The sequence below is a fragment of the Rissa tridactyla genome, chromosome W (assembly GCF_028500815.1).
Source record: "Rissa tridactyla isolate bRisTri1 chromosome W, bRisTri1.patW.cur.20221130, whole genome shotgun sequence".
Classification (NCBI taxonomy): domain Eukaryota; kingdom Metazoa; phylum Chordata; class Aves; order Charadriiformes; family Laridae; genus Rissa; species Rissa tridactyla.
Genome location: NC_071496.1, coordinates 12,510,900 through 12,655,078, shown reverse-complemented (window position 1 = coordinate 12,655,078; position 144,179 = coordinate 12,510,900).

The following is a 144,179-nucleotide window of genomic DNA, read 5'->3' as shown; positions in this document are numbered from 1 at the left end:
TCAAAGACTGAAGGAGCATTTATAAAACAGGTAGAGAACCAATTGTTATTTAATCTCATGCTGCAATTAATATTACTTTTATGAAAAAGACAGTTTCCTTATTTTATTGTCCATATATGCTCTCATAGCTGTTTACTTGGTCCTTTAACTGAGGGAAACACAGTTGCAGATTATCACACTCTGTCGGTAACAACTCCGAACATTATGCAGCAAGCTAAAATGTCGCATGATTTTTTTCATCAAAATGCGAAGGCATTGAGGAAGCAATTTTCTTTAACACACAAACAAGCACAGGATATTGTGCGAACTTGTACTGATTGTCAGCAGCTGGCTCCTCTGCCATCATTTGTGGGGGTTAACCTGCAAGGGCTTACACCTGATGAACTTTGGCAATCCGCTGTTACGTGCATTATGGAATTTGGACATTTGCGCTATGTACATGTTTCAGTGGATTTGTTTTCTCACTTTGTTGTAGCTCCTGCTCATACAGGAGAGAAGGCTTGTGATGTTATTCGACATTGGTTGCAACGCATTGCAGTCATGGGAGTACCAAAAACTATAAAAACTGATAATGGACCAGCTTATGTGTCCGCTAAATTACAGGCCTTTTTACAGACATGGGGTATTAAACATGTCACCAGTATTCCTCATTCCCCAACTGGGCAAGCAATTGTGGAGTGTATGCATCATACTTTAAAAACCATACAGGCTAAACAAAAAAGGGGGAATCCCATAGGTATGACACCTCAAGAGTGATTGTATAAAGCAACTCATGTTTTAAATTTTCTAAACATGTCGTCTTTGTCATCCACAGCAGTAGAGCGACATTTTGTAAGAACCGTTGAATGGCCTGAACAACCGAAGGTGTATTATACGCACCTTGAATTGGGGCGCTGGGAAGGACCAGTCCCCCTGATAACATGGGGTCAAGGGTATGCTTGTGTGTCTTTATCCTCAGGTTCCTACTGGATTCCTGCAAAATTCGTTAAGCCAGCTCATCAGCCGAGTCCAGTACGGGAAAAGGGAGGCCTGGAACCAGTCGAGGCAATAAATGAGTAAAAGCAGGCATACCTAAGGATGGGTATTTTTATTAATCTTTCAGTTTTTAATGCTTATCTCTTTTCTGTCTCATGTAGATTCTTTTGTATATTGGGTTATATACTTAGGGCTGGCGAATGGGATTTGTATTTGTAAGCAGAAGTCTTCATAAGCCAACCATAGATAATACTACAACAAATAGAAGTTGTGAGCAAGAAGATTCTGTAATAATTTGTACTTCTCATGATTTTTGCAATAGTATCTGCAATTGTTATTTTAACTTCAGCTTTTGTAGCCGTTGTTGTGCTTACTGAATCTGTCCAGACTGCTAAGGTTGTAGGAGAAACTTTATCTAATGTAACTGAAGAATTAGTTATGTTTAGTATGCTGTTTGCCGTGTTTAATAAGCATTATCCAATAAGTTGTAGATGCTGCTTTGCATCGTACCCTTGTATGAGTTGTAGAATATGTTGCTCTAAAAATTATGTGTGTATCCATGAGAACCTGACCTTCAAAGAAGAAGATAACAAGAAGGGATTACAACAATGTAGTCACGTATCAGAGAGCCGCTATTAGCAAAGCTGGATCATGAGTCTGGTGAGACTCTAGCCTGTACTTTTCCACTCAATCTGATGCAGGATATAAGGGGGCTGTCTCGGGCTGGAGAGAGAGAGACAGAGAGATATGAGCACACTTTGAAGATACAGGGGACACCCTGAAGCGCTGTGACTGCCTCCCCCTCCCATAGGTATGACACTGATACGCAAGAACACATAGATGAAGAAATATTAACCAAATTACAAGCCTTAGAAGCAGCAGTAATATGGATAGGGGATCGGCAAAATGCATTAAAAACACATCTTTCTCTGTATTGTGATTGGGAGTACAACTCTCGAAGACTGTGTTACATCTCTCCCCTGGAATACATCGCTACATGGCTGAGAAATGGTTAAACACCATCTCCAAGGTGCTTTTGACATGTCATTGCAACAAAACATTCGTCCTTTACATGATCAGCTAAAAGCTCAAATACTAAAGATTCAAGACTTAATGAACCACAATGTATTTGAAACATTACAAAAGGATTTCTCGTGGGTAAATCCAAAGAAATTGGCTTTCTGGGCTAAATTTAGGAATCTGGGTATTTATTGCCTTAGCAGGGTTCTTTTTGATTCTGTTTTTAATTGTGTTTAGTATATAACCTGCTAAGAGCGTCACAACGAGTAGAAGCACAAGTCATGGCGACCTTGTTAATAAATGGTCTGGTGTTAAACAAAAAAGGGGGAGATGTGGCAGATCTACGAGCAGAGGCCTGCGTACGGCCAAGGACACAGTGAGCAGAGCACACAGAAACAGGAATGCAGATGTCGATACGGATAGAATGAAGAGGAACTGGTCCAATATAAACATGGAACAAGAAAACAGCTTTGTGTGCTTATCTTGGTGGGAACTGAATAAGGCGACTGGGTTAGTGATCTGAAATATGTGTTTACTTGCCTAGCAGATGCATGGAAAGTTTAAGAGCTCGGGTATAAAAGCTGAGGCTTGAGAAGCAATAAACGATTTCATGCTTATCACAGCCGGAGTCCGTGCCCTCATACATCACCGATAATGAGGATTGTCCCGACCCAAGTGCAGGACCTTGCACTTGGCCTTGTTGAACTTCATGAGGTTTGCTCGGGCCCACCTCTCTAGCTCGTCCAGGTCCCTCTGGATGACATCCCATCCCTCTGGCACATGGACTGCACCACTCAGCTTGGTGTCATTGGCAAACTTGCCGAGGGTGCACTTGATCCCACTGTCTAAATCATTGATGAAGATTTTGAACAGCACTGGTCCCAGTACGGATCCCTGAGGGACACCCCTTGTCACCCCTCTCCATCTGGACATCGAGCCATTGACCACTACCCTCTGGATGTGACCATCCAGCCAGTTCCTTATCCACCGAACAGTCCACCCATCAAATCCATATCTCTCCAACTTAGAGAGAAGGATGTTTGTGGGGGACTGTGTCAAAGGCCTTGCAGAAGTCCAGATAGATGATATCCATTGCTCCTCCCTTGTCCACTGACGCAGTCACTGAATTGTAGAAAGCCACTAGGTCAGTCAGGCAGGACTTGCCCCTGGTGAAGCCATGCTGGCTGTCTCGAATCCCCTCCCTGTCCTCCATGTGCCTTGGCATAGCTTCCAGGAGGATCTGTTCCATGATCTTCCCAGGCACAGAGGTGAGGCTGACAGGGCAGTAGTTCCCAGGGTCCTCCTTTCTACCCTTTTTAAAAATGGGTGCACTGTGTCCCTTTTTCCAGTCGCCAGGGACTTCACCTCACTGCCATGACTTTTTAAATATCATGGAGAGTGGCTTGGCAACTACATCAGCCAATTCCATCAGGACTCTGGGGTGCATCTCATCAGGTCCCATAGAATTGTATACGTTCAGGTTCCTCAGGTGGTCGTGACCCTGAGATGCATCCGTTAATTTAAGGAGATTAAAAGACCAGAAAAGTTAGGTCTTCTTGACACACTGTTAATAGACACTCCCAACTCATCAGCTCTCAGGCTTACAAAAAGAAACATGAGTCTGAAATACGCGCTGTGAATCATAGCCCTGCGGTCTCAGAGGGCTTGAAAATACAAACATGGCTGTCCAGGAATGCATAATCATACTGAACCTCTAAACATAGCACAACCGGGGAGATTGTCATGCAAAGACTACCTCAAACTGAATAATGTCTTCATGAATATTCCTAGTGTGTGCTATTTGCATGTGTGAGGGAGAAATAGAAGAGGAGGGAGGGGAACAGTGTTCAATGTGAAAATTTTGGTTCTGTGTGGTGCTTAAGTTTTAGCAAAAAAGTGCAACAGGGACATGACACTAAAGACTGTATTTCTTCAAGAAACACAACTGGAATCAAATTAGATATGCACATTTCACTGGGAATAGCTCACAAATAATTCTCCATGGCCATACGAACTTCATTCAGTCCAGAGTTAATGTTCATTTTGTTATCCTCAAAGGATAGCTTAACTTTAGTTCTCTTTTAAGGATGTAATGAATAGCTAAGAGGGTGATAGCGTGTGTGTGGACGTGAAAGAGAAAATATTTGTTTCTTTTAAAAAAGAGAAGAAAGAATGAGATTGTTTTTCTCCCAGCTTCTCTTGAGGAAACTGTAGGTTAAGAATCTCTTGATTTAAGACAATTTACTCTAAAGTCTGGATTAAACATATTCCATATGCTCAAAAAGCAAATCACCATTCACCATGTACAAATCACCATTTCCCTTTAAAAACTAATTTCTTTCCACCAGCTAAAGTGTTTCCACAGTTCAGTGCTACTAAAGATATCACAGTAAAACCTAAATTTGTCACAAATAGGAAAATGACAAAAAGTTTTGTAAACCAAGGCTGTATATTTGAGATGAAATATGTCAGTTTAACTTATTATGGGAGGCACTATCATTGCAGAGAAAAATGAGAATATCATACATGAATAACTGCATGATCATGAGGACAGGAGGAATTGAAATCAAATTAATTTAACAGAGTGAATTTCCAGGCTATTTTCTCCAAGAAGGATAGTAAGAATTTTTGCTTTCAGAATCAGGACTGATAGGGATGAAGATAATCTTGGGTGCATCAATCTTTCACCAATTATTTTAACCTATCGGTTTAATGTGGATAGTTCGAAGATCTGTGTGATACAGGGAAGAATGAATGTCATTTGTATAATGTACTACTATGACTCAGTCTGAAATACCAGGAATGATTATGGGAACAAAATCAAATGGGAGAAAGCATAAAGAAGGACTGCAACAAAGACTGGAGTATGGAGAATCCAACGAACTACCAGAGATGAAAGCAGCTGGGTGTTTTTAGCCTGGCAAAATGAAAGGTGACAGAACATGACTGCAGTGAATAAACATTTTGAGAGTGTAAACATCAGGAAGTAAGATGGGCTACTTAAGCTAAAGAGCGATGTTGGTGGAAAAGAAGATAGGTATGTAATGGCTGGGAAGCAAATAAGATAAATATTAAGAAGAGCTTGTTGCGTGAAAAGGGGCAAAGGGGTTTTGGCAGAAAATAAACCCCCTTGCATTCTAACACTCCTCACCGAGGTGGGAGGCTAGGTGCGGCTAGGTTTAAATTCTGAGTGATGCCCAATTCAGCACTATCAGTCCAATCAGTTTAATATGTATTAAACTATTACGATTTGGATACACTAATAGTGGACTGCACCTTCAGTCTAGTCGTGCTCATGAACTAGCACGGACACTCTCGAGTCTTTGGTCACGTTCAGTGAGAAACCAAAACAACTAGCTACTTAAAAAAAGGTGCAGTTTATTTAAACAACAGATATATAGGTTCTTAGGATTGCCGGTGATAAATATACTGTCTGCAAAGCACGTGCAAATGAAAGTATTGTTACATATACAAAACGCACGACAAAGTTATAAAAATACAGCCTGGCTTTAAATGTAGAAAAAAGAGTCTCTAGAGAAATTTCTAAGTTTCCCGAGGAAGCACTCGGTATAATCTAAGTCTTACCCAAAGGCGTCCCTATGAGGGGGGAAGAGAGGCTCAGCCCATCGACTGATCCCAGAAGTCAGTGATGTAATTCTTTGTGATGGTGTCTTCCCTGGGTATCCCCCCTCTCTCGGGCTATTTTTATACTATTTGTTATCTTCAAGGTGGAGTTTGAGTGACTTTAGTCATACATACTTTTATCATGATTGGTGTAAAATTCTCTCGCTTCACAATTAAAGGTATAGTTTACGAGAAATTCAGGGCGCAGACTCAAGAAGGAGTGGTCGCACCTTGGAGGCGGGTAGCCTTCGGGATGGAGGTGTGTTTTGGTATTATAATGACATTGTAATGAGCAAAGTTCGCACAAAGGACAGCATTTCATCAAAATTTGACAAAATGTTGGCTCTGAGCATCTAGCGGGCAGCTAATTGGCAGCTTATCTGTTTCATGGTATCATCCCATTCCCATATCTGCTATACATCATAAGGTAAAGCCACGGAATAATTGCATCCCGTCCCGTACCTCATGTAGCTTATCAGGGAACCACAGGTGTTGTGTCCTTCATGCCAGCTGCGGCTATTTTCTACCTCAGAAGCCTCTTGATTTTATACTTTTCCTTAAGGTGTGAACAATGCTGTACTTTTGTATTTTTTAGCCAATTTAGTATTTATTCCACATAATCCACCCCGTGACTACAGTCACTCAAGCTCCACAATACTCAATACTGATAGGAAAGATCACATGTGCTCTTGTGGTGAGGGATATCAAGTGCAAATACATCTCGTGGAGTGATCAAATGAGTTAAACTTTTCATCATAATCCAAAGTCTAACAAACAAAACAATTGTCAAAGCGAAGCACAAAACAATGAGTATTAGTAAAACAACAACAGGATGGAGCATCTTGTTATAAAGTCCTGTAACTGTCAGTGACCATCCAAAAAGAGTATCTCCCCATCCATGTCCTCCGTCTCTCTTGACTCTTTCCAGCACTTGGTGTATTTCTTCAACATCATGATGGACGGTAATCAAAGTTCTCTGTCCATTTTCTTGGGCCTCTTTCAACAGTCGCTTCAATTCATCGTGTTGTAGCAGCTTCTTCACCAGTGAGAGATTCATTCCGATAGGGGTAGGCAACAAATCTCGAATCAATGTATAATTAGATTGTAGCAATTGAAAAGACATAGCAGGAGCTGAATAATTGAAGTCACATCCGATAATGTTAGTAAAGTTACAAACACAAAGATTGGAGTGATTACTTATATCAACTCCTATGTCATCTATGAATACAAGAGTACAGGGGGACCTCATGCAAACGCACCCTTTCCCAATATATACAAGCACAGTTTCTGGGGTTTCATCGGGATGTATCTCAAAGTGACAAACATTCTGGTTGGTGTCAAGACAAATGTCTTGTGCTTTGAGGGTATTACTCTCACAAATGAATCCTTGTTGGTCTCGTGAAACGCATGCGTCAACATCAACAGTTTGCCACTTATTCTCATTTTGTTGTGCCCACACTCTGTGCTCTATTGGATAGAGTATGGCTCCTTGGTGATTCAACCCCAGCGCAATGATTGGGTGTATGGTGTATACCAAAGCATTGCGTATTGTTAAGACAAAAGCTGTGGCCTTGCTCTCAATGGGATCATAGGTGAAATTAACCAGATACCACCAGGACTGAAATTTTTTCTCAAATTCAATTGCATTATCCCATATTACTTTTCAAATTTCGGTGGGCAAGGTGCCTTCCTCACCTTCTCTTATGATTGCGGCTGTCATAGATTGCATCCACAATTGGGCTTGGATACAACTAAGAGCCAAGGAAACATTGTTTTGGGTTGTACCAAGTGCATCTGTGATCAGCTGATGGTCTTTTTCACCCGTTTCTTCCCACTGAGGCAATATATTCGATAAAAGCCATTGGTGGTTTCCCAATGCTGATAGAGAGGACTGTAGGGGATGTCTTAATTTGTCCAGATCAGTAGTGGTCGTGACTAGTTTGTTGGCAAGTATCTCAGCATCTATACTATTTAAGACTCCCAGGCCTGTTCCTAAGATACCAGTCACATCCCTCTTCAGTCGTTGTGAAGTGACAAGAGTTCGTCTGCGTAACCATGCTGACCATCCTGCATAAGATGTACTCAGGAATGGTAAACAGGTGGGTTTGATCGCAGAGATTTTAATCTGCACTGACAATTCTACTCGTTTGAGGGAATATGTGGGATTAAACAGTATCTGTTGTTGACCTGTGTGTTTAATAACATAAGGGCCAATGTTGAAAATGTAAGGAGTTAGACTAATGGAGGGCTTAGAAGGTACGCCTTTGAGAGTTTGTGGGGCTGTAGGTTCTGGATTTATTTCGGCAAGTTCAGGTGTATTTGAGTCAATCATAAATTCAAATAACAATTCTGTGCCCTCGTAGCCCCAAATACAATACACTACTGTAGGTTTGATGAAAGTGAAATTGTGCCAGCAATCTGAATTTGGCTCCATAATTTTGTAACAGTCAGTGTTGTATTTGTCTGGTTTGGTAGAGTCTACATAGATGGTTTTAATTACAGTTGGCCTGTGGTGAGTAGACCCATTGATAAATCAGCAACCAATGTGTATTCTCTTTCCAAGGGTGGCCTCGATTTTAGCCATTTGAAGTGATTCATTCCATCTCCATTTATCTCTGGAATATACTTCACTTCCTTGTATAACCAGAGTGGAGAGATTTAAACCCCTTTTGTTTTCTGGTGTTCCAGTGCTTGCAGTGTACCATGACAATGCATTATCCCAAAGCTCAGGTGCTACGTCCATCTTGAATTCAAATAGCAGTGCTATTTCATCCTGTTGCCAACGACAAGTTACAAGAGTGGGTTCCACAAGAGTAAAATTATACCAGCAATCCCACTCGTCGGTGACACGGTGCTTTGTTGTCATTGAGCGTGGGTTCTGAGGGCGAAATATCTCTATTCTCATGGCCTTCTCATGGTTTGAGCCGTTGATCATTCCACACCCTACTCGGGTTTCCACCCCTGCCTTACCTTTCAGGACTGGGTACCAACTATTCCAGGTCCACTCATGTAACACCTCATTTTCCTGTAGAACTACAGTGGCCAAACTCAATTCTCCCTTTCTAGTACCTGCCATCGCGTTGTGTTTCACAAAGGCTTGAGACCATGGCCACTCTGGGTCTCTCTGACTACAAACAACAGGGAACAAAAAGGTAAAACTGAATAGCATCAATTCCATCTGCCAATTCGTCATTTTAGAATTTGGGCCTCCAGGTAGCCATACATAATAAAAATAGTATTATTGCCAGGATCAATGTCAGGATTCCCTGGAGACACTCAAAGGTAGCGTAGGCCAATCCGTCTGTACAGCTCATCCAAGGTTCCTGTAAGACACAAAGGAAAAAATCTGCTCGGTCTTATTCGACCGACAGGGTTAAAAAGAGCGCGAGATCCACCGGGTGCTGATCCGGTGTATCTTCCCTGAACAGTCCTTGGCTTCCCATGCACAGGGATTTTTGGGAGTAGCTAGCACCATTGGTACCGTCCCAATTTGAGGCATTTTCACTAGCACAGGTTGCCCAGGGTGAAATCTTCCTGGGTATCTTCCCGGTTCATTGGGAGCTTCTGGAGTGAGGATATTGGCAGATACACAGAAAGCTTTCATTTTAGGACAGCCGTCTCCACTCCATCTGTTATTTAATTGATAGATGGCATTGTCCAATCGCAAATGCCAACCAGGTTCATGAGTTTTTGCAAAATGCTTAACCAATCCATTGGTGCGTTCAACAATGCCACTAGCCTGGGGATAATAGGGAGTATGAAATACCCATCGAATCCCTTCTTCTTTGGCCCAATCTTGTACCACTGAAGCGGTAAAGTGTGAACCGTTATCACTTTGGATTTCCTCGGGAAGGGGAAGTGTGCTGAACCACCCTTTTAGGCCTTTCACTGTGTTGTCCCCGGTAGCTGATTTGAAACTGCTGGCCATACTGAGGCTGGAGATAATCTCCACTCCTACCAGGACATATCTTTTCCCTCCTGATGATCTCAAGGGCCCAATATAGTCAATCTGCCAGGAATGCCACAATGTTTTCTTGTCCCGAATGTGTAAGGGAGGCACCTTACTCGGATGATCTTTGCTGAGTCGTAGGCGACATTGTGAACAGGCAGTTACTACTTGTTCGCACAGCTTAACCGACACAGGCCACCCCCAGGCTAGACCTTCCTGATACAGGTCAGCACGGCCTGTGTGGCCACGCTTAACATGTAACCATTCAAGTAAGCATTCCCATTCCCGACCATCATCTACAATGTCAATTTGCTGTAGCCGCGTGAGGCTATCTACCTGTTGGTTGAATTGAGCAGTGATCGAGTTTGAACGATCATGGCCTTTTACCCAAGCAATGTGCAATGTTCTCTGTCCTCCTATTTCTAACAGTTGCTTCCAACTGTCCGTCTCCCAAATCAGGACTCTGTTCACCTGCTAATCGTTGGCTGCCCAGTGACCTATCCATTCAGTGGCTCCTTTAAAAACAGCATATGAGTCAGTGTAAATGGAGGTGGCTCCATGTTGTGCAGCTAGTAGGACAGCTCTGAGTTCCCCTACTTGTGCACTACCCTCCCCTGTTTCAATCGCTCTTTCCCCCGTTGCTACTTCCAGTGCTACGGCCTTATATTTCCACTTATTGTTTTCACGGTGAGATGACGCATCAGTAAACCACACTCCTGTAAGATCACTGCCTTCCTTCAAAGGAGGTGCTTCTTGGATCGGAGATGGTCTGTTTGGTGGGGATTGGAACAATAGGGCACCATCTATATCCTTTTGCAGCTTGGATACTTTAACACTGCCTTCAGAGACTGGCATGATTTCATTAATGCCTTCTAAATAAGCATACCACTTTCGAACTGTAGGTTTCTGGGCAATGCCAGCTGGTGGTGTTGTCCCTTTACGGACCACATCTAGGAGGCGGAAAGGTCCCCGAATGATCACACTCTGTTCTCTTCTTATCTGCTCTGTTCGTTGCAACGCTCGCACTAGGGACAGTAAACCCTTCTCAAGGTCTGAATATCTGCTCTCAGTATCATTGAAGGAGTGGGAGCTAAATTCTAATGGTCTCTCCGGTCCTGCTGGTCCCTTCTGCCATAACTTACAATGGGAACCATGTTCACTGAACCCCCATTCTACGTGGACAGGGTCAGTTGGATGTATGGGGCCAAGCTGTTGGAATAACCTTAGCTCCTTTATTAGTAATTGCAGAGCATTAGTGTGTTGTTCAGTCCACTCCCAGGATCTACCCTTTTTGAGCAAACTATAAAGGGGGCGAGCAATGATGGAAAAGCCAGGGATGTGTTTACGCCAATAACTTAAAGTTCCCAGACCTTGCTGCAACTCCTTCACGCTGGATGGATTCTGTCCATGCTCTATTTTTTCCAGGGTATCCTGAGGGACAGAAGCAGCTCCCTTAATCCACCAGACCCCCAGGAATTTAACTTCCTGTGCAGGTCCCTGACACTTTGAGTCTGGAATTTCCAATCCTAAATCAAGTAATGTTTTTCGGATGTTTTCCATCATGTCTTTTACACTTTCTTGGCTCTCTCCCCCTATTAGGATGTCATCAATATATTGGTATACCGTACATCCCTGTGAAACAGGAAGCTCTGATAGCACTTTAGCTAAAGCATTATGAGCAATAGTGGGGGAATGTTTGTATCCTTGTGGAAGTCGGTTAAAGGTATATTGGACTCCTTTCCACGTGAATGCAAATCGCGCTTTGTCCTGCTCAAGGAGGGGAATCATAAAAAACATGTCTTTAACATCTAAGGCAGCCATCCAAGGATGGGCAGCTCCTTGTATCATTGTCACAATTTCCGCGATATTTGGAACTGCGGCAGTCAGGGGTGCAGTGTTGGCATTCAACTTTCGGTAATCTACTGTGAAACGCCATTGCCCGTTTGGTTTCTTTACTGGCCACACTGGTGAATTATAAGGCGAGTGAGTCCTCTTAATGATGTCTCTCTTTTTTCCAATTCTAATACCACCCCGTCTGCTCCTGCAAGCGCAGCTGCAGGCAGTGGATACTGCTGGACATTAGTGATTTTAGAGGGAGGTAAAGGTATGGAAGTTTCCAATAGACTCAATTTCACTGTGTCTATTACTTTTTCGCATCCTGCAAAACTCCACACAGTTCCATCTGGGCATTTCCACATTCGCCCACGCAGCACGTCAAATCCTAGGAGGTTAGTACGCGAGGCACCCACTAACACTTCCGCCCTGGTCATTCGCTGCTCTCCTGGCAACCAGAGGTTAATTTTTGCAACGGGGCATGTTTTTACCACACCATCAATTCCTGCGAAGTTGACTCTGCGTCTGGTGGGATTTATACCTAGAAGTTGTGCCGTTTCGTTAGTGATTGCAGACATTTGGGCTCCGGTATCAATAATAAAGTTTACTGACATCCTCCGGGGTCCGACAGAAATGGCGATAATAGGTTCAGAATCTTTATGAGAGAGCCATTGAATAGCTAGTACCCGCCGGACAGGGTGGCTCACTGCCCTCCCCGGGGATAAGAGTTTTTTGGCTGGGACTCTGACAAATCAATCAAATTACGCTCCGGTGCAGAAGGCACAGTTTTCTCACAGCTTGGGGATTCTCTGGTTAGACTTTTCTCCCCAGCCGAATTATTCTTTCTAGTTAGAGATTGGACCAGCATATGGAGATCTCCCGTAGGGACACCGTGCAAGAATTGTCGGGGCACCCCCAATTGTAGGGCTTTACGCCACAACTCGTTCCGGTCCTTATCAGGCTTAAACCTTTCCACCGGTTTGGGGTTTTGAGTGTGAGTTCGGACTTGGCGAACCTTTCGGGGGTGTTCGGAGGATTTCTCACTAGTTAGGCTGGCCCAGCCCATTCGGTGCCCATATTGGTCTATTTCCTGTACATATTCATTCCAGGTGGGCATGTAGCGACGCCAGCCCCGCCCATGAGCATCCCGAGCCTCTCGTATGCGATCTTGAGTGCAGACAACGAATGGCTTCAGGCAATCGGGAAGACCACAGATGAGAGGGGCTAATCGATCGGGGTCGATAGCGGCTGACATTGGGGATTTCCAATATTCCTCTCTGTCATACATGGCTTGCAGACAAGCTGCTTTCCGTATTGCCGCAAACAGTTCAGAGTAGCCTGTAGCTCTAATCTCTAATGGCTCTCCCCTCTCTCGTGGATCCATACCACCTGCCCAAAAGGCTGCTCGAGCGGTTAGGGAATAATTATGATCCCCGTCCATTGTAGTTAAAAACACTCCTGGTCCCCAAGAGTCTCCTGCTTCTTCCTCACTCAACATAATTCTATCTCCTCCTTCAGAAGAAACTCGCCACACATACTCAACAGCTGATTCTTCTGGCCGCCTCGAATATTTTTCCCTTATTTTCGCTAACTCTGTTGGTGTCCACGGAATAGTACGCACAGTGTTGCAGACTTCCTCATCATCCTCATCAACTGTGGTTTCAGTTTTAATCAGAGGTCCTAAAGGAAAGACTCGAGATTTCACAGTAAAAGTCCTTCCCTCCTCATCTTCTTCCTCATCTTCACTATTAGACCAAAAATCTCCGGTCTGGGTTCCGGAATTTGGATAACACATTAACTTATGAATTTGTTGGACTTGGGTCGAGGGCTGCATTTTATCTAAGAGCCCAGTCACCCTTTCCAATAACATTTTAAGTTGGTGATTTTCACTCCCAAGTTGAGCATTCCGGTTTCCTAAACATTCACTCTCACTCACAAGCTTATCAACTTGAGTTCTTAATTTTTCTTCTGTCTCCTTTTGAAAGGCTAGTGATGACTTCAACACCTCATTCTCCGAATTCAGGGTTGCATATTCTACAGCTGAAATCAGATTAGGAGCAGGGGTTTCCCTAGCTTCTTGTTGTGCACGAGATAAACAGGCGCCTAACACCGCACAGATCACACCCTTGCCTTTCCCCGCTCTGAGCTTCTGTGAAGCCCGACACTCTTCAATACGTTCCACCACTTTCTCTTCATCCTTCCAAAATTTATGGGCCCACTCCTTCCCAGCCTGGGAAGGGGCACAATCATATTTTTGCAGCAGTTTATCCATGGCCATCCTGCCGACTACGCCAAAATTCTGTTGCGTGAAAAGGGGCAAAGCGGTTTTGGCAGAAGATAAACCCCCTTGCGTTCTAACACTCCTCACCGAGGTGGGAGGCTAGGTGCGGCTAGGTTTAAATTCTGAGTGATGCCCAATTCAGCACTATCAATCCAATCGCGTTTAATATGTATTAAACTATTACGATTTGGATACACTAATAGTGGACTGCACCTTCAGTCTAGTCGTGCTCATGAACTAGCACGGCCACTCTCGAGTTTTTGGTCGCGTTCAGTGAGAAACCAAAACGACTAGCTACTTAAAAAAGTGCAGTTTATTTAAACAACAGATATATAGGTTCTTAGGATTGCCAGTGATAAATACACTGTCTGCAAAGCACGTGCAAATGAAAGTATTGTTACATATACAAAACGCGCGACAAAGTTATAAACGATACAGCCTGGCTCTAAATGTAGAAAAAAGAGTCTCTAGAGAAATTTCTAAGTTTCCCGAGGAAGCACTCGGTATAATCTAAGTCTTACCCAAAGACGTCCCTATGGGGGGGAAGAGAGGCTCAGCCCGTCGACTGATCCCAGAAGTCAGTGATATAATTCTTTATGATGGTGTCTTCCCTGGGTATCCCCCCTCTCTCGGGCTATTTTTATACTATTTGTTATCTCCAAGGTGGAGTTTGAGTGACTGTAGTCATACATACTTTTATCATGATTGGTGTAAATTTCTCTCGCTTCACAATTAAAGGTATAGTTTACGAGAAATTCAGGGCGCAGACTCAAGAAGGAGTGGTCGCACCTTGGAGGCAGGTAGCCTTTGGGATGGAGGTGTGTTTTGGTATTATAATGACATTATAATGAGCAAAGTTCGCACAAAGGACAGCATTTCATCAAATTTGACAAAATGTTGGCTCTGAGCATCTAGCGGGCAGCTAATTGGCAGCTTATCTGTTTCATGGTATCATCCCATTCCCATATCCGCTATACATCATAAGGTAAAGCCACGGAATAATTGCATCCCGTCCCGTACCTCATGTAGCTTATCAGGGAACCACAGGTGTTGTGTCCTTCATGCCAGCTGCGGCTATTTTCTACCTCAGAAGCCTCTTGATTTTATACTTTTCCTTAATGTGTGAACAATGCTGTACTTTTGTATTTTTTAGCCAATTTAGTATTTATTCCACATAATCCACCCCGTGACTACAGTCACTCAAGCTCCACAATACTCAATACTGATAGGAAAGATCACATGTGCTCTTGTGGTGAGGGATATCAAGTGCAAATACATCTCGTGGAGTGATCAAATGAGTTAAACTTTTCATCATAATCCAAAGTCTAACAAACAAAACAATTGTCAAAGCGAAGCACAAAACAATGAGTATTAGTAAAACAACAACAGGATGGAGCATCTTGTTATAAAGTCCTGTAACTGTCAGTGACCATCCAAAAAGAGTATCTCCCCATCCATGTCCTCCGTCTCTCTTGACTCTTTCCAGCACTTGGTGTATTTCTTCAACATCATGATGGACGGTAATCAAAGTTCTCTGTCCATTTTCTTGGGCCTCTTTCAACAGTCGCTTCAATTCATCGTGTTGTAGCAGCTTCTTCACCAGTGAGAGATTCATTCCGATAGGGGTAGGCAACAAATCTCGAATCAATGTATAATTAGATTGTAGCAATTGAAAAGACGTAACAGGAGCTGAATAATTGAAGTCACATCCGATAATGTTAGTAAAGTTACAAACACAAAGATTGGAGTGATTACTTATATCAACTCCTATGTCATCTATGAATACAAGAGTACAGGGGGACCTCATGCAAACGCACCCTTTCCCAATATATACAAGCACAGTCTCTGGGGTTTCATCGGGATGTATCTCAAAGTGACAAACATTCTGGTTGGTGTCAAGACAAATGTCTTGTGCTTTGAGGGTATTACTCTCACAAATGAATCCTTGTTGGTCTCGTGAAACGCATGCGTCAACATCAACAGTTTGCCATTTATTCTCATTTTGTTGTGCCCACACTCTGTGCAGTAGTGTAGTCACAGGAGCAAAACAAAGCTAAAATGACTGCGTTTTCAGTGTTGTCTATATGTCACATTTGCCTGCAACAAAGTGAATCTGGACTCTGTGTCTCTGGAGTTACCTTCCTGCCAATGTCCTGAAGCCTATGGTAGCTGTTGAAACTTTGAGGTTTTGATAATTCAATTTTAGAAGCAGAGATGTGAGCAATATGTAATCCAGCCCCGGAGAACTGTATAGAAACAAGAGGGAACATGAAGGATGCCACCCACCTGAGTGGGTGAAAATCCTCGGTAAGTGTGTGGCCCTGGAATAAACCAGCTGACTGGAATTAGCTGAAATAATGCACTAGAAATGAGAGGATACCTCCAAAATCAGGAACTCCCACATAAATCTGGAAGCCACGCAGAAAGAAGTGGTATATATTACACACGTATCATGGAGAACTGAAAAGAACTTTGAACTTAATTTACAAAAAAGTAGTAAAATTATTTTTGTCTTCAGTACTTACTTTCTTTTTGCTTTTTCATAGTGAAGGAAATATGTATGAACAGAAGCAGGACAAGTCACTCTGATTGATCTATTTGATACTACAGTTATGGAGAATCCAGGGGCACTTTTTAGATGTGGATACAATTTTTAAGGATTCAATTTAAAATGAAATAAAATAATCCCTAAAATGAATGAGAAAAGGATTTCCTAAAAGTCTGTATAGAGTTTTACAAAAGAAAAAAAAACAAACAAAAAAACCCCACACTAAATAAGTAAGTAGGCCTCACTTAAGTTTTGTCAGCTTTTGTGAAAACTGTTCTTTGGTTTCTGTGTAATATTTGATGCTGTACAGAAGTTTTATATTTAGGACCTTGTTGCTTCTCTGCTTTTATCCTGATGAAAAAGACTGTTTTTTACATATGGTAACTACTCATGGGACATTGGGCTAAAAAATAAGAATAAAACCATTTATAAGTCTGACAGCATGTACTGAGCAACACTTGACTGAGAAAAAGATGCAGATGAAATTTGGCTTCCAAATTTTCAGCTTTTTTAAATAACCATCAAACAGCACTGGTCCCAAAAGGTTTTTATTTTTCATGCATGAAGATTCAGTTTATGAGCAAAACATTTTTTAGGGGTCCAGTCACAGTTCACTGGATGTTGTTCTGAGGAGCATTTGTTTTCACCACTGGAAGTAACTGTCTGAAAAAGCTGTATACTCTATCAACTTCAGAAACATGTAAGCTTGAACACCAAGAGAGTACCTTAGCTCACCACCTGTGATCTTTGATTCCAAGCCTGTTCAGCATATATGGAAAGTAACATTGAACAAACTGTGTGAAAGCAACTGTTTCACACAGGGAACTGATTTTTCTTATGTGCTATAAACCCGATGATGCAAAAACCTCTCACCATTTCCTAACCTCTGTAGGGGTTAATGTGCTATGCTTGGAAGATGCCTCATGTTTGATACAGAAGATTATTTTCTTTTTGTGTGTTTAACATTGGCTTTAACCTTTTTCAGAAAGATCTAAGTGGAATAGACTCTGTGCCTCAGACAAAATATTCAAACAGTTTCTTTTCGGCTTAACTCTGGTCTCTATCTAGCTATCACGGCAATTTTAAAGCTAGAGAAGTATAAAAGACTCAACCTAGCTCCTTGCTCAGTGCCTCCAATTTCACTTAATATTCTGTGATTCAAAATGAATGAACAAGTTATGGACATCATGCTCATTTACAGGGCAACAACCTGATACTAAGTAAGACTCTTTGCTAGACTTTATCTTCAAAAGACATGTGGTATGTTGGACTAAGCTCCTTTGTATCCTTTAACATCTTTACACGGAGACTTTGAAGACATATCCACCTTGGGATTTGAATGCGGGGACCTCCTGACAAACTGGTGTGTTGAACCTGAATCTCCTCCCAACCCTATCTGGGTGACGTGCCAAAGCCTGATGCATGCAGATCATAGAATGGTTTAGGTTGGAAGGGACCTTGAAAGATCATCTAGTTCTAACCCCCCTGCCATGGGCAGGGACACCTCCCACTAGACCAGGCTGCTCAAAGCCCTATCCAGCCTGGCCTTGAACACTTCCAGGGATGGGGCATCCACAGTTTCTCTGGGCAACCTGTTCCAGTGCCTCACCACCCTCACAGTAAAGAATTTCTTCCTAATATCTAATCTAAATCTCTAATTTAATAAAATATTACTAACAAAATAAAAAAGGAAATAATGAAATAGATACAATAAATACAAATATACACAAAACCATATCAAGCTCCCAGGGAGATGTCACCAGCAGACACTGGGAAAGTTCCAGACTGGACTTAGTGACAAATGGGAACTGGAACACACTGACTGGGATCAAAAGGCAGATGAGTTGACAGGGTCCTTCTCAGACACCAGTCATCAAAGAAAGAGAGTCATTGAAGCAGACACAAAGAAGAGTCCTTGGATAAGAGCCCACCTGACCCCTTCGATCCCTCAGCTTTTATACTGAGCATGGCAGATGGGATGGAATACCCTGTTGGTCTGTTTGGGTCACCTGACCTGTCCACAGGTCTAACCCTTCCACAGGGTAAACAACCAAGTCAGCTGACCCTGGTTGCCACAGCAACAAGTATAAGCAAGAGCCTCTCTCACTGAACAGAAAGTTGGCTCTGCTCCACCACAAACCAAGAAATTCCACCCCTTATTCCATATAATTTGCAAGATGCTTAGATCACTAATACTTCTTATCCATCAAATATATACATATACAGATCAGTCATTTATGATTTATCTTTATACACAAAAGTTCATTAAGTCCGTTTAGCTCATAATTGCAGAGTCTAATCTACTATAGCAGACTCAGGATTGAGTACTCTCACCAAGGGTCAAAATTCCTTGAGGCACGCATTGAATTTCTCCAGCATCACCCACCAAGTACATCCAGGTCCTTGAGCAAAAACAGTCCCACCAATGGGTCTGCCTTTGCCTGAGGCAGGAAAAACCCAAAGAGCTTTCCCCAGCATATTCCTTTCATGCACCACAGGGACCTTATCCCCTTCTACTGTATGTAAAAGGTCTGATTGAGCAGGACCAGCTTGATTGATGGATCCCCTGGTGTTAACTAACCAGGTAGCTTGTGCTAAAAGCTTGTCCCAATTTTTAAAGGATCCACCCCCCATTGCCTTCAGGGTAGTTTTTAACAGTCCATTGTATCACTCAATTTTCCCAGAAGCTGGTGCATGAGAGGGGATATGCTATACCCACTCAATGCCATGTTCTTTGGCCCAATTACTTACAAGACTGTTTTTGAAATGAGTCCCATTGTCTGACTCAATTCTTTCAATTCTTTGTACCATGTCGCCACAAGACTTGCCTTTCAAGGCCCAGGATGGTATTCCAGGCAATGGCATGGGGCACGGCCTAAGTTTCTAATCATGTTTAGGATCAGATCTCTGAAGTTCTAGAACACCTCTCACTAACTTTAAGTAGTTGAATATTTGAGAGTTCTGAAAGTCAAAAACAGAGAGTTTTTAAAATCTTGACCTGAAACCTCCTGTCATGGTTTGGGCAGGTTGGCCAGTGACAAGACAACAGGAGCTCTAAGGAAAGGAAGAGAAGAGATTTGTGAGTTTAGAAAAAACTAAACTACTTTAATGAAATATTAAAAATAAAAAAAGATAAAATAGATACAATAAATACAAATATACACAAAACCATATCAAGCTCCCAGGGAGACAGCACTGGGAAAGTTCCAGACTGGACTCAGCAACAAATGGGAACTGGAACACACTGACTGGGATCAAAAGGCAGATAAGCTGACAGGGTCCTCCTCAGACATCAGTCAATGAAGAAAAAGAGCCACTGAAGAAGCAGTCTATTAAAGAAAAGCCCACTGGAGACGATCCAAAAAAGAAGAGCCCTTAAAAAAGAGTCCTCAAAGAGAAGCTAACCTGCTCCCTCTGCTCCCTCAGCTTTTATATGGAGCATGGCAGATGGGATGGAATACCCTATTGGTCAGTTTGGGTCACCTGACCTGTCCATAGGTCTAACCCTTCCACAGGGTAAAAAACCAAGTGTAAGCAAGAGCCTCTCTTACTGAACAGTAAGTTGGCTTTGCTTCACCCCAAACCAGGATGCCTCCAAAAAGAAAAGGGTAAGTCTAAGAGGAGGGATGAAGAGAAGTGCCCCAGGGGATGTAGTATGATCATCATTGTAAAATACTTATGAGATTGCAGGGAAAAAATAAATTGTCCTGTATAATTGTCGTGGTTTAGCCTCAGACGGCAACAAAGAACCACGTGCCGCTCTCTCGCGCCTTCCTAATACAGGAAGAATCGTAAGAAAAGGCAAGACTCTTGGGTTGAGACAAAGGCAGTTTAACAGAACAGCAAAGGGAACAGGCAAACAACAGCAATGGGAACAGGCAAACAACAGCAATAACACAGATAGGGGAATATACAAACACGATTACGGGACCGCCGCTCCCCGCCGCTCACCGACCGGACCTGGGACGCCCCAGCCCGCTCCCAGCAGCGACTTCCTGCCCCCTCCCCCGGCAGCTCAGGGTGGGCATGGCTCACATGGCATGGAATACCAGGAAAAATTAACCCCATCCCTGCCAGAACCAGGACATTATCCACCCCTTATTCCATACCATCTATGCCATGCCCAGCAGGTTCCAATGAATTGCCACCACTCTCCCCTGTCATGTATATATACACATATATATTCATGCAGATATAATGCCCTAAGTTTATGGGCCATCCCTCCAAAGTGTCCGTTGAGTTCTTTTAATCCACGGCTTTGGGCTCCATCTGTTAGAACAGTCTCTCAGGGCAGGTGAGATGCTGGGTGGTGCTGGACTGTTGCACACTGTATTTTTCGGAGCTTGTGACTGGTGCACCTGGTGTGGCTCATGCTCACAGTCCATGGGCTGAAGATGTAGATCTTGAGGAAGTTGCTGGGCGCCGGCTGCTGAGGTCAGTTCTGATCCCATCATCCCTGTGCCTTACTCGTAGTACAACTGATAGCAATTATAGCAATGAGGACATACAGTGACAGTGTTACTTAGCAATTAAGAACACACAATCTGATTCATTGGCTATTCTCGCCCAAAATCAGATCCCCATGAGGTACACATCGGACTTCCCCATCCTTCCGCATCACCCACCAAGTGCACCCAGGTCCTTGGGCAAAAGCAATCCCACGGATGGGTTTGCCTTTGCCTGAGGCAGGACTAACCCAGACTGTCTTCCCTAGCATATTCTTCATGTGCACTACGGGGACTTTATCCCCTTCTACAGTACGTGGAAGTTTTGATTGGGCAGGGCCAGCCCGATTGTTAGATCCCCTGGTGTTAACTAGCCAGGTAGCTTTTGCTAAATGTGTATCCCAGTGTTTTAAAGTCCCACCACCCATTGCTCTCAGTGTAGTTTTTAACAGTCCATTGTATCGTTCTATCTTCCCAGAGGCTGGTGCGTGATAGGGGATGTGATACACCCACTCGATACCATGCTCTTTGGCCCAGGTGTCTATGAGGCTGTTTCAAAAATGAGTCCCATTGTCCGACTCAATTCTCTCTGGGGTACCATGTCGCCACAGGACTTGCTTTTCAAGGCCCAGGATAGTATTCCGGGCAGTGGCATGGGGCACAGGGTATGTTTCCAGCCATCCAGTGGTTGCTTCCACCATTGTGAGCACATAGCGCTTGCCTTGACGGGTTTGTGGCAGTGTGATATAATCAATCTGCCAGGCCTCCCCATATTTGTATTTCAGCCATCGCCCTCCATACCAAAGAGGCTGCAAACGCTTGGCTCGTTTGATCGCAGCGCATGTCTCACATTCATGGATGACCTGTGCAATAGTGTCCATGGTCAAGTCCACCCCTCGGTCACGAGCCCATCTATATGTCGCATCTCTCCCTTGATGGCCTGAGGAGTCATGGGCCCACCGAGCTATGAATAGTTCACCCTTATGTTGCCAGTCCAGATCCACCTGACCCACTTCAATCCTAGCGGCACGATCCACCTGCTGGTTGTTCTGATGTTCCTCCGTGGCCCGATTCTTCGGTACGTGGGCGTCTACATGGCGTACTTTCACAACCAGATTCTCTATCCGGGCAGCAATATCTTGCCATAGGTCAGCAGCCCAGATGGGTTTGCCTCTGCGCTGCCAGTTGCCCTGCTTCCACTGCTGTAACCACCCCCACAGAGCATTTGCCACCATCCATGAGTCAGTGTAGAGATAAAGTACTGGCCATTTTTCTCGCTCAGCAATGTCCAAAGCCAGCTGAATAGCCTTCACCTCTGCAAACTGGCTCGATTCACCCTGTCCCTCACTGGCTTCTGCTACCCGTCGTGTAGGACTCCACACAGCAGCCTTCCACTTTCAATGCTTTCCCACAATACGGCAGGACCCATCAGTGAACAGGGCATATTTCTTCTCATTTTCTGGCAGTTTATTATATGGTGGGGCCTCTTCTGCACGCGTCACCTCCTCCTCTGGTGACATTCCGAAATCCTTGCCTTCTGGCCAGTCCATGATCACTTCCAGAATTCCTGGGCGACTGGGGTTTCCCATTCGAGTTCGCTGCGTGATCAGTGCAATCCACTTACTCCATGTAGCATCGGTTGCATGATGTGTGGTGGGGACCCTTTCTTTGAACATCCAACCCAGCACCGGCAGTCGAGGTGCTAAGAGGAGCTGTGCTTCTGTACCAACTACTTCCGAAGCAGCTCGAACCCCTTCATATGCTGCCAATATCTCTTTTTCTGTTGGAGTGTAGCGGGCTTCGGATCCTCTGTATCCACGACTCCAAAACCCTAGGGGTCGACCTCGGGTCTCCCCTGGTGCTTTCTGCCAGAGGCTCCAGGTAGGGCCGTTCTCCCCGGCTGCGGTGTAGAGCACATTTTTAACATCTTGTCCTGCCCGGACTGGCCCCAGGGCCACTGCATGGACTATTTCCTGTTTGATTTGTTCAAAAGCTTGTCGTTGCTCAGGACCCCATTTAAAATCATTCTTCTTCCGGGTTACTTGATACAGAGGGCTCACAATTTGACTGTAATCTGGGATATGCATTCTCCAAAAACCCACAATGCCTAAGAAAGCTTGTGTTTCCTTTTTACTAGTTGGTGGAGACATAGCTGCTATTTTGTTGATCACATCCATTGGGATCTGACGGCGTCCATCTTGCCATTTTATTCCTAAAAACTGGATCTCCTGCGCAGGTCCCTTGACCTTACTTCGCTTTATAGCAAAACCAGCGTTCAGAAGGATTTGGACTATTTTACTCCCTTTCTCAAAAACTTCTTCTGCTGTGTTTCCCCATACAATGATGTCATCAATGTACTGCAGATGTTCTGGAGCTTCACCCTGTTCCAGTGCAGTCTGGATCAGTCCATGGCAAATGGTGGGGCTGTGTTTCCACCCCTGGGGCAGTCGATTCCAGGTGTACTGGACGCCCCTCCAGGTGAAAGCAAACTGTGGCCTGCACTCTGCTGCCAAAGGGATTGAGAAGAATGCATTCGCTATATCAATCGTGGCATACCACTTGGCTGCCTTGGACTCCAGTTCGTACTGGAGTTCTAGCATGTCCGGCACAGCAGCACTCAGCGGTGGTCTGACTTCATTCAGGCCACGATAGTCTACAGTTAGCCTCCAATCTCCATTTGATTTTCGCACCGGCCATATGGGACTGTTAAAGGGTGAGCGAGTCTTGCTGATCACTCCTTGAACCTCTAGTTGACGAATCAGCTCATGGATGGGAATCAGAGAGTCTCGGTTAGTGCGATACTGCCGCCGATGCACCGTTGTGGTAGCAATCGGCACCTGTTGTTCTTTGACCCTCAACAACCCCACAACAGAAGAATCCTCCGAGAGACCAGGCAAGATAGACAACTGTTTAACTTCCTCCGTCTCCAAGGCAGCTATGCCAAAGGCCCAGCGGTACCCTTTTGGGTCCTTAAAATACCCTCTCCTGAGGTAATCTATGCCAAGGATGCATGGAGCCTCTGGGCCAGTCACAATGGGATGCTTTTGCCACTCATTCCCAGTTAGGCTCACTTCCGCCTCCAGTACAGTCAACTCTTGGGATCCCCCTGTCACCCCAGAAATACAAATGGGTTCTGCCCCTCTATAGCTTGATGGTATTAAAGTACACTGCGCACCCGTGTCCACTAGAGCCTTATACTCCTGTGGGTCTGATGTGCCAGGCCATCGAATCCACACCGTCCAATAAACCCGGTTGTCCCTTTCCTCCACCTGGCCGGAGGCAGGGCCCCTCTAATCCTGGTCATAGTATCCATTACTCACTTCTTGCATAAATGACTTGGAAGTTCCTTCAAGAGGATCAGAAGCAAGATCAGGCCTTCTGCTTTGTCTGGGGAACGGCCCACTGGAAACTGGGGCAGCACTTTTCCTGGAGGGATCCCCTTTTGTGGTTGTCCTTCCTTGCAACTCCTGTACCCGTGTCCACAGGATCGAAGTAGGTTGTCCATCCCACTTCCTCATGTCCTCTCCGTGGTCCCGCAGGTAGAACCACAGGGTGCCTCATGGTGTGTACCCTCCGTACTCTCTCTCTTGAGTGGGGAAATGCCTGCTTCTAATAGCTGAGACGCTGGCCCGTGCAGGTGGGGAGTAGGACATATTCTCTTCAAGTTGCTGGACCTTCCGGGACAGTTTCTCCACAGCTGAGACAAGGGGGGAAGAGAGACTTTCTTCATATCACCGGAGCCGGCCAGCTACCTCATCCACCGTTGGTCCCTCTTCACCTTTCCATTCCATTACTGCCAGGGAGTTGGCATATGACGATGGTGCGCTCCGTACAAACTTCCGCCACATGGGCCTTGTGCATTGCACCTCATCAGGGTCTGTGGGTAAGTCTGCATTGTCCAAGTCATAATAAATCATCTCCCGCGCGGCTAATTCTCTCAGGTACTGGATACCTCTTTCCATGGTAGTCCACTTGCTTGGCTGACATACAACATCCTCACTGAAGGGGTACCTCTCCCTCACGCCTGACAGGAGTCGTTTCCAGAGGCTGAGGGCTTGGGTCTTTTTCCCGATCGCCTTGTCAATGCCGCCTTCCCTAGACAGGGATCCCAGCTGCCTGGCCTCCCTACCCTCTAATTCCAGGCTACTGGCCCCATTATCCCAACACTGGAGCAGCCAGGTGACAATGTGCTCACCTGAAAGTCGGCTGAAATCTTTTTGCATATCCTGCAGCTCACTCAAGGATAGGGATTGAGTAATTACCTCTGGTTCTACCTCTTCCTCCTGCTCTCGTGATGACCCTGGTTCATCATCATCCCTTACTAAGCGAACTGATTTCTTTGTGTACTTCTTCTGTATGGGGGCAACTGATACTGGCATGGGTTGGTTCCCTGGTTCAGTGGCAGTGGCTGCTATGGGGGTTGGAGTAACTGCAGTGGCTGCCACAGGGGTTGCAGTAGCCACAGTGTCTGTCACAGGGATTGCAGTAGCTACAGTGGCTGCCGCAGGGGTTGCAGTAGCTGCAGTGTCCATCACAGGGGTTGCAGTAGCCGCAGTGTCCGTCACAGGGGTTGTAGTAGCCGCAGTGTCCGTCGCAGGGGTTGCAGAAGCTGCAGTGGCTGCCGCAGGGGTTGCAGTAGCCGCAGTGGCTGCTGGTCTGGTTTCCATCTCTTCCCCCTGAGGGTGCTGCATAATTCTGAGCAGTGCCTGGTAGATACCGGCCAGGGCCCAGCAGAATGCGGTGAGTTGTGCCTCTCTAGAATAGCCACAGCATTTTCCCTTTAAATATTCTACCACTTTATCAGGGTCCTGTAATTGTTCAGGGGTGAAGTCCCAGACCATTGGAGGTGAGTAGTTCTCTAGGTACCTGCCCATGTTCTCCCACATGCCCTGCCACCCCTGACTATCCAGCCTCGGGGCAGATCTCCGGGTGGTAGTCTTAAATAGTCGCTTAACCCTAAACAAGACCTGGAACGTATTCAGGAGACATAACACTAGGAACACGCTGGTTTGAGTATCCCAAGGATATTCAAAATTCTCAAAAGCTGTCATACCTGACCCGAAGGAGAAAAGGGAGGCAAAAGAGCTGGGGAAAGTGTGTTCCCCCGTTTCCCCCACAGACTGGGTGTGTTTATTAATAAATTCTGAGAGACGGTGCCCAAGGTACGGACAGGACAGCAACACCACATAAACACCCCAAAATAGCCGTCTGAACAGTGATGTTATCATATCATAAACCGATATCACACAGGACAGCAGAATGATAATCCTCATCCCTCTTCCAGACATGGTAAACAGCATTGCAGGGAGTACATAAGACATATAGGAATTCATATAACACAGCCATGAGAACAAACCAAGCAACATGATGACCAGTGACTATTTACCTAATAAAATAAATGCATACAAAAAAAAAACAAAACCGTTTTTCCACGTTCTAGTTGGATTCTGTCGTTATCTCAACCCTCCGAGCCCCACGTTGGGCGCCAAAAAGGACTGTCGTGGTTTAGCCTCAGACGGCAACAAAGAACCACGTGCCGCTCGCTCGCGCCTTCCCAATACAGGAAGAATCGGAAGAAAAGGCAAGACTCTTGGGTTGAGACAAAGGCAGTTTAACAGAACAGCAAAGGGAACAGGCAAACAACAGCAATAACACGGACAGAGGAATATACGAACACGATTACGGGACCGCTGCTCCCCGCCGCTCACCGACCGGACCCGGGACGCCCCAGCCCGCTCCCAGCGGCGACTTCCTGCCCCCTCCCCCGGCAGCTCAGGGTGGGCATGGCTCACATGGCATGGAATAGCAGGAAAAATTAACCCTATCCCCGACAGAACCAGGACAATAATAAATAATCCTGAATGGGAAAATAAACCGATGGCATGATTTCATAGCTTTTAATTTATGTGCTTCTAAGTCTTACTTAAAACTCTTCCATCTTGAAAAACAGAATCACAGAATCACAGAATCTTAGTGGTTGGAAGGGACCTCTGAGATCATCGAGTCCAACCACAAAAAAAAAAAAAAAAAAAAAAAAAGACAAAAAAACCACACACCAACACCCACCTACTAAACTCCACACCCACAATCCCACACACAACACCCCACCACAAACCAATAATCTTGGGCACTAGAGCATGCCCTGAAGAGCCATGTCTACACGTTTCTTAAATACCTCCAGGGATGGTGACTCCACCACCTCCCTGGGCAGGCCGTTCCAGTGCCTGACCACTCTTTCAGTAAAGTAATTCTCCCTAATATCTAATCTAAACCTCCCTTGCCGCAGCTTCATACCATTTCCTCTGGTCCTGTCGTTATTCACTTGGGAGAAGAGGCCAACCCCTGCCTCTCTACAGTTTCCTTTCAGGTAGTTGTAGAGGGCAATGAGGTCTCCCCTCAGCCTCCTCTTCTCCAAGCTAAACATGCCCAGTTCCCTCAGCCTCTCCTCATAGGACTTGTTCTCCAGACCCCTCACCAGCTTGGTGGTTCTCCTCTGGACACGCTCCAGCACTTCAATGTCTTTCCTGTAGTGAGGGGCCCAGAACTGAACACAGTACTCGAGGTGAGGCCTCACCAGTGCCGAGTACAGAGGCACGATGACTTCCCTACTCCTGCTGGCCACGCTATTCCTGATACAAGCCAGGATGCTGTTGGCCTTCTTGGCCACCTGGGCACACTGCTGGCTCATGTTAAGCTGGCCATCCACCAGCACCCCCAGGTCCTTTTCTGCCGGGCAGCTTTCCAGCCACTCTTCCCCAAGCCTGTAGCGTTGCCTGGGGTTGTTGTGACCAAAATGCAGGACCCGGCACTTGGCCTTATTAAACCTCATCCCAACAGTGGTTTCTGTCTTACAGAACATCCTTAACCCAGTCTTGGATGCCACAAGTGGGGACTCAAAGCAGCAGTTTGCAAAAGGGCTGATCTTTTAACAGTGGCAATGATATTAATGGGAATGGGCTACACCAGCGCTCACTGATGGTCTTATGAAGTATGCAAACACATTATTAAAATAGTAGCTGCAGAGAGGAAATGGGAAAAAGTGTCAGTGTAGCAGCTGAAAGTACTCTTCAATACAGAGAATAGGAATTTCTGTAGCAGATCAAAATTTCGATCCATTTAACCTTGTCTCTTATAGCAGCTAATATCGGGAGATTCAGACTAGGAAACACAAGTATTACTTTATTCCTAAGATCTCTCTAGACCAAACTTCCAAGCAGCATGTTTATAACTCTCACAGACTTTTCCTTCCTTCTAAATAACTCCCCCTACCACCAAGTCCTCCTGACCCCGTGGTATCATTTGGCAGTTAGTCCCACAGATTAATGTAAAGAAAGGTGAAAGTAACACATTAGCATATGCAGAGGAGGGCTCTTTTGGAGTGCATGTGCATGTATGTATATAAGCATATATAAACAGTCCATATACCAAGAATGACAGAGCAACACCAATGAGCAGCCCAAGGACACATAACTAGACATATGGCACATATGCTGTTTGCAGAGAAACATGAACCCCAAGCACTTCTATTATCAAATAGTTTGCTTTAAAATAAGTGCTATCATTTAAACCTAACCTCTCCTTGATCTCATCATTATGTGCTTGGGATTTTCTGATTGTATACTTGCCTTTTTTACCACTGTCTTGCTATCGGAAAAAAAAGAATGTGCTTATTACAAGGAGAGCTTTGGAGCTGTGGCTTATTGCAAACCCAGAATCCATCCATTGATTTGTCCATTTTTTCCTCTTTCGTGCTCTCTTGTCTCCCTGTATTCAATGTCCCCTCAGAAATGCAGATATGGCCTGCCCAAGGCATCAGTATAAAGGACATACAGGCTGAATGAAAGAAGCTCAGCACATTTTTTAAATGAAAAAGAACATCTGCAGTTTTGCTAGCTGGGATAAAAATGACAAGAACTGTGTATTCTCATGCTTCAGGGCATAAAATGATCAGTACCTAGGGTCTGTCACAATTAGGGACGTTCACAGAGTTTTAAACTTTCTCTGGAAGCAGCTGGTTTTGGCTGCTGTTGCTGACAGACACGGTGGAATGGGTGGTCCACTGGCTGGATGAGGGACGGGAAGTGCCAATGTTCTGTTACAATATAATTTATACAGAAAAATGAATGCAGTTTGAAATTCCACTTGAAGAGAAAATGTACTTTCTTCTTCCTTTTATTTTTAAGGTAGGAAACCCCTCTCCTCTCTTCTCTGATCTAGCAGGGTATTTTAACCAGGGAGGCCTCTCTCTAAAAGCCTTTCTCGTGACTCTCTGAAGTAGTTTATCAGGCATCTTTCTTTCCTGTTTAGCCAAGCCCTGCATTTTTTTATTTTCTTTTAGCCCTAAAAACAGTGCCAGAAATATTATTTTCCTGTATCCCTTTAACTTTAGATGTGGTGAACTGCAGACAGAAGGAGGGAAGAAGTGATATGAAAGTTCACTTTTCCTGCCCTTTCTAGACATGAGAGGACAGCCTCTGCAGGTAGCTGTTCTCATAAGTGATGCTGGCTGGACAGCCTAAATGATGGCATGTTGAAATTTCATATGAAGCTGAATGATTTACATATCTGCAGATCCTCTTCGGTAGCATTAGTTATACTAATAAAGTGGTGCAAATTTTCTGCAGTGCTTGAGGCATCTGCCAGGCTGTGACTGAAGACTCTATCTGGGGAAATAACTCATCAAGTAAAATTCAGATGGCCAGAAACCTGCTCAGGTTCCCGTTCCTCATCCAGAACTGTGTATAAGCTCTATTGTCGAGCGTATAATAATCTGTGCCTAACTGAGACACAACCACGCTGGCATCTCAGGCATTACTTTGCAAAGCTCTTTAGGACACCCCAAGTGTTTGCTTAATTTATGTGCTGATAGGCATTTTTATGACATCCGTTGCCAGTGTGCGGAAAAGGCTGGCAAAGTTATTAGGGGTAGCAAGAGGAAAAAGAAAGAGTGAGTGTGCACATTGTGCCAGATAAGCCCACCAGCTGCTGGAGGAAGAGGCATGTGCCACTCCAACAGCAAAAGGAGGCAGGGTGAATGCAAGATGAATCTGGATATGAGATTGCACCCTTTCTTTGCATGGTGTTGGGGGCCAGAGCCAAGCTGGGTGGGAGGACAGGAGTGAGCCACAGAATTCAAATTCAACCCCTTATCCCTAAAGAGAGTCCCTGTAAATGTGCAGTGCTCTGAAAATCAAAGGGCACGCAGTCATGTCTGTATGCGAAATTCCTCTCCACAGGAATGAGCTACACCCCAAGTCTCAACCAGATACACTGTGCTTTTTCGGGAGCCAAATTCACCTGGTCATGTTTTACAGTTTTCCACTTGCTTAGATCAAGTGTTCAAAATTAAACAGGTGTCCTGGTTTGAGGTAAAACAGAACCAATTTTCTGATTTGTAATTTTACTTTTTAGCTGTGCCTCTTCTAACTGACTAAACTCTGAAATTAACAGCATATTGTTCAGAAACTCTTCACCCTCAGAGTGAGAAGACCTGATTATACCAAGGAATGGTATGCACAGAGGCTCTTGCTTATACTTATTGCTATAACAACCAAGGTCAGCTAACTTTGCTGTTTTGCCCCGTTAGAGGGTCGGAAGAGGAGAAACGTAGAGGAGTCCCACCCGCAGGGAGGAGCAGATGGGACAGGTGACCCAAAACTGACCAACAGGGTATTCCATCCCATCTGCCCCATGCTCAGTATAAAAGCTGAGGGATCAAAGGGGCAAGGGGGCTCTGGCTCGCTTTCTTTCTTCAGTGGCAGACGTCTGAGGAGGACCCTGTCTGTTCGCCTGCCTTTGATCCCGATCCGAGCATTCCTGACTCTAGTTCCAGAATTCAGCTCCTGTCCGTCGCTGACTCCAGTCTGGGACTTTTCCTGTGCCTGCTGGTGACACGATCATCATCCTGGGTGCTGGATACGGTTTTGTATATATTGTATACTCTTTTTTTTTCTTTAATTTTTATTATTCTATCATTATTTACTATTTTCTTATTTATTTTTATTTTCATTCAAGTAGTTTAGTTCTTTTTCTAAACTCGTAAATCTCCTTATCTCTTCCTCTCCTCTCTGAGGAGAGAGATGGGGGGAAGGGCCATCTGTCATTCTGATTGCCCAATCCGGCCAAAACCACGACAACAGGGAAGTCTAAGGAAGGAACCATCTTCTGACGGCTCTACTCTTGGTTCCTCTGAAGATTTAATTCATATGATTGTGTTCTGCGAATGTTCTTTGTGAATGGTCTCCAATAAGAAGCTGTCAGGGGACAGTCACTTGTGCTATTTGTATGTTTAGGAGACTCTATTCTTTCATTCATGTAGTTATGACAATCGTTGTTCTTCTGATCAGGCTGGTTTATAGACAACTTATTTAACAAGTTATTCTCTCATGGTGTTCAGGATGAGTTTTCTTTCCTCTTGGACAATATGAAGTAACACAGATGAGAGAATCTTGTGATTGTCCTGCTGACTGCCCTCCCCTTTGGGACAAGGCATCACGTTCTTCTTTCTTTCTGGCTTTCTTGGCTTTGTGGTTCTGTTGCTTGCTTGAGTAAAGGACAACATAATTTTTGTTATACTACCTTCTTCTCTTTCAACATGTATCTTTTAGGAAGAAAGATACTATTTAAGTTCCCTAGGCCTGCAAATACACTGTTGGGGCAAAAACTTCCTTATAGATCTCTTAGTGGACCAGTCTAACAGACTCACCTCTATTTTCCAGACTTTCAAGGCACAGATGTGTAGGGTAAGCACATAATTTGTAAGAGAGTTTGAGACTCTGTATCTGTTAAAGAAGCAGAAGTGCTTGTACCCATAAAACTGTCAAGCACTTAGTGAATTTTAAGCATTTCTGAAACAAGGCTCATATAGAGACCTTTCTCCAACAGAAAAAAATAAAATCAAACCAAAAAAACCCTGCAAAACCCCCCAGCAGTGTAAGATTGTCCTGATCTTTTCTTTCTCAGCTGGAGGCATCTACTTGTAACCCCATAGCACTGTAATACCATATTGCCATTGCTGGTAGCAGGCCTCAATGTTTGTATTGAGTTTGCAAGGCCTCAGATCTGGCTTGTTAGGTTTGCTCTGTCTGAACTTTTCTTGCCCCACCTGCAGCTTTGTTTTACTTGGTTTAGCTGTAACTGCATTTTTTCTAATGACCAGATCACTATGGCTAATTTGCTTTATTTCTGTTTGTCTTTGTATGGCTTTACAACTCTACAACAATGTAGCGTAGAAAAATACAGTCCTGGTATGACAGCAGAGGCCTTGATAAGTGGGGACATGCAATGAGATGTGATGGTGTGCAACTGTGGAGTGATAAGAGGTGGGTCACGGGCTGGCATGGGAGACAGCAAGGCTATAAACAACTCGCGATCAGTTAAAGAAATATAGACCTGGAGCTGGATGAAACTAGTTTTAGGGGTAACAGAGGAAACAAAGAAATAATATCTAGTGTAGATAAAAGGTATCATATCTAGTATATTTGGATGTGGAGCTGCAGACCAATGAAGAAAGAGGAAGGTGTAAAAATGTGTTAGCAAGCATGTAAGAATGACTCCAGGTGGATCCTAAAGTCAAGACAAAGAAACCATCAACATCATGTTCCTACTGGCAAAGGATTCCAGATGCTGACATCTTGCCATAACCTCTGCCACCGGCACCACCAGGATGAAACCACTGACCTTGGGACGCTGTGGAGCACGTGGTGGGTGAGCATAACACCAGGAAAAGGTGTGTGTATGACAGTCTCGATAACATTATTATCAGTGCTGAAACTTTTTCTGCATAGAAGTATTCTTTCTTTTTCCACACTAATTATATTGGGACTGATAATGATTAGACAACTAAGATTTTATTATACTAACGATAAACTTTTGGCTTTATATTTAAGATATGTTTACTGTTTGCCCATAAACAAGATTCTGAGAGTAACATAGCTTCACATTCAACATTTGCTATAATTTGTCACTGTCTGAAAGATGAGCTTCATAACCAGTTTAAGCTGATGAAAGACAAGAAAAAGGATGGTCCCATTCCCCTTCACTCAGTACTCCTGGCTGGATATTTCCTCATCATCAGTTGTACTTTTTTTCACTTTCATGTGGACCCATGGCCCCTGATACAGCTGAAAATGCCTCTTTGTTATGAGATTAGCTCTCAGCTGTGTTATGCTCAAAATCTCGTTTATGGGCAAACAGTACACGTATATATACACATATATACATATATAAAGTAAAGAATTTATTGTTAGTAAAACTGAAATAGTAAGTCTGATCTAAGAATCATTATTAGTCCAGATCTAATTGCACAGAGACAAAGAATACTACCATGCATGAAAACTTTCACTAACAACAACAATAACAATATAGCAATGACGATACCATATTACAGGGCAATGGGGTTACAGCTGCCTCAGTTTCCTGTGCTCAAAATCAGAATTGCAAGTATTACCCCCAAAATGCTGCTGTTGAAGCCTTTCAGAAGCAAGTGTGCTTAATGTGCTCACATTCAGAATTGTGTAGCTGCCAAATTAGTTACAAATATGATAAATTTTGGTGGATAAAGACAGGATTCAGGAGTCAAGGAGGGAAGGAACCTTATAAGTCAGCTTTGCCACCCACTCAGCTTTTGCACTGCAGACTTGCTGTTTGCTGCTCATTATGTGTTATTCCCCTCTTCCAAAGAGTTCAGTTATCTGCTGGGAGAGCAGTGAGATGCAATGTTTTAGTCATCCAATCAGGGAACATGAGATTTCAAGGACACAACACAGTTTACAGAATAACAGAGAATGAACAGAAGTGAATAATTTCTGAACTATCCATAGGCTGCAATTCGTTTGTATAAACTATTTAGTAAGTACTTGTACATAACTATCACATTCATAGTAATCAGGAGCGGTTTGGAAACAAAGGCTAAATCTCCTGAATAATTTATTCCCCAGGAACAATTCAGAATGCTCTTGTGTATTCTCTGGAGTCTCTCTCAGTGGCACATTACCAAAAAGTATTGTGCGTTAAGTGGAAGTTGGCTGTGACCCAAGCCGGACAGAGTGAGTGTTTGGAGTACAACCTGCGATGTCTAGAGAAACCCTTGTCTCCCTCCAAGCCGAGCTGCAGAGACCAAGGCACAGATGTGCTGTGTGCCAGGCTCCAGCACTTCAAGCTGTTCCCTACAACCAAGAACTGATGAAATCAGTGCTGAAGCATATGTGACAGAGAGAGAAGTTAAAAAAAAAGAACAACAAACCAACACAAACAAACACCAAAACCCCTCAAAGACAACAAAAAAACCAAACAGCCAAAGAAGAGATTTGGAGAAAACACAACTTGAAAAACAATAAATTATTGTTCATTAATCAGCAAATGCGAGCAATGCTTGACCTTTATAGCTGGACTGCAAAAGGAAAAACTACTGCTCTTTATTGCTTCATGTATGAAGAATAGCTAAACACTTTGTTTTATTCCTTTCCCTCATATTGTTTTAAAGTTGGTTATTTTATGGGGGTTGTTAGTTTATTTGTTTCTGTTCCTATTAGCATTTGAGGTCTTATCTTCCCTGCTTTCCATGAGGACCCTGCAGATGGCAAAAGAACAATAGCAATCAAATTTTGAAATCTAAGGCACTGAAAACAAGATTACTTTGTTGGATTTTAGTCCAACATTATGAAATTTTGCTCTCATTTTCAAAGTCAGGAGGTTCTTATGTTATAATTTATTTACCAGTCCACAGTCAAATATGTACACAGAAACACACACAGACATTTTCCTTTTCTTCGTAGTTTAATATTATTGTAAGAAATTTATTTCAAATTCTACAGACAAAGAACAGTTTGGGTAAGTGTCTTGATCACAGCTGCTAGCAGAGGAGCTATTCCCTCTTCAGTGGAACTGAAGCAGTTTTATCATTGATTTAAATGCATTGATTTTTTTCTTTGTACAACAGGTACTTAATTTCAGTTGGATTTTTCAGATTTTGAGTGCGGACAAGAAAATGATAATAAAGTTTCCCCATTGCTGATGGTTTCTTTAGGGAGTATTTTCTCCCTATCTATTACAATAAATGTAGTTATTTTCCTTCCTCACTGAAGTTTTCCTGAATAAAAAGCCAGCCTTGGCTACATGAAAAAAAACTAGAAAAATTACAGCTAAGAAACATTTCCTCCCAATCAGTCTACTGAAATGCACCTTGCACCCTCGCAAAAGGGGAGCTCTGAAGCATGATGAATAGGCCTTCATTTTGCAGGTTTAAGTGATAATTGAGCCACAGTGATTCCCAACCTGCTTGTTTTTCAGTGAAGTTGTAGCTAGACAGGTTCCCATAAAAGAGTCACAGAGCAGCCAGAAAAATCTTTCACAAGTAGAGTCACCAGAATATCCAAATTTTAGAGACAAGATGAGAAAATAAACAAGGATTTTGAGTCAAACTATACATTTCATATAGGTTAACCAAAGCATTCACTTTTGTCTTTGTTATGAATGATTTTGGGGATTGTTCAGAGGTTTGGTTTTTTGAGATTTTTTTGCTTGCTTGCCTGCTTGTTTTCTTTGGAAAGTGATAATGTAGCCATATTTCACCATGAAATGTTATTTTGAAACAGAACAATGCATTCCAACATTCTAAGATAAAATATGTGGATTGCTGTGGTTTGGGTGAACTCTTCTGTCTCTTACAGGAGAGCATGAAGCAACTAGTTGATGCTTGCCAAATCAACAGATTAGTTTGTTTGTCTGAAAGTGTCTTCCTGAATTTTTTAAACCAGAGTCTTTTTGCAAATCCGTCTAGTTTAAGGTGTTGACCCTCACTACATTCAAAGAAAATAAGGAAATCATGGAGTTCAAAGGAAATTTTCTGTAAGAAGCAGTTTTCTAAGCCTGATCAATTAGCATTAGTGATCTGTGGGGTTGTTTTTTCTTGTTTTGAAATAGCATCTGTGATACTATTTTTATTATGTTATTTCCTTAAGTAAACATCACTGAAGAGTTGAAGAAATCTTTGTAGAATGCAATTCCAGAGTATGCTATTAACAGTAATTTTAAAAAAACCCCTACATCTTTCTCTGAGCCACTTCATGATACAAAGACTCTGCAAGTTTTTACAGTTGCTTAGAAAAAGAAAGGGTTGATTGTGATTTACAAGGAAAATTTTAAAATCATATCAAATGGAAATGGAATTTACTGAGTTCCTCAATGCTACAATGAGAGATTTAATCTGATAAGAAAGAGGAAGGTGGAAGTCCAGTCTTAGGAAAAAAGAAGCTGTTATTTTCCTCTTACCCTCTAATATTAACTTACTAAGATTTTTGTATCTCTCTTGCTTAACCATAGTCCATTGGTAGGCTTTGGCACGGCAAGACCGAAATCTTGGCTTGAAGCAAGGGCTAAATAGGAGTAGATGGTCCCTGATTGTGCAGGACGCAGGAACAACCACAAAACCACAGAAGAAAGGCAAAGAACAAATTTAATCTTGATACCTCATGGATCGGGGAATCTCCGAAGCAGCACCCAGGCAGAGGCATGCAAGCAGGGGACGCAGGCACCACAGAGCGAGAGAGAGTCCTTATTAGCAAGAGAGGCCTTGTTAGCAAGAGAGTGAGAGAGCAAGAGCATGCAGACTCCCTGTTTCTGCCCGTATTTCATGGGTTCAAGCAGGCATAGTTTTCCCACTGTGCTTTGATCTTTTTCAACAACAGGACAGGATTCTCAAGCGGCTAGATAAGGTGTCCCTGAGTCCATAGCAGACTTACGTTATCTAAGGGCAGATGTTCTCCTTGCAAGCACATAAGACTGAACAACAATTAGTGTGATATATGTGTTTCCCAGCACCCCAGGTGCGAGTCACTTGAGCGTGTTTATAATCCTCCTAGCCGATCTTCCATTACTTTCACGCACTGATCAACCAAATGATCAATAGGAGGTAGGTCAGGGAAAAGTGCCCTGGCACCTCTAATTTGGAAGAGCTTCCTATATCATTAACCATCCACTTTTCTGAGCAGGTAAAAATTAAAATTGTGGCTATTTTTAGGGACATAACTCTACATCAGTAAAACTCCATCTTGTTGACCACAGCCATATGCAGCTATTGCTGAATTAAATACTTTGAAAACAGTGGAAGCCTGATTTACCTGTCAGAAAGTGTTAAAACTCTTGGCAGAGTCAAAATTAGAAGTTTAAAAGGCCCATTTTACTCTGTACCTTTAATTTTCATAATCTGTGCAGCTTTAAATTCAACATTTATTTTTAACACATATATTTTAATGAAACATGAAATATAAAATGAAACTCCAGTCTACCTCCTATGAGCATGGAGAGAAATCCTAATTACCTGTTTCAAAAGTGTGAATCTCTTTCTAATTTTCTGGCAGCCAGGTTTCTTAGACAGCACTCAGTATTATAACTATTTATGCCAATTGTGCTATTTCATGCATAAAATTACCACATTATTGTTGGAATAGATGCTGGGGAGATATCTAAGCAGGGTGTAATCACTTCACTTTCTATCAAATTGTGCTTCTGAAAGGTATCATAAATTTTATTAGAAGGCAAGAGGCTAATGGAAGCCAATCAGTGTTAATGCTGATAAAATTATTTGTATTTTACATTATAAAATGGGAAGATATTTTTATCTGAAGGTTCCCTTTTCTTTTATTAAGACTGTATCATGGAAACTAAGGTACAATGGAACAACAGAGAGTAGTCAGTAAACCTCTCCTGTTTCTGTCGCTGGCTTAGCTTACAAAAATTTGTGTCTCAAGATGCTTTCTGACCTTTTATGCTGTAAAACGAGTGCAAAATAGATGCCACAAACACTCAGGTCTGCTGGCTTGCACAGGACTTTGTGATGATGAGTTGCATCTCTGATGAAAATATTAATGTCCCAAATGTTATTGAGTCTTTTTATTGTTCAAGATAACTGTTTTGTATTAGGCTGCCTATTGAATCTGTGGAGAGGGATAGTTTTTATGACTCCCCAGATTATTTTTAAAGCTTCACAGTAAAAGAATTAGAGTGGATTTTGATATGGGAAGGATGTGGATCCTGAGATCGGTATGGAAAAAGGAGCTTTACCCATCAAGAAGTAATTGAATGAGCTTTAAAGAGATTGTTCTACTTTGATGGTAAATTAAAAGTTCTTTTCTTTCCTGTTAATAAAATTTTGTACTTAACAGAACCACATCCATGAAGTCATTTGAAAAAACATCTGGCAGAAATGGAAAAAACAATCTGGCAGCAAGCTAGATATGATTTCAGTTGTAAGGTTTATCTGTTTACTTGCCCAACACCCTATCTTATTCAACATATTTAATGCCATTGCTGTTCCTAGCGAAGGAAGAATACTTAGCCCTGTTCTTTGTCCGAGATTCGAAAATGTTATATGGTCGTCACAGGATGGAGTGAAGGTATGAACTGTTCTCTTGGCTCTGTGTTTACTGTGTGCTCTGCTCACTGTGTCCTTGGCTGTATGCAGGCCTCTGCTCGTAGATCTGCCACATCTCCCCCTTTTTTGTTTAACACCAGACCATTTATTAACAAGGTCCCCATGACTTGTGCTTCTACTCGTTGTGACGCTCTTAGCAGGTTATATACTAAACACAATTAAAAACAGAATCAAAAAGAACCCTGCTAAGGCAATAAATACCCAGATTCCTAAATTTAGCCCAGAAAGCCAATTTCTTTGGATTTACCCACGAGAAATCCTTTTGTAATATTTCAAATACATTGTGGTTCATTAAGTCTTGAATCTTTAGTATTTGAGCTTTTAGCTGATCATGTAAAGGACGAATATTTTCTTGCAATGATATGTCAAAAGCACCTTGGAGATGGTGTTTAACCGTTTCCCAGCCATGTAGCAACATATTCCAGGGGAGAGATGTAACACAAAGTCTTCGAGAATTGTACTCCCAATCACAATACAGAGAAAGATGTGTTTTTAATGCATTTTGCCAATCCCCTATCCATTTTACTGCTGTTTTATACCCTACTCGCGTTAAATTTACACAATAAGATTGATTACATCCTTGGATACTTGCATTTTGAGCTGAAGCAAACATACGGATGAGAAGTACAAATCATTACAGAATTTTCTTGCTCGCAACTTCTATTTGTTGCAGTATTATCTGTGGTTAGCATGCACCCCGGTTTAAGGTGCTTCTAATACACCTTCGGTTGTTCAGGCCATTCAACGGTTCTTACAAAATGTCGCTCTACTGCTGTGGATGACAAAGAAGACATGTTTAGAAAATTTAAAACATGAGTTTCTTTATACAATCACTCTTGAGGTGTCATGCCTACGGGATTCCCCCTTTTTTGTTTAGCAAGCATGGTTTTTAAAGTATGATGCATACGCTTCAGAAGTGCTTGCCCAGTTGGGGAATGAGGAATACTGGTGACATGTTTAATACCCCATGTCTGTAAAAAAAAAACAAAACACCTGTACTTTAGCGGACACATAAGCTGGTCCATTATCAGTTTTTATAGTTTTCGGTACTCCCATGACTGCAATGCGTTGCAACCAATGTCGAATAACATCACAAGCCTTCTCTCCTGTATCAGCAGGAGCTACAACAAAGTGAGAAAACAAATCCACTGAAACATGTACATAGCGCAAATGTCCAAATTCCATAATGTGCGTAACAGCGGATTTCCAAAGTTCATCAGGTGTAAGCCCTCGCGGGTTAACCCCCGCAAATGATGGCAGAGGAGCCAGCTGCTAACGATCGGTACAAGTTCGCAAAATATCATGTGCTTGTTTGTGTGTTAAAGAAAATTGCTTCCTCAATGCCTTCGCATTTTGATGAAAAAAATCATGTGACATTTTAGCTTGCTGCATAATGTTCGGAGTTGTTACCAACAGAGTGTGATAATCTGCAACTGTGTTTCCCTCAGTTAAAGGACCAAGTAAACAGCTATGAGAGCATATGTGGACAATAAAATAAGGAAACTGTCTTTTTCATAAAAGCAACATTAATTGCAGTAAGAGACTAAATAACAATTGGTTCTCTACTTGTTTTACAAATGCTCCCTCAAGTCTTTGAACAATACCAGTAACATATTGAGATTCGGCCTACATATAACAGTTCCTGTTGAAATAAGTCAAAAGCCTTTACTGTGTCCCTGAACCATCTACAAACACCGTACAGGTGCCAGCAAGAGGTTTTGGTGCTATCAGGATGCGCGGCTGTAAAGGAATTTGTGAAAGTGACTGTAATATTCTGTGCCGGGGAAAGAATAATTTATTTGCCCAATATAATGTACTAAGGAGGTTAAGACTTTGTGATAACCAAGGGTCAAGGTCATCCTTTTTGATGGGGACATGTATGTGGCTTGGATCCATTCCAGAAAGCTGGTGACAGCACAAACAACCCTGGAAAAACAATCGCAGTAATATTTCAACCATAATAGTTACTGGTTTTGAAAAGGTATGTGGCAAAAATACCCACTCTAATGCAGTCAGGCTCTTTGCGAGTGCATCATCCCACTGTCCTATCAGGGCATAAAGTTGAAATTCTTGTAGGAAGGTGTTCAATGCGTCTTGCAGCAGTAGTAGACTATATCTTATCTTGCAACATGCTGTAATGCCTTCGGAGCTGTTGGGGTTAATGAACATAGAACTTATGGGGGGGGCGGGCGGGGGCAGACACAGTGCTTCCGGGCATCCCCTGTATCTTCAAAGTGTGCTCATGTCTCTCTCCCCGTCTCTGACCCCCGAGACAGCCCCCTTATATCCTGCACTGGATTGAGTGGAGAAGTACAGGCTAGAGTCGCTGCATGCACGGCCAGCGTATGCAGCGAGTCTCACCAAACTCATGATCCAGCTTTGCTAACAGCGGCTGTCTGATATGTGACTACATTGTTGTAATCCCTTCTTGTTATCTTCTTCTGTGAAGGTCAGGTTCTCATGGATACACACATAGTTTTTAGAGCAACATATTCTACTACTCGTACAAGGGTACGATGCAAAGCGGCATCTACAACTGATCGTATAATGCTTATTAGACACGGCAAACAGCATACTAAACATAACAGACAAATTCCTTCCACACAGGCAATGAGTATAATTTGCTTCAACCAACCCCACCCCCAAGTCCATCCAGCAAAGAGATTTCACCCAGTGGTCTCCACAAGTTCCTGGTTCGGTCGGTGCAGTTCCTGCAACTGGGCATGGATGGATTTGGAGTGGTCACTTAGATTCATACAATACAGTCCTTTAAAATCTTGACAACCATGTCTGTGAGCTGAAAGCAAAAAATCAGTAGCAGTTCTGTTTTGCAACATCGCATATCGAATACTATTTACATCTAGCAATAACTCAGAAATAGCTGGACTAGTAGCATTGCTAAACTTATCCTTGGTAGCAAGAGAGTCCTTGTTAGCAAGAGCGCATGCGGACTCCCTGTTCTTGCTGGTACTGTGCTTTGATCTTCTTCCACAACAGGCCAAGATTCTCAAGCAGTTAGATAAGGTGTCTGTGAGTCCATCACAGGCTTATGTCACCCAAATGTTTTTCTTGCCAGCACCCAAGACTGAATAACAATTGGTGTGATATATGTGTTTTCCAGCACCCAGGTGCGAGTCCCTTGAGTGTATTTACAGTCCTCGTTGCCGATCTGCCGTTGCTTTCCCATATTCCACCCCCTTGCTCAAGAGACTGCTTCTGCTGGGTTCATTTTAGTCTTGCAGGGTATAACACAGAGCAATCTACTAAGGCATGCAATAACATATACACATATAGGAAAAAACCAAAAACATATCTCTATGGTACTGCTTTGAATCAGGTGTCCTATTTCTCTTCTTCTGATGCTTTCTCGTAATGCGTATGGCATACTTTTGTGCTAACGTGGCACATTTCCCATCTAATTGTTCCTGTTTGGTTTCTTTTTTTTTTCTTTTTTTTTTTTTCTTTTTTTCCCCATCACTTACGACTGACATAAAAGTCTGCCTTTGCAACAAGAGCTCAGTTTCTCATTTTTCCTTAAGTTTCTCATTTTCCTACAGAGCATCCTATAGATTTTGGCTCAACTCCCTTTCCCAATCAACCATGATCTTATAGGCAAACAACAAACAACCAGCCATACGCCCTGCACGGGCGAGCCGTTCCCGAGAGCGTAAACGTGTCGGCTGGTGAAAACTCCCCCAATATTTCAGGGCTTCCATCGGTTCTACAGCCCATCCTGGTCTATCTACCTGGGGCGCACTCGCCTTATGTCTAAACATTGTGTATACACAAACTTCTTCACTTGACGGAGTGTCAGCCCTAGTTGCATACGAGAACAGTACCACACCGGGCAGAACACCTGCTCCAGTGGAGTCACCTAACGACACTGCACACAACAAAAAGCAAACAGTAGCACACATGCTGATCAGCAGGTATAAGCTGGCGCCCACACACACTTACACAGCAGACATACAAAACCAGCACTTCTATCTCAGGGAGACGACTGGGGAGCGGAGGGGCTGAGGCGGGCAATGGCAGGAGCAAACAGCTCCGGCTCTGTCCTTCTCTGCTGACTTTCTGCCTCCTCCATCAGCCTCAGGTGGAGCAGAGGGGATCAGCAGGGGATCGTCCCAGACCTTCGGACCTGGCCTGTTCAATCCCCCTCCCGTGGGTTGTAATGCTGCAAAAGCCCCGGCTGCCGTGGCTCGCTCCGCCTTCATATCTTGTAAGGTCGATAACACCAACCACCATGTCGTCGCTAATGGTGATGCCTCTTTGTCTCCTTTACTTATCGCTTCCCACAGTTTTTTCCCAACAGCCTCCCATATTTCTGGTTTAAAAGCTGTCTGGGGCTCTGGTGCGAATCCGTTCTCTCTGCACCAGGTTAACAACCTTCGGAGCATATGCTCATCGTATTTCACCCCTCTCTCAGAGAGGATATGCAGGAGAAGTCTTAATGTAGCCCCTTCTTCTTTTGTTACTTGTTGCCCCATCTCCTGCCCCGGCTGCTCACCTCTCTCTGGGTGTCCGTGGCCACGTCGTCTGTTTATTCCGGATTGCCGCCCAATCCGCCCAGTCTCAGTCCAGCTGAGCCGTCCTCCAGCCGGTGGATCTCCTTCTGGGTCTTCCGCCCCTCGCATTCCGTTGCTCAAGCCAAGCGCCGATCGGGATCACGTCGGGGTCACCATCTGAGGAGAAATAACTGGACTCCAGATGATCCAATGTGAATCAACAGGAGCCGTTTATTAAGCACAGATCATCATCTTTTATACCCTGTGTTGTAGCCGTACACGCGACTCGCTTATTTCTGATTAGCCAGTTACACTGTCCACGCGCTGTCCATGCAGTTCATTCACACATCAGATTGGTTACAAGAATTCGCATAGTAAATTGCTTAGTCATTTCACAACATGTTTTCTACTTTCTCAGTTCTCATTTTTCCCATGTACTAATTCCATCTTCTACCACCTGTTTTGCTCTTAATCTAATCTCTCATAGTAGGGAGGCTGGCTCACATGGCCATTTTCTCTCAGATACATTCCTACAGTTTCCCTTGGGTTTAGTCCTAACAGGCCCAGTTATCTCCCCTTCCCCCCTCATATCTAGTTTAAAGCCCTGTCAATGAGCCCTGCTAACTCCTGCCCCAAAATTCTTTTCCCCTTCTGGGAGAGGTGCATCCCACCTGCCACCAGCAGGCCAGGTGTCTCGTATAGCAGCCTATGATCAAAAAACCCAAAGCCCTGCCGATAACACCATTCCCGGAGCCCTGAGTTGACCTGTTGCCTCTTCCTGTTAATTTCCTCATTCATGACTGCCACTGAAGGGATAGAGTTTGGGATAGAGGAGAACACAACTTGGGATAGAGGAAAACACAACTTGGACAAACACTATATGTACACCTTACAAGTCTTGCGGTTTTGATTAAAAAAACAAAAAACAAAAGCAAAAGCCCAAGAAATTCAGGCAAGCACAAAATATACAAATAGTATCTGTGAAGTACCACAGTTCTTCTGTGAACCTTTTTCTTTATTTTTTACATAGTTTTAGGATAAGTTTTTATTTTTTTGGCATTTGATAACTGGGATCTCAGTAAAATATTTGCTGAAGGAAAAAGTGGATAAAAAGGAAAACAAACCAAACTAAGGGGACAGAAGTGTCATAAAGTGGCCAGGGCTCTGCTGTTAGCTAAAGGCCTAGGTGGACATCAGGTCAGGAGCCCAGGTAAGTCCAAACGGAGCTATCAGATGGATCTCCATAACTTCTGTACTGTGGTTAAACTTCTTCTGAGTATCTACTGTCTAGTTCTCCTGATTTCCTCACATGCAGTGAACCAGTTGCGTCTGCCCGTGGCTCAGACCTGAATCTGCTTTCATCTAAGGGCTCTTCTGCCTTTAATGAAAGGGTTTCTGACCCTATCCTGTGTAGGATTTCTAAGACCTTATAAACACATTCCTTACACCTGTAAATCATCCACCCAGTAAAGCTCACCTTTCCAGTAGGATATCTAGTAGGACAAAGTATCTGCATAGGCCCTATTGCATGGGCTGCCTGCAGCATATATCTAGTATTATCACATCAGGATGTTTAAGTGTTTTAATTGCATTATATTACTTAATATTTCTCTTCCCTCCCTTCCCCAGAGGAGAGCAGAGGGTTAAGGAAGATTTGATATGTGCTTTCAATACCAAAATGTGCTTTTCAAGTGGCAAGAGAGGAAGGCAATTTCAACATTCAGCTTCCACACCTTATCTTAAGAGTATTTTCAATTTAATTAAGACTCTATTTTGTCCATGAGTACTGTATTGGCTCTAACATCTACCTGCTGATGTTAAGTCACAGGATGGCCTTTCCTTTTCTTATTTCATGTATTTGCTTTTTCCATTTTTTCCTTGTTGACCTGGGAAATTGCTGAATGCAGGGCTTCTCGCTTCCCATAAATATCATTGGTCATACAGTATGATTGTCAAGTCTTTATTGGCTTGGTTTCTTGGCTTTGGCTCCCTTTTAGAATTGAAATGCAGAATTTGAAGGACTTTTTTTTAAACTGTCTCTCAGTTATCATCTGTAGAACAATGTACGTGTCACTAATTTGTGCCTTTTTTGAGGCATCTCAGCTATGCTGGGCATGGTAGCTCAGAACTTAGTGCTGGCTGTCCACCTTTGCTTTGTACAGTACATTACCTAATTTTGTGGAATTTATTCTCATCTTGCAAAGGATGCCAAAAGGTTGTAATATGAGCTGCATCCACCTCTGCATTTACCCTTCTTTATTCTCAGAAGTAAAGTTAGCAGAAAGCTCTCCTTATGGATGTACGCCACCATTCCCCTGTGAAATTTTAGAGTATCTTCCAAGTGAAAATAATGGAAAGAACAAAGTCCCTTGTGGACTTCCTGAAGTTTCACTTTGGTTTTGTTCTTTATGTGACAATATACAGTTTCACTGGACTAGACAGTATTTTTTGATGGTGGGGAAAGAAAAGGACATGGGACCAAACATCATGGTGTGCATGTTGTTTGGTTCCCAGAGGTAAAACAAACAAACAAACAAACAAACAAACAAATAAATCCCCCCCTGCAAAAGACCAAACCAGAAAGAATTACATGTTAAAGGTAACCCTCCAGAGAAGTATGTGCAAACCCCTCTCTTTAAGTCTCATTTACTTCATTCTCACTGGTTGATGTGCTTCTTAGGGGACAGGATTTCTTATGATAAGGGAAGTTTCAGCTACTGATGAAAATCAGGATTGTTTTTAAATTGACAGGCTAAAAGGCAGTGGAGAACCTGGGAAAAAGGTGAGTTGTGCTGGCAGCTATCCAGACTAGACACTTTTTAATTATTACTGTAATTATTGACAAAGAACTATTCCAGCATGAAAAAGGATTAGGATTTGTAGTTTTTAATATTTTTTAACATTATAGTAGTAATATCAGAATCATAGTACATATTTTTTGGAATAAATAAAACAACTACAAATATTATCACCAAAGGCATTTTGAAATATTTTCTTGGATTTTGTTTATTTGTTTTCTTGGGCTTTATTTTCCAAAGAGTAGTGGGAGCAAGAAGGAAAAGCTGTTTTATTTTCCCTTTGTAGGCCTGAATAAACACGCATGCATGGAAACTATATACACTTTTGAATCTTGAGAATGTCACAGTATTTTTTGGAAGATCAACTTTGTAAAATTACTGTATTACTGCCAAGTTGTAGCTTGGGTTATTTGCCCAGGAAAGCTGAAAGTATGTCTGAAACAAGTGCAAATATGACCATATATAAATCAATTTTAAAATGGAAACAAACACTTGAAAATTACTCTATCTCCTGTCTTTAGCTGGAGAAATTCAACCTCTGTCTTGAAATTCAGCTTTGTTCTGTTAAACACTTCCTGTTTCATTCCTACAGTGGCCGTCCTTTATAGCTGACCGGAATAATAAACAATCATTATCATTTCATAGGTATGAAAATAAATTATATCCTCCCCATTTTCATAGAAGGATCATTTTCACTAAAGCAAAGTATCATGATCTGTGCCCTTCCAGTGCAACAAAGGGACTTATTCCCAGAAGGAGTGTCACAAGAGCACATCTACCCGTGCACTTCCTCCACTTTTAGAGATGTTTACTTTTTTGGCTGATCCATTAGGGAGACTAACCACTCTGCAGGTAATATAATATGCACTTCTCTGTAGGAAATTCATAATACCGTAACATTTCAACTTGAGCTGGACTGTCTGAAGAATTATGCTGCGGCAGGAGGAATTTACAGCTGCACTGGAAATAACACCATAGCTATCAGTAACCCTCTAATCTTTGTGTGGTGGTGAAAGAATAACCAAATTCTATCTATCTCTGCTGCTCTGGAGCTGATGTACCAACCATTATCTAACACCAATGCCAATGGCTGATAGCTCTTTCCACCCTCACTCACAGTCAATCCAGTTGTACTCAGTTATATGGGTTGGGAAAAAAGTGTTTCTAATGTCATGGGCGCAGCTAACTCGGAGCTGCTTTTCCTTCATTAGCACTGGAAAAAAAACAGTGGCATGGAAACAGAGGATAAGGATACTTCAACTGCTCCAGGTGAGAAAGATTGGCTGTGTTTATACTAGTAAATTCAAGTGTGCTTGGGGGCTGAAACATGATGATACTACTAAATGACTGGACTGTTTCCTAGCATGAATGTGGCCCATTTCAATTTGCAATCTCAGAACTGGTTTGGAAAGTGACGGAGTTTACCAGCTTAAAGGCAGACTGCTCCATGCCAGTTGGCCTCAGAGCCCAGGAATATTTAATTTACCAGAACAGACATACCTTTGGGTCCATGTGCTGTCTGGGATTGAACTCAGATTAATAAATCCTTCCACTCAGACCTGTGCTTGGTGAAAACAATCCAGGATTTCACTCTTGTAGCCTTCTGCTTCAATGCATTTCGTAACATACACAGAGATGTGATAACAGCCACAAAACTTATCATGCATACTTCCCCACTGAAACTGATGCACCTTAATGATGACAAGCAAAAGCTTGTGAAGAGCCCCAAGCTTCAATTTACCACTAACAGAAGCCTGAACCTTTCCTCCTCTGCAGTAGCCCAGGATGGAGGGTGGGACAGTGTCTGCCTCCAGGCTGTCAGTGCACTCAGTCCACACTGATTCCACAATGCTGTGGAAACTTCCCTCCCTTTCTCAGGGCTGGCTCTGCCGATAACCAGAAAGACTTCTCTGAGGATGCCTGTTCCTATTTCATTTCCCCAAAATATAGTTTTTGGGCAAATGCTATTTTAAAGCAGTATGTGCTTCTCTCTTTATGAAGAAAATTGCGGTGAGGGAGCAGAATGAAGTAAGGTGTCGTGGTTTTGGCCAAATTGGCCAATGGCTGGCGACAGATGCTCCCCCCCAACCTCTCATACATGGAGGCGAGAAGGAGAGATAAAGAGATTTATGAGTTTAGAAGAAACTAAATTACTTCAATGAAATATTAATAATAAAGTAAAAAGGAAAATAATGAAATAGATACAGTATATACAAAACCATATTAAGCTCCCAGGATGACATCACCAGCAGGCACTGGGGAAGTCCCAGACTGGAATCAGTGACAAATGGGAACTGGACTCCAGAGCTGGAGTCAGGAACACACCAATCGGGATCAAAGGCAGATGAACAGACAGGGTCCTCCTCAGATGTCAGCCGTTGAAGGAAGAGGGCTGACCCTTTGATCCCTCAGCTTTTCTACTGAGCATGGGGCAGATGGGATGGAATACCCCTGTTGGTCAATTGTGGGTCACCTGTCCTGTCCGCTCCTCCCTGCAGGTGGGACCCCTCTACGCTTTTCTGTTTCTGACCCTCCAACGGGGCAAATAATGAAATTAGCTGACCTTGGTTGTTATAGCAATACTTATAAGCAAGAACCTCTCTGCACACCATTCCTTGGCACAAACTGTCTTATCACTCTGAACGAACCATTTTCAACACAACGTGCTGTTAATTTCAGAGAGTTAGAAGAGGCCTAGCTAAGAAGTAAAATTACTGAACAGAAAGTTGGTTCTGTTTTACCTCAAACCAGGACATAAGGGATTGCAAGACATCTCTTATTACCCGTTAAATCATAATGAATCGATGCAATATGCCGAGATCTTGCAGTTCAGGAGAGGCACAGCTTTCTCCTGAATTTGCCTTTGTACATTATGGACAGCTCACAGATTTTATGTTAAAAAGAAGTAGTAGCGTTAGATAGTGCGTTTATTAATCAGAGGAGATGACCTAAGTAGAGGTTCTGTGGCTAAAAAGGCACAACTGAGATGGTCTGGCCATTTATGGTTCACCTGGTTAGCAATGGCTAAATGTGAAGAGTGTTGTAGAACAACCCTGTATTAATGTACTTTCGGTATTGAGAACTAGAGAAAACAAACCTCTGAATACAAGACTTGGTACAAAACAGCCTGCAAGAAATGTAACGGGGATGAAGAGGAGGAGAACCTGTAGTTAAGTATCTAATGCACCTACATCTATCTAGGCTGCAATCCTATGTTCCAGGAAAACGTGGGCTTTCCAGCTGCCCAAGGAACCATCTGCTGAACCCTGAGAACCGTGTCCTACTCATCCATGGCAACAGAGAGAGTGCAAAAAGCCTCCTCCAAACCCTGTGCCCCATTCCTCTTTGCTGTTGAAGTAGGTGTAGGTTCTGGCATGTCTAGCCATGAGGAGATTAGAGGCTGGACCTGGACTTGCTACTGGCACCCCTCTCTAAACATGGTCCAGTTCTCCATGTACATCATGGCTGTTACACGGTCCTAGCCATGGAGAACACGCATGTTGGATTTGATGCTTTGTCTCAAAGGAAGTTAATGGGAATATTGTTAGAGAGGAAAAAAATAAATTTATAATCTTTATTTTTTCCATTTCCCTACAAGCTTTTGGAGTTTTTAGAGAGTTAAGTTAGGTGAACCCCACTGCCAAACTCTAAAAATCAACAACATTGACATCTGCATCTGCGTTAGAGATACGGGCATTTTAGGAAGCTATTTATTTTATCCAGTAGACCTTCTAATGCAAGCCTCTAGCAGTACATGTTTTTCTCCACTGACTACAGACAGATAGGGTGGCTTGCCCAGATGGAGATATCTACATTTGACCAAGCAAGTCCAGTCCTGGTTGTCTGTACAGATTTCAAAGCAACTGCAGAAAGCTGATTGTTCTTAGACTGCAATACATAGGCTTTCTTTTCTTCTCCCCTCTTTCTTCCAAGAGGGGAGGACAGCATGATCTCTCAAAGGTGTTATTTATGTTACTTCACAAGATGTCCAGGTCACAGGCTGCAGGGAGTGCCATAGCCTTTCACTAGCAACGGGAGGCAGCTATGAGAACTGCTGTGTACATTGCAAAGAGGTGAATGATCTGCTCAGCCTGGTGACAGAGCTGAGAGAGGAAGTCGAAAGGTTAAGGAGCATTAGGGAGGCTGAAGAAGAAATAGACTGGTGGAGCCAGGCTCTGCCCTCCTTGAAACAGAAACAGGAGCACCTGACAGAAAGTAACCGGGATCAAGGGGCCTCCGTACCCTGCCCCTGTCAGGCAGAAGGCAGAAGCCTAAATGAAAGGAGAGAATGGAGGGAAGTTCACAGTCAGGGCAGCGGGTGAACTCCCTCCTTGCCCACCCCGCCCCCTCCAGTACCTCTGAACAACAGATATGAGGTACTGGATGAGGAAGGGCAGTCAAATGAGGATGTGGATGATGGGTAATCTACACCAGAGAAGTCTCCACAGTCAGAAAGGCATACCGCTCATATCATCACCACATCAACAAGGAAGAAAAGGAGGGTTATAGTCGTTGGTGACTCCCTCCTGAGGGGAACAGAGGGTCCAATATGCCGGGTAGACCCTCCTCATAGGGAAGTCTGCTGTCTTCCTGGAGCCCGGGTTAAGGACAGCACCAGGAAACTCCCTAGCTTGTTACAGTCCTCAGACTGTTACCCATTACTGATCTTCCATGTAGGTGGAGAGGAAGCTGCAAATTGTAGACCAAGAGCAATCAAAGGGGACTTCAGGGCCTTGGGAAGGTTGGTGAGGGAGTCTGGGGCACAGGTTATTTTCTCCTCACTCCTTCCAGTTGCAGGCAGTGACATTGGAAGGAACAGACGGATCCAGTCCATTAATACATGGCTCCGTGGCTGGTGTCGCTGCCACAGTTTTGGGGTTTTTTGATAATGGGATGGCCTACACAGCACCAGGCTTATTGGCATCCAATGGGAAACACCTTTCTCAAAGGGGGAAGAGGGTCTTTGCCCAAAAGATTGCAGGGCTGATCGACAGGGCTTTAAACTAGATATGAAGGGGGAGGGGGATGATAATATCAGGCTTGTCTGTGACAAGCTGTGGGATAACACATCAGGGTTAGAGGGATGGGGCACTAGTAAGGGCCTTTGATCTGTTGTCCCAAGGCATGCTGGGGATGTTGCATCACAGCCAAAGCCTTACAGAGATGAGCCAGGGGCTCCTGAGGTAGTCGGAGTCAACAGGGAAACATCCATGAAACATGCCAAGGGGTGCTCCTCTAAGAAGGCGTCACAGCCAACAGCTCAGCTGAAGTGCCTCTACACCAATGCATGCAGCATGGGCAACAAACAGGAGGAGCTGGAAGCTACCGTGCTGCTGGAAAGCTACAACATAGTGGCCATTACTGAAACCTGGTGGGATGAATCCTATGACTGGAACGTGGCTATGGATGGCTACAAGCTGTTCAGAAGGGACAGGTGAGGAAGGAGGGGCGGAGGTGTTGCCCTCTATGTTAAGCAACAGATAGAGTGTGAAGAGATGTCCCTAAAGAACAGCCAAGAGGAAGTTGAAAGCTTATGGGTAGGAATTAGAGACCGAGGCAACAAGGGGAACCTTGTTCCAGTAGTTCAGTTTCTTGAAATGGACCCTAAAGATCTTTGGGTTGAATTGGGTCCTGAAAAGAGATCCAGTTTCATTATAGGTGCCATGTAAAAGTGTGCATACCTAACTTCGGGCAACTATGTTTGAAAATGGTCAGTTCTTTTTAAATAAACTGAAGAAAAAAAGAGTGTATTATCAGTCTTTATTATTTTTTTAAAAGTCAAATCCTCACGATACTGTGGAGCAAAACAATAAAGTTTTCAAAAGGTTTCATTCACAGTAACCTTATGCTAATAAAGTCCATATAAATATTAATTCATAAAAGTTAAAGAAAAATCCCCACAGATGTTTTTACCTTTTGGGAATAGTATTTAATTATTGTCAAGTAAATTCATTTGGCCAAAAAATAATCTTGCACTTATTCCCTGTTTTCAGAGCAAACATGAAGAGGATGTTCAAATGTTATTTAATACCTGAAAAATATTCTCTTAATTTAATTTTTATTTTAATTTAATTTTAATTAAATCTTGGCTATAATAAGGAAAGAGCAAGGATGTTCCAACTGTACAGAAATACTATAAAGTGTTCCATCCATCTAATTCATCCTTATATTGAAATCAGCAGGCTTGGTTCCTGGGCTGAATGCAAAGTTGATGGTTTTATATTAAACATGACTGTGGTGTAATTGGAATTACACGTGCATATATTTGGCCCAATGACTTTATTAACTTTCATCCATAGGCAGTTATTGAAAATATTGTCAGCTCTGTTTATTTAAAATTAAGCTTGCTTTCTGTTTTGGAACCTTCTTGTATGAGAGGAAAAAGAAGGAATAATTTGGTCTGTACCCAGGTTCTGAACACTGTGTCATTCAATTTCAATTAAAAGTAATAGAAAAAAAAGATAATTTTGTTTGTTGCTTTGCAAAACATGAAATAAGCCCTGGGCTTAGGTTCTGCATCCTTTCTTTCAGATGTGTATTTTCTTGTATTTCCAAATTTGAATCAAGACTTGCTGTCACATTGAACCTTGCTGTCATTTGGAATATTCTTTTTATACTGGTTGACCAGTTTTTTATCATCTTGACTACAACAAGAGTTATTCTTGGTGCTTGAATGATGATGAAAGAAAAATAAGCTTGAGAAAGCTCAAAGACTGGTACCATCTCATGTAACTTCAGAGCCCTGTGACATAGGTCTCCATTTCTCAGCAGCCAGACACTGCTGTACTTATGTCTCTCTCTCTCTGCATGATGAAAAGTAGACACTCTCAAGGTACAATTCATCTGAGCTGTCACAGGTATCTACCTTAAAATGATACAGACCGCTTTCTACAAGTGCCTGTTCCTTCCATTGCCTCTGAAGAGAAATGAGGAGCATAGATGAGATGTAAATTTTGTCCCTCTGAACATCTGCCTTTTAGTTAGATGAATCCCAAGGTGCTTTCCTGATTTTATTGTTATTGTAGTACTTGCATGCCCTAAGGTCAGGGCTCTACTTTATGGGTGCAATCCCTAAGAATAATGGGAGAATATTTGTGTTAATAAAATCAGACATCCTAATAGAGAAGATAAACAAAGATAAATGGAGATGAAGTTACCTGCCTGATTAGTGGCAGAACCTTGGAGAAAGCTAATGTCTTGGTTCAGTACCCAAACTATAGAAATACATTGCCATTTGGGACACAAATCACTGAATGCAAGGCTTGCGTTACACTAATATGGTGTTTCTGCATGACGTCTTTGTTATTAATAACCCTCATGATTAGTGAAATTTTATTACTACTGAGTGATGCTAACCATAACTAGGATTCTTCCTTCCAGGCATTGTGCATACACAGTGAGAGACAACCCCTGTCATGCAGTTGTCCCCACCATCAGCCTGAGAAACTATTTGTTCAGTTGGGTGGTCAGCAAGGAGGTACTTCTGACCAAAAGAATTGTGGGTACTGGGGGGACAGGAAACCATGGAATCCATTGATCAACTGGCAAGTCAAGACAACTGGTGATCTGACAATAAAAGGGGATGAGCACTGGGAGAAGATGGAGTTGCCCTATGGTGGATGGGAGAGGACACTGCATTTAGAAGCTAGGGACATTTAATGTGGAGGAGGGAAGGCTGGTGTATGAAATTGCTGCCTTTGATTGATGGTTTAATAGGCAAGCATAACTGCTGATTATATTGACAGAGTTGATGTATGATAAAGCATTAAGAATAGCCCAATTCCGGTGATTTACTAGTCACAACTACTTGCAATAAATATAAGAAAAACTGCATAGAAGATGCAAAGGGACAATCACTCTAGGAAATTTCATAATTTTTCAGTCAGTTTTCAAGAAAAAAATAGCATTTGTGCCCAGAATGACAATTACAGAGTAGCATTCAGGAATCTCTAGAACTATTGATAAATCATGATAGAAAATACCAGGATAAAAAAAAAAAAAAAGGAAGAAAATAAAAATTCTTTGTCAGTTAGTTGATACTTACAAATCTACAAAAAGAATGGGAGGGAAGTAGAAAAGCAAAAAATCCCAGGCTCGTATCTTTATTAGTGTTGTGTGAAAAGGGGCAGAGCAGTTTTGGCAGAAAATAAACCCCCTTGCGTTCTAACACTCCTCACCGAGGTGGGAGGCCAGGTGCGGCTAGGTTTAAATTCTGAGTGATGCCCAATTCAGCACTATCAGTCCAATCGCGTTTAATATGTATTAAACTATTACGATTTGGATACACTAATAGTGGACTGCACCTTCAGTCTAGTCGTGCTCATGAACTAGCACGGCCACTCTCGAGTCTTTGGTCGCGTTCAGTGAGAAACCAAAATGACTAGCTACTTTAAAAAAAGTGCAGTTTATTTAAACAACAGATATATAGGTTCTTAGGATTGCCGGTGATAAATACACTGTCTGCAAAGCATGTGCAAATGAAAGTATTGTTACATATACAAAACGCACGACAAAATTATAAACGATACAGCCTGGCTCTAAATGTAGAAAAGAGAGTCTCTAGAGAAATTTCTAAGTTTCCCGAGGAAGCACTCGGTATAATCGAAGTCTTACCCAAAGGCATCCCTATGAGGGGGAAGAAAGGCTCAGCCCGTCGACTGATCCCAGAAGTCAGTGATGGAATTCTTTATGATGGTGTCTTCCCTGGGTATCCCCCCTCTCTCGGGCTATTTTTATACTATGTGTTATCTTCAAGGTGGAGTTTGAGTGACTTTAGTCATACATACTTTTATCATGATTGGTGTAAATTTCTCTCGCTTCACAATTAAAGGTATAGTTTACGAGAAATTCAGGGCGCAGACTCAAGAAGGAGTGGTCGCACCTTGGAGGCGGGTAGCCTTTGGGATGGAGGTGTGTTTTGGTATTATAATGACATTGTAATGAGCAAAGTTCGCACAAAGGACAGCATTTCATCAAAATTTGACAAAATGTTGGCTCTGAGCATCGAGTGGGCAGCTAATTGGCAGCTTATCTGTTTCATGGTATCATCCCATTCCCATATCCGCTATACATCATAAGGTAAAGCCACGGAATAATTGCATCCCGTCCTGTACCTCTTGTAGCTTATCAGGGAACCACAGGTGTTGTCCCCTCCATGCCAGCTGCGGCTGTTTTCTACCTCGGAAGCCTCTTGATTTTATACTTTTCCTTAATGTGTGAACAATGCTGTACTTTTATATTTTGAGCCAATTTAGTATTTATTCCACAATTAGAAGCTAAAAATGTCACATATAAGCAAGGAATACTACATAAAATATTAAGTAACTCTAATGTTGACTGGGAAAATGTATAGAGTTGGAGCTGTCTGTCTTAAATCATGCCCTCTAGTTATCTGTGCTTCATCTCACCTAACTTGCATTCTCTGAGGGCAGTGGAAGTTTTTAACTTCTTGCTTTATTTACTTAGAGCACTAAGTGGCTGCTTTACTAGGAAAAACTTCCCTGCTGAAAGGGATTTCATATGCATTCTGGTATACACGGCATCTCATGCCCAATGATGTTTTATTTTTCTGTTTTTCTCAAGGCATTTACACACTGAAAGCAGACAAAGACTCTATGCGTGTATTGTTTCCAGTACTGTCTTCTCTATACAGATTGATCACTCTGCCCTCAGTGAAGTTATCCAGTTTTACAAGGTCAGTGTAAATGGGATCAAAACTGAATCCCTGATGAAGCTTTCATTAAATCACTGATTTCAGCCACAGCAGGAATGGCCCCTGCCTTTGGGAATTGTATACTGACTCTGTTAAGGGTTTAATTTCACCCCAGAAAGCAGAAAAATTCAGTACTCGAGAAGACTTTGTCCTTACTTCACCCTACTGGGGCCTAAAATTTGTCGATCGCACATTGTATTTCTCTACTTAGCGTTTGAGAACAGCAGGGGATCTTTACATTCAATAGCATTCAATGCATTACTTCAGCACAATTGATGAAGGATGGATCAGTGACCTTTGCTTTTTGGATTTCTTTACTTTTTTATGGATGAATGTCATGGCTGTCACGTCTTTTCAAAGCTGTTTTTTCCATTATCATCCTCAGTTATTTATTTTCTTTCCATTTTGTGGATCTAAGCCTTACTTAGCAATGACTTGCTCTCGGCAGCTCAGATGGCATTGATGCTCTTTGTGCTAACTACTTTATTTTATAATATAGAACAATCTTGACTCAGCAAAGTACTTAAATATGTTCCAAACTTTAAGGATACGAATAGCGAGAGTAAAGTCAATGGAAGTCATCGTGGCTTAAATTTTGACATGTGCTTAAGTACTTTGCTGTATTGGGTCTTCCTGTGTATTAAAAACCTGTTGGTACGACAGCACGTCTCCCTCAAAGCCCTTATTGATTGTCTGAATCAATCTTTATCACAGATAGAGGAGTAATCATGTAAACAAAGAATCGCTGAATATTCGGTCTGAAAAATGAAAAACACGAGGGTTGTTTAAATGAAGTAGTCATAGAAATATCTATGAATACTACATAGTCTTAGTCATAGTCAGTCATCATAGGATGAGTCATCTAAACACATAGAAGTCATACATCTATGACTTCTACATAGAATCACTATCTCTTCTTCCTTGTGGAGGTGGTTGTTAAACAGGAGGTAGGCCATTCTGGTCCTGGCAACTCTTCTGGTGTAGTCGGACCATCTACCACATCATCCATGGGCTGGCCTACCTCTTCGAGAGCCTCATACCTATTTTACAGAGGCATCTGGTTAGGGGAGGTGGGCAAGGAGGGAGTTTGCTTGCCGCCCCTAGCACGGACTTGCCTCCATTCACAGCTCTCCTTTTGGCCACTGCCTTCAATCTGGCAGAGGGAGGGTACTGGATCTCCTTTAGCTTGGGGTTTTTTTGGTGGCTGTTACAGTTTCTCTCTCAGGGAGGTGAGAGCCAGATTCCACCAATCTATTTCTTTCTCTCACACTCCCTGATGCTCTGCAGCCTTTCTGCTTCCACTTTTAGCTCTGCCACCAGGCTGAGTAGATCATCCACCAGGTTATACCTCACATAAGCTGTCATCCCTTCTACCATCCATTGGCTTTGAGAGGTTAAAGCACTCCCTGCAGCCTGAGACCTGGGTGGCTGCATGCTTCCACGAGAGCTCTGTCTGCGTGGCTATGTCTGCTCTGGCAAGTGCAGAAGATGCACCTTTCTGCCAGGTAGAGACCATGGCTGAACTCTCCTCTTGAGTTTTCCGTGCTGATGCCGTGAAATGCCGAAGTTAAGACTCAATAGCCTTGGTGACTATTAAGCAGGTATTCTTTATTGCAGTGCCGGGCACACAGGGGATTGGTCCACCTAATGTGCACTGACTGATTTAGATGCACAGTTTAAATACATACTATGTATGCATATTCACTAGTTTTCCAAGAAATGATTACCTATTCATTAACTCATTATTACAGGTTACTGCCCACTCCCGCATGCGCACTGGAGTCTCTCGGTGGTCTTCAGAGACATCTGGTGGTCGTTTACTTCCTCCACTCCTCTTCATCGTTGTGACTTCTGGGTGAACTGCAGGCCTCTACTCTACTTCTTTATTCTTGCTGGCGCATCAAAAGTGTTAGCTTTGACTAGTCTCTGCATTCCTCAGTAACCCTGGGCCCCTTGTTTTGAGAGATAAGCTTCTACCACAAGGTTATATTGTCCTAAAGCATTCTTTCTTAAAACATAGGAGATAAGTTCTGACATTTAGTACTACGATTGTTGCATCTGCTCTTTGTACAGCCTTAAGGCACTCAGTCTCTTAAATTAAGCTCCTACTCTAATTTACAGTTCTAATATATTAAGCACCTACTTGAATTAGTTTACAGCTCTAATATATTAAACCCTACTTCAGTGCCTTTCTCATGCACCCTTCTGTGCAAACTGCCATGCCATGCCATGCCATGCCATGCCATGCCCTGGCTAACATGTCACGCCCTGTTTGCCTGTCCTGGTCACCACACTCCTGGTCACTCGTGCTTCCTAGGGCCACCTTTTAAGGGGGTGGGGCTGCTGCTGCTGGCCCCACCCCTGTCTTGTCAGCTGCCCTCAAGTGAGCTCCCAGCTCCCTTCGGGTCCCTGCGCTGCCCTGGCCTTTCCCCTCCTCAGAAAAGCTCAGGAAAAGCCCCTTTTAGCCGCAATCGCCCAGCTTCGCTGCGGTCATACCAGCACCGGAGCTAATCATCTCGGCGAGTGACCTCGTATAAATCTTTGTCTTCACTCATGAACTAGTGGGACTCATTAAACGAGCTTTAAACTAGAGTTGACGGGGGAGGGGGATATTATCAGGCTTGCTCATGAGAAGCCAAGGGATGACACTCCAAGGTCTGAGGGATGGGTGACAAGTGAAGGCCCTCAACCTGTTGCTCTGAGATGTGCTGGGTATGCTCCAGCACACTCAAAGTCTTCTGGAGAGGACCCAGGGGCTCCTGAGGCAATAGGAACCAGAGGGTCACAGATAAAACACCTCAAAGGAAGGCCACCTGAAGAGCAGCATGAAGGAAATGCAGCCACTCCAGCCTGTAAGTCAGCTTCATGGAGCGCCCAGCTGAAGTGCCTCTATGCAAATGCAGGTAGCATGGGAAACAAGCAAGAGGAGTTGGAGATATGCGCACGCCTCCAGGGCTACGATCTCATTGGCATCACAGAAACATGGTGGGAGGACTCCTATGACTGGAGTGTTGGAATGGAAAGATATAGGCTCTTCAGGAAGGACAGGCAGGGGAGGGGAGGAGAGGAGGGGGTGTTGCCCTCTATGTCAATGACCAGCTGGAGTGCATGGAGCCCCACCTGGGGATGGATGAAGAGCCAATGGAGAGCTTATGGGTCAAGATTAAAGGGACCACAGGGGAAGGGGACATTACAGTGGGGGTCTGCTATAGGCCACCTGACCAGGATGACAGAGCGGATGAGGCCCTCCATAGACAGATAGGAGCAGCCTCATGTTCACAGACCCTGGTCCTCATGGGGGACTTGAACCACCCCGATATCTGTTGGAAGGACAACACAGTGGGGCACAAGGAATCCAGGAAGTTCTTGGAATGTGTCGATGACAACTTTCTCCTTCAAATGGTAGAGGAGCCAATGAGGAGAGGAACTATGCTGGACCTTGTCCTTACCAACAAGGAGGGGCTGGTGGGGAATGTCAAGCTCAAGGGCAGTAGCCTTGGCTGCAGTGATCATGAAATGGTAGAATTCAAGATCCTTAGGGCAGTGAGGAGGGTACGCAGCAAACTCACTACCCTGGACTTCAGGAGAGCAGACTTTGGCCTCTTGAGAGACCTGCTTGGCCAGGGTTCCATGGGAAAAAGCACTGGAGGGGAGAGGGGCCCAAGGAAGCTGGTCAGTATTCAAGGATCACCTATTCCAAGCTCAGGAGCAGTGTATCCCAACAAAGAAGTAGTCAGGCAAAAAAGCCAGGAGGCCTGCATGGATGAACAAGGAGCTCCTGGACAAGCTCAAAAGCAAAAAGGAGGCCTACAGAGGGTGGAAGCAAGGATGGGTAGCCTGGGAGGACTACAGAGAAACTGTCTGAGTGGCCAGGAACCAGATTAGGCAAGCTAAAGCCCAGATGATAGAATTAAATCTGGCAAGGGACATCAAGGACAACAAGAAAAACTTCTAAAAGTACGTCAGGGGTAAAGGCAAGACTAGGGAAGATGTGGGCCCTCTCTGGAAGGAGACAGGAGACCTGTTCACCCAGGATATGGAGAAGGCTGAGGTGCTGAATGACTTTTTCACCTTGGTCTTCACCAGCAAGGGCTCTGACCACACCACCCAAGTTGCAGAAGGCAAAAAAAGGGGCTATGAGAATGAAGAACAGCCCACTATAGGAGAAGATCAGGTTCAAGACCATCTGAGGAACCTGAATGTGCATAAGTCCATGAGACTGGATAATATCCATCCACAGATCCTGAGGGAGCTGGCAGATGAAGTTGCTAGGCCGCTTTCCGTTATATTTGAAAAGTCGTGGCAGTCTGATGAAGGTCCCACTGACTGGAAAAGGGGAAACATAACCCCCATTTTCAAAAAGGGAAAAAAGGATGACCCGGGGAACTACAGGCCGGTCAGTCTCACCTCTGTGCCCGGCAAGATCATGGAGCAGATCCTCCTGGAATCTCTGCTAAGGCACATGGAAAATAAGAATGTGATTGGTGACAGCCAACATGGCTTCACCAAGGGCAAGCCATGCCTGATAAATTTGGTGGCCTTCTATGATGTTGCCACAGCATTGGTAGATAAGGGGAAAGCAACTGATGTCGTCTACCTGGACTTGTGCAAAGCGTATGACACTGTCCCACATGACATCCTGGTCTCTAAATTGGAAAGGCGTGGATTTGATGGATGGACCACTGGGTGGATAAGGAACTGGCTAGATGGCCACACTCAAAGGGTTGCGGTCAACGGCTCCATGTCCAAGTGGAAAGCAGTGATGAGTGGCATTCCTCAGGGGTCAGTACTGGGACCAGTGCTGTTTAACATCTTTGTCGGTGACATGGACGCACTGACTGAGTGCACCCTCATCAAGTTTGTCAATGACGCCAAGCGGTGTGGCATGGTCGACACACTGGAGGGAAGGGATGCCATCCAGAGGGACCTGGACAGGCTTGAGAGGTGGGCCTGTGGAAACCTCATCAAGTTCAACAAGGCCAAGTGCAAGGTCCTGCACCTGGGTCACAGCAATCCCAAGCACAAATAGAGGCTGAGTGGAGAATGGCTTGAGAACATCCCTGAGGAGAAGGACTTGGGGGTGCTGGTGGATGAGAAGCTCTACACGAGCCAAGAACGTGCACTCGCATCCCAGAAAGCCAGCTGCATCCTGGGCTGCATCAGAAGAAGCGTGGCCAGCAGGTTGAGGGAGGTGCCCCTCTACTCTGCTCTGGTGAGACCCCACCTGGAGTACTGCGTCCAGCTCTGGAGTCCCCAGCACAAGAAGGACATGGATCTGTTGGAATGGGTCCAGCGGAGGGCCACAAAGATGATCCGAGGGCTGGAGCACCTCTCCTATGAGGACAGGCTGAGAGAGTTGGGGTTGTTCAGCCTGGAGAAGAGAAGGCTCTGGGGAGACCTTATAGCAGCCTTCCAGTACCCAAAGGGGACCTATAGGAGAGATGGGGAGGGACACTTTATGAGGGAGTGTAGTGATAGGACAAGCTGTTGTCCTATCACTAGTTATAGGATGAGGGGTAACAGTTTCAAACTGAAAGAGGGTAGATTTAGATTAGATATCAGGAAGAAATTCTTTACTGTGAGGGTGGTGAGGCACTGGAACAGGTTGCCCAGGGAAGTTGTGGATGTCCCTTCCTTGGAAGTGTTCAAGGCCAGGCTGGATGGGGCTTTGAGCAACCTGGTCTAGTGGGAGGTGTCCCTGCCCATGGCAGGGGGGGTTGGAACTAGATGATCTTTAAGGTCCCTTCCAACCCATCACATTCTATGATTCTATGATAGAATCATAGAATCGTAGAATGGTTTGGGTTGGAAGGGACCTTTAAAGGTCATCTAGTGCAACCCCCCTACAGCAAGCAGGGACATCTTTAACTAGATCAGATTGCTCAGAGCCTTATCAAGCCTGGCCTTGAATGTCTCCAGGGATGGGGCCTCCACCACCTCTCTGGGCAACCTGTTCCAGTGCCTCACCACCCTCATTGTAAAGAGGGCTGCTCTCTATCACGTCATCCCCCAGCCTGTATTGATAACGAGGATTGTCATGACCCAAGTGCAGGGCCTTGCACTTGGCCTTGTTGAACTTCATGAGGTTTGCTCGGGCCCACCTCTCTAGCTCGTCCAGGTCCCTCTGGATGACATCCCATCCCTCTGGCACATGGACTGCACCACTCAGCTTGGTGTCATTGGCAAACTTGCCGAGGGTGCACTTGATCCCACTGTCTAAATCATTGATGAAGATTTTGAACAGCACTGGTCCCAGTACGGATCCCTGAGGGACACCCCTTGTCACCCCTCTCCATCTGGACATCGAGCCATTGACCACTACCCTCTGGATGTGACCATCCAGCCAGTTCCTTATCCACCGAACAGTCCACCCATCAAATCCATATCTCTCCAACTTAGAGAGAAGGATGTTTGTGGGGGACTGTGTCAAAGGCCTTGCAGAAGTCCAGATAGATGATATCCATTGCTCCTCCCTTGTCCACTGACGCAGTCACTGAATTGTAGAAAGCCACTAGGTCGGTCAGGCAGGACTTGCCCCTGGTGAAGCCATGCTGGCTGTCTCGAATCCCCTCCCTGTCCTCCATGTGCCTTGGCATAGCTTCCAGGAGGATCTGTTCCATGATCTTCCCAGGCACAGAGGTGAGGCTGACAGGGCAGTAGTTCCCAGGGTCCTCCTTTCTACCCTTTTTAAAAATGGGTGCACTGTGTCCCTTTTTCCAGTCGCCAGGGACTTCACCTCACTGCCATGACTTTTTAAATATCATGGAGAGTGGCTTGGCAACTACATCAGCCAATTCCATCAGGACTCTGGGGTGCATCTCATCAGGTCCCATAGAATTGTATACGTTCAGGTTCCTCGGGTGATCACAAACCTTGTCTTCACTTACAGTGGGAGGGACTTTGTCCCACAGGTCCCCATCTTGCAGTCCTTCAACGCGGGAGGTGTGAGGAGAGAGGCTGGCAGTGAAGACCGAGGCAAAAAAGTTGTTGAGAACCTCAGCCTTCTCCTCGTCTGTTGTTACCAGTGTGCCATTCTTGGTCATCAGGGAGGGTACGCTTTCTTTAACCTTCCTTTTCTGGTTGACATACCTGTAGAAGCCCTTCTTGTTATTCTTAGCATCCCTTGCCAAGTTCAGCTCCATCCGCGCCTTGGCCTTCCTGACCTCATCCCTACATAACCGGGCAGCGTCCCTATACTCTTCCCAGGATACCTGATGCTGCTTGAACTGCCTGTGCAGTTCCTTCTTGCCTTTTATTTTGACCAGCAGGTCCCAGCTCAGCCATGCTGGTCTCTTCCCTTTCTTGCTTGATTTCTTACACCTGGGGATCGAGAGCTCTTGTGCTCTATGGAAAGCATCCTTGAAGATCTGCCAGCTCTGTTCTGCCCCCTTGTCCCTGAGGACTGTTTCCCAGGGGGTCCTGTTGACTAACTCCTTGAAGAGCCGGAGGTTTGCTTTCCTAAAATTCAGCGTCCTGACTACGCTCCTCGTCTGACACATTTCCCTCAGGATGGTGAACTCCGCCAAGTGCGTGGTCACTGCAGCCCAGGCTGCCTCCAATCTTGACATCCCTGATGAGCACTGGTGACTATGAGGTCCAGTATGGCATCCCCTCGGGTAGGGCTGTCTATTTTCTGTCTTAGGAAGTTATCATCAAGGCACTCCAGGAACCTCCTGGATTGTCTACAGCTCGCCGTGTTACTTTTCCAGCAGATGTCAGGGTGGCTGAAATCCCCCAGCAGGATGAGAGCCTTCGAGCGCGATGCCTCCTGAAGCTGGAGGAAGAAGGCTTCATCAGTAGGCTCCCCTTGATCAGGCAGCCTGTAGTAGACACCAACCACAAGGTTCCCCTTGTTGCCTCAGTCTCTAATTCCTACCCATAAGCTTTCGACTTCCTCTTGGCTATTCTTTAGGGACATCTCTTCACACTCTATCCGTTGCTTAACATAGAGGGCAGCACCTCCGCCCCTCCTTCCTCACCTGTCCCTTCTGAACAGCTTGTAGCCATCCATAGCCACGTTCCAGTCATAGGATTCGTCCCACCAGGTTTCAGTAATGACCACTATGTTGTAGCTTTCCAGCAGCACGGTAGCTTCCAGCTCCTCCTGTTTGTTGCCCATGCTGCCTGCATATGTGTAGAGGCACTTCAGCCGGTCTGTTGACTGTGATGTCTTCTTAGAGGAGCACCACTATGATTCTATGATTCTATGATAAGACCCTCTTCCCCCTTTTAGAAAGATGAACTCCATGCGATGCCAGCAAGTCTGGTGCTGTGTAGGCCACCCCACTGTCAAAAAAACCCAAAATTGTGGTGGTGACACCAGCCACGGAGCCATGTATTGCCAGTTTCTGCTTCTTTCAATGTCGCTGTCTATAATTGGAAGAAGAGAAGAAAAGATAACCTGCACCCCAGATTCCCTTATTAACCTTTCCAGGGCCTGAAGTCTCTTTTGATTACCTTTGGGCTATGTGTTGCCACTTCATCACCACCCACATGGAAGAGCAACAGTGGGTAATAGTCCGAGGGCAGAACCAGGCTAGGAAGTTTCCTAGTGATGTCCCTAACCCGTGCTCCAGGAAGGCAGCATACTTCCCTAAGAAGAAGGTCTGCCCAGCATATTGGACTGTCTGTTCCCCTCAGAAGGGAATCACCCACAACTACAACCCATCTCTTCTTCCTAGCAGAGGTGGTTGTTAAACGAGTGGTAGGTCATTTAACAACCTTTTTTAGGTCCATGCAGCATCAGTTCCCTCTTCAAAAAACCCAAGTACTCAAGTAAGTAAGTGTATATCAACTTAAGGTGAGCTCATTTGTAATAGCAGTGTAGGACTAAGGTGAGATCAAGGACAATCCAAGACATAACTGCAAAAAACGGCACATGAAGACTTAGCTTCTAAATCCAGCTGCCCCAGTAGAGCTACTGTCTGATCCCAGTGTCCAATAACAGGAATTCACACTGACAGACATTCTTACCCTTATGGAAACAACTCCAACATTAAACCTGTATTCACTAAGACCAGAGCTTTGTCCAGGTACAAAAAATGCAGAAGAGTTATAAGAAATATGCTGCGTGAGGAATAATATCCATGAAAACTTCTAATTTTAGTTACTTATTAAAAGGATTCATGAACAGTAACAACTGGGGGAGTAGAATATTATTTCCAACTGGATTATAACTTTTGGTGATAATAACGTTCAACCCTTATTTATTTTCTACTCACAAAAGACTATCACTGTTGAGCTCTATTTCTTTGAAAATGATCCCTTAAATGTTGAGTCTTGTCTCCTAGCAGGCAAGTAAGGGTTGACTCCACTGTAAACCAGAATCAGACTTTCCTAACCACCAACCAGACACTAAAAAGTCTGACCTTCTCTGGACAGTCATCTCCATAGACAAGAAAATTAAATTATAGTTTAATAACACTTCAAAAGGAACAGATATTTTGCCTAATCATGAGACTCAGTTTGTAGTATACTTTCCTAAAGGTTTCTCTTTCCCCATTGGTTTCAATGCCATTCAGCTTTGGGCCTGACTAGCAGTGTATAATTTCCTACATCTTTTACCAAATCAATAGGTTGCCAGTTAAAGTACTGTCAAAAAATACATGCACTAAACTTTCCTTCCTTCCTTCCTTCCTTCCTTCCTTCCTTCCTTCCTTCCTTCCTTCCTTCCTTCCTTCCTTCCTTCCTTCCAAAAAAAAAAAAAAAAGTCACCTTGCCAGTAAAACTAAAGATGCTTTTTTGGTGGGGGTTGATCTTTTTTTCCCAAGAGAACTGTGGATCCTCATTTAAAACTAAGGATTTTCCACTGTGAAATTTTAAACTTTAATTGAAAATTGTGGGTTTGGTCCCAGCTGTCACTTAAAACAAAACAAAAATTGTGTTTAGTTTTGAAGCGTGAAGGCTCTGAGTATATAAGCCACAAGGAGGCCATATCTTGAATCACAGTGCTGATTCAAATGAGTTAAAACTTTAGTACAAGTTCAGCCATAGCAACTGGCATCAAATGAAACCTATCAAGACCTTATCATAAAGTTCTGATAAGTCTTATGTAAAGAAAATCTGGGGATGAGCAAGCTAAATGAGTAAGAATTGGGCAGTAATATTTCAGTAGTGCTGAAGCACCCTGCCTGGATCGATGCAACCTGCCTCTCAATGATGTGGTTAATTTATACAGCTGATGTGCTAATATGGTCATATTGGCCCTTGCTCCTGTTCTGAGCCATCACAGATACCGAATATGAGTAGGTGAATTGCATATACATTTTCTGAGGTGAAGATGCTCCCACAGCTGAATCAAAAACCCTGTTAATGTCAATATTAGCTGTCTCCCTGCTCATCTCTTCAACTGATGAAAGATGACATGGGGGAAGAAATGGAAATTGCTGAAAACTAATGTAATGCCAGCAGAAAAATAAAAAGCTATAGCAAGACAAAGAAAAGGGTAAGACGCAAAGGAAAGGAAGGCAGGGAAAGAAAAGGAAAGGACGTTTCATGTGGCAATTAAGTGGTTAACAAATTCCTGGAATCACAGAATCACAGAACGGTAGGGGTTGGAAGGGACCTTTGGAGATCATCTAGTCCAACCCCCCTGCCAGAGCAGGGTCACCTAGAGCAGGTGGCACAGGAACGCATCCAGGCGGGTTTTGAATGTCTCCAGAGATGGAGACTCCACCACCTCTCTGGGCAGCCTGTTCCAGTGCTCTGCCACCCTCAAAGTAAAGAAGTGCCTCCTCATGTTTAGGTGGAACTTCCTATGCTCAAGATTGTGCCCATTACCTCTCGTCCTGTCACTGGGCACCACTGAAAAGAGCCTGGCCCCATCCTCCTGACACCCACCCTTTAAGTATTTATAAGCATTGATAAGATCCCCCCTCAGCCGTCTTTTTTCCAGACTGAAGAGATCCAAATCCCTCAGCCTTTCCTCATAAGAGAGGTGCTCCAGTCCCTTGATCATCTTTGTAGCCCTCCACTGGACTCTCTCCAGTAGTTCCCTGTCCTTCTTGAACTGGGGGACCCAGAACTGGACACAGTACTCCAGATGTGGCCTCACCAGGGCAGAGTTTCCAAACGTCTAAATAAATTTTCTGTTTCATTCTCTATTATTTCCTAATGATTTCTAGCATTAGATTTGCTTTTTTTGACTGCTACTGAGCACTGAGCTGACATTTTCATAAAACTTTGTGCCATAACCCCTAAGTCTCATACCCAAATGGTAACAAACATCTTGGAAGAGTGGCATTTAAGAACGTACTTTTAACCTACATTCAAGCGATAAAATACCTAACCTGTATGAAAATCTAAGTGGGGAAGGTTTTCACTGGCAAAAACTCTAAAGGCATCACTGGCACCTGAGGTTGTTCCACTGCACATGCCAAGAGGTATCAGCATTTTGGCTAGCCCAAGCATCTTAGGGACCTAAATTCATTTGGATTCTGGATGTTACGCAACCCCACCACTTTCTTAGCTAATCATATACTGTCTAACAGGAAGACATTGAATTCAGCACAAGGTAGAGTGTCCACAACCAATTTTACTAAAAAAATAAATAAAAATTAATTCTAAGAAGTGCCACTTTTTCTAAAATAAGTGTGAGCAATAGTTAGTGAGAAGTATGAGAGCAAGGTATTAAGGTCTCCTCACCTTCAGGTGTACATCTTCACATGTTCCTCAGGAAAATGCCCTAACCCTTAAGAAAAGCTGAGCAACAAGGACTGAGCAATTGTGTATGCATTTCTCTCCCCTCTTGCTGTTGGATATGATCTATTGTGTATGCAAAACTAAAATAAAAAAAAAAGAATTAATGAAAATACACACATATGTATGTATATTTCCCCCCCCATGCATATATACACACATATCTATCTGTATATTCATCAGACGAGAAATGGATTCTACACACCAGTGGAGATCTCTCTCTCTCTGACTTGAAATAAAAAGAAACTGTCTTCTTTCCCAGAAAAGTAGTCCAGTGATGTGCATAAGTGGATCTGATACATTGAAATCTAATCTCAGCAGGTGACTTTTCATGGCTACTCTAGGTGTATTCCAGAAGCTTAAAACACTCGCAGATGCAGAAGGGACTGAAATCCACTGCAGCAGATATAGCTAGGGCCTGAGATCAAAGGAGCTGCTGTATGAAAAATCCAGCAGCAAAGTTCGAAGTAGTCCTTGGTTCACATACCATAGCCACTTCTATCCGTCCATTTTATGCAACATATGGAAAAAGATAGGTATAGATATATAGGTATAGATAGGCATGGCTATAGCTACAGTTAGGTACAAATGCAGATCTAAACATATGCTGAGTTTTGTTGCAGGTATACTTGGAGAATATACATGGACCATATTGCCCTGTCAGACTGCTTAAAAGAGCTTTTGAAAATATCCAAGAGCTGCAAATTATGTTCTTTTGTCCTCAAGATGTCATTGGTACACCCTGATATTGCAACCTATAGGTCAGAGACTGGTGATTAGATTCATCCATCCTAATATTATACCTCTTCTAACATAATAGAATGGACTTAGGAGGAACAGGTTCCTCCACAGGCTGAGTCAGGTAGTAGATGGAAGAATCTAAGCTTGAAGGAGCCAATTTCTCTCCATCGACAGAGCCAGGTGTGAACGTGTTTCTAAGTGAGTCTCCGTTCCTGCAGTTAGACTCCGCTCTACACTGACTAGCTTCCAGCAGCAACTGGTACCAGGGCTGATGATTAAAATGGGTAAAATAGCATAAATATTGATTTTAGGACAACATCATCAAAGCAAACCCAATTTTAAAAAAACTGAGGACCCCAAAATCAACAGTAAAGAACTCATGGGTAAGACTGTGGGAGTGTGTGGATACAGCATCTGTATATCTTCACATTGCTTTTGAATGCCTGTCTAAAATATGTTTTAGTTACAAACAATGATTGGTTTCAATACAAGTATAATGGGGTAAAATGTTATGGTCTATGATGTACAAGAGGTCAGACTAGCTGCTTTAATGCACTAATCTATGAATATATGAATCTATGAAAAATTGTAGGAATGTATCTGAGAGAAAATGGTCATGTGAGCCAGCCTCCCTACTATGAGAGATTAGATTAAGGGCAAAACAGGTGGTAGAAGATGGAATTAGTACATGGGAAAAACAGGACTGAGAAGGTAGAAAACATGTTGTGCTAATGACTAAGAAATTTACTATGTGAATTCTTGTAACCAATCTGATGTGTGAATGAACTGCATGGACAGCGCGTGGACAGTGTAACTAGCTAATCAGAAATAAGCGAGTCGCGTGTACAGCTACAACACAGGGCATAAAAGATGATGATCTGTGCTTAATAAACGGCTCCTGTTGATTCACATTGGATCGTCTGGAGTCCAGTTATTTCTCCTCAGATTGTGGCCCCGACGTGATCCCGATCGGCGCTTGGCTTGAGCAACGGAATGCGAGGGGCGGAAGACCCAGAAGGAGATCCACCGGCTGGAGGATGGCTCAGCTGGACTGAGACCGGGCGGATTGGGCGGCAATCCGGAATAGAGGAAACAGACGACGTGGCCACGGACACCCAGAGAGAGGTGAGCAGCCGGGGCAGGAGATGGGGCAACAAGTAACAAAAGAAGAAGGGGCTATGTTAAGACTTCTCCTGCATATCCTCTCTAAGAGAGGGGTGAAATACGATGAGCGTATGCTCCGAAGGTTGTTAACCTGGTGCAGAGAGAACGGATTCGCACCAGAGCCCCAGACAGCTTTTAAACCAGAAATATGGGAGGCTGTTGGGGAAAAAACTGTGGGAAGTGATAAGTAAAGGAGACAAAGAGGCATCACCATTAGCGACGACATGGTGGTTGGTGTTATTGACCTTACAAGATATGAAGGCGGAGCGAGCCACGGCAGCCGGGGCTTTTGCAGCATTACAACCCACGGGAGGGGGATCGAACAGGCCAGGTCCGAAGGTCTGGGACGATCCCCTGCTGATCCCCTCTGCTCCACCTGAGGCCGATGGAGGAGGCAGAATGTCAGCAGAGAAGGACAGAGCCGGAGCTGTTTGCTCCTGCCATTGCCCGCCCCCTCCCCTCCCCAGTCGTCTCCCTGAGATAGAAGTGCTGGTTTTGTATGTCTGCTGTGTAAGTGTGTGTGGGCGCCAGCTTATACCTGCTGATCAGCATGTGTGCTACTGTTTGCTTTTTGTTGTGTGCAGTGTCGTTAGGTGACTCCCCTTGAGCAGGTGTTCTGCCCGGTGTGGTACTGTTCTCGTATGCAACTAGGGCTGACACTCCGTCAAGTGAAGAAGTTTGTATATACACAGTGTTTAGACGTAAGGCGAGTGCACCCCAGGTAGATACACCAGGATGGGCTGTAGAACCGATGGAAGCCCTGAAATATTGGGGGAGTTTTCACCAGCCAACACGTGTATGCTGTCGGGAACGGCTCGCCCGTGCAGGGCGTATGGCTGGTTGTTTGTTGTTTGTCTATAAGATCATGGTTGATTGGGAAAAGGAGTCGAGCCAAAATCTATAGGATGCTTTGTAGGAAAATGAGAAACTTAAGGAAAAATGAGAAACTGAGCTCTTGTTGCAAAGGCAGACTTTAATGTCAGTCGTAAGTGATGGGAAAAAAAAAGAAAAAAAAAAGAAAAAAGAGAAAGAAATAAAAAGAAAAAAGAAAAAAAAAGAAAAAAAGAAAAAGAAAAAGAAAAAAAAAGGAACTAAACAGGAACAATTAGATGGGAAATGTGCCACGTTAGCACAAAAGTATGCCATACGCATTACGCAAAAGCATCAGAAGAAGAGAAATAGGACACCTGACTCAAAGCAGTACCATAGAGATATGTTTTTGGTTTTTTCCTATATGTGTATATGTTATTGCATGCCTTAGTAGATTGCTCTGTGTTATACCCTGCGAGACTAAAATGAACCCCAGCAGAAGCGGTCTCTTGAGCAAGGGGGTGGAACATGGGAAAGCAACGGAAGATCGGCAAGGAGGATTGTAAATACACTCAAGGGACTCGCACCTGGGTGCTGGAAAACACACATATATCACACCAATTGTTATTCAGTCTTGGGTGCTGGCAAGAAAAACATTTGGATGACATAAGCCTGTGATGGACTCACAGACACCTTATCTAGCTGCTTGAGAATCTTGGCCTGTTGTGGAAGAAGATCAAAGCACAGTACCAGCAAGAACAGGGAGTCCGCATGCGCTCTTGCTAACAAGGACTCTCTTGCTGCCAAGGATAAGTTTAGCAATGCTACTAGTCCAGCTATTTCTGAGTTATTGCTAGATGTAGATAGTATTCCATATGCGATGTTGCAAAACAGAGCTGCTCCTGATTTTTTGCTTTCAGCTCACAGACATGGTTGTCAAGATTTTGAAGGACTGTATTGTATGAATCTAAGTGACCACTTCAAATCCATCCATGCCCAGCTGCAGGAACTGCACCGACCGAACCAGCAACTTGTGGAGACCACTGGGTGAAATCTCTTTGCTGGATGGACTTGGGGGTGGGGTTGGTTGAGGCAAATTATACTCATTGCCTGTGTGGAAGGAATTTGTCTGTTATGTTTAGTATGCTCTTCGCCATGTTTAATAAGCATTATATGATCAGTTGTAGATGCCGCTTTGCATCGTACCCTTGTACGAGTTGTAGAATATGTTGCTCTAAAAACTATGTGTGTATCCATGAGAACCTGACCTTCACAGAAGAAGATAACAAGAAGGGATTACAACAATGTAGTCACGTATCAGACAGCCGCTGTTAGCAAAGCTGGATCATGAGTTTGGTGAGACTCGCTGCATACGCTGGCCACGCGTGCAGCGACTCTAGCCTGTACTTTTCTACTCGATCCAGTGCAGGAGAGTCTGGTGGGACTTGCTGCGTGCACTGGCCATGCATGCAGCGACTCTAGCCTGTACTTTTCTACTCAATCCAGTGCAGGAGAGTCTGGTGGGACTTGCTGCGTGCACTGGCCATGCATGCAGCGACTCTAGCCTGTACTTCTCCACTCAATCCAGTGCAGGATATAGGGGGGCTGTCTCGGGGGTCAGAGAGGGGGAGAGAGACATGAGCGAGGGGGAGAGAGACATGGGCGCACTTTGAAGATACAGGGAATGCCCTGAAGCACTGTGTCTGGCCCCCTCTCCCCCCCCCCATAAGTTCTATGTTCATTAACCCCAACAGCTCCGAAGGCATTACAGCATGTTGCAAGATAAGATATAGTCTACTACTGCTGCAAGACACATTGAACACCTTCCTACAAGAATTTCAACTTTATGCCCTGACAGGACAGTGGGATGATGCACTCGCAAAGAGCCTGACTGCATTAGAGTGGGTATATTTTTGTCACGTACCTTTTCAAAACCAGTGACTATGATGGTTGAAATGTTACTGCGTTTGTTTTTCCAGGGTTTTTTGTGCTGTCACCAGCTTTCTGGAATGGATCCAAGCCACATACATGCCCCCATCAAAAAGGATGACCTTGACCCTTGGTTATCACAAAGTCTTAACCTACAAATTGCCTTAGTAGATTATATTGGGCAAATAAATTATTCTTTCCCCTGGCACAGACTATTACAGTCACTTTCAGAAGTTCCTTTACAGCTGCACATCCTGCTAGTGCCAAAACCTCTTGATGGCACCTGTACAGTGTTTGTAGATGGTTCAGGGACACAGTAAAGGCTTTTGACTTATTTCAACAGGAACTGTTAAATATAGTGGCAGACTCTCAATATGTTACTGGTATTGTTCAAAGACTTGAAGGAGCATTTATAAAACAAGTAGAGAACCAATTGTTATTTAGTCTCTTACTGCAATTAATGTTGCTTTTATGAAAAAGACAGTTTCCTTATTTTATTGTCCACATACGCTCTCATAGCTGTTTACTTGGTCCTTTAACTGAGGGAAACACAGTTGCAGATTATCACACTCTGTTGGTAACAACTCCGAACATTATGCAGCAAGCTAAAATGTCGCATGATTTTTTTCATCAAAATGCGAAGGCATTGAGGAAGCAATTTTCTTTAACACAACAACAAGCACAGGATATTGTGTGAACTTGTGCCGACTGTCAGCAGCTGGCTCCTCTGCCATCATTTGTGGGGGTTAACCCACGAGGGCTTACACCTGATGAACTTTGGCAATGCGATGTTACGTGCATTATGGAATTTGGACATGTTTCAGTTGATTTGTTTTCTCACTTTGTTGTAGCTCCTGCTCATACAGGAGAGAAGGCTTGTGATGTTATTCAACATTGGTTGCAACGCATTGCAGTCATGGGAGTACCGAAAACTATAAAAACTGATAATGGACCAGCTTATGTGTCCACTAAAGTACAGGTGGTTTTGGTTTTTTTTACAGATATGGGGTATTAAACAAGTCACCAGTTGCCGCGATTGAGAGACGGGACGCTGCTTGATGCAAGCAAGATGTCGGTTTATTAGACGCGTCGGAAAGCCTTTTATACAGCTACTTAACAGTTACATAAATTACACAAATTCTGTCATTTCTAATTGGCTTAGCTCTAAATGTTTCATTACAATAATCCCTCCTACTTGCGGTTCCGCTACATGCTAGAAGCTACAGTTTTGGAATGTGCTAAAAGCTACAGTGATAACTTGTTGCTTAACTCCCTACTTCTTCAAGGTTATTTATCTCAGACCTGCAAGGCCAGTTGTTCCCTGGCTCCTCAGAGTTATTTGTCTCAGATCTGCAAGGTCGGCATGCCTTCGAGTTTCTTGCATACTTGTACTTTTCTGCTAGCCACCCCCGACATCTCCCCCTTTTTTGTTTCTTTAAAGGCAGAACTGAGGCACGGGTTTAAAAGTCATCATACTCAGTGAGCTGGACAGAACTAACACTATCGTAAATCTTTGGAATATCGCCGTTTTGAATAAACCATGTATGTCGAACAACTTTAGTCACCATAGACCTGACACAGGAAAGAACGCAGCTTAGAATCAAAAGGCCTACCAATATAATAACTAATATGAGTACAGCAGATTGTACCAGGCTCCTAAGCCAGCCCTTTAGCCCAAACCAATCACCCAAAGCACCCAATCCGAAGAAGTCCGTATCAGATTGCACCTTTTGTGAATGCGCGAGGAGTTGTGTAATTTGCTTATGTATCGAAGAAGAGTGGTCCTCTAAGTCCATGCAGCACATTCCGTCAAAATCCTCACAGCCATGTCTGTGGGCTAGTAGCAAGAAGTCAATAGCGGCTCTGTTTTGCAGGACTGCATGTTGTACCGTAGACAAGTCTTCAGCCATCTCAGATAGTATGCGGCTGGTAGCATTTGCTTGCTTAATAACCCAACAGGCAATTGCATCTAAGTTTCTGTGGGCTCTTGCTGCTGCCACCCCAGGGGTAAATAGCGAGGCGAAAAAAAACCTCCCAGCGATTCCATAGCTTAACATTATCGTCACAGGTATTTTCTAATGCTTGTATTGTGTCACGAGTAAAACGTAACCGCTGTTTTGGGCTTGGATGATAGTGAGGAGTGCCAAGACTAAGTTGTCCAATAGTACACGGGCCTCCTCTAGGGTTAGAAGGGATCCCAGACCAAGCTCTATTTCCACAAATAAATAAGAACCCCAAGGGGAGGCGCCTAGGGAGCATGGTACCGGGGGCTGAGTGAGTGGCGTCTCGAGCAATGCTCAAACACCATTGTTGTTGCCAGAGGGTAGCATTACCAATAGGTGAGATGACGGTCGGTGGAGAATCCTTTACTAAGCGCCCCTCTTTTTGGGCCCCCGACCATGACCATAGGCGATGCAATGAATATGTTCTACTGGAGTCTCTGCTCTATTGTCCATAAAAGCACTGCATCAGTCCTCCGAATGTTCTCCGGTATGCTGTTCAGGGGAATGATCTAGCTGTGGATTGGTGTTGTGGCCATCCGATTGTGGTAGGGGTTCACGGAAAGGTCGCACGCTCTTCGCTGGGATCCACCTGGGGCCTCGTTCTGTGGAGACACAAGCATAGCCTCTGCCCCATGTGACAAGGGGGTATGGCCCCAAGACCTTACCTGTCTCAGGGTCGCGGATCAGGACTGGAGCTTTTACGCTGGCTTCGAAAGAAGTGTTTGTGTTAAAGTGGCGAACGATCGGAGGGTTGTTATCTATTAAAGAACAATTTAAAAAGTTAAAAACATACAGGGCTTTCTGTAGACGTTCTTCAGGGGTGGCTGTCCCTACTCCCCCTTTCTGTTGCTGTGACAAGCGCTTTAAAGACTGATGAGAGCGTTCAATCAAGGACTGGCCCATAGGGGAATGCGGGATCCCAGTGATGTGAGTGATCCCCCAAGAGATAAAAAAGGTTTTAAGTGCAGCCGAGATATAAGCAGGGCCATTGTCTGTTTTGATTTGTGCAGGGATGCCTAAGGTAGCAAAAGCACGCAGCAGATGCCTGCGAACATCTTTCGCCGCCTCCCCCACATGGCAGGAGGCAAATAGAGCGCCTGAAAAGGTGTCAATAGAGGAATGGACGTATTTTAATCTCCCAAATTCTGGATAGTGTGTGACATCCGTCTGCCATAATTGCAGGCTTTGTAAACCTCTGGGATTAACCCCACCTGGCGCCGTAAGAAAAGAATGTTTTTGACAATCAGGGCAGACAGCGATAATGTTCGCCGCTTGCTGAGAAGTGAGGCCAAACTGACGTTTGAGGCCCCCTGCATTCTGATGGAAAAAGGAATGACTAAGCTTAGCTTGTGCAATACGGTCAGGTAAAACTTGTACCGGCAGAGTGAGCATATCGGCCCGTCGATTGCCTTCTGCAATAAACCCAGGTAAAGAGGTGTGCGATCTAACATGTAAAACAAAATAGGGATGTGTTCGAGAGGTTAAAAGGAAAACAAGTTCCTGCAACAAAGCAAACAAATCAGCATGCGAAGTATGACGCAGCACCGAGGCCTCTGCCCATTCGACGACGCCTGCAACATAAGCAGAATCAGTAATAAGATTCAGTGGTGTAGACCACTTACGAAAAGCTCGAACAACAGCGGCAAGCTCTACGATTTGAGGGGACCCGGAGACTGTCTCAACGTCCGACTCCCATTGTTGAGAGCGGTCATCCCACCAGACAATCACCGACTTGTGTGTTTTTCCAGACCCATCGGTGAACACAGTAAGGCCTTGGAGGGGCTGGTGACATCTCTTTGGTATGGATATTAAGTTAAAATGAGCATGTAGAAGCTTGTGGGACGGAGGATGTGAGGTTAGTTGACCCGTATAATCTGTTAAGGCAAACACGAAAGCATCAGACTGTTGGAATAACCATTGTAGGTACATATTAGTTACAGGTAAACAGATAGAAGCAAAGTCCATCCCTGACAGGGCAAGCAAGCGCTGCCGTGCTTTAATTATCAAGGAAGCAAACATTTCATGTTGCGTCCAAATTGTTTTAGTGGGCTGGTTGGGTAAAAAGACCCACTCAATGATAAATAAGGGATCAGGATTGTTAGGGTCCCATTGAAAAATCAAAGCATATGGCTGACGTGCAGGGTTCAAAATAATTAAATTGAAGGGCAATTCAGGCGCACAGCGGTGTGCTTGCCATAAGGCGATGGCTTCCGCTACTTTTTGTAATGAGGCAGCGGCTTCAGGACCCAGTCGACGAGGGGAGCGTAAATCGGAATCTCCCTTGAGGAGTTCAAACAAAGGGCTTAAGTCTGAATTGGAGATTCCTAGCAAGGGTCGGACCCAAGTAATGGTCCCTAATAATTTTTGAACATCGTGCAAATTTTTAATGTCCGCCTGTATATGCACAGGTTGGGGAACTATCGTCTGGGTCCTGATGCGCCAACCCAAGTAGGTCCAAGGGGGCATTTTCTGGACTTTTTCGGGCGCAATACAGAGGCCTGCCGAATTGACAGCGGCCGTGACAAGGGCTACGGCCTTTTCCATGAGCTCAAGGTGAGGCGCAGCCATCAAGATATCATCCATATAATGATATAACAGAACTTGAGGCAACGCAACCCTGACAGGGCTAAGTACCTTAGCGACATACCATTGACAAATTGTCGGGCTATTTTTCATTCCCTGTGGCAGTACAACCCACTGATATTGTTGCACAGGGGCTTGCATATTGACACTTGGGACTGAAAAAGCAAATTTGGCAGCGTCATCAGGGTGTAGTGGAATGTTAAAAAAGCAATCCTTAAGGTCAATAACGGTGAGATGCCAATTGCGGGGGATCATAGTTGGAGAAGGGAGCCCCGGCTGCAGAGCTCCCATATCTACCATAGCATCATTGATTTTTCTGAGATCATGGAGCAGGCGCCACTTGCCAGATTGCTTCTTAATAACAAAGACAGGTGAATTCCAAGGACTAGTAGTAGGTACTATATGTCCTTTTGCTAATTGTTCCGTAACCAGTTCTTGGAGAGCGCGAAGCTTTTCGAGTGGTAGGGGCCATTGATCTACCCAAATGGGCGTCTGAGTTTTCCAAGTCAGTTTCAGGGTGTCGTGCACCTCAATGGCCCCCCCTAAAAATGCGACTGAATGGAAGTTCCCCATTGTGATAGCACATCACGTCCCCATAAGACCATAGGAACAGGCAGCACAAAAGGCTTGACGGAAGCCACTCGTCCTTCTGGGCCTTTGATTTGGATCAATTCCGAGGATTGGTGGCTTCTACCAACTCCTCCGATTACGGCTAGTGCCTGAGGCACAGCTGCCAAAGGCCATTGTGGAGGCCACTTTGCCTGTGAAATTACGGTGACATCGGCCCCTGTGTCAATAATCCCATTTAGGATTACTTGCTGAGTGCCGTGAATAAGAGTACATTGACAAAGTGGTCGCTTCTGGGAAATGGACTGTACCCAGAGAATCTGTGGATCCCCAGTAGATCCAAAACCTCCTTGTCTTTGCTGCGGAGGTGGGTGAAGCGAAAGAGAGCTTGCGTTCTGCGGGATCAATAGTAATTGTGCAATGCGGCTTCCTTTGGGTACTGTGCAAGGGGGAAATGGGGTCCAGGCCATGATTTTAATTTCCCCAACGGTATCCGCATCAATTACTCCAGGCAATACAAAAAGTCCGGCTAAGGTAACCGATGATCTCCCTAATAGTAGCCCTTGTGTTTTCGGGGGTAAAGGACCTGAAACATTAGTTGCTAATAAATGAACAGAGGAATCAAGCAACGTTACTGCGTGTGAGGTTGCCAGGTCCAATCCGGCGCTACCGGCTGTTGCTGGGCGAAGACTTGTGGCGGGGTCACACCCATCTGCATGGCTCGATTCACCGGCGACGATACTTGTGTCTGTGCGCATCGCTGCCCCGCGCTCCGCAAGCGGTTTCCCTGTATCGGCTGCCCTTGAAAATTATACTTAGAACGACATTGATTAGCATAATGACGCCCCTTCCTGCATCGGGGACAGATCCCAGGGGCTTGGGCTTTAGCTCCCCCATTAGAAGCGGGACAATTTCGTTTGATATGGCCTGGTTTACCACAACCGTAGCAATTTCCTCCCCCAGACATGCCTCTCATAGCTGCGAAAGCAGCTGCCATCGCTTCAAATTTATGGTCCACAGTACCAATACGATTACAAGCCTCTACCATTTCAACCAAAGTCGGAGTTGGGTTAGGGAGAGATTTAAGTAATTTTTTACAGTCGGCGTTAGCATTTTCAACTGCTAATTTTAATAGCAAAATTTCTCGAGCTTCGGTATTATCTATTTGGCGTTCTAAAGCTTGCTTAAGTCTATCAATGAATTGCATGTACGGCTCCCGAGGTTCCTGCGTAATAGAGGTGAATGCCTTTTGAGGTTTACGGGAATCGGGTATTTTGAGTAAAGCCTTTTTTGCTTCTTCGCGGATCGCTTCCAGGGCCTCTCGTGGACAATCTCGAGCCTGTGCCGCTGGATCAGAGTGCTGACCCGTACCCATAAGGTGCTCCATGGTCAGTGCGGCAAGAGCAGCATTATTATGACCCACGTAGCTGTTGAGGAGAGTTTGAAGGCCCCCCCTCCAATGCGACTCCCACAGGGAATACTGGGAAGGGGTTAATAACAATTGCGCTAGCGATTTTAAATCATGGGGAGTCATAACGTACGTATCAAAGACAGAAGACAGCAGGCTCGCAAAATATGGGGAAGAGAGCCCGTGTTCTGTGACGGTACGGCGCAGCTCTTTAATCACCGGGAAGGACAAAGCCTCCCACTGCACTCCCCGGCCTTGATAAATAACAGGGGCGACTATCGTTCACGCTATTTCCAAGTCACCTTCTTTTAAAGCTTGACGTCTAATATTCGCCCACGTATCATGAGGGTCAGGGGTATACAAGTCAGGCTCTTTATCAGGATCAACGGGCCCCGGGTCAAGCGGATCTTCCTCAGGAGGGTAGCCTGCGGCACAGACCTTTAAGGGTCCGGGCGACTTAGCGCGTCGCGGAGGTAGCGGAGGGGGAAGCAAAGGCTGAGCTGGTGGAGGTTCCCCCTTAGTATCTGGAGAGTCTTTATGGCCCCTTTCCTGTGCCTTAATAGCCTCAAAGATATTTCTCCACGACGGAAGCAAACGCTGAGCCTCGGCATTCCCTGACGTCGCTGAGTCCCACAACTTTACCCCCACATCGTCCCAAAGTTCCCGGGTAAAAATACTGGAGGCCGTAACAGTGGGGATCTTCATTTGTACCCACTTAAGCATAATCTTTAAGTCCTGCCCGGAAATATCTTTTTTATGTTTCCGGAGGAGCGTTTTCATAACCTCATATACGTCTCTCTCTGCGGGGGACATCTGATTCCCCATGTTTCCCACAGCTCACCTCTTAACTCCAGAGGGATTCCTGGCCAGTTCCTGCTTCCTTTCAGCAGCTCCTTCAAAGTTCTGTGGGACTCGCAGCAAGCCGCTCAGCTAGGCGGTTCACCACCCCATCACGTCGGGGTCACCAATTTGCCGCGATTGAGAGACGGGACGCTGCTTGATGCAAGCAAGATGTCGGTTTATTAGACGTGTCGGAAAGCCTTTTATACAGCTACTTAACAGTTACATAAATTACACAAATTCTATCATTTCTAATTGGCTTAGCTCTAAATGTTTCATTACAATAATCCCTCCTACTTGCGGTTTCGCTACATGCTAGAAGCTACAGTTTTGGAATGTGCTAAAAGCTACAGTGATAACTTGTTGCTTAACTCCCTACTTCTTCAAGGTTATTTATCTCAGACCTGCAAGGCCAGTTGTTCCCTGGCTCCTCAGAGTTATTTGTCTCAGATCTGCAAGGTCGGCATGCCTTCGAGTTTCTTGCATACTTGTACTTTTCCGTTAGTCGCCCCGACAACCAGTATTCCTCATTCCCCAACTGGGCAAGCAATTGTGGAGTGTATGCATCATACTTTAAAAACCATACAGGCTAAACAAAAAAGGGGGAATCCCATAGGTATGACACCTCAAGAGTGAGTGTATAAAGCAACTCATGTTTTAAATTTTCTAAACATGTCTTCTTTGTCATCCACAGCAGTAGAGCGACATTTTGTAAGAACTGTTGAATGGCCTGAACAACCGAAGGTGTATTAGAAGCACCTTAAACCGGGGTGCATGCTAACCACAGATAATACTGCAACAAATAGAAGTTGCGAGCAGGAAAATTCTGTAATGATTTGTACTTCTCATCCATATGTTTGCTTCGGCTCAAAATGCAAGTATCCAAGAATGTAATCAATCTTATTGTGTAAATTTAATGCGAGTAAGGTATAAAACAGCAGTAATATGGATAGGGGATCGGCAAAATGCATTAAAAACACATCTTTCTCTGTATTGTGATTGGGAGTACAATTCTCGAAGACTTCGTGTTACATCTCTCCCCTGGAATTCGTCGCTACATGGCTGAGAAATGGTTAAACACCATCTCCAAGGTGCTTTTGACATGTCATTGCAACAAAACATTCGTCCTTTACATGATCAGCTAAAAGCTCAAATGCTAAAGATTCAAGACTTAATGAACCACAATGTATTTGAAACATTACAAAAGGTTTTGTCGTGGGTAAATACAAAGAAATTGGCTTTCTGGGCTAAATTTAGGAATCTGGGTATTTATTGCCTTAGCAGGGTTCTTTTTGATTCTGTTTTTAATTGTGTTTAGTATATAACCTGCTAAGAGCGTCACAACGAGTAGAAGCACAAGTCATGGCGACCTGGTTAACAAATGGTCTGGTGTTAAACAAAAAAGGGGGAGATGGGGCAGATCTACGAGCAGAGGCCTGCGTACGGCCAAAGACACAGTGAGCAGAGCACACAGGAAACACAGAGCCAAGAGAACAGTTCATACCTTCACTCCATCCTGTGACGACCATATAACATTTTCGAATCTCGGACAAAGAACAGGGCTAAGTAGTCTCCCTTCGCTAGGAACAGCAACGGCATTAAATATGTTGAATAAGATAAGGTGTTGGGCAAGTAAACAGATAAACCTTACAACTGAAATCATATCTAGCTTGCTTACTGGTGCTGATATAGCATTCGGCATGCTATGTTGCAAAATCGAGCGGCTATTGATTTTTTGCTATTAGCTCAGGGTCATGGATGTGAAGATTTTGAAGGTATGTGTTGTATGAACCTTTCCGACCACTCATCATCCATTCATAAGCAGTTACGGGATCTGAAGGATAACATGTCCAAATTAAAAGTGGTGAAAAATGGTTTCGATGATTGGTTAAACTCATGGGGTATAACGGGATGGTTATCAGATTTACTAAAGCAAGGGTTCATGCTACTGTTGGTTATATTATTATTGATTATGGTAGCCTCGAGTGTTCTCCGTAAAGTGACTGACATGATAGAAAATGCCATGCATAAGGTCTGGCTGGCTCAAGAAGAAAAAGGGGGTATTGTAGGAATGTGTCTGAGAGAAAATGGCCATGTGAGCCAGCCTCCCTACTATGAGAGATTAGATTAAGGGCAAAACAAGTGGTAGAAGATGGAATTAGTACATGGGAAAAACGGGAACTGAGAAGGCAGAAAACATGTTGTGCTAATGACTAAGCAATTTACTATGCGAATTCTTGTAACCAATCTGATGTGTAAACAAACTGCATGGACAGCGTGTGGACAGTGTAACTAGCTAATCAGAAATAAGCGAGTCGCGTGTACGGCTACTATACAGGGTATAAAAGATGATGATCTGTGCTTAATAAACGGCTTCTGTTGATTCACATTGGATCGTCTGGAGTCCAGTTATTTCTCCTCAGGAAACATCCCAGGGCTTGAAGGATGGTGGACTAATGAGTACTCTCGCTCTGCCATTTCATTTGAGAGAAGGGATAGATATTCAGAAATCATGGAAGCACCTGAGAAGGGTCTGGTAGGAAATGGGGCCCACACTCACAAAAAGGTGTTGGAATCATTAGCTCATCTGAAGTGCATCTATACCAATGCACGCAGAATGCGCAACAAACAGGGGGAGCTTGAAGCCATGATGCACCAGGAAAACTATGACATAGTGGCTATCACAGAAACATGGTGGGATGCCTCACATGACTGGAGTGCCACAATCAATGGCTACAAGGAGGGACAGACAGGAAAGGAGAGGTGGAGGAGTGGCCCTGTATGTTAGAGAATGCTATGAGAGCTCGGAAATCAAGTATACTGATGATGGGGTGGAGAGTGTTTGGATTAGGTTAAGGGCCGATAAAGCTGATATCGCTGTGGGAGTCTGCTATAGACCTCCCAACCAAAGCAGTGAGGTGGATGAAGCTTTCCATAAGCAGCTGGGGGAAATCTCGCAGTCACTTGCCATTGTTCTTGTGGGGGACTTTAACCTCCCAGATATCTGCTGGGAATACAACACAGCAGAGAGGGAACAATCCAGGAGGTTCCTGGAATGTGTGGAAGATAACTTCCTCACACAGCTGGTAAGTGAGCTGACCAGGGAAGGTGCCTTCCTGGACCTGCTTCTTGTGAACAGGGAAGAACTTGTGGGGGAAGTAAAGGTTGGTGGCCATCTAGGGCACAGTGATCATGAGATAACTGAGTTTTTGATTCTTGGAGAAACAAGGAGAGGGGTTAGTAAAACTGCCACCTTAGACTTACGGAGGGCAAACTTTGACCTGTTCAGAAGACTGCTTGACAAAATCCCTTGGATTTTGCACTGCAACTTGATATTGAAATTGCCCATGTAATAATAGCATGTGGTTATAGCATGGGAAATAGAAGAAGCAAATGCTTTGTTTTGTTTTATTCTTCACATAATCACGGAATCACGGAATTTCAGAGTTGGAAGGGACCTCTAGAGATCATCTAGTCCACCTCCCCTGCTAAAGCAGGATTGCCTAGAGCACACTACTCAGGACTGCATCCAGGCGGGTCTTGAAAGTCTCCAGAGAAGGGGACTCCACAACCTCCCTGGGCAGCCTGTTCCAGTGCTCTGTCACCCTCACCATAAAGTTTTTTCTCATATTTGTTTGGAACTTCCTATGTTCCAGCTTGTGCCCGTTACCCCTCGTCCTGTCACTGGGAACCACTGAAAAGAGTCTGGCTCCATCCTCCTTAAACCCACCCTTGAGATACTTGTAAACGTTAACAAGGTCTCCCCTCAGCCTTCTCTTCTCCAGGCTAAAGAGTACCAGCTCTCTCAGCCTTTCCTCATAAGGGAGATGCTCCAATCCCTCAATCATCTTAGTTGCCCTACGCTGGACTCTCTCCAGTAGTTCCCTGTCTGTCTTGAACTGGGGAGCCCAGAGCTGGACACAGTACTCCAGTTGTGGCCTCACCAGTGCAGAGTAGAGGGGCAGAATGACCTCCCTTGACCTGCTGGCCACACTCTTCCCTATGCAGCCCAGGATGCCATTGGCCTTCTTGGCCAAGGGCACATTGCTGGCTCATGGATAGTTTACTGTCTACCAAGACCCCCAGATCCTTTTGTTCAGAGCTGCTTTCCAGCAGGTCCACCCCTAGCCTATATTGGTGCCTGACATTCTTCCTCCCCAGGTGCAGGACCCTACACTTGTCCTTGTTGAACCTCATTAGGTTCTTCTCTGCCCAGCTCTCCAGCCTGTCTAGGTCATGCTGGATGGCAGCACGGCCCTCTGGGGTGTTGGCCACCCCATCCAGTTTGGTATCATCAGCGGACTTGCTGAGGATACACTCTGTCCCCTCATCCAGGTCGTTGATGAATATGTTAAACAATACTGGTCCAAGTATTGACCCCTGGGGGACACCACTGGTTACAGGCCTCCAACTTGACCCTGCTCCATTAATCACAACCCTCTGAGTCCTGTCACTCAGCCATCTCTCAATCCACCTCACTGTCCCCTTGTCTAGTCCACACTTCCTCAGTTTCCTAAGGAGGATGTTATGGGAGACAGTGTCAAAAGCCTTGCTGAAGTCAAGGTAGATGACATCTACGGCTCTCCCCTCATCCAGCCAACCAGTTATAACATCATAGAAGGCTATGAGATTGGTCAAGCATGATTTACCCTTGGTAAATCCATGTTGACCACTTCCAATAACTTCCTGCTCCTGAACGTGCTTGGATATGACATCCAGAATGAGTCGCTCCATTACCTTCCCAGGGACAGAGGTGAGACTAACCGGTCTGTAGTTCCCTGGGTCCTCCTTCCTGCCCTTTTTGAAGACTGGAGTGATATTGGCCTTCTACCAGTCCTCAGGCACCTCTCCTGTCCTCCATGACCTTTCAAAGACGATGGAGAGTGGCCAAGCAATAACATTTGCCAGCTCTCTCAGCACTCGCGGGTGCATCTTATCAGGGCCCATGGACTTATGGATGTCCAGTTTGGCCAAGTGGTCTCTAACCTGATCTTCCTCTACTGGGGAAAACTCTTCCTCTCTCTCCCGACCTTCCCCCTTGCCTCCAGGGCCTGGGATTCACGAGGGCCAGCTTTAGCAGTGAAGACTGAAGCAAAGGCGGCATTCAGTAGCTCTGCTTTCTCTTTGTCTTCCACCACTAGGGCGCCCATCTCATTCATTAGTGGGCCTACATTTCCCTAGTCTTCCTTTTTCTATTGATATACTGGAAAAATCTCTTCTTGTTGTCTTTAACCGTGGTGGCCAAGATGAGTTCTGCTTTGGCCCTTCTAATTTTTGCCCTGCATAGCTTCACTACATCTTGGTATTTTTCACAAGTAGCCAACCCTCTTTTCCAAAGATCATAAACTTTCCTTTTTTTCCTGAGGTCCAGCCAAAGCTCTCTATTTAGCCAGGCTGGTCTTCTTCCCTGTCTGCTTGTTTTTTGGGACTTGGGGATGGCCTTCCCTTGTGCTTCTAAGAGTTCCTCCTTGAAGTAAGACCAGCCTTCCTGGGCACCTTTGCCCTTCAACACTGCCTCCCAAGGGACACTCTCAACCATGCTCCTAAGCAGGGCAAAGTTCGCCCTTCAGAAATCTAAGGTGGCAGTTCTGCTGACTCCCCGCCTTGCTTCACCAAGGATCGAAAATTCTATCATTTCATGGTCACTGTGCCCAAGACGACCTCCAACCTTTACATCCCCCACAAGACCTTCTCTGTTAACAAACAGTAGGTCCAGTAGGGCACTTCCCCTAGTTGGTTCCTTCACCAGCTGTGTTAGGAAGTTGTCTTCCACACACTCCAGGAACCTCCGGGACTGTTCCCTCTCTGCTGTGTTATATTCCCAGCAGACATCTGGGAAGTTGAAGTCCCCCACAAGAACAAGGGCGAGCGATCGTGAGACCTCTGCCAGCTGCTTATAGAATATTTCATCGGTCTCTGCATCCTGGTTGGGGGGCTCTATAACAAACTCCCACCACGATGTCTGCCTTGTTGGCCTTCCCCTTAATTCTTATCCATAAACACTCAACAATGTCGTCATGCACATTGTTAAGTTCTTGGCATTCAAAATTGTCCCTGACATACAGGGCCACCCCACCACCTCTTCTTCCTTGCCTATCCCCTCTGAAGTGTTCGTAGCCATCAATCACCGCGCTTCCCACCATGTTTCTGTGATGGCACCTATATCATAGTTTCCCTGCTGTACAATGGCCTCCAGCTCTTCCTGTTTGTTGCCCATGCTGCGTGCATTTGTATAGATACACTTCAGCTAGGCTGAATGAAATAAACATTGCTGGAAATAATATGTGCAAATGTAGGCTTCCCAAAGGGGAAAAAAAATTTCTATGGGAAAAAAAAAATAAGTATTTTCTATGGGGAATATTTCCTTGATGAAATCACTTGGAATCCTCTTTAATTGTTTCCTCACTCATTTTCAGACCTTTAGCTCCAGATTAAGTCATTGTGCTTCCAGTCAAACGGAACTTGATATACTTGTAATGTCCCAGGGAAATCTCCGTAATTAGGATTGAGGGCTTGCAATAACCTGAGATGAACCTCCTCTCACTGAATTCTTTCCATGTTTTACTTTGAGACCATTGCATGGTGGAAAGGGACGCTGAGAGTTCAGTGGTTTGTTGGCATTTATGTACTGCAGACACGATCAATAAAGCTTGCAGTCACGTATTTTATTATAAGATATACAGTACCTATAATATATAGGATCTATAATTGAAGTGCTGCAGAATTATATGTTTGGAACAGGGAGATTACTGTCAAGCAACAAGAAATAAAGGGTATAATAATACTACTCGGTGGATGTTCCTACTTTTAAGAGACAGAATGTAGGACTGGGATCACATGTCTCATTTTGACCCTATGCTACCATCCCTAGACAGGAGCCTGGACAGTGGCAGTTTATTCCCCTTGCATATCTGCTAGGAAGAGAGAAGGGAAAGAAAAGCTATGCACATCTAGATAAACTCCAGTGGGGTCATAGCAGACAATTCAAAAAGTCTCCCTGGCATCAGTATGTACAATCCTAAAGCACGGCTGAAGTTTATAGAAATTTTAAAATCAATTAACATGTTAGGTTCTGAAGAGATATTGTAAACTGTCAAAAAATATTGTAAACTGTAAAAAAATCAGCAATGCATGGCATTACTTTCCTCTATGAAGAGCTTGAATAAATAAGACATTTATAAAAATGAAATTATGAAATGAAATTAATATCCCAAGAACCATGAAAAAATATAAGCTAAAAGAGAAATTGAATTTTCCTCTGAGTTTCTGAGAGAGAATGCTGTTGTGGATTTTATACATAATTTATAAGGGAAATTGGCCAGTTCACTCAGGTATACACCATATCAACTTTTAGGAAAGATTAAGAAAGCTGTCTTCTTTTAATTGAAATCAAATATAGGCACAGAAGAAAATTACTTCTGCCCATGGAAGAATACAGTGATGTCACATGGCCAACAGCATTTACAGTGTACACGGGGCTTTCTTCTACAAAGTAAACTTCTGCTTCAGTTCTTGAACAGACACAAAATGGTGTGAGTGACAGCTTCCCCCATCTCTGAGCCAGTTCTCTCTTACCATGGTCAGTACATACACTTACATTTGACTTTGTGTACAGTAATGAAAAACCTATGCCCTACATACTGTTTGCATCTCTAAGAACATAAGAATTGACATAATAGATCAAACTAGTGATCCATTTAGTTCGATATCCTGTCTCTGAATTAAGTGTTGGATGCTTCAGGGAAAGGTGTAAGAAAGTCTTTAGTGGGCAATAATGGAATGACCTATCACAGGGAAAATTTGGTAGGGACCTCCAAAATCATTGAATGCAATTTCCTGCTGTGTCAGGCACCACATCCTAAAATGCTCTTCCTAAATATAAAGCTCAGTCTTAACTTGATCCATAAAATACAATCTTTCACTTTTCCTGGACTGTTTTAAATGATTAGGAAAGGGGACCACCATTCCTAGGTTTTGTTATAAGCTCTGTCACTGTCTTGCTATATTTTCTTTAGTAGGCCAATTAAACTCTCAGTGATTCATTTTCCCAATCTGTAATTAGGCTTCCTTATTTCACTGCAAGAAGTTTCTGATGACTACAGAGATCTTCAGCTAAAAGCTTGTAGAAGTCTAAGTGCTTATTCTAACAATAACAACCAGGGCATCCAGCCAAACCTCCCACCCCACATCCCTGGCTACTCCTCACAAAGACTATGGCAGCTGAGCAGGAGGAGAGCTTTGCCCTGGCAGATGTAGTTCGTTCCTGACACTCCTGAGCCTGGTGCTCTCAAAGCTGGGCAAGATGAAGACCAAGCAGACCAGCAATTCGCACTCCTGAGAGTGCTATCCAGTGACACTTCAGCTGGGCCATCCTTGAAAAACAGCAGGACTTAGTAGCGCAAGCTTGAAGGAATACCATGGTTGTCATCAGTTAGCCATCCAAACCCAATAGCAGGGAGCAATTGCCACCAATCTTCCAAGTCCTGTGTCCTGGTTTGAGGTAAAAGAGAACCAATTTTCTGATTTGTAATTTTACTTTTTAGCTGGGCCTCTTCTAACTGACTAAAGTCTGAAATTAACAGCATATTGTTCAGAAACTCTTCACCCTCAGAGTGAGAAGACCTGATTATACCAAGGAATGGTATGCAGAGAGGCTCTTGCTTATACTTATTGCTATAACAACCAAGGTCAGCTAACTTTGCTGTTTTGCCCCGTTAGAGGGTCGGAAGCGGAGAAGCGTAGAGGGGTCCCACCCGCAGGGAGGAGCAGATGGGACAGGTGACCCAAAACTGACCAACAGGGTATTCCATCCCATCTGCATCATGCTCAGTATAAAAGCTGAGGGATCAAAGGGGCAAGGGGGCTCTGGCTCATTTTTTTTCTTCAATGGCCGACGTCTGAGGAGGACCCTGTCTGTTCATCTGTCTTTGATCCCGATCTGAGCATTCCTGACTCTAGTTCAAGAATTCAGCTCCTGTCCGTCGCTGACTCCAGTCTGGGACTTTTCCTGTGCCTGCTGGTGACGCGATCATCATCCTGGGAGCTGGATACGGTTTTGTATATATTGTATACTCTTTTTTTCTCTTTAATTTTTATTATTCTATTATTATTTACTATTTCCTTATTAATTATTATTTTCATTAAAGTAGTTTAGTTCTTTTTCTAAACTCGTAAATCTCCTTATCTCTTCCTCTCCTCTCTGAGGAGAGATGGGGGGGGAAGGGCCATCTGTCATTCTGCTTGGCCAATCCGGCCAAAACCACAACATCCTGTCATGGATCTCTAAAGCTTTTCATATGCAACCTGAAATATAAAACAGCAGGTAAATAAACACATGACTAAATTCTGAACTTCACAGCAACCTAGGGAAAAAGATCAGATAACACATAATTCTACATAAGCTAAAGAAGAGCTATTCATTATTTTTAAATCCTTTACTAAAAAGGCTTAGGATTTGACTGTTCCTTAGCTCAAGTAAAATGAGTTTTTAATTTTGAAGCCGCAAAATCTATGCTCCATACCTAGTAAGTCCTTCAAGTGTCAAATGAAAGGGCATACAAGGTTCAAGACAAATATATATTCTTAAATGTTGATGTCGTGGTTTAGCCTCAGACGGCAACAAAGAACCACGTGCCGCTCGCTCGCGCCTTCCTAATACAGGAAGAATCGTAAGAAAAGGCAAGACTCTTGGGTTGAGACAAAGGCAGTTTAACAGAACAGCAAAGGGAACACGCAAACAACAACAACAACAACAACAACAACAACAACAACAACAACAACAACAACAACAACAACAACAACAACAACACCACCACCACCACCACCACCACCACCACCACCACCACAGATAGGGGAATATACAAACACGATTACGGAACCGCCGCTCCCCCACCGCTCGCCGACCGGACCCCAGACGCCCCAGCCCGCTTTTAAGCAGCAACTTCCTGCCCCCTCCCCCGGCAGCTCAGGGTGGGCGTGGCTCACATGGCATGGAATACCAGGAAAAGTTAACCCTATCCCCACCGGAACCAGGACATTATCCACCCCTTATTCCATACCATCTATGCCATGCCCAGCAGGTTCCAATGAATTGCCACCACTTTCCCCTGTTATATATATATATATACACACACATATAATGCCCTTAGTTTATGGGTCATCCCTCCAAAGTATCCGTTGAGTTCTTTTAATCCATGGCTTTGGGCTCCATCTGTTAGAACAGTCTCTCAGGGCAGGTGAGATGCTGGGTGGTGCTGGTCTGTTGCATGCTGTATTTTTCGGAGCTTGTGACTGGTGCACCTGGTGTGGCTCATGCACGCAGTCCGTGGGCTGAAGATGTAGATCTTGAGGAAACTGCTGGGCGCCGGCTGCTGAGATCAGTTCTTATCCCATCATCCCTGTGCCTTACTTGTAGTACAACTGATAGCAATTATAGCAATGAGGACATACAGTGACAGGGTTACTTAGCAATTAACAGCACACAATCTGATTCATTGGCTATTCTCGCCCAAAATCAGATCCCCATGAGGTACACATCGGACTTCCCCATCCTTCCGCATCACCCACCAAGTGCACCCAGGTCCTTGGGCAAAAGCAATCCCACGGATGGGTTTGCCTTTGCCTGAGGCAGGACTAACCCAGACTGTCTTCCCTAGCATATTCTTCATGTGCACTACGGGGACTTTATCCCCTTCTACAGTACGTGGAAGTTTTGATTGGGCAGGGCCAGCCCGATTGTTAGATCCCCTGGTGTTAACTAGCCAGGTAGCTTTTGCTAAATGCGTATCCCAGTGTTTGAAAGTCCCACCACCCATTGCTCTCAGTGTAGTTTTTAACAGTCCATTGTATCGTTCTATCTTCCCAGAGGCTGGTGCGTGATAGGGGATGTGATACACCCACTCGATACCATGCTCTTTGGCCCAGGTGTCTATGAGGCTGTTTCAAAAATGAGTCCCATTGTCCGACTCAATTCTCTCTGGGGTACCATGTCGCCACAGGACTTGCTTTTCAAGGCCCAGGATAGTGTTCCGGGCAGTGGCATGGGGCACAGGGTATGTTTCCAGCCATCCAGTGGTTGCTTCCACCATTGTGAGCACATAGCGCTTGCCTTGACGGGTTTGTGGCAGTGTGATATAATCAATCTGCCAGGCCTCCCCATATTTGTATTTCAGCCATCGCCCTCCATACCAAAGAGGCTTCAAACGCTTGGCTCGTTTGATCGCAGCGCATGTCTCACATTCATGGATGACCTGTGCAATAGTGTCCATGGTCAAGTCCACCCCTCGGTCACAAGCCCATCTATATGTCGCATCTCTCCCTTGATGGCCTGAGGAGTCATGGGCCCACCGAGCTATGAATAGTTCACCCTTATGTTGCCAGTCCAGATCCACCTGACCCACTTCAATCCTAGCGGCCCGATCCACCTGCTGGTTGTTCTGATGTTCCTCCGTGGCCCGATTCTTTGGTACGTGGGCATCTACATGGCGTACTTTCACAACCAGATTCTCTATCCGGGCAGCAATATCTTGCCATAGCTCAGCAGCCCAGATGGGTTTGCCTCTGCGCTGCCAGTTGCCCTGCTTCCACTGCTGTAACCACCCCCACAGAGCATTTGCCACCATCCATGAGTCAGTGTAGAGATAAAGTACTGGCCATTTTTCTCGCTCAGCAATGTCCAAAGCCAGCTGAATAGCCTTCACCTCTGCAAACTGGCTCGATTCACCCTGTCCCTCACTGGCTTCTGCAACCCGTCGTGTAGGACTCCACACAGCAGCCTTCCACTTTCAATGCTTTCCCACAATACGGCAGGACCCATCAGTGAACAAGGCATATTTCTTCTCATTTTCTGGCAGTTTATTATATGGTGGGGCCTCTTCTGCACGCGTCACCTCCTCCTCTGGTGACATTCCAAAATCCTTGCCTTCTGGCCAGTCCATGATCACTTCCAGAATTCCTGGGCGACTGGGGTTTCCCATTCGAGTTCGCTGCGTGATCAGTGCAATCCACTTACTCCATGTAGCATCGGTTGCATGATGTGTGGTGGGGACCCTTTCTTTGAACATCCAACCCAGCACCGGCAGTCGAGGTGCTAAGAGGAGCTGTGCTTCTGTACCAACCACTTCCGAAGCAGCTCGAACCCCTTCATATGCTGCCAATATCTCTTTTTCTGTTGGAGTGTAGCGGGCTTCGGATCCTCTGTATCCCCAACTCCAAAACCCTAGGGGTCGACCTCGAGTCTCCCCTGGTGCTTTCTGCCAGAGGCTCCAGGTAGGGCCATTCTCCCCGGCTGCGGTGTAGAGCACATTTTTAACATCTTGTCCTGCCCGGACTGGCCCCAGGGCCACTGCATGGACTATTTCCTGTTTGATTTGTTCAAAAGCTTGTCGTTGCTCAGGACCCCATTTAAAATCATTCTTCTTCCGGGTTACTTGATACAGAGGGCTTACAATCAGACTGTAATCTGGGATATGCATCCTCCAAAAACCCACAATACCTAAGAAAGCCTGTGTTTCCTTTTTACTAGTTGGTGGAGACATAGCTGCTATTTTGTTGATCACATCCATTGGAATCTGACGGCGTCCATCTTGCCATTTTATTCCTAAAAACTGGATCTCCTGCGCAGGTCCCTTGACCTTACTTCGCTTTATAGCAAAACCAGCGTTCAGAAGGATTTGGACTATTTTACTCCCTTTCTCAAAAACTTCTTCTGCTGTGTTTCCCCATACAATGATGTCATCAATGTACTGCAGATGTTCTGGAGCTTCACCCTGTTCCAGTGCAGTCTGGATCAGTCCATGGCAAATGGTGGGGCTGTGTTTCCACCCCTGGGGCAGTCGATTCCAGGTGTATTGGATGCCCCTCCAAGTGAAAGCAAACTGTGGCCTGCACTCTGCTGCCAAAGGGATTGAGAAGAATGCATTCACTATATCAATCGTGGCATACCACTTGGCTGCCTTGGACTCCAGTTCGTACTGGAGTTCTAGCATGTCCGGCACAGCAGCACTCAGCGGTGGCGTGACTTCATTCAGACCACGATAGTCTACAGTTAGCCTCCACTCTCCATTAGATTTTCGCACCGGCCATATGGGACTGTTAAAGGGTGAGCGAGTCTTGCTGATCACTCCTTGAACCTCTAGTTGACGAATCAGCTCATGGATGGGAATCAGAGAGTCTCGGTTAGTGCGATACTGCCGCCGATGCACCGTTGTGGTAGCAATCGGCACCTGTTGTTCTTTGACCCTCAACAACCCCACAACAGAAGAATCCTCCGAGAGACCAGGCAAGGCAGACAACTGTTTAACTTCCTCTGTCTCCAAAGCAGCTATGCCAAAGGCCCAGCGGTACCCTTTTGGGTCCTTAAAATACCCTCTCCTGAGGTAATCTATACCAAGGATGCATGGAGCCTCTGGGCCAGTCACAATGGGATGCTTTTGCCACTCATTCCCAGTTAGGCTCACTTCCGCCTCCAGTACAGTCAACTCTTGGGATCCCCCTGTCACCCCAGAAATACAAATGGGTTCTGCCCCTCTATAGCTTGATGGTATTAAAGTACACTGCGCACCCGTGTCCACTAGAGCCTTATACTCCTGTGGGTCTGATGTGCCAGGCCATCGAATCCACACCGTCCAATAAACCCGGTTGTCCCTTTCCTCCACCTGGCCGGAGGCAGGGCCCCCCTAATACTGGTCATAGTATCCATTACTCACTTCTTGCATAAATGACTTGGAAGTTCCTTCAAGAGGATCAGAAGCAAGATCAGGCCTTCTGCTTTGTCTGGGGAACGGCCCACTGGAAACTGGGGCGGCACTTTTCCTGGAGGGATCCCCTTTTGTGGTTGTCCTTCCTTGCAACTCCTGTACCCGAAGGAGAAAAGGGAGGCAAAAGGGCTGGGGAAATTATTAACAAATTCTGAGAGACGGTGTCCAATGTACGGACAGGACAGCAAAACCACATAAACACCCCAAAATAGCCATCTGAACAGTGATGTTATCATATCATAAACAGATATCGCACAGGACAGCAGAATGATAATCCTCATCCCTCTTCCAGACATGGTAAACAGCATCGCAGGGAGTACATAAGCCATATAGGAATTTATGTAACACAGCCATGAGAACAAACCAAGCAACATGATGACCAGTGACTATTTACCTAAAAAACCAAAACCGTTTTTTCCACGTTCTATTTGGATTCTGTCGTTATCTCAACCCTTCGAGCCCCACGTTGGGCGCCAAAAAGGACTGTCGTGGTTTAGCCTCAGACGGCAACAAAGAACCACGTGCCGCTCGCTCGCGCCTTCCTAATACAGGAAGAATCGTAAGAAAAGGCAAGACTCTTGGGTTGAGACAAAGGCAGTTTAACAGAACAGCAAAGGGAACAGGCAAACAACAACAACAACAACACGGATAGGGGAATATACAAACACGATTACGGAACCGCCGCTCCCCCGCCGCTCGCCGCTCGCCAGACCCGGGCCGCCCCAGCCCGCTTTTAAGCAGGAACTTCCTGCCCCCTCCCCCAGCAGCTCAGGGTGGGCGTGGCTCACATGGCATGGAATACCAGGAAAAGTTAACCCTATCCCCATCGGAACCAGGACAGTTGATAAACAAAAAGAGCTTATTTCTTTTTGAGAAAGAAGATATGTCATAAGGTCCCTTTTTGCATTAGTTCTCTGTAGATGTAATTTGGATGGGCACAGCTAGTAGCATAACCATAGGTTTGCATAAACTGAAAGATGCTAGAAGTCTTTTATTCCATCCCTAGATCCACACACCTTCTCAAAATCAGAGTAAGGTCCTATAGTGTATTTCCTAATGCTTCTCCAGTTTGACTTGAAACATTTCAGTAAAAAGCTGGTCCATCAAAGTACCTAAACAGTCTCCACTACTTTGAAATATCCACTAAGGATTCCAAATTTTGCACATGTATATCTGTGTGTGTATGAGGATGTATATGCATATGCATATGTATATGTGTGTGTATACACATGAGGAAAAAATATATATATGAGGAAAAAGGCACAGAGACCCAGGAGGTATATCTTTTGAAAAAAGGTACTTCTGCAGTGTTTGGAGGGTCAGAAAAACAGCAGCGCTAGAGTCACACGTGAACATTGCAGGTTGTAGTGTAAATATATGGGAGACAGTTGAGGAGCCTCGGCAGAAGTGGTGAGAAAATTTTCAAGGAAAGAAATAAAGATTCATTCAGAAAGACTGGGAAATAATTAAAAGGAGGAGGCAAGAATAAGTACTAGCACAGAAGCAGAAAGGAAGATAAGTTCTTTAGCTAAAAGGGGAAAATAAATCAGCACAGACAGAAAAGTAATTTTTGGTCAGTTAGGTAAGAGAGAGAAGCAGCAGAGTTTAGAGATGAGTTTAATGCTTGTATGGGAATGCAGTTAGAGTAGAAACAGATTCTAAAAGAGAGAAAGGTGCCAGATGGACAGAGATTTTGCTGGTTTAAGATAAGAATTAAATTAAGCAGGAGCCATCAGCATCTAGAAACAGCTGTTAGGTTGCAGCAGTGACCAGGGATCATTTTACCCTTCACCAATGCTTCAGTCACATCTAAAAGCAATTATCAATATTAATAGGAGTCTTTCCATTGACTTCAATGTGGTTTTGAACAGACCTTGACAGAGGAGTACAAATCTGCAGTGCCATTAAAGAGACTTCACAGAAGGATCAAGTTTTTCTACCCTAGTCCTTCATCTCAACCCTCATCTGTAATCTGATCAATATCTCTTTCTAAATTCTTTTGTTTTAAGGATTAATTTTGATTCTTATTTCTGAGGATGGATAACTGCAACCAGTATTTGAACTATGTCACTGTCACAAAAGAGTAAGTCTGGCAAAGTGACATGGTCCAGGGAACACTGTTTTTTATCAGTTCTGCTATTCAATGAACAATTTTACTAGTGAGATCCAGATGACTCTGCCAAAGATTAAAATAACCCTACACATTATTAGTATAGGATAGGGAAAAAGGAAAAGAAGGGAATCCAATCCAAAGGAAGAAATGCAATTAGGATTAATTCCTCTTTTTTTTAAAAAAAAAAAAAAGGTTTATATAGTTGTATAAATTAGACAGCTGTAGACCTTAGAGAAAGAGCTGTCATATAATCAGTGAGGGTTTCCCTCCAGATAACAGTATTTAACAATTAAACAACAACTGCTATGTAAAAGTCATCAAGGCATGGGATGAACCCATTGACTAGTTTTTCAGGTCCAAATGAGGTTGAAATGGCCCTATACGTTTACTGGGTCATACCTCCAGATTGTGGAAGGTGTATGTTCCACCCCAGACTTCTGCATTTCCATTGCAGGTCTTCCAACCATTCATTTTAACTATTGCCCAAATGTTTTGATTACTGTAGGAAATAATTTACTGTTGACAATGATCTTATTGTCAGAGAAGTTTTTCCTCATTTGTGTTAAGACATCTGTGCACCAAAAGACAGAGTCTCACTGATCATCCAGCACAAAAACCACAGCAGTGGATAAGTTCACCCATGCCTCCACATTCTTAAGACACAGGGGCATAGAAAAACAGACTCTTCACAGAATTACTTCCTTTCCTTTCCTTTCCTTGCCTTGCCTTGCCTTGCCTTGCCTTGCCTTGCCTTGCCTTGCCTTGCCTTCTTTCCCCTTATTGGCATTTGTAGCACACTAGCATTCCCCAAAATCATTAATGTGGTATTTACACCTTCTTCTAAATCATTACTGAGACTGACAAATGAGAATGCACCAAACACAAATCCCTTTTTATAAACACTTTCCCCTTGGCTTGCTACATTGTTATTTATCAACAAAGCTTGTTTATATACCTAGGGCACTTTTTACTCCATCTGACAGCATTCAAATTCAAGTCAGTTTGGATTAATTTTCTTCATCAGCTAATTTTACAATTAATTTTTAAAAGTCCAGACTTTTGGGGGGTTTGTTTTTTCCTTGCTTTAATTTTTTTTTTGTTCTCTCCTTTTACATGTAGGCTGAGGAGTAAAAACACTCATATTATTGATAATGAATATGATATTCAAATGTATTAAATGATTTTCAGATGATGTCCCTGACACAATGGATTTACACAGTGATATTAGTGAGATAATTGTAACAGTTGCTCTTCACTGAGAATGACAGCACTTATGAATCATGTTATTAAACTAATGAGTTTACAGGTATTTAGGATCCATCTGCTGCTGCCAAACATCAAAATTACTCCAAATATTAAAAACTGGAAGAGGAGAGGAATCTGAAAGTAGACAAGACACTGAAAGGATAAGTAAGGGCTAGACAGATGCTCATTGCCCTGGTTTGAGGTAAAACAAAACATACTTTCTGTCCAGTAATTTTACTTCTTAGCTAGGCCTCTTCTAACTCTCTGAAATTAACAGCATATTGTGCCAAAAACGGTTTCTTAGAGTGATAAGACCAATGTTTACAGTTAGTGCCAAGGAATGGTACGCAGAGAGGTTCTTGCTTATAAGTATTGCTATAACAACCAAGGTCAGCTAATTTTGTTATTTGCCCCGTTAGAGGGTCAGAAGCGGAAAAGTGTAGAGGGGTCCCACCTGCAGGGAGGAGCAGACAGGACAGGTGACCAAAAATTGACCAACAGGCTCAGGATGAATGCTGAGGGATCAAAGGGTCAGCTCCTCTTTTCCTTCAATGGCTGACGTCCGAGGAGGACCCTGTCTGTTCATCTGCCTTTGATCCCGATCCGTGTGTTCCTGACTCCATCTGTGGAATCCAGTTCCCACCCATCACTGAGTCCAGTCTGGGACTTCCCCAGTGCCTGCTGGTGATGTCATCCTGGGAGCTTAATATGGTTTTGTATATACTGTATCAATTTCATTATTTCCTTTTTATTTTATTATTAATATTTCATTGAAATAGTTTAGTTTCTTCTAAACTCGTAAATCTCTTTACCTCTCCTCCTCCTCTCCGTGTGTGAGAGGTGGGGGAAGAGCATCTGTCGCTGGCCATTGGACAATTTTGCCAAAACCACGACACTCGTACTTAAATTATATTGTGCTGCTCAAATCTGCAATGCAATATTTGGCTGCGAAACACTGCATGTCATAAAGCATGGTCCCATATATTCATATTTATTTTGTAACATTTTGGGCTGGTCCTTGATACTTGATAGCTTTGTATCATTAAGTGTCCCATCACCCTGGGATGTTGGAAAGCAAATTCCGATGAAACATCGCACTATCTAAGCTAATAACTAGCAGGTATCTGAGGTGGATGTTCTCACATCTCTGCTTGGACCTATTTCTTTTGCTGTATATCAGGGAACAGTCTCTAGTGAAATAGTTTAAGCCTAAAACTGAGTGTCTGATCTAGAGATGATCTCCTCTTCTAAGTTTGTTTCTCTGTTTCTGTCTTTCTCTCTCTTTCACACACATACACGTTCAGCACTTCTTCCAGCATTTTGCTTTTGAAGAACACTAGTCCAGTCATGGGAAAGGAATACTTAAAGGGCTCCACTCAAATATCACAGCTCTGTTCCTAAGTTTGCCATAAAAAAACACCTTTCTTCTTGAGGAAGTAAACCACTCAACAGAGAGACTAAATGGATTTTCCAAAAGTACCAAGAGGTGAACGTCAGAACTGAAAACCCAGCATAGAAATTTACTGCTCTGTATTTTTGCAGTTGTGCTACTTCCACTCCTTATTTTTCAGATTTCCCTACTGAGGGAAGTTTCTGAGTATATGGTGTTCCTTCCCAACACATTTTTCAGCACAGTACTTTATGACTGCTTCTATCCTGGGATTTCCTGAAAAACGAACAAGCTTCTACACCAACTTGCACCCCAAGGGTTTTTTCAATAAACCCCCAACAAAACCCTGTAGATCTCTAAGTATGTCATTGTCAGAAATACAATACATTTCTGTACAAAACCAGTAATACTTTGAATTACTGCCTGTCCAGATTCATCTCCGTTGACTTCAGTGCTCTGTGACCATGCATCACTTCGGGTAGAACATGGTTGGACATCACCATGGAAGACCTGCCTGAAAAACTTCGTTTCACCACAAACATATAGTTTTAGGGCCTTTAAAGTTCACAGAAAACTACATTCTTTAAGCAAGGTAATAACCTTAGCTCTTCTGTCCTTACATCTGTCAAATAATGGGGAAAGTACTTTTTTTTCAACCTTTTGGGAATTTTCTGGCCACAATCTTGCTTGGTATAATTGAATGTAGGTCAAGGTAGCTAAACAGTGGGAAGAAGATTTAGTTGCCTATGCATAGTCACCCAGAGCAGCTTCTAACACTCCTTAATCTCTGGGACACATGCATGGGACTTTCACCAATGACAAAAGATCTACAGGAGATTAATGCCCTTCTGGAGAGGCAGCAAGACGCTGGAGGAGGGAGGCGGGGTGAACTAAAAATGTCACAAAGTGCTGACACTTGGGTAAAAGACACATACCTTCAAACCATTCATGGACACAAGAGCATGGCTTAGTCACCAAAATGTAGAGAGTTTAATCTGGAGCTAAATACCTCCCTGGAACATTAATTTACCTCATTAGGAAACCATTTAGCTTGCTAAATATCAAACCACACATTTTGGAAGAGATGACCCAAATTCACATATAAGTCCACAGCAGAAGTAGTAATAGAATTTGGGAAACCTGACTCCCTCTCTCAAGTGTTTTCATTTGCCAGTGTTCAACACAGCAAAACACCAGACTTCTGTCACTCTAAGAAGCAGCTGGGTATTGGGCAGAAGTGTCTTTAATTTATATGTCCTGGTCTTACTCCAAAACCAGTGGTCATCTGAGTTCAACCTAAAAGATGAATGAAGGCTGAAGTAATTGATTAAGGTTCTTCTTTTACATCAGTGTTTAGCAAACACAAATGAATAAAGGTTTTCACGACAGTGCTGAATATTTGACCTTATCATCATGTGTTTCAAGGTCTCTAGACACTGGACATCATTTAGTTTGATTTTAACAGGCAATATAGGAAAATCCATACCCCACCCTACATATTTCACACTGAGCAGGTCAAAAGAACTTGACAACACAAAATGTTGATCTAATAAAAGAAGAGAAGAGGGAGAGAGAGAATGAGAAGATTTTCAAAACTGACATTGGAAATCTGGTTGATGTCCAAAGAGTCTGCACATGAAAAATCATAGGTGATACGAAGATGCTTGCTTAAAATATGACAGAAGGCTGTCTTATACATTCAAGCAACTACTCTGATTATTATATTATTTCAGGTTGGACACCAGTGTTTCTGGGTTTTTTTATTTATTTTTTAATTATTATTAGCATTCCCGAATGAGCCTGATCTCTCTTTGATACGTAAATGCAAGCATAGTTTGAGACTACTTCCTCACAATGTTTCTTCCTGCCCTCCTTGCAATTTCCCATGACTTTTGTTCATTGAAATGTAATGAAAATATACAGAAAAAAAGAAGAGCCTTTGTTAATCCCACCTTCAGTGGAATTTCTTCCAGTATATTTTGAAAATACAGCCTTGCATTAATTCAACTCAATGCCAGATGAAACAGAACAAAGCTTTATTGTTATTCTTTGTGCTATCCATCAACAATTAGAAAGCTCAGTCACAGATAAGTGTTTACAAGTCACTTCACCTAAGCATCATGTCTATGTATGATTCATGACAGTCAAAAACATGTGCCTCCATGACAACACAGATATTTGATGTAGACCATGAAGCTAACCCAACCTTAGGTCTGTATCCTTGGCTATGACAGACCCAGTTTACCAGCTGAATGTCTGTCACTCTTCTGCATTTCTCATTTTCTGTTTTGTGTATCAGTTTGTCCTTATTTCTCCCTTGAGAAGACAGGACAAAGAGTTGGTGCCAATCAATCACTAAAGGAGCTCTTGTCCTATCAGCAATACTTTCAGTATACTCAGTGACACTTGAAGTTCTTAATATGCCCACCTGATTTTGTTGGTGCTTCAGTAACCTATATACACCAGCTATGTGGAAAAGCGATACTCGGGGAGAGCGAGGTGATATCTTAGTATGGTGGTGCACAAAGTATTTCGCTCTTTATGTTATTATAGAATTTGCTTGCAGTCAATTGACCAAATCCAAGGTCCTCATCCAATCCCAATGTCTCATCCAAACTGTTGTTCCTCATGGATTTCTGGTTCAAGCTTAGACTACTATAAAGCATCCAGGTATGAAATACAGAGCTGAAAATCCAGAAGGGAGCTTTTTGTTTAGGCCACTTAAAGCTTTAAGATTGATACTGGAGTGAAACAGCTAGCTGGTGTTCACCTTCGTTCTGACTTGCACAAGTCCAATTCTGCACAGAGAGAACAGAAATAAAATTTAGACTTTATGATTCTGATTCTTAAAAAAACCCCGAACGCATTACTGCATTTCATCATGCCTTTTCAAAATAATGTGCTTATTGAACAGTCATAAATACAAGTTGCCCTTCCTAGCAATCGATCCAGATTGCTGATTCTTATTGAATTAATCCCTAACTTTCAGCAGTAAAAGTCTGCTGGGTGAGTGGGGTTTATATGATTTAGATGGAAATATTGTGAGCCATATATCAGCTGTTTAGACCAACAGAAAGTAGCTCAACTTTTGATCAGTGAAACTGATGTTTCATCCAAAATTGGATGATTTGTGAAACATTGTAAGAGCTTTCTTTTTGAACACCATAGTCATATATGGTTGGCCAGTATATGCCAACACTTGCAGGAAGGTGTAGTTGAAAATTTTGCTAGTTCTTGAAGTGAGAAAGAGTCAGGAGCCACCTCTGAGCTTCTGTCAGTGCCTAAGTCAAATGCTTGTAATTCTAACAGAAAAAAGGCCTTCTATTAAAATGAAGAAATACTGTTTACTGTAATTGTTAGCTTCTTTCTCATAGAATCATAGAATTTTCTAGGCTGGAAGGGACCTTTCAGATCATCTAGTCCAACCATCAACCTAACACTGACAAAAACCATCACTAAACTATATCTCTAAGCACTACGTCTATCCGTCTTTTAAATACCTCTAGGGATGCTAACTCAACCACTTCCCTGGGCAGCCTGTTCCAATGCTTAATAACCCTTTCAGTGTAAAAATTTTTCCTAATATCCATCCAAAACTTCTCCTGGCACAACTTGAGGCCGTTTCCTCTTGGCCTATCGCTTGTTACTTGGGAGAAGAGACTTACCCCCACCTCTATACAACCTCCTTTCAGGTAGTTGTAGAGGGCAATGAGGTCTCCCCTCAGCCTCCTCTTCTCCAAGCTACACATGCCCAGCTCCCTCAGCCTCTCCTCATATGACTTGGTCTCCAGACCCCTCACCACCCTGGTAGCTCTCCTCTGGACACGCTCCAGCACCTCAATGTCCCTCTTGTACAGAGGGGCCCAGAAGTGAACACAGTACTCGAGGTGAGGCCTCACCAGTGCCGAGTACAGAGGCACCATCACTTCCCTACTCCTGCTGGCCATGCTATTCCTGATACAAGCCAGAATGCTGTTGGCCTTCTTGGCCACCTGGGCACACTGCTGGCTCATGTTAAGCTGGCCGTCCACCAGCACCCCCAGGTCCCTTTCTGCTGGGCAGCTTTCCAGCCACTCTTCCCCAAGCCTGTAGAGTTGCTTGGGATTGTTGAGACCGAAATGCAGGACCCGGCACTTGGCCTTATTAAACCTCATACAGTTGGCCTTGGCCAATCGATCCAGCCTGTCCAGGTCCCTCTGTAGAGCCTTCCGACCCTCAAGCAGATCAACACTCCCACCTAGTTTGGTGTCGTCTGCAAACTTACTGAGGGTGCACTCAATCCCCTCATCCAGATCATTGATAAAGATATTAAACAAAACTGGCCCCAACACTGAGCCCTGAGGGACACCACTGGTGACCGGCCGCCAAGAGGATTTCACCCCATTAATCACAACTCTCTGGGCACGGCCATCCAGCCAGTTTTGAACCCAGTGAAGAGTACGCTTGTCTATGCCATGATTCGCCAGCTTCTCCAGGAGAATGCTGTGGGGGACGGTGTCAAAGGCCTTACCAAAGTCCAGATAGACAACGTCCACAGCCTTCCCTGCATCCAGAAGGCGGGTCACATGGTCATAGAAAGAGATCGGATTGGTTAAGCAGGACCTCCCTTTCCTAAACCCATGCTGGCTGGCCCTGATCCCTTGGCTGCCCTGCAGTTGCCCTGAGAGCTCACTCAAGATGATCCTCTCCATGATCTTTCCTGGTACCGAGGTCAGGCTGACAGGCCTGTAGTTCCCCGGATCCTCCTTCTGACCCTTCTTGTAGATGGGCATCACATTAGCCACCCTCCAGTCATCTGGCACCTCCCCTGTTGACCAGGATTGTTGATAAATGATGGAGAGAGGCTTGGTGAGCTCTCCCGCCAGCTCCCTGAGTACTCTTGGTTGAATCCCATCCGGTCCCACAGACTTATGTGCATCTAGGCGCAGAAGCAGATCACTGACTACTTCCTCCTGGATTATGGGTGGGTTGTTCTGCTCTCCGTCCTTATCTTCCAGCTCCGGAGGCTGAACACCCTGGGGATAGCTGGTCTGACTATTGAAGACGGAGGCAAAGAAGGCATTAAGTATCTCAGCCTTCTCCTCGTCCTTGGTTGCAACTTTCCCCCCTGGCATCCAGTAAGGGATGGAGATTCTCCCTGGCTCTCTTTTTGTTGATGTATTTATAAAAGCTTTTTTTGTTGTCCTTAATGTTAGTGGCCAAGTTGAGCTCCAGCTGGGCTTTTGCCTTCCTAATTTTCTCTCTGAATAACCTAACGAGATCTCTGTACTCCTCCTGAGTTGCCTGTCCCTTCTTCCAAAGGTGGTAAACCCTCCTTTTATTCCTAAGTAGTCCCATCAGAAGTTCCTTATTCATCCAGACTGGCCATTTTCCCCGCCCTTTAGACTTGCGACACTTGGGGACAGCCTGCTCCTGGGCCTTTAAGATCTCCTTCTTGAAGAGCGTCCAGCCTTCCTGGACCCCTTTGCCCTTCAGGACTATCTCCCAAGGGACTCTCTCAACCAGTGTCCTGAACAAGCCAAAGTCCACCCTCCGGAAGTCCAAGGTGGAGGTTTTGCTAACCCCCCTCCTTACATCACTACGAATTGAAAACTTGACCATTTCATCATCACTAAACCCAAGACGGCCTCCGTCCACCACATCTCCCACTAGTCCTTCTCTGTTTGTGAGCAGTAGGTCTAGCGAGGCAGCTCCCCTGGTAGGCTCACCTACCAGTTGCATCAGGAAGTTATCTACCTTCCATGCACTCGAGGAACCTCCTAGCCTGCCTGCTCTCTGCTGTGTTGTATTTCCAGCAGATACCTGGCAGGTTGAAGTCCCCAACCAGAACAAGGGCTGGCGATTGCGAGACTTCAGCCAGCCGCTTACAGAATACTTCATCTGTCTCCTCATCCTGGTCAGGTGGTCTATAGCGTACTCCCAGCACAAGATCTCCCTTATTTCCCTTCCCCTTCAACTAACTCACCTTCCTTGTGAGTCTGCATGGTGGCTTATGTAAGGAACCACTAAAGTGACAGAGTGAATATTTCATATTTTGAGCTTACCTAAAATCCTTTCAGTCTGCCTATGCAGGGAGCTACATCAATATGATAACCTAGCTACCTATTTTAATGATACGTTCTATGAGCAGAAAAGCCATATGGCACCTTTTTGTCCTCTCTGCAATGAAACCTAATGAGGGGAAATTCAAGCTATTGCAGAAGATTAGAAAGGGGTAAAAATTCTCAGATGCTCTGAATGAAAATTTTTAAAGTTGGCTGCAAATATCATTGCATAGCCCCTGACCGTTATTTTTAATCTCTCATTGACAAGGAAAAGCTTGCTGGGAGTTGGGATTTGTTATCTTTGCTTTTTGGGCCACTGCTCTTGGAATAACAGGGCTGATAAAGCGCTGGTGGTAAGTCAGTTGTGAAGGAGAAATGGACAACAGAGCCACACAGAACACAGAGTGTGAGGATGAGAGAGAAAAGTGCTATTTATGTTTCTGGCAAGGAATACTGATTTCTTCATCAGTGGAAGGAGTCCTTGTGAAATAGGGAGTCATGCAATTTATTTATTTACTCATTTATTTTGATGTTGACCTAATTCAGTGACATGTGCTTTCTTTCTTTAAAACCAGTTTGATGAGATATGAGATGAGTTTTGAAATGCATTTCCAGGGAAAGGTTGCTATGTTTCCTTTTTCTTTTATATATATTATCATGTCTGGTATGAATATTGATATCTGAATATTTCAGTCTTTGATGTATTCATCTACATACCTCCCCTCCCGCTACCAGCTCCACCCCACCCCCCAACTTCTGGAAAGGAAAAGTGGTGAAGTTAAAGAAAGAAGGACAATGGAGCTAATCTGCCTTTCAGTGGCTTCATACCTGAGCTGTCAGATTTCTCAGATGAGGGCTTTTAGGGATCCAGGACCATGAAGTTTGGATTAGAGCTTCAATTCATGCTACCCTTTACAAACAGCGCAAATGTTGTGTGACACTTGACTGAAGAATGATCTATTAAGACCAGCAGAGAACTCCAAATCATATGCGACAAAACTTCGTGCAAATAATACCTGATGTAGAAGTCATTCATGTTTCATTCCTTCTGTTTACGTGGGTTGATTACAACCCTTGGACTGACAACAGTTTATATGCTATTCATTTCCCTGTTTTTAGGAATGAAGCCTATTTTATTTTATCTATTGGTTGACACTAACAACAAAACTTGCACCAGTCTTAAAAAGTTAAAGTTGATGGAAGTTGAAGAAAGTTAAATTCCACTTCTGCCTGGAGTTCCAGTTCTGCAGTTACACTTAAGGTTTCAGTTTGTTCTCTTCATTGACTTCTTTCACAGAAGTAGGGCATATGATTATTTATTTATTTCACTGGAAGCAAGCTAATTAGCTCAGCTCATCTATGTGAAGAACAAGCAGAAGTTTTGTTGGATAGTATGTATGGGAGGTGAGCATTAAATTCCATTACTTTACCTCATAGTAAAAATCTAGTGTCTGAAGTCACCGGGATTTTAGTCAGAGTTTTAAGGTATATTAACTACCCCTTAGTAAGGATTTACAAGAAAGACCAAAGCAAAACCAGCAAATGGGATAGGAAGGTGACATTATACTCAGTTCACAGAAGCAAAAGGGTCACTAGTTCATAGAATCGTCAACATTTTTGACACAGATAATTCTGAAAACATCCACCAGTTTGATATCCATCTGGACCTAATGAGATTCAACACAGTAGACCCCCTTGAACTTCCATCCCCAGAATATTTTCACCTTGCCTTTTGGATGTGCTCACAAGGGAGACGTGTTGGTCCTTTCATGTCAGACCTTAATTGGAGCCTATATTCCTTTCTTCACTGCATCTGTTTCACTAGGGACTTTCATCAGACAAAGCAAAGGTCTTTTTCACTCTCTCAGCCCCCTTTAATACAGAGCATTCAGCTCCTTCTACAAAGTGTCTTAATTTTTTTCCCTCTGTTTTTGAGGTCTCCCACTCATTCTACTATTGAAATGTTGTATTTGTGCAGTCTGTCCTCTGTATTAACTTCTCCTTGTGCATGGTTCTGTCTCCTCCTATATGAGGGGAGGGACATTGGAGGGGAGACTGAGGGCTCAGGCTTCCTTTTGCATTTCATTCTGGCTTTCTACATTTGTTAATGTATTTTCCATCAGCACTGTATAATTTGGGAAATTTTAACCTTTCCTCTTTTTGCCTGTTCTCCACATCTATTCCTGAACCTTCATCTCTGTTCCCCACATTTTTTAAGCCCAGAGATACATTTTTTTATTACCCCAAATCTCTCCACTTCAGTCCCACTTGCCTTATAACTTTTGCTTTGTGAGTCCTTTTCAGGGAGTATTCCTTCTTTACCCTGTACCCTTTGTTCATTCACTTTCTTTTCTCCCTTGTTAACTGCCACACAAAGCCATCTTTCAGTAGACAAAATGGTCCCTATCGGTCTGCTAATTGTGTTGGCTGTACTCATAAAAATGGTATTAGGAACCAGAAGATTTGACCTTGCTTGGTGTTTCTCAGTCATTATTGTGGCTCAGATTTTGGATCTCAGCTGAGCAAATCATGTAAACATCTGCTGGTTTCTGCAAGACTGCTATTCCAGTTGATTTGATTCAATTCGATTTGATCCAGTTCGACTCTATATAGAGTACTGTAATTCCCACAGTACCACAGTGTTTAATGCCTTCCTATACTGCAGAGAACAATTAACGTCTACCTCCTAAGGGTGATCCTGCTTCTCAGCTTCACTGGTGTCAACAGAAACTAAAAATGCTTTGTTTTGGTCAAATCCTGTGCTGAATTCTGATCTGTGCAACCATATATGCCTGCAAACCATAGCCAGAAACAACTGTGCACGTGTAATAGGCTAATTTTATCAACTGCTTTCTTACAAACTGTTTAAGAATTCAGTTGTATGAAACTAAAATAATATGATGACAATTTTGAAGATAAATCTATCATCTGCAAGCCAAAAGGTTTTGCTTTATACATATTTCTCCAGTGCTTGGACTGCAATATATGTTTTTGAACTTAGTTATGTCATTGTAAGCCATTATGTAAAGTACATGATCATGTTTGAATACAGCTTGAATTTCAGTTATGTTTTTGAAATTTAACTCTTAAGTGACTGTTTCAAAAACTACAATAAACAATTTTATAATGATTGACTTCTGAATACAGCCTTTAATAACACTGAAATGTTGAGAGACAATCTGATTTTACTAGGTTTTACCATGCCTGTTAGGAAAATCACTTTCAAATTCATAAAATGAATGAATTGTATAAAATCCATAGGAAATTTGCTTTAGATGTATAATTTAACACATATTTGAAAAGATTCAAATAGTTATTTGTAGGAAAGAGAAGCAGAAAAGGCTCAATTCTAAAATTGTGTTCAGCATTTATCACAAAAGAAAGGCAGCCAAAATAGATGCTGCCACTCTTGAGACTCTAAGATAGCTAGATAGATCTGACTATTCATTTAGATTGCATTACAGATTGAAGCATACCTTCCAAACTGGGTGTAAAAAAACGTTCCTGCTACAAGAAGGTGCACTCTGATAAAAAAATTTAATAATTACTTTTCTAAAGTGTCTTCCTCACCCAATAACAGGTCATTTCTGTCAGATATTCAGGACTTAACAGGTTATGTAACATAGTGTAGTGAACTGAGTAAGAAACAAAGTGCAAGATTTTTTTCCAGCCAGCCTGATTTTTTACCATCAGCAGTGTCCTGTGCATTTACTATCATGGCACTTGTGCTACCCAAAGTTGCTTGACCCTAAAATCTAGATGCAGGATGAGATGTGTCAAACCTCCAGACCAAATCAACTGAGGCTGTTTGGAAAGATTCAGTGCCGTATGCAAAGACAGGCTGGTGGGACCGCACATACACTACTGTTTAGAAATATGTGCACATATGAGAGATTCAATTGCCCTAATTTTGCAAGGACAGGTATAGTAACTCTGTTTTGAATGCTTAGTGAGGCAAGCTTCTAGAGACTCTTTCAACCAAGAGCACGCATCTGAACTAGTCCTCAAGACTTGCTTTAACTGTCTGTTTTCAGTAGGAGCAGCTGGACTCAGAGCTTTCTGAAAATTTACTCTTTGTGATAACAGCCAAACATTTCTGATAATCTGGTGCCAAGTCCCACTCAGAAAAGAGGGGGGATAAGTGACGCAGATTCACAAATCCCCAGCAGCGCGGACTAAGGTGAGACAAATCTCAAGGTCCATATATAAACATTTATTAGGTTAGTAACCAGGTCTTAACTAGGTCCACAATACTCAGTTAGGTATATAACAAATTATGGCAAGTGGTAAGGTATGCATTGCATTAATTAACAACAGGTATACAACAAACTATGGCAAGCGGTACTTAATAACAAATATACAATGAATTATAGCAAGCGGTATGGTATGCCTTGTGTTACTTCTTTCAAAGAAAAAAGAAAGAAAAAAAAAGGAAAGGAAAGAAGCAAAGGGATAGAGAAGGAGAGATTGAGAGGGTGAGGCAGAACGAGAGAGAGAAAGAGATAAAGAGATCACCATCACCAGTCCTGGTTCCAGCGTTAAGCGCTCCTCTGTAAAATCTCTTCAGAGAAAAATCTTCCTGGGCAAAAATCTTCTTTTCTTCAGGGAAAGTCTTCCCCCTTTTATGTTCATCCACTCCTAGGGGCAGTTTCGTCTCAGGTTTCTCTCCCCCCCCAGGTGACGTGCAACATGATTTGGGTGGGGAGATGAAAACTACAATCATATATGTTTAGCACGATCTTGATAATCTTCATTAACATATGCAGGGGTGTGAACTTTAATATGCATTTCAGAGATAATGAGGCAAGGGTCAACACCGGGCATAGCGTCTTTTTCTGGAGAAACAGCTCGTCCTTCACAGGAGAAAAAAACAGGGCTGTTCTGTTTCTTTAAAACTGGTCGTTCAGGTGCCAGTTTTCTTTCTCATAAGAGATAACCAGGTGTTATTAGTTCCTTGAGCAGAAGGCCTGGTACTGCAAGTGTCTGAGACATTAAAAGTCTCTTCAGGCTGCTTTGTTTTACAAAGAAATTACAAGTCATCCCTTACATCTGGTCAATACTTCAATGTGACACAATGCTTGTATAACTATTATGAACAATAAGTAACACCAAAAACTCCAACATGAGTGACATTTGAACATTAAGAATTTTTTGAAGTCCTGCAAGAAAATAAGTACCCATGAAAGGCAGAAGTTGAGGCTGAGATAGAGCCCAGCTTTTGAACAAATAGCAGAGCCTCCTCTGCTCTGGGGAGAGATGAACGAGAATGGGTATCCTGAAAAATGTCCCAGTGGAAAGTCACATATTTCTGAGTAAGACTTTCTAAAATAAAAAAATCATGAAGAAAATCAGATGTGTGCATGATCCAGCTTAGACCAGCATTGGAAACTCTCCCTAAACAGAATTTTTTGTATAACTCAGTTTCTCACTTGTTGTTTGAAAACAAGATGCCTAAGTTACTTTTTCTTTAAAAAATCACCTCCCTTTGTTTCAGCACCTTCTGCCTAAGCACTTCAGCATATTGCATTATGCACACTGTGAAATTTGGGTGTGTAAATCTTCCCTCTGCGCAGAGTCCTTGGTTTTTTGTTTATAAAAAATAGAGTGTAAGGGGACACAAAACGTGAATCAAGCCCTCAGCTAGCATTTAATTGATAAGAACTAAAGCTAATATTAGACAACAAATAAATGGTCTGTTGCACAGGCATTTAAATAAACACCGAATTAATGCAGTAATGACCTACTGGAACTAACAGCCATAAATGCTTTACTGCAGGCAAGCATCTGGAATGTTTCAACTTTTTTTTTTTTCTTCCCTCCTGTACAAATACATTGAAAAGACATATATTCATTTTTCATATTTAGTCTGAAGGGCTTCTGTTTTGTCCTTTACCCTGTCTGAAACCCTGACCTCACTGGACACATCTTTGCCCATGCGTCTTTCCTGATAGGCATAGCAAACAAATGGTAAGTTGGTGTTCCTCTCTCTCCCCCCTCCACACCCCCCTTCTGTATCATAATCTAGTTGAAACTCGGCCCCGAATACCTTGGGTGATTATACACTGGCCAGAAGATTAATTGCAGACAGTACTTTGAATAATGGTCTCAGGTAAGAAGCTTACCATGCTGTGGAGAAGGCACCAGAATCAATACATTTCTTTATCTGTAAAAGTCCATGTCTATAAAAGTGCTTTCAATCATATCCCAGAATATCTGAGAGGTGCATGAGATTAACTCTGCTCAGACCCACTCAAAAGGCTTTCTGTCAGTCCTCTCTCCAAGCCAAAATGTGCAAGAGAGTCTTTAAGGGGTCCTTAGTCATACCTTGTCATCTTCTGCCATACTGTTGGATGAAGTTATCCCTGTACTACAAAGTAAACTTGTGTGGGTATTAGTGTATGAGTTACTGACTCTGGATTCAACCCACCTGGCTCTGGAAATTGAATTGAGTCAGGTCTGTAGTCTCCCTGGTTTCCTCTGAAGTTGGTGGAGAGAGATATCCACCTCCCTCCAGTGGCTGGTGCAAACATTGGGTGAGGTCCACCTCTCTTGGCAGTGCCTTGCTCTCCCCATGGGATGCAGAAGGGTCCTGTGTGGCCCATCCCAGCTAAATACCAATGGTTATACTAGATGCTCCAGGGTTTATGTGTCTTTCCAAAAAAGCACAACACTTTTGTGAGCATTAAAGTTGATCTATGCTGTAGAGATCCAACTTCTAGGCCAGTCTCGTCCCAGTTTCAATCCTTTCTAGTTCCTGTGCTTTAAAAAAGGTGATCCCCATGTGGAACGGTTACGTTCATGTGCCCATTGAACCGCCGTTTGAGTTCAAACATCCACGTAAGTGTATGAGGTAAGAACTGAGGCAACACCACTGCTTCAGCTGTTATCTTACTAATTATGGTCTGAATGATAGAGGAAGTGAAGGAACAAGTCTTCAATTGTATTCCCACAGTTCACATAGGATTTAATGAAAATTAGGTGCATAAATTATTCTAAGGACTTGGAGTTAAACTCAATGTCTCACAGAGCATGTGCAGCACAGAAGATGTAAACCATATCTACCTAAACACATTACTCATTACACTGCATTTTCTCTTCAGAAGGGATTTTCTATCACCAGGTTTTGCCTCTTTATTTATCTATGGGCTACACAGGCTGGGATAGAAACAGAATCAATCTTACATTTAGCATCTCTGGTGTTCTCATCTTCAGATTTCAAATTCATCAGGCTACACTGAAAAAAATGTTCATATAATACTTATTGCAATATGCTCCCATCTGGAGGAAAGCCAGTTTCAGAGCAAGACTTTAGATATCTTTTTTACAAACCTACATTTGACCGAGTGATATATATTTGCTGTATTATCAATAGAATACTATTCAAAAAAGTCAATGAAGTTTAGAACACCATTCATTTCACCTTAAAATAGACATGTCCATTTGGAGGACTGAATGACCTAGACTCCATTCTCTATATTGACTAGATCTTCACTGCCCATTGCTTAGATTAGAAACCTAAAGTCAAGTGAATTTATCAAAAATTTGGTACTAGCATAATAGTTATCGTAGTAATAACAAAAATAATAATAGTAATAATAATAGCCACAACAACAATAATAAAGATCTCTCTGAGAAAACTGCGAAGAAATTGAAGAGATTTATAATGGTCCTGATGATTCAGTTGGAAGCTGAATGCTGAATGAATCTTCCATCTTGTGCCTGGACATTATGTGCCACTGGAGTCATTGTTTTTTGGATGAGGGATAAATCTGAGACCTTTCCTTGCCATTATAGACCCCTTATCATTTTATAAGAAGTAAGGGTTGACCTCAGGGTCTTTGCCACATGACAAGGGGAATTATCATCTCGTTACTTAAATTCCTCTTGCAGCTTCCAGTAAAGACCTTCTGTATCTTTTCCTATCCTCCACAGTTAAGAACCAGTAATATTAATTGAAAAAGCAGTTCTTGTGTGCTGTATAGAAAGCAGTAACTTTTCAAGACTGGTGACAATACTTGGATATATGGCTAAATGCATACACAAACACGTCCATGGAAATGTATGATTACTCACACTCTTCAGGAAAATTCTATTCCCCTTTATAGTCATTGAATCTTACTGTGATCGCTTTGATGCTTGGCTTGAGAGCATTTATACTGATAGAAGTAATGGAAAAACTCCTGAATGAGAAGAAAATTCTCTTTTTTTTCTCAGGCAATAGATAAACTGCTAGCTACACCTGCTCTAAACAAAAGTACAGGTAACACCTCCCATCAGAGCACTGAACAGTACTAATTAGTTCATTAAGCATCCCTGTGGAGTAGGTATGTATTTTATTATCCCCAAGTTAGCAGGCAGGTAGAGCTGACTACCTCAAAGACACACTTATGGTAAATGAAGGAACTCTAACGCCTACTCCTTTGTTCTACTGGGTAAACAGGCAATAGTTCAAGGCAGCTCTAGTTCCATGTCCTGTTATCTTTGTTGTTTTCTATGTGTCACATGGCAATGAGACAATAACGTAAGTCACTTCAGTGGTGAAGAAAGGAATTGTTAAAACAAGGTAGTTTCCTGTTATAATAAAGGAAGTATTGTTGAATATGTAGAGCTTCTACTAACAGCCCCCTTTATTCCCCATGCTCATACACCTTTTCATAGAATCACAGAATTGCCTAGGTTGGAAGGGACCTTTCAGATCATCGAGTCCAACCATCAACCTAACTCTGACAAAAACGATCACTAAACCATATCGCTAAGTGCTATTGCTATAAGCATATTGCTATAAGTGAACGTTCACTTCACTCTGAAGAATGGGGCTGAGAGTAAGGATTCTTTGTTTCGTGGCTTCAAATTATTGCCATGTTGTATTAAATTCTAAATTTAATAAACATTTGTGATTTATCTCAAATGAAAGTAAGCGACCAGGGAAAGCAGCAGAACCTTTTATTTCTCATCCCTCTCCTTTGAGGTGCTTGACATCTTGCCTGCTTTTCATTTCTGAACTGCTTTTGTTGACATGCAGCCGCCTTCTTTTCCTGTTTGTGTCTTTGGGTGTTTGTTTTATTTTTTACTTTTGTTTTTCTTCCTTGAAATTAAACTATTTGTCAAATGTGATAACAGGTAGACTCACGATGTAAATAGTTAATGACACTGTTGTCCTCGGAGGATTTCTCTGGGTGTAATATCCTCAATCTTTATGGAACCTTATATATTTGACTTGCACATTCTGAAGCCTTTCACAAAGGGCAATGTTGCTGCTTGTCTAAATAGTACATGATTACCTCAGTTAGATTTGTGGCTGTGGTAATGTGCATTTTATGAGCTCAATCTGGTTCTGAGTCATCTGAACTTGAAATTTCAGATGCCTTATCCCTAGTAGTACCAGCTCATATACTGTGTACACATGTGTACAATGCAGGATGCATTGGAAAGGCTCAGGTTTGTTCCCAAAGTCACACCGTGCTCTCCTTAAAACGATATTTTCAGACCTTACAGGTCTGTACTCGGCACTGGTGCCCTGTACTCGGCACTGGTGAGGCCCCACCTTGAGTACTGTGTTCAGTTTTAGGCCACTCAATACAAGAAAGACACTGAGATTCTGGAGCGTATCCAGAGAAGGGCAACAAAACTGGTGAGGGGTCTAGAGAACAAGCCTTATGAGGAGCAGCTGAGGGAGCTGGGATTGTTTAGCCTGGAGAAAAGGAGGCTGAGGGGAGACCTTATCACTCTCTACAACTACCTGAAAGGAGGTTGAAGAGAGGTGGAGGTCAGTCTCTTCTCCCAAGTAACAAGTGACAGGACAAGAGGTAAACGGCCTCAAGTTGCACCAGGGAAGTCTTAGATTGGATATTAGGAAAAATTTCTTCACTGAAAGGGTTATCAAGCATTGGAACAGGCTGCCCAGGGAAGTGGTTGAGTTACCATCCCTAGAGGTATTTAAAAGACATATAGATGTGGTGCTTAGGGACATGGTTTAGTGGTGGACTTGGCAGTGCTAGGCTAATGGTTGGACTCAATGATCTTAGAGGTCTTTTCCAAACTAAATGATCCTATGATTCTAATAGGTAACTTACAAAGCTGAGGAGCAAGTTTCTCCAAATCTATAGGGTTGCTCAAATGGGTCTAATGAGAACATGAAACTGTGAACAAGGAGAAGGCATTTTCTTTTTTAATCAACTCAACAAAATACTTTGCCAATCATCCAAATATGATTTTCTTATATAGGGAATAAAGTTTTTTGCATAATAACAGGGGGTTGGGGTTCCTCTAATGAATAATGTTCTCATCATGGGAGAAAGACAGGTCCTATTGCATTCAGTACATCACAGAAATTTTCACACCTGCCAAATTATATGGTGTCATACTTCACTCCTGTAAATAGGGGACAATATGCAAACACCTACTTCCCCATATTTTGAGGATTAAAATATGAATAAAAACATAAGCTGTTATGTCAGTCTGCTTGTAAATATGTGACATACACACAAGCAAAGGAATTAAGGCAGGACATTTCTTTAATTGTGTCCATTTTAGTACGTTATTAATTATTCCCCACTGCATTTCTCATAGCCAAAAGGAGAGTACCTGCTTAGTGAGCACTTATTAAATGCAAAGTACAGTCTTATGATGTTTACTACATATTATTCAACTTTTATTTTGAAGACAGAATCATTTATTTCTTCCCAAGCTTTTCAGCAGTTCTCATCAATATACCATCTGTCTGCTTTGTAGGCATGAATATATCTTCACAAGACTAACAATGTGCTGCATAGGTGGGAATATTGAGGCACAAAGTGATAAGCTGAAAAATGCTAACTAATTTTGAGGGTGTGTTTTTATATGAGAGTAATATGACCCAGTCTTTCCTCTTAGTCTTTTTGATGTGGTCATAATCATTTATGAGACCTTCTTATACAGTCTCCACCTCTGCTGCTCCACTGGTCAGGGGCTGTCCCAATAAGGGGGATGAGCCAGGAGCCAAGGGTAAACCAGCACAGGCACTGGGGGCCAGGGCTGAGCTGAAATGGGGCTCCTGGGTCATGGGGATCCTGATGGAATCTGGTCAGGGCCATGAAAGCCTACGAGTGACAAACACCAGGTTGTGAACCATTCTTCCCATCCCTTTCTGCTTTTCAGACACCCTTCATGCAATGAATTTCAGCTTGATCCTTTTTTCCCTCTTCCCTATCACTCTTAATGTCTGTCTCAGACACCTGTCTCAGCCTCCAATATTCAAACTCAGACCTCACACCCAGTCGCGGTATCTCTTCTTACTCATGATATCCTCCAGGCTGCAATTCTCTGTCGCACCAAAGCCTGGAGAAATTGTTTTCGTCCTACCCCTCCAGCTACAGATCAGCTGACTCCTCATTTTGACAACATCTTTTTTCTCTCTTTTGGTCAGCTTTTTTTCTCTGCATCCAGATCAGAATATGTGTAAGCACCTTGGGTCAATATGAAATATGTATTTATTGTAACTGCTAAATTCTAAGGTATCTTCTTTGCTAAGCAAACAATTTCATTTTGGAAAGACCTATAATCAGTCACAGACAGATTTCATAATAACAACATGCATACATATGCACATAAATAGACATGCAAAACTATCTATGAACAGCCACACAGCATAGAAAATTTCAATTTGATCATAAAAATTGTCAAAATTATTATGAAAATCATGTGGGAACTTGACAGTAAGTGTCAAGTGCTTCAGCCCAAAAAGGGAGCAGAAAATAAAGTACTACAAACATTAAATGATTTTTGACAAAGTTCACTTTTTTCTTTTTAAATGACTTTTGAAATCCACTATTGACCCACTATCAAGTTGAAGTAAAAAGACATTAAATAAAAGTTATGGTTTACCATAACAAATGCTCTTACAGACCATACAGTTGGGAGGAATGGGTGATCTTTCTTTCTTTTTTTTCAATAATAAAAAATGTATTTCTCTACTCATAATATATTTTTTCTTCTAATTTTTTTAGCTTATCCAGCAACTGAAATTTTCCCTACTCTCATAATTCTCATGTAATTCATCTGAAAACCAGGTGTTGTTTTAAAAGGACGTATTCAGAAGAATGTCAGCTGTTTTAATGGTGGTGTTTAATATTTTTATCTTCAGGAAAGCATGTGGCAGTGATAATTACATGAATTTGATTATCTGCATAGCTAACACCATTGCATTATTCTGTGTCAGTGGTAAAAACAGTGCCCCCACAGTACCCTGTGAAATGTCCCATTGCAGTAATATCAAGCTGTCATGATTTTGTAAAACACAGATTAAGATTTGTTTCACTGTCATTCTTTGGATACTAATCAGGAAAACCTATGGAATGAAGAAAAAAAAAAAGGCTCATGCTCTGCAGAACAGAGAAAACATAGACTCAGAATGTGGGGTAGGTTGTCTCCAGAACTCACCTTAGAGTAGGTGAGTCTTCAGAATAAGGAGAACATCTTAATTCAAGAAGCAAAAGGAAGACAAAATGACACAACATTTCCAAAGGTAGCCACCAGTTGTTGGGTTTTTTTCCTAAATTGATGCCTTGAGTTTGCTTCCTTGACATGATGCTGCAGTGTCTTTTCTCCTGCTTGACTAGACAGATAGGCCATGTCTCATCTACTGTAACTGCTATTATATGGTATTTATTTTGCTGCCACTACACATGATCTGGTTTAATCTCTGTGGGCAGCACTGAATTCTATTAATCCACCTCTCCAGACACAGAAAGGTACTGATTCATCTGAATGCCTATATATTCCAAATGTACAGTAACCAACCCATTAAGCTGTTCACAGAAAAGCCAAAGAAAAATAACATCAGAATTTTCTTAGAAAGAATACAAAGGTTTCAGGTGGAAAATACTAGAGGAACTATTCAAAGCCTATTGGATTGACTGCCACTATATTTAATTAAACACAGTGGTAGATATAAGCACAATTCCTGCACATTCCTTAAAGAGGAATTCCAGTGCGGCAAACATTTCAAAGAAAGTGAATTTTATCTTTTGTAAATATTTGCTCTCCTTTTTGGGGGGATATTTTTCTTCCTAGCTGATGTGCAGCAGAAAGTCATAACTTTGAATAATCCAGGAACAGAGCCAAAATGCCACAACTTGATTATGAATGAAATGCCATCTGGATTCCACATTCAGGCTGATCGACAAAAGTCACTAGAACATTCCGTGCCTCCATATCCATCTATAAAGCTAGCCAATGGTAATTAAAATATTCTTCCAATAAGGACTTTTTTTTCCCCCTATGTAATATTTCTAAACCTCTTTTAGATCCTAGGACAAATAATGTCATACTTCCTCCCATTATATAGCTTGCTTTGTAGAGAGCACTGTTTCGACCAGGTACTTAAGTTGAACTGTCTTGCCGTTTTCTAACACAGTTTGCTATTCTCTGAAAATTTCTCACAAATTATTTTTTACAAAGCATTTTCATGTTAAAGTGCAAATTTAATTCCCTTTAATGAAAAGTCCTTATTTTTATTCTTGTTGTTAGACTTTCCATGTTATTACTGTGTCTTACTTCACCTTGCAGAGCCTCATATGTCCCATGAAATCTTTCAAAGGCTCTACAGTATTTTCTTGTGGGGACCCTTTTCTTCTTTCCTTGCATATGCTTGATATCCTCTCCTTAAGATTCTCTTTCAGTGCACACTAGAAGACATTCTTGAACTTGTTCACAGCTATTTCTAATTTGTCTGATCTTCATTAGTCAGTTTAAAGGAGCATAAAATGTCATCTGCCTCATCTGTCACCATGCGTGTATTAATGTATTTATCTGATTCACTTCCTCTTGCTCATCTAGGCTTGATGCAATTCTGTATCTTTCAGATCTAATTTATTTCAGTCACTCTTTGGGCTTACTGAAGTTGAATTTCTCAGGTGGACTAGTCTGAAATGATGCCATGCTCTATCAGTTCTATAAGCAATTATCATCTTAATAGTCTGTAAGCCCTGTTTTGTATACTCTCTTTTGGTCTGCAGCCCGGCAAAGAAGTCTATTTACCCCCAAAACTCTTTGCTTTCTTTATGGAAGCAGGAAAAGAAACAAAGCAAACAAACAAAAACTGGCAAAAGAAACCTGTCTTCATTGGGTAGCTTGGCATAGCCACCATTTTAGATTGACATGACTGCTGATGATTCAGCCATGTCACTTTGCTTTGGACACACCACACCTGTATCTGTGACTGTGATCCATGGTAACTGATCCATTTCATCCATATAACCCAAGTAGTATTTCTGGTTTATATAATCAATAAATGACCTAACTCTCAAAATCTAGTCTAAGTTGAGCTCAACCTTGCATGAAGCTAGAGAAAAACTTTGCCAAAATTGTTTTCTTTCACTCTTTGACACTCTGGCTTGTGTCAAAGAACCTGGTTTAACAAGAGGATATTTCACCTCACCTAAATTTAGGAAACAGAGACATAGGTGCTAAGCCTTAACCACCACTGACACTATTTGTATAGTCAGGAGAAATGGACCCAGCCGTCTCCAGAGAGTGACTGTGTCCATACAGAAGGAGCCTCAGCAGCTAGCTCTGAGTAAGCAAGGATAGAATTAATCTTATTAAATATTAGTTTCTCAAGTATATGTGCCTATATCTGAAGAAGTCCCTATAGGTTCTTTTTATATTCAGCATGGGGCTAAGCAACACGTTTGATATGAAGTTTGCAGAGTTCTTAGTTTCAATCTTAAACTGTAAACTTGTATTTTGTCACCTGGCCTGTACTGTAATCTCCACCAGCTGTATTTACTAAATCTCCATTTCATACATAAATATTAACACTAAGTGAGATGTATCTTCTCCTTACAGAACTGGGCAACTGAAAAAAAAGTATTCAAATTTTAGAATCACAACCCTGGATACTTGATACAAAGCAGATGGAAAATTAAGGTGAGATGGATGTGATTTCCAGCATAACAACTCTGAGAACTTCTGTTTAATTAATTAATGCTAAAAAATACATGAAGAAAAAGACCGGAAACTATGCATTTCCGCATTTTCAGGGGTACTCAAGTCACTTAGCAATTTGCTATTTGCTTTCCTGTTTAGTCAAGCGTGGATTCTTTCCCCCCAAAAGACATATTTTCAACAGGATAGAGATTTCTCCCTTCCTCTTACCTTGCACATATATAGTGAGAAGGACAGATGTGAGCTTCAATGCAATTATCAAGACAAGGCAGAGCTCTAAAATATAAAAACATTGATTAGCATCCCCTTTTCCACTGCTCCTGATAACCTCCACTAGAGTGGGATCCTTAGGGAAATTTGAAAAAGTTGGGAAATAAAGAAGAGTTTTTGGGTTGGAAGGGACCTTAAAGATCATCCAGTTCCAACCCCCCTGCCATGGGCAGGGACACCTCCCACTAGACGAGGCTGCTCAAAGCCCCATCCAGCCTGGCCTTGAACACCTCCAGGGATGAGACATCCACAACTTCCCTGGGCAACCTGTTCCAGTGCCTCACCAACCTCACAGTAAAGAATTTCTTCCTAATTTCCAATCTAAATCTCCCCTCTTTCAGTTTAAAACCATTACCCCTCATCCTATCAGTACACTCCCTCGTAGAGTCCCCCCCATCCTTCCTGTAGGCCCCCTTTAGGTACTGGAAGGCCGCTATAAGGGCTCCCCAGAGCCTTCTCTTCTCCAGGTTGAACAACCCCAACTCTCTCAGCCTGTCCTCATAGCAGAGGTGCTCCAGCCCCCTGATCATCTTCATGGCCCTCCACTGGACCTGTTCCAACAGGTCCATGTCCTTCCTGTGCTGAGGACTCCAAAGATGGACACAGTACTCCAGGTGGGGGTCTCACCAGAGCAGAGTAGAGGGGCAGAATCACCTCCCTTGACCTGCTGGCCATGCTTCTTTTGATGCAGCCCAGGATGCAGTTGGCTTTCTGGGCTGCAAGTACGCATTGCCGGATCATGTTGAGCTTCTCGTCCACCAGCACCCCCAAGTCCTTCTCCTCAGGGCTGCTCTCCAGCCATTCTCCGCCCAACCTCTATTTGTGCCTGGGATTGCCATGATCCAGGTGCAGGACCTTGCACTTGGCCTGGTTGAACTTCATGAGGTTTGCACGGGCCCACCTCTCAAGCCTGTCCAGGTCCCTCTGGATGGCATCCCTTCCCTCCAGTGTGTCGACCGTGCCACACAGCTTGGTGTTATGGGCAAACTTGCTGAGGGTGCACTCAATCCCAGTGTCCATGTCACCAACAAAGATGTTAAATGGCACTGCTCCCAGTACCGACCCCTGAGGAACACCACTCGTCACTGGTTTCCACTTGGACATGGAGCCACAGAGCACAACCCTTTGAGTGTGGCCATCTAGCCAGTTCCTTATCCATCGAGTGGTCCATCCATCAAATCCATGTCATTCCAATTTAGAGACCAGGATGTCATGTGGGACAGTGTCAAACACTTTGCATAAGTCCAGGTAGATGACGTTGGTTGCTCTCCCCTTATCTACCAATGCTGTAGCACCATCGTAGAAGGCCACCAGATTTGTCAGGCATTACTTGCCCTTGGTGAAGGGCCATGTTGGCTGTCACCAATCACCTCCTTATTTTCCATGTGACTTAGCAGAGATTCCAGGAGGATCTGCTCCATGATCTTGCCAGCCACAGAGGTGAGACTGACCAGTCTGTAAAAATTATTTAAATTTGTTGGAGATATTTTTTCTGGCAATAGAACATGTACCTTCCCTTCTATGTTAATATGCTCCTTTTTCTGCTGTTTTTATAATACTACACTGCTGCATCATCTGAAGCTGACCTGGGAGTTTGCATGATACAAACACAGCCCCTTGCGTGAAGCATACTCTCTGTGCTTTTTTCTATTTTTGTGTCACACACACAGATTTATTTACAAGTGGTAATACAGCAGTGACTACCCTTTTCCACCGCAGCAGATGAGCTTTGCGCTTTATTTAACTGACTTTGTGTCAGCTCCAATTTCTTGACTGCTTGGAGTGCAGGTTCTGTCGGTCCTTCCAAGGTATCCTTTGATCTTACTCTGTGTTTGGTTTCCTGTTTTACCCCTGTTTGCTGCAGGACTCCTTCCCCTACTGTCGCGTTAAAAGGGCTGTAGTTTTGATACTTGTCTGTCAGAGTCCCATGACTTCCACTGATTTACTATCAGAGTCCCACCAAAGGACTTTCACTGAATCAGATTCACAAATAATTGAAATTAGTTATTTTATTGAGAGCGACAGTCACAGATTCGAGATTGCCGTTGATAAATTCACTAGTTACAATAGCGCTAATTACTTAAGGTTAATATTGCTAGCAAAAATAATGATAGTACAACAACCCGGGGTAACATTCACCAGAGGGTGAAAGGTGCAGCGCTTACCCAGAAAGGCGTCCCTGCCTGGGGTGGAGGAAGAGAACACAGCCTGTCAACTGGTCCGTCAGGTATCAAGTTTCTTCTCTCCCAATTTAACAGTCATTTTCTCCATCCTTTTATCCCCAAAATGACGAGGTTTCCCTCCCCTAGGTGACGTGTAGTATGATTTGGGTGGAGAGACGAGTGCTATAGTCAAATATGTTTAGCATGATCTCTAAAATCTTCATTGGCATATACAGGGGTGTCAACTTACTTTAATATGCATTTCACAGGTAATGAGGCAAAGGTCAATTACCGGGCATGGTAGCCTCTCAAGGAAACAAAGAGCTACACAAAGTCTCTGTTATCTTAATTTTACTGTCTTTGCTGAGGAAAAGCAGGGCTGTCCTGGCTCCCCAAGACTACCCTGTTATTTATGTATCCTGTGATAGCCGGACAAGTCTTCACTCCCCTGGGTTGCACAAGAGATAGCAAAGCCAGTCTTAATTGCTCTTTGAGCACAGAGACTTCACCTCATTATCCAAATTCCACAGCATGTAATTTAAGGCTTCGATTAAAAGTGGTGCAAAACGCTGTATGACATTCTTATTTTCAGTTTAAAAGGAGTGTTTAAAGTCAGATTAAGGTAACTTGAGACTGGTAAATCCACACATATCAACATTAGGCTTTGTGTAGGTTTAAATGTATCTGGTTTAGAATTGACTTTCCTTAAACCAGTGTGATGTCACCTGATAGACAAGGCCTTGGGGCAATATTCACCCCTGTGCAGAGAAACAGCAATATTGAGCTTAAAAGGGAGTTACATGGTGTGAGAATTCCACTCTAAAGCATATTTAAAATCGTTTTCTGAGGAGAAATAACTGGACTCCAGATGATCCAATGTGAATCAACAGAAGCCGTTTATTAAGCACAGATCATCATCTTTTATACCCTGTGTTGCAGCCGTACACGCGACTCGCTTATTTCTCATTAGCTAGTTACACTGTCCACGCGCTGTCCATGCAGTTTGTTCACACATCAGATTGGTTACAAGAATTCACATAGTAAATTGCTTAGTCATTAGCACAACATGTTTTCTACCTTCTCAGTTCCCGTTTTCCCCATGTACTAATTCCATCTTCTACCACCTGTTTTGCTCTTAATCTAATCTCTCATAGTAGGGAGGCTGGCTCACATGACCATTTTCTCTCAGACACATTCCTACAATACCCCCTTTTTCTTCTTGAGCCAGCCAGACCTTATGCATGGCATTTTCTATCATGTCAGTCACTTTGCGGAGAACACACGAGGCTACCATAATCAATAATAATATAACCAACAATAGCATGAGCCCTTGTTTAAGGAAGTCTGATAACCATCCCGTTATACCCCATGAGCTTAACCAATCATCAAAACCATTTTGGACCACTTTTAATTTGGACATGTTATCCTTCAGCTCCCGTAACTGCTTATGAATGGATGATGAGTGGTCGGAAAGGTTCATACAACACATACCTTCAAAATCTTCACATCCATGACCCTGAGCTAACAGCAAAAAGTCAATAGCCGCTCGATTTTGCAACATAGCATGCCGAATCCTGTATCAGCATCAGTAAGCAAGGTAGATATGATTTCAGTTGTAAGGTTTATCTGTTTACTTGCCCAACACCCTATCTTATTCAACATATTTAATGCCGTTGCTGTTCCTAGCGAAGGGAGACTACTTAGCCCTATTCTTTGTCCGAGATTCGAAAATGTTATATGGTCATCACAGGATGGAGTGAAGGTATGAACTGTTCTCTTGGCTCTGTGTTTACTGTGTGCTCTGCTCACTGTGTCCTTGGCCGTATGCAGGCCTCTGCTCGTAGATCTGCCACATCTCCCCCTTGTTTGTTTAACACCAGACCATTTATTAACCAGGTCGCCATGACTTGTGCTTCTACTCGTTGTGACACTCTTAGCAGGTTATATACTAAACACAATTAAAAACAGAATCAAAAAGAACCCTGCTAAGGCAATAAATACCCAGATTCCTAAATTTAGCCCAGAAAGCCAATTTCTTTGGATTTACCCACGAGAAATCCTTTTGTAATGTTTCAAATACATTGCGGTTCATTAAGTCTTGAATCTTTAGTATTTGAGCTTTTAGCTGATCATGTAAAGGACGAATGTTTTGTTGCAACGACATGTCAAAAGCACCTTGGAGATGGTGTTTAACCATTTCTCAGCCATGTAGCAACGAATTCCAGGGGAGAGATGTAACACAAAGTCTTCAAGAGTTGTACTCCCAATCACAATACAGAGAAAGACGTGTTTTTAATGCATTTTGCCGATTCCCTATCCATATTACTGCTGTTTTATACCTTACTCGCGTTAAATTTACACAATAAGATTGATTACATTCTTGTATACTTGCATTTTGAGCCGAAGCAAACATACGGATGAGAAGTACAAATCATTACAGAATTTTCTTGCTCGCAACTTCTATTTGTTGCAGTATTATCTGTGGTTAGCATGCACCCCGGTTTAAGGTGCTTCTAATACACCTTCGGTTGTTCAGGCCATTCAACAGTTCTTACGAAATGTCGCTCTACTGCTGTGGATGACAAAGAAGACATGTTTAGAAAATTTAAAACATGAGATGCTTTATACAATCACTCTTGAGGTGTCATGCCTACGGGATTCACCCTTTTTTGTTTAGCAAGTATGGTTTTTAAAGTATGATGCATACAATCCACAATTGCTTGCCCAGTCGGGGAATGAGGAATACTGGTGACATGTTTAATACCCCATGTCTGTAAAAAAAACCACCTGTACTTCAGTGGACACATAAGCTGGTTCATTATCAGGTTTTATAGTTTTCGGTACTCCCATGACTGCAATGCATTGCAACCAATGTCGAATAACATCACAAGCCTTCTCTCCTGTATGAGCAGGAGCTACAACAAAGTGAGAAAACAAATCAACTGAAACATGTCCAAATTCCATAATGCACGTAACATCGCATTGCCAAAGTTCATCAGGTGTAAGCCCTCGCGGGTTAACCCCCACAAATGATGGCAGAGGAGCCAGCTGCTGTCAATTGGCACAAGTTCACACAATATCCTGTGCTTGTTGTTGTGTTAAAGAAAATTGCTTCCTCAATGCCTTCGCATTTTGATGAAAAAAATCATGCGACATTTTAGCTTGCTGCATAATGTTCCGAGTTTTTACCAACAGAGTGTGATAATCTGCAACTGTGTTTCCCTCAGTTAAAGGACCAAGTAAACAGCTATGAGAGCATATGTGGACAATAAAATAAGGAAACTGTCTTTTTCATAAAAGCAACATTAATTGCAGTAAGAGACTAAATAACCATTGGTTCTCTACTTGTTTTACAAATGCTCCCTCAAGTCTTTGAACAATACCAGTAACATATTGAGATTCTGCCTACATTTAACAGTTCCTGTTGAAATAAGTCAAAAGCCTTTACTGTGTCCCTGAACCATCTACAAACACCGAACAGGTGCCATCAAGAGGCTTTGGTGCTATCAGGATGCGCAGCTGTAAAGGAATTTGTGAAAGTGACTGTAATAGTCTGTGCCAGGGGAAAGAATAATTTACTTGCCCAATATAATCTACTAAGGCAATGTGTAGGTTAAGACTTTGTGATAACGAAGGGTCAAGGTCATCCTTTTTGATGGGGACATGTATGTGGCTTGGATCCATTCCAGAAAGCTGCTGACAGCACAAACGACCCTGGAAAAACAATCGTGGTAACATTTCAACCATCATAGTCACTGGTTTTGAAAAGTTATGTGGCAAAAATACCCACTCTAATGCAGTCAGGCTCTTTGCGAGTGCATCATCCCACTGTCCTATCAGGGCATAAAGTTGAAATTCTTGTAGGAAGGTGTTCAATGCGTCTTGCAGCAGTAGTAGACTATATCTTATCTTGCAACATGCTGTAATGCCTTCGGAGCAGTTGGGGTTAATGAACATGGAACTTATGGGGGGGGCGGGGGCAGACACAGTGCTTCAGGGCATCCCCTGTATCTTCAAAGTGTGCTCATGTCTCTCTCCCCCTCCCTGACCTGAGACAGCCCCCTTATATCCTGCACTGGATTGAGTGGAGAAGTACAGGCTAGAGTTGCTGCATGCATGGCCAGTGCACACAGCAAGTCCCACCAGACTCTCCTGCACTGGACTGAGTAGAAAAGTACAGGCTAGAGTCACTGCACACGTGGCCAGTGTATGCAGCGAGGCTCACCAAACTCATGATCCAGCTTTGCTAACAGCGGCTGTCTGATACGTGACTACATTGTTGTGATCCCTTCTTGTTATCTTCTTCTGTGAAGGTCAGGTTCTCATGGATAAACACATAGTTTTTAGAGCAACATATTCTACAACTCGTACAAGGGTACGATGCAAAGCGGCATCTACAACTGATCGTATAATGCTTATTAAACATGGCGAAGAGCATACTAAACATAACAGACAAATTCCTTCCACACAGGCAATGAGTATAATTTGCCTCAACCAACCCCACCCCCAAGTCCATCCAGCAAAGACATTTCACCCAGTGGTCTCCACAAGTTGCTGGTTCGGTTGGTGCAGTTCTTGCAACTGGGCATGGATGGATTTGGAGTGGTCACTTAGATTCATACAATACAGTCCTTTAAAATCTTGACAACCATGTCTGTGAGCTGAAAGCAAAAAATCAGTAGCAGCTCTGTTTTGCAACATCGCATATCGAATACTATCTACATCTAGCAATAACTCAGAAATAGCTGGACTAGTAGCATTGTTAAACTTATCCTTGGCAGCAAGAGAGTCCTTGTTAGCAAGAGCGCATGCGGACTCCCTGTTCTTGCTGGTACTGTGCTTTGATCTTCTTCCACAACAGGCCAAGATTCTCAAGCAGCTAGATAAGGTGTCTGTGAGTCCATTACAGGCTTATGTCATCCAAATGTTTTTCTTGCCAGCACCCAAGACTGAATAACAATTGGTGTGATATATGTGTTTTCCAGCACCCAGGTGTGGAATAAATACTAAATTGGCTCAAAATACAAAAGTACAGCATTGTTCACACATTAAGGAAAAGTATAAAATCAAGAGGCTTCTGAGGTAGAAAATAGCCGCAGCTGGCATGAAGGACACAACATCTGTGGTTCCCTGATAAGCTACATGAGGTACGGGACGGGATGCAATTATTCCACGGCTTTACCTTATGATGTATAGCGGATATGGGAATGGGATGATACCATGAAACAGATAAGCTGCCAATTAGCTGCCCGCTCGATACTCGGAGCCAACATTTTGTCAAATTTTGATGAAATGCTGTCCTTTGTGCGAACTTTGCTCATTATAATGTCATTATAATACCAAAACACACCTCCATCCCAAAGGCTACCCGCCTCCAAGGTGCGACCACTCCTTCTTGAGTCTGCGCCCTGAATTTCTCGTAAACTATACCTTTAATTGTGAAGCGAGAGAAATTTACACCAATCATGATAAAAGTATGTATGACTAAAGTCACTCAAACTCCACCTTGAAGATAACACATAGTATAAAAATAGCCCAAGAGAGGGGGGATACCCAGGGAAGACACCATCGCAAAGAATTACATCACTGACTTCTGGGATCAGTCGACGGGCTGAGCCTCTCTTCCCCCCCATAGGGACGTCTTTGGGTAAGACTTCGATTATACCGAGTGCTTCCTCGGGAAACTTAGAAATTTCTCTAGAGACTCTCTTTTCTACATTTATAGCCAGGCTGTATCGTTTATAATTTTGTCGTGCGTTTTGTATATGTAACAATACTTCCATTTGCACATGCTTTGCAGACAGTGTATTTATCACCGGCAATCCTAAGAACCTATATATCTGTTGTTTAAATATACTGCACCTTTTTTTAAAGTAGCTAGTCATTTTGGTTTCTCACTGAACGTGACCAAAGACTCGAGAGTGGCCGTGCTAGTTCATGAGCATGACTAGACTGAAGGTGCAGTCCACTATTAGTGTATCCAAATCGTAATAGTTTAATACATATTAAACGCGATTGGACTGATAGTGCTGAATTGGGCATCACTCAGAATTTAAACCTAGCCGCACCTAGCCTCCCACCTTGGTGAGGAGTGTTAGAACGCAAGGGGGTTTATTTTCTGCCAAAACCGCTTTGCCCCTTTTCACGCAACAGAATTTTGGCGTAGTCGGCAGGATGGCCATGGATAAACTGCTGCAAAAATATGATTGTGCCCCTTCCTACGCTGGGAAGGAGTGGGCCCATAAATTTTGGAAGGATGAAGAGAAAGTGGTGGAATGTATTGAAGAGAGTCGGGCTTCACAGAAGCTCAGAGCGGGGAAAGGCAAAGGTGTGATTTGTGCGGTGTTAGGCGCCTGTTTATCTCATGCACAACAAGAAGCTAGGGAAAACCCTGCTCCTAATCTGATTTCAGCTGTAGAATATGCAACCCTGAAATCGGAGAATGAGGTGTTGAAGTCATCACTAGCCTTTCAAAAGGAGACAGGAGAAAAATTAAGAACTCAAGTTGATAAGCTTGTGAGTGAGAATGAATGTTTAGGAAACCGGAATGCTTGACTTGGGAGTGAAAATCTCCAACTTAAAGGTGAAAATCACCAACTTAAAATGTTATTGGAAAGGGTGACTGGGCTCTTAGATAAAATGCAGCCCTCGACCCAAGTCCAACAAATTCATAAGTTAATGTGTTATCCAAATTCTGGAACCCAGACCGGAGATTTTTGGTCTAATAGTGAAGATGAGGAAGAAGATGAGGAGGGAAGGACTTTTACTGTGAAATCTCGAGTCTTTCCTTTAGGACCTCTGATTAAAACTGAAACCACAGTTGATGAGGATGATGAGGAAGTCCGCAACACTGTGTGTACTATTCCGTGGACACCAACAGAGTTAGTGAAAATAAGGGAAAAATATTCGAGGCGGCCAGAAGAATCAGCTGTTGAGTATGTGTGGCGAGTTTCTTCTGAAGGAGGAAATAGAATTATGTTGAGTGAGGAAGAAGCGGGAGACTCTTGGGAACCAAGAGTGTTTTCAAAAACTATACCTTGTGGATCTCGCCCTCTTTCTAACCCCGTCGGTCAAATAAGACCGAGCAGATTTCCTTTTCCTTTGTGTCTTACAGGAACCTTAGATGAGCTGAACGTGGACAGATGAACTATTACCCCCTCACAATGATTGAAGAGATATGTAACTGGTATCTTAGGAAAAGGACTGGGAGTCCTGAATAGTATAGATGCTGAGATACTTGCCAACAAACTAGTCACAACCACTACTGATCTGGACAAATTAATACATCCCCTACAGTCCTCTCTATTAGCATTGGGAAACCACCAATGGCTTTTATCGAATATATTGCCTCAGTGGCAATTATAGTATTATAGAATTATAGTATTATAGAATTATAGTAGATTACCGAAAGTTGAATGCCAACACTGCACCCCTCACCGCCACAGTTCCAAAATCGCGGAAATTGTGACAATGATACAAGGAGCTGCCCATCCTTGGATGGCTGCCTTAGATGTTAAAGACATGTTTTTTATGATTCCCCTCCTTGAGCAGGACAAAGCGCGGTTTGCATTCACGTGGAAAGGAGTCCAATATACCTTTAACCGACTTCCACAAGGATACAAACATTCCCCCACCATTGCTCATAATGCTTTAGCTAAAGTGCTATCAGAGATTCCTGTTTCACAGGGATGTACGGTATACCAATATATTGATGACATCCTAATAGGGGGAGAGAGCCAAGAAAGTGTAAAAGACATGATGGAAAACATCCGAAAAACATTACTTGATTTAGGATTGGAAATTCCAGACTCAAAGTGTCAGGGACCTGCACAGGAAGTTAAATTCCTGGGGGTCTGGTGGATTAAGGGAGCTGCTTCTGTCCCTCAGGATACCCTGGAAAAAATAGAGCATGGACAGAATCCATCCAGCGTGAAGGAGTTGCAGCAAGGTCTGGGAACTTTAAGTTATTGGCGTAAACACATCCCTGGCTTTTCCATCATTGCTCGCCCCCTTTATAGTTTGCTCAAAAAGGGTAGATCCTGGGAGTGGACTGAACAACACACTAATGCTCTGCAATTACTAATAAAGGAGCTAAGGTTATTCCAACAGCTTGGCCCCATACATCCAACTGACCCTGTCCACGTAGAATGGGGGTTCAGTGAACATGGTTCCCATTGTAAGTTATGGCAGAAGGGACCAGCAGGACCGGAGAGACCATTAGAATTTAGCTCTCACTCCTTCAATGATACTGAGAGCAGATATTCAGACCTTGAGAAGGGTTTACTGTCCCTAGTGCGAGCGTTGCAACGAACAGAGCAGATAAGAAGAGAACAGAGTGTGATCATTCGGGGACCTTTTCGCCTCCTAGATGTGGTCCGTAAAGGGACAACACCACCAGCTGGCATTGCCCAGAAACCCACAGTTCGAAAGTGGTATGCTTATCTAGAAGGCATTAATGAAATCATGCCAGTCTCTGAAGGCAGTGTTAAAGTATCCAAGCTCCAAAAGGATACAGATGGTGCCCTATTGTTCCAATCCCCACCAAACAGACCATCTCCGATCCAAGAAGCACCTCCTTTGAAGGAAGGCAGTGATATTACAGGAGTGTGGTTTACTGATGCGTCATCTCACCGTGAAAACAATAAGTGGAAATATAAGGCCCCTTATGCTTTGCCCCTTTTCACGCAACACCAGGTGCGAGTCCCTTGAGTGTATTTACAATCCTCCTCGCCGATCTTCCATTGCTTTCCCATATTCCACCCCCTTGCTCAAGAGACCGCTTCTGCTGGGTTCATTTTAGTCTCGCAGGGTATAACACAGAGCAATCTACTAAGGCATGCAATAACATATACACATATAGGAAAAAAACAAAAACATATCTCTATGGTACTGCTTTGAGTCAGGTGTCCTATTTCTCTTCTTCTGATGCTTTCTCATAGCGCGTATGGCATACTTTTGTGCTAACGTGGCACATTTCCCATCTAATTGTTCCTGTTTGGTTTCTTTCTTTTTTTTTTTTCTTTTCTGTCTTTCTTCTTTTTTTTTCTTTTTTTCTCTCTTTTTTTTTTCCCCCCATCACTTACGACTGACATAAAAGTCTGCCTTTGCAACAAGAGCTCAGTTTCTCATTTTTCCTTAAGTTTCTCATTTTCCTACAGAGCATCCTATAGATTTTGGCTCAACTCCTTTTCCCAATCAACCATGATCTTATAGACAAACAACAAACAACCAGCCATACGCCCTGCACAGGCGAGCCATTCCCGAGAGCGTACACGTGTCGGCTGGTGAAAACTCCCCCAATATTTCAGGGCTTCCATCGGTTCTACAGCCCATCCTGGTGTATCTACCTGGTGCACGCTCACCTTACGTCTAAACATTGTGTATATACAAACTTCTTCACTTGACGGAGTGTCAGCCCTAGTTGCATACAAGAACAGTACCACACCGGGCAGAACACCTGCTCCAGGGGAGTCACCTAACGACACTGCACACAACAAAAAACAAACAGTAGCACACATGCTGATCAACAGGTATAAGCTGGCGCCCACACACACTTACACAGCAGACATACAAAACCAGCACTTTTATCTCATGGAGACGACTGGGGAGGGGAGGGGCTGAGGCGGGCAATGGCAGGAGCAAACAGCTCCAGCTCTGTCCTTCTCTGCTGACATTCTGCCTCCTCCATCGGCCTCAGGTGGAGCAGAGGGGATCAGCAGGGGATCGTCCCAGACCTTCGGACCTGGCCTGTTCAATCCCCCTCCCGTGGGTTGTAATGCTGCAAAAGCCCCGGCTGCCGTGGCTCGCTCCGCCTTCATATCTTGTAAGGTCGATAACACCAACCACCATGTCGTCGCTAATGGTGATGCCTCTTTGTCTCCTTTACTTATCACTTCCCACAGTTTTTCCCCAACGGCCTCCCATATTTCTGGTTTAAAAGCTGTCTGGGGCTCTGGTGCGAATCCGTTCTCTCTGCACCAGGTTAACAACCTTCGGAGCATACGCTCATCGTATTTCACCCCTCTCTCAGAGAGGATATGCAGGAGAAGTCTTAACATAGCCCCTTCTTCTTTTCTTACTTGTTGCCCCATCTCCTGCCCCAGCTGCTCACCTCTCTCCGGGTGTCCGTGGCCACATCGTCTGTTTCCTCTATTCCGGATTGCCACCCAATCCGCCCGGTCTCAGTCCAGCTGAGCCGTCCTCCAGCCAGTGGGTCTCCTTCTGGGTCTTCCACCCCTCGCATTCCATTGCTCAAGCCAAGCGCCGATCGGGATCACGTCGGGGCCACCATCTGAAAATAACTGGACTCCAGACGATCCAATGTGAATCAACAGAAGCCGTTTATTAAGCACAGATCATCATCTTTTATACCCTGTGTTGTAGCTGTACACGCGACTCGCTTATTTCTGATTAGCTAGTTACACTGTCCACATGCTGTCCATGCAGTTTGTTCACACATCAGATTGGTTACAAGAATTCTCATAGTAAATTGCTTAGTCATTTCACAACATGTTTTCTACCTTCTCAGTTCCCGTTTTTCCCATGTACTAATTCCATCTTCTACCACCTGTTTTGCCCTTAATCTAATCTCTCATAGTAGGGAGGCTGGCTCACATGACCATTTTCTCTCAGATACATTCCTATGGTTTTTCCTGCATGGCTACTTTCTTTGCTAGCATTCCTCAGGAGGAAAAGTTAATATGATAATGCTTTCTCCTTCCACACCAGTGTCTATTCCAGGATCTCAGTGAATTCTGAAGTTCTTAAAAAAAGCATTTATAGACTTTTATGAGACATTGCATTCATTTCTTTTTGCAGGCTCTTTCAGAAAAGTAAAATGCTAATTATGAAATGGAAAAAGAGTAGATAGAATTATTTCTTGCATTTTCCTTTGTGGTTTGGGTTTGTTGGTTTTTGGTTTATTTTTCCAGACAAGGAAATAGAGAAACTGAGGATCCAGTTGTATCTCTGCTAGGAATATCTTGTGCTCATCGAGCGCCTTGTCATCTTCATGTCAAAATTATAACTCACGTTTTCCATCTTGCATCAGTTAAAATCAATGAGAAAACTCTATTAATTTCAGTGGGAATAAAATAAAGGTCTAAGTAGATTGCTGAAAGTCACACTAGGCACAGTTCACTGTGTGAAGATTAAGAGCTAACTCTCTGCCATCACCACAATTGTCTTTGTAGCCTTAAGAGACTTAACATAGCTAAACAGGGAAGGAATATGCATACTACTGTCTATCATTGGAAGAATTTAAACTTTAAGCAGGGAAAGGAATTTTAAGCTACTCAAAGAGACTATAACTAGGACAAATGGGATGAATTTAAGGAAAGAAAAGGCTGACCGTTAGGGAAAAAAGCCTTCCCTAGCAGTGAGGACTATTAGACTGCAGAACAGTCTCTCAAGGGAAGTGGTGAAAGCCTAGTTTCTTGAGTCATTTAAAACTGGACTAGACAAAGCACTCTGGAATATACTCCAGGGAGCAATCCCGCCTTGGCAAAGGGATGCACAAAATAACCTAACAGATCTCTCCCATCTTTCCTTCCTGTGATTCTCCTATTTCTTAAACCTCTGTGACTGAATGAAGAGCAGAAAACTTTAACCTCTTTTTCAAAAACAGAAAGCATGTTTGACAAGATATTGTGAGAGGAAAAAATCTCTAAGAAAGCACAGAAAAAGCTGCTTTTTCCATAGCAAGTTATCAGCTTTTCTCTATCCATGGTGAAGAGCTGTAAAGGATGGTCCAAGACTGCCTACTGGATGGCTGCCATTTTCAGTACAAGTCAATGTTTTGTTTCTTAAGTTCCCTAAAACCCCAGTGGTTTAGCTACTACTCAGTGTTATAGGTTTGTTTTCTTTTTTTTTTTTCACCAAAAGGATGCAACTAAATCTCTGATAACTGAATGACTGTCTCTTTAAAACAGAATTGACTGGTTACTCTGAGCAGGTTGGGCTGTGATTACACTACATCCCTGCCCAGACTCTTATGGAGAAGGAGCTACCAGCCCTACCCTTGCATGACCTGGGCCTTGAATCAATGTTAGGAGGTATTAGGAGCTAGGAGATATTACGCTCCACTATTCCCCTTCTCCCTTGAGCAGGTGGGAAAGCAATGGCTTTGTCTTCTGCCTTGCAAAACATCAGCCAAGGGCACAGAGCAGGTGCAGGTGATGGTACAATCCACTGCTCCTAAAAGCATATTTCCACTGCACCTCTCAGACCAGGGAGAACATGGGTGGCTTTACAGGGAGGGAGGGAAGAAGGGAGGTCAGGCTCTGAAAAATATTTCAGAGGAGGTCAGACTTCTGTGTAACTATTCAGGGAACTGAAAGAAACACCTTCCTGGCCTTGTGTAAGAGTTGCAGAGGCATTCAATAACATGCAGGTGTTTTCCATAAATTCCTGCTGCCATTGCTGCTGCTCTGAGCCCCACAGTGGAAAGCTTGATACAAAGATCAGGACAGCTCTCCAAGCTTGGAGAAAGCAGCTGACATGAAAAGTACTCTGCTAGTAGAAATGACTAGAAGTGGGCCACCAAGTTGGGACAAAAATAAATGTATTTTTTGTACCAGAACGCATTACTACTTTTTATTTACTTTTAACATTCTCTGGAGCCTCTGGTTTGAGCTTTTCCCTGCATAAGAAACTAGCAAATACCTTGACTTTACACATATGTATATTCAGACAGTGTAAACATAGAAGTGGCCATTCTGGATCAGATCGAGGATCCCTCTAGCTCAGTATCAGATGACAGAGGATGATGGGGTAGGATAATAGGGCAATATGGGATAACTGAAGATGCCTAGTGAAAAGTAAAGAAATACAGCAAGTATATGGTGACACTTCCTCAGAGTACCTCCCTTGCCTCCTGCAATTTCCTGTTCAATTTGCACTTAGAATCACAGAATCATAGAATATCTCAAGTTGGAAGGGACCCATAAGGGTCATTGAGTCCAACTCCCTGCTCCTAAAGGATTTAGGGCTACCTAAAACTAAACCATGTGACTAGAGTGTTATCTAGATGCTCCTTGAACTGACAGGTATTTCCAACACTTGTTGGAAAACAGAAACTTTTCCAATAACTTTTTTAAACCTTAAAAATATTTAACATCCATAATGCCCTTGGGCAAGGAGTTCTAAATTTTAGGTGATTATCATCTATAACCACCTCTTTTTGGACTGTTTTGAAGCTGTTAGTGGCCAGCTTCCTTTGATTCTTCCCTCCCAATTCTTGTACAGCAAAGCACGTGATGATGGATACAGCAGTATGTCAGCTGTACCTGCCTCAAATTGCATCATTTCTTATTTATGAACAGAAAAGTGCTTAAGTCTGCAATCATAAAAATGGTCTTTTTGGGGAGGGGATTCTGTAATTTATGGCATCCATAACTAAAATAAGATAACAGACCCCAGTTCTATACACATTTGCAGATGTAACTGTCAAAAAAACATGTGACTGAGGAAAGAGTCATTTTAGTTATTGAGATGCCAGAGGAGAATATCTGATTGCTGAGAAAGCACTCATGGCTTAGGCCTTGGCTTCTTTAGGAAGACTGTCAGGGATGCAGTTGAAAACATCCTAATCTGGATTTTAAAAATATACAAATTTGGAATGATTACTTTTTACTTTAGAAGAATAAAGACTGAAGGATAAGTCTCATTCCTTTTAATCTAGGTGGACCTTGATGACTTTGGACCACACTTGAACTGCTTGAACCTTCGTATTCCTTTGTAGTCAATGGGACACGAGGGGTCCTTGGCAGCTCAGGAAAACCTCTATATTGGAAATATTTTGATTGAAATGGAAATGTTTTCTCAAGGGGGTTGTCAATTCTGAAAGCATTTTCAATGTCATCGCTGGGATAAGATTGCACTGACATTTTCATTTCATTATTATTTAAAAATAGTAAATGATAGAGTCTAAGATGTCACTCTTCAGCCTCACTGTTTGAGAAACATTCACTGTAGCTAGTTGTCTGTTGATCCTTGCTGTTCTGAAAAAACACAGCAAATATGCCAGACTGTATGTAAGTATCAGCAAAATGCTGCCCAGAACTAGAGTTGGTAATTTACCAGGAACATGAGCTTTGCATTGGATTTGCACAGAGCACACATCTGTTACAGAAACCTAGACCTCTTTTTGTCATCTTTGCAAATATTGAACCATATTGAATACTTCTTTGGAAAAAAACATTGGGCAACTTCACTGACATTGGTGTGTTATCATAGAATGGTTTGGGTTGGAAGGGACCTTAAAGATCATCTAGTTCCAACCACCTGCCATGGGCAGAGACACCTCCCACTAGACCAGACTGCTCAAAGCCCCATCCAGCCTGGCCTTGAACACCTCCAGGGATGAGACATCCACAACTTCTCTGGTCAACCTGTTCCAGTGTCTCACTGCCCTCACAGTAAAGAATTTCTTCCTAATATCTAATCTAAATCTCCCCTCTTTCAGTTTAAAACCATTACCCCTCATCCTATCAGTACACTCCCTGATAAAGATCCCTTCCCATCTTTCCTGTAGGCCCGCCCCCTTCGGGTACTATAAGGCTGTTATAAGGTCTCTCTTATGGCTGGTTTGTGTTTGGGCAGTATGGCTGATGATTTCCATATCTGAAGGAAAACTAATATTACACCTTTTTTTCCCCAAAGCGACCCAAAGTATTGAAAGCATTTGGTAAGATAATAGAAAGAAAAGTACATTGAAAGCAAGATTAGAATAACTCAGGAAGTCATGCCTCACAACTGTAGACTCAGCTACCAAAATTCAGTTTGCTGTCCTTGACAGAGACATGGCCACAGACATCACAGGTTGGTATCTCCAAGACTGCCAGGATCTTTTGGTTCTGGGACTTCTGTCAGCTGTCTCCCCAAATTTACTGTGATTCTTTGTAACCACTCTCTAATAGGTTAGCCAGGTCCTGCAGTCTTGGCTACCTAAAGCCATTTCCCAGTGAAGAGGACGATTACCAAGACAGACTCTGAATTTGCTGTGTCGCTGCTGATGACCTAGGAGCAGCATACCGGACATCTTCATCCTGCATGTTCTGGAAGAAAATCACTGTTCCTAAACCTTGCAGGAGAAAATAGATTCCATGCCACTTGAGGCAGCTGCAGTTCGTATGGACGATTGGTTAGAATGGATAAAAACAGATTTCCCAAACCAACTGTATTCAATGCAATATATTTTTCATATGTTTAATGGAACAGAAATTTTTATTTTAAGAGGCATTTATGAGCACTGCTAGCTCTCTGCCTAGGGAGTGGAGACCTGGTAGGGGGGAGAGCTAGCAGGTGTAAGAATAAATTTAGTTTTATCATAAAATTGGAAAGGAACTAAGATTTTTCTCTCCCTACTTTTGCCCTTAACCACCGATAAAACAGAGTCATTAGGCACAAAAGATCCTCCTGTGCACAGCTACATCATAGTTTAACCCTTTTCTGGGGAGTTCAGGCAAGAGCATTCTACTTCAGTGGCTGACACAAATAACACTGTTGGCATTGCAACCTTCGGTTAAAGACAAAACTATTAAAAAGAACAATTCTTCATTATCAGTCCTGGAAGCTTCCTCCCTACCTATCGGTGCTTCAGAGAGAGAGAATTTAGCACTTCTGCAGTGAAGCCTCGCAGTCCCTCAGCATAGGAGATGAGGCGCTGTCTTCTCTGTCCTCATACACTGGTTCCCAGTTTAATTAAAGGGGGGATTTGCGCTGTTCCCATACACCCCCTTTTTCCTTTCTTTAACTGAAGGAATATGCACCAGAGATAGAAAAAACAAAGTCTGAAAACCGCTTTACCATCACTGCATTCCTCTTCATCAGTATTGTGAAGCAAAAGGAAGTTAGCAGAGCTCCCATCTTACCTCAGATGTGTTCACACAGCACTTGTTAATGTCTCCTTCCAGCCATAGAGGATGTATTCAGAGAGCGTGAGCACTGTTTTTTTTTCCTGAAAATATAGAGTCTGTTTGTCCATGTTGCAAGGAGGTTGAACAACTAATTTCCATGAAAAATTAAGTTCAGCTTTAACTACAGCCTCATAACCGTGTCCAATGTGATATTCAGGTTTGCTGCAATATTTTTGGCCCAAAATAACAGGCAAGGGATCTTATTAATGCAGACTACTTCAGAATTTCATTCTGTCTCCTAGTTTTTGTGAGTCTGTAGCAGTGATAAATGTTCATTCTCTCAGAAGAGCCAACAAAAATATTCCTTCTTAGCCAAACTTTGAGAAAAAAAAAAAAATCTTAACTTTTCCGTTCTCCAAATAAATGGAAAGGGGAAGAAAGTGATGACTTACGCTTCAGTCCTTTTTAAGACTGAAGTTCAGGTTGGGGTAAAAAAAAAATTGTTTTCTTTGTAAATTAAATTAATTTTATGTGCTAAAAAAACCCCACAAACCCATAAAGAAAAACAGAAAACCAATTTGTCACAGTTTAGGCCAGGTTAGCCAATGACAAGACAAGAGATGCTCTCCCCAACCTCTTGCTCCAAGGAGAGGAAGAAGAGAGATAAAGAGAGTTATGAGTTTAGAAAAAACCTAAACTATTTCCATGAAATATTAACAATAAAATAAAAAGGAAATAATGAAACAGATACAATACATATATAAAACTGTATCAAACTCCCAGAGAGATGTCACTAGCAGGCACTGGGGAAGTTCCAGACTGGACTCACTGACAAATGGGAACTGGATTCAGGAACACACTGATAGGGATCAAAGGCAAATGAACAGACAGTCTGGATGAATAAGGAACTTCTGATGGGACTACTTAGGAATAAAAGGAGGGTTTACCACCTTTGGAAGAAGGGACAGGCAACTCAGGAGGAGTACAGAGATCTCGTTAGGTTATACAGAGAGAAAATTAGGAAGGCAAAAGCCCAGCTGGAGCTCAACTTGGCCACTAACATTAAGGACAACAAAAAAAGCTTTTATAAATACATCAACAAAAAGAGAGCCAGGGAGAATCTCCATCCCTTACTGGATGCCGGGGGGGGAAAGTTGCAACCAAGGACGAGGAGAAGGCTGAGATATTTAATGCCTTCTTTGCCTCCGTCTTCAATAGTCACACCAGCTATCCCCAGGGTGTTCAGCCTCCGGAGCTGGAAGATAAGGACGGAGAGCAGAACAACCCACCCATAATCCAGGAGGAAGTAGTCAGTGATCTGCTTCTGCACCTAGATGCACATAAGTCTATGGGACCGGATGGGATTCACCCAAGAGTACTCAGGGAGCTGGCGGGAGAGCTCACCAAGCCTCTCTCCATCATTTATCAACAATCCTGGTCAACAGGGGAGGTGCCAGATGACTGGAGGGTGGCTAATGTGACGCCCATCTACAAGAAGGGTCAGAAGGAGGATCCGGGGAACTACAGGCCTGTCAGCCTGACCTCGGTACCAGGAAAGATCATGGAGAGGATCATCTTGAGTGAGCTCTCAGGGCAACTGCAGGGCAGCCAAGGGATCAGGGCCAGCCAGCATGGGTTTAGGAAAGGGAGGTCCTGCTTAACCAATCCGATCTCTTTCTATGACCATGTGACCCGCCTTCTGGATGCAGGGAAGGCTGTGGACGTTGTCTATCTGGACTTTGGTAAGGCCTTTGACGCCGTCCCCGACAGCATTCTCCTGGAGAAGCTGGCGAATCATGGCATAGACAAGTGTCCTCTTTGCTGGGTTCAAAACTGGCTGGATGGCCGTGCCCAGAGAGTTGTGATTAATGGGGTGAAATCCTCTTGGCGGCCGGTCACCAGTGGTGTCCCTCAGGGCTCAGTGTTGGGGCCAGTTTTGTTTAATATCTTTATCAATGATCTGGATGAGGGGATTGAGTGCACCCTCAGTAAGTTTGCAGACGACACCAAGCTAGGTGGGAGTGTTGATCTGCTTGAGGGTCGGAAGGCTCTACAGAGGGACCTGGACAGGCTGGATCGATTGGCCAAGGCCAACTGTATGAGGTTTAATAAGGCCAAGTGCTGGGTCCTGCATTTCGGTCTCAACAATCCCAAGCAACGCTACAGGCTTGGGGAAGAGTGGCTGGAAAGCTGCCCAGCAGAAAAGGACCTGGGGGTGCTGGTGGACGGCCAGCTTAACATGAGCCAGCAGTGTGCCCAGGTGGCCAAGAAGGCCAACAGCATTCTGGCTTGTATCAGGAATAGCATGGCCAGCAGGAGTAGGGAAGTGATCATGCCTCTGTACTCGGCACTGGTGAGGCCTCACCTCGAGTACTGTGTTCAGTTCTGGGCCCCTCTGTACAGGAGGGACATTGAGGTGCTGGAGCATGTCCAGAGGAGAGCTACCAGGCTGGTGAGGGGTCTGGAGACCAAGTCATATGAGGAGAGGCTGAGGGAGCTGGGCATGTTTAGCTTGGAGAAGAGGAGGCTGAGGGGAGACCTCATTGCCCTCTACAACTACCTGAAAGGAGGTTGGAGAGAGGTGGGTGTTGGCCTCTTCTCCCAGGTGAATAATGACAGGACCAGAGGAAATGGTCTGCAGCTGTGGCAGGGGAGGTTTAGATTAGATATTGGGAAGAATTACTTTACTGAAAGAGTGGCCAGGCACTGGAACAGCCTGCCCAGGGAGGTGGTTGAGTCACCATCCCTAGAGGTGTTTAAGAAACGTCTAGATGTGGCGCTTCAGGGCATGCTCTAGTAGCAGAGATTGTAGGTTTGGGGTTTTTTTTTTTGTGTGTGTGTGTGTGTATGGTTGGACTCGATGATCTCAAAGGTCCTTTCCAACCATGAAGATTCTATGATTCCTCAGACATCAGTCACTGAAGAAAGAAGAGCCATTGAAGAAGCAAAGGCATTGAAATAAAAGTTGACCCTTTTGATCCCTCAGCTTTTATACTGAGCGTGGCAGATGGGATGGAATACCCTGTTGGTCAGTTTGGGTCACTCACCCACTCCTCCGCACAGGTGCAACCCCTCCATGGGGTAAACAGCCAACTCAGATGACCCTGATTGCCACAGCAACAAGTATAAGCAAGAGCCTTTCTCACTGAACAGAAAGTTGGCTCTGCTCTACCCTAAACCAACTGGGAGAATAAAGATGTTTAGAGTGAGAAAAATGATGTCTCCCAGCAAGGGAAGGAGGAAAATGAGTAAAGCTCCCTGAAAATAAAAGAGCAAGTAAAAATTGAGAGTCATAGTAGATGGATAAATAAACAATAAGGTTACAAGTTTACAAGCCCACCCAGCACGCACTATTAGGACTTAAATTTGCTACAGCCACCACTGTACATGGTGTGTGTTTATTTCAAGGGAAAGAAAGTCGATTTTCTGCTTCTGACTAAATATACTACCAACATATGATGCCTGGCCAAATTCACCAAAGCATGTCTTTGCTCTTCTTCATTAGATTGTGTTCAGAGACAGTTAGACAGTTGTCGTACCTGTTAAAATACTTTAATGAATCTGATACTTGCGAATGGTACTGAAATGACAGCCTGGGAAATTGAAGTCTTCTATCAAACTATAGAACTTGCACTGTATGGATGAAAATAGCACCAACTTCTGCCATGCTATCCTCTCGAAGTGTCTCAAGTTTAACCTGGAAAAATTATTTCTGGTGGTAGCAGATATAATTGTCAGCAGGTGTATGGATTATCTTGGTGGTTTTATACTGCAGACAGGAGCTGGGCAAGACATTTTCAATGGAATTATTTCTTATCAGAAAATTTGCATTGAAATCTGTTGTTTTTTGGGAAAGTATAAAAACTGCAACATTCTCAAAAGTCTGGTGCTGAAACTATTTAAAGATGTCCCTGCTTACTGCAGGGGGGTTGGACAAAATACCTTTAAAGGTCTCTTCCAATCCAACACATTCTATGATTCTATGAAACAAAATGCTTCTTTAATATATTTAGTTTACATTTCTTTAGAATTCCATATTGCTGTAATTGCATTATTATTATTCTGTGTAATACAGCTTATATCAAGTACCATATTTTGGTATTCTTGAAATGAAGCATTTTATTTTATCAAATTTAAGCATTTCAGTGCTGCTAAAATGAGTAATTTCTGAATTTCAATAGCAAGGCCAATTTCAAAAAGGGGAATTTTATTTTGACTGAATAATAAGAATTAAAAAGTCAAAATTATCTCAGTTAAAAAATGTTTTTTTTCCCCATTGTTAATCTTTTGTGGTAAGGGAAGAGAGCAGCCCTGTTTCTATGTACTCTATGTCAGGCAATAGTGACCTGGGAAGCTGGAGGGAAAGAGACTTTGGAGCAAATATAAAGTGTTGGTTAATCTATGGCATTCAAGAAAATTTTGGAAATACTGGGGCCCCAGGCCATGGTAGAAGAACAATAGTCCTAGTTAGTATTATAAGTTATTTATCTATTATTTATCTACTTTATCTCTGTCCCAAATGCTCAAATCTGAGCTGAAACTAGTGATGAGAGGGGGAGGAAGGGTTGTGATCTGCCAGTGCAGAGAAGAGACCTGAATTTCTGCTTTCCAAAGGAGACTATAGCAGGAGAGGAGAGAGTGGAGGACAGATCCTTCTGGTGCAGTCACAGAGCTGTGGGTGGGGAAGGACTCTCTGCTGAAAGTGTCCTGGTTTGAGGTAAAACAGAACCAACTTTCTGTTCTGTAATTTTACTTCTTAGCTAGGCCTCTTCTAACTCTCTGAAATTAACAGCATATTGTGCCAAAAACGGTTTCTTCTCAGAGTGATAAGACCAATGTTTACAGTTAGTGCCAAGGAATGGTACGCAGAGAGGTTCTTGCTTATACTTATTGCTATAACAACCAAGGTCAGCTAATTTTGTATTTGCCCCGTTGGAGGGTTGGAAACGGAAAAGCGTAGAGGGGTCCCACCTGCAGGGAGGAGCGGACAGGACAGGTGACCCACAATTGACCAACAGGGGTATTCCATCCCATCTGCCTCATGCTCAGTATAAAAGCTGAGGGATCAAAGGGTCAGCCCTCTTCCTTCAACGGCTGACATCTGAGGAGGACCCTGTCTGTTCATCTGCCTTTGATCCTGATCCGTGTGTTCCTGACTCCATCTGTGGAATCCAGTTCCCACCCATCACTGAGTCCAGTCTGGGACTTCCCCAGTGCCTGCTGGTGACATCATCCTGGGAGCTTAATATGGTTTTGTATATACTGTATCTATTTCATTATTTTCCTTTTTATTTTATTATTAATATTTCATTGAAGTAGTTTAGTTTCTTCTAAACTTGTAAATCTCTTTACCTCTCCTCCTCCTCTCCGTGTGTGAGAGGTGGGGGGAGAGCATCTGTCGCCGACCATTGGCCAATTTGGCCAAAACCACGACAGCCCAACGTGGGGCTTGAACAAAGCTCTGGTAGATTGCCTGAATAGTTTGAATTCCAGCTTGTTCAGGGAGAACAGACAGTTCACATCATGTCATTCTTACGCGAAATGTTATATCCTGCCTTTAGAGAGCTTTGTATGAAGTTAATTGATGCAGTGGTGTTTAACCGGCCGAATATATTGCATGGTTTATTTCTTCTTTGTGTTTGGATGCAGTAGTCCAAGCATGCTATTTTGGTGTGGATTGGCCTTGAGATGTATAAAATGGTTGCTTGGATAACAGTTCTACCTGCATATCTCAGGCATCACGTGATAGATTCCTTTACTAATTACACTTTTGGTTTTACCTGGGGAAAGTTTCTTTTGCCCTTTAATGCTTATGCCAAAGTGACACTAACAGAATTAGGGGATGGTAAACCTTCGGGCTGTTTAGAGAGTGAATGTTACTTTCATTCATACATGATTTTGTTGTTGGGTTTCCTGAATGTGTTGCAGGGGTGGTTTATTGTGCAGGAGTGAGTATTATGTGATATTGCTACTAAAATCTCACGGCCAAAGTCAAAGATAGCAGAAATTCAGACAACCCTCCCACAAAAGCCACAGCAGAAATTCAAACAATACCCCAACGAAAGCCACAGCACAGACACAAACAACGCCACCAGCTCCGATACGAGCCCGAGCGGCGTCGGCGGCCCCGGCCCCGGTCCCGGCGAAAGCCACGCCTCCGCCCGTACCGGCGAAAGTCACGGCTCCGGCCTCGGCCCCGGCCCCGGGCGCGGCAAAAGCCACGCCCCCAGCCATACCGACACCGGCCTCAGTGGCATCGGCTGCCACCCCAGCGGCCCCGGCACCGGCCCCGGCACAAGCCACGCTCAGACCAATCCCAGCACCAGTCACTCAGCAGCCTGCGGTGAAAGTTACTCCACCGCCTGCCCCACACCCACGCCTGTATCGCCAGTCCCTCCCCCGCCCACAGCGGCACCGGCTACTCCAGCCCCGACAAGGAGCACTTTCATTGCTCCGACAACGAGTACTGCTGCTGCCCAAACTCCAGCAGAACCGGCACAAGTTGCCCCGGTGATCAGGAAGCAGATAAGAAAGTCAGCTCGTTCCCTTGCCTCTGACGACAAAGACCAGCCCAAGCCAGAAAGCATGGGAGAGGGTTCCTCTGAGGAAGATCTAGGAGAGGGTCCTTCTCATGTATATAAAGCAAAGGGTCCTGTTAAAGCAGACCCAGGAGAGGGTCCTTCTCAGGCAGCATTAACACAGGATGAGGACTCAGATAATCGTTAAATCCTTCTCTATGAAGGATTTGAGAAATATAAGGAAGGGCTTTAGTCGTCATGAAGGGGAGACATTTGTCTCCTGGTTGCTCTGATGCTGGGACAATGGGGCTGATACCATAGATTTAGATGGCAGAGAAGCCAAGCAGTTGGGAAACCTGGCCAGAGATGCAGGGATTGATAAAGCGATTGGGAGAAAGGCAGACATCCTCAGTCTCTGGAGGCGACTGCTAGCAGCTGTGAAGGGCAGGTACCCCTTTAAGGATGATATGGAATGACATCCAACCAAATGGACCAGCATGGAGAAAGGTATTAAGTACCTGAGGGAACTGGCTGTGTGAGAGGTGATTTATGGTGACTGGCAAGTAATTATAGACCCTGATGAAATGCCATGCAAACAATCTTTGTTGAGAAAGTTTGTGCAGAGTGCACCATCAATGTATTCCCACACATTATCAACAATGGTCTGGGGAGGATCTGATGCTGATACACCAACTGTAAATGAGGTGGCTAACAAGGTACAACAGTATGAAGACAGTCTCTCTCATCTTACTGTGGCGGCTGTGGAGAAAATGGCTGAGCAAACCAAGACCATGGCTGAGACAATGGAGAAAATGACTAACACAGTAGCTGAGAAAAGTGAGAAAAATGATAATTTTTTCACGAGCTGCTTAAAAAACTGTCTGAGAAGGGGAAAGAATCCCACTTTTCCCCTGAGCAGACCCAGGTTGCAGTCATTAAGAAAAAAAAAAGCCCTCCTACAAAATCAACTAGAGGGGAAACAGGATCCACTCCGAGATTTCCTGTGGCTTTGCCTCTGCAACTATGGAAAGG